The 126,936-nt window shown below is 43.2% G+C and overlaps 1 protein-coding gene across 1 annotated transcript; it reads right to left on the bottom strand.

Moving 5' to 3' along the window:
• Positions 1 to 19,748: 19,748 nt before the first annotated feature.
• On the bottom strand, positions 19,749 to 119,812 carry LOC149470711 (uromodulin-like). Its single transcript, XM_089661634.1, has 19 exons — positions 119,675 to 119,812; positions 118,362 to 118,385; positions 116,119 to 116,148; positions 113,241 to 113,384; positions 107,308 to 107,567; positions 107,104 to 107,229; positions 88,754 to 88,931; positions 65,017 to 65,205; positions 62,430 to 62,444; positions 43,055 to 43,882; positions 42,803 to 42,916; positions 39,047 to 39,249; positions 32,635 to 32,789; positions 31,436 to 31,684; positions 29,982 to 30,144; positions 27,038 to 27,113; positions 24,113 to 24,133; positions 23,271 to 23,291; positions 19,749 to 20,576 (listed from the first exon to the last, which is right to left on the bottom strand). Exons 1-19 carry the CDS (start codon positions 119,736 to 119,738, stop codon positions 20,512 to 20,514), a joined length of 2,925 nt encoding a protein of 974 aa, XP_089517760.1. The 5' UTR covers positions 119,739 to 119,812; the 3' UTR covers positions 19,749 to 20,511.
• Between the last annotated feature and the right edge of the window lie 7,124 nt (positions 119,813 to 126,936).

The following is a 126,936-nucleotide window of genomic DNA, read 5'->3' as shown; positions in this document are numbered from 1 at the left end:
AGCCCCAGGTGATGGCTAATTGCTGAAGTGAACCTCTGGTTGTTGAGAGCACCCGCTGGCCAGCCCTGGTACTGCAGGCCACAAGGCAGGTGAGTCCCACCTCTATTGGCAAGTCCATTCCTGACAGGATCATAACAGCTATATCCCTCTAGGAAGCTGCCATCATCCCAGCCGGCTTGCCAACATCCAGTTCCTTAGACTCAGGAGGAATTGTACAGAGGTAGATACCTATTATTCACAGGCTGTTATTTTAAAGGACATATTCTTTGAAAAAGGGTATAATAATGAGTTTCTAACTAGCACTCTTGAAACTGTGGCAAATCTAAGAATATGATATGCCCTTTCATAACCACCTATTCAGTCCAGCATAGATCTATCAGGCATACTATTAAAAGGAATTGGGGCATTCTGAAGGCGGATACCTCACTGGCCAAAATATTACCGGATGTACCAGAAGTCATCTTCCGGAGATCTACCACTCTAAGAGATAAGATAGCACCTAATGTGGTCACTCTACCTGTTCAATCACCATCATTGTTCAACCTTCCCTTGTAGTAACAAATGCATTGCTTGTAGATGTAATAATATGAGGAAAAGGAAAATCAATCCCTTTCCATCTAACCAGACCAATAAGTCTTATAACATACACAAGTTTATCTGCTAGAATGTCCGTGCTCTAAACAGTACATGGGAAGGACAACCAGGAGGTTGAGGGATCGCCTCCGTGAGCACATCAATAACATAAAGAAAGGATACAAGGAACATTCTTTGTCCTTACATTACAGGCAACACCACAATAGGGATCCAACAAGTCTGAAATGTATTGGGATTGACACAGCGATTTCTCACTGGAGAGGAATGTTTAAAACTAGGGCAGTCTCCTAATTGGAGACGAAACTCATATATGAACTAGATACCTTACACCCAGCGGGGCTCAACATTGAGACCGATGTAAACTGTTTCATCGACAATAGTTGAGTTTTCTTAAATTTATGCCTTTCCCTCTATTAACCATTTATTTTTGCATATTTTTTACATATTTTTACTTATTAACATTTATTAACGTCCCCTTTACCCTTTTTATGACCAATTTTTGTAATTTTTATCTATTATTGATGAATTATTTCTTTTTTTTGATTTACGCACATTCATGATAGTCTGGTCTGACCTTCAGTATAGTCGGTTTCATGTTCGTTGTTTTTTCTATATATCATTTATAACACTACATTCGATGTGTATCTTATGGCCAATTGTTTAGTGTATCCAATACAATCTGCTTGTCTTTTTACCATGGGATTTTTTATTTATATATATTTTTTTATTTATATATATTGTTATTAATATTTTTTTGATAGCTTATATTGGAATATACTTATTTATTTTTCTAAGGAATTCATTTATATTTATAATCAGGTGTTTTAATATTCCTCTTTTTTTTATTCATTTCATTTTGATTCACTTTTTCCATTTTTCTACCTAATGATATATCATATATTACTCTTCTTACATTGATTTTTATCATGATGATCCTCTGGCTCACGGCCATGTTTGGTTTCTTAACAAGTAGTTTACCTTCCTAATTGTTTTTCTGCAAGTAGTTTACCACCTTAACACTCACCATCACATACATATATACATTAACGCACCTGTAGTTTTATATTAATAATTGGTTTACAATATTTTAACGATAGAGTGTATACTGTATTCTGACCCACGGTAAAATGGCGTCGTGCAGGCGCACTACTGGCAGTTGCCGTCTTTGACTCCGGCGAAATGGCGCCGATTAAATACACGTGCTCCATTTTCCGTATATAAAGCTGGCTTCACGATCGTGGCGTCACTTAGCCTCCGCCTCTGAAGAAGTGCGTGCGAACGAAACGCGTCAGCTGGAGCCTAGGATGTTGTGACATCACGCCGCCGGTGCCACGTGGAGGCCCGGTGGCCATCTTGCTGTCTGGATGGTCAGTCATTCATATATACCTGACACTGTTATTCTGCCATATATTAATTTGTGGAATCGTTTCTTTGCTATTTCAATAAATTACTATTTAAATTACTACACTAGGGGTACTCTCCTTGGTCTCCCTTGAGGAGCTTTGCTATTTTCAGAGCCCTGCTTGTTATCCAGATACCAACCCACCCGAGAGAAGCACCTGTAACTCAGGAATCTTCACCTGCCTAGTCCTATAGGGGTCCTCTGGCTCACTGGATCTACTCAAACCTATTGAGGGCTATCTATTCATACCTACCTGAAGGAGAACCCCGAGTTCCAGTCTGGACCCTGACCAGTGGAGTGGATCTGCATGATTTATACACTGCGTAATTCAATTATGCTTCTGGTTAGTGCGCATTTTTTACCTTAGCACAGAGAACACCATCACTGGACTGGAAGTTATTGATCACTTTATATTCATATTTATTATCAGAACTGTCACGGATTGCTTTTCTATCATTGGGATATATATATATAATTTTATATTTATTATCTTGAATTATTTTATTCTACTACATCAGATTGGTACATATTTATTAGCGATGTGCATATTTAATTTTTTAGCTTCTCGTTGTGGATTCTCCTTTCTGTATTGATCTTTCATGAGCACAAACTGCTCCCAATAATGGCTTTTGTTCTCAAATACGTCAATGTTGCTGACACAAAAGGCGTAAACTTAAAGTGCCTCTGGGTACATTCCTGTACATCATATTTAAAATCTGACTTATACTTTTCTAGTTTTGACACACCAAAAAATGTTTTTGTTGCTGCCCAAAATTTTTTTAACAAATGACCTGAACACTCCTTGAAACTTCGAGGTAAATATGTGAAATGTTTTCAGTAAATGACCTTTTCTTTGTTGTAAGAAAACATCTCGGTGCAGTTAATGAGCAGAGATCTGCATTTATTATATACACACTATGGATGAGCGTCACTTCAAACTTTTTATAGTTTAGCTCTTTAAGTATCTCTTTTATACATTAATATTATAATACCTGATAGTTATTGCAGAATGGAGGATGAGTACCCTGGCTATTCATAGGTAACATAGCCCCCCCCCACCCCCATTTTTTTCCTTGGTGCCTTGCTTTGTAGACCTGTTCTTGTGGTTACTTGGGGGCGCTGATTCTGAAAATTGCATTGGATAGACTGAATCAATTCTAGTTTCTTAGATATGGTCTTATCTCCCAGCTATAGCCACTGGAAATAACTGCATGTAAAATCTCAGAAGGGCTGGTTGTTGGGCAATGGATTGACTTCAGTACAACCAGCCTGACCATAGATGGATTGAATCTTGGCTCCTCCATGTTGAACCGGCTGAGATTTGATCCTTCTGTGGTTGGCTTTAGTATATTACACTTTTCTTTTAATGTTTTATGTGTTTCTTCCATGCTGCAAGGAGATTAAATAAAACACTACATTATTATATCTTGATGTTTGATGGGTGACCAGAGTAAAGAGTGACTTATGGCATTTTTTCTGTATTTCAAAATCTAGAGCTGATAAGGAAAAATTGGTGCCATCTTTGGAATCAGGGGGTCAAATATACCCAGGAACAGGTCCAATATTTGAGGCCCCAAAAATATGTGCTGGTCAGTTGTCAGATGCCTGTGATAATGAGACCTTGTAGATCATCAGCTCGGGGTTCCCCAGGGCATGGAGTCTAAGCCCCAGCCTGCTTCTTCGCCAGGGCCCCTGATGGTGGGGATGGGCTTGCAGCAAGGTAGAATCAGGTCCACCCCCCCCCCCCAAGGTACACCCTGCTGCGGATGTGGCGACCACCTGCGTGTGAAGAGTACAAATGGAAGAAAACTGAAGATTAACGTATGTGAAAGGGATCACAGGACTAGGAGAAGCACTGCGACAAGGAGGTAAGAATTACACTGGCAGGAAAACCGTATTATATTTTACAGTGAAAGTTATTGAGTTTCATCACAAAACTGGAAAGAGATTTAATATATAGTTCTGTAATATAAATGATAAGGGACCCAGCCCTGCAATACATTTCCTACAAAGAATATAAAACGCGCTGATACATAAATCACTATAAAATAATTCAATATTCTTTAGTGAAAAAAATGATAAAGAACATCTAAAAAGTCCAATGAAAAACAATGTATGTCTCTCATACAATAGTCAGCATTCCACGTTGTGAATAAAAGGGCCAACTTAGGGGGTGATTGACTAAAGGCAAATAGACTGTGCACCAGACAAGGTGTAGTTGCATGTTGCAAGTGCAATTGCTCCAGAGCTTTGTAAATGAGATAGAGATTCACTTTGCCAGGAATACCCAATTACGTGCAGGGAAAATTTAAAAAAAAAGCCCTTTTGCTTGCACATGATTGGATGATGGAACTCAGCAGAGCTTCTGCTCATTTACTAAGGAGCCACTGCTCTTGCAGAGTGTCCAGTCTATTTGCCTTTGGTAAATCAACCTCTTGATGTCCACTTGTGAATTATGTGCATCTTCACATTCCTAGAGCAGAGGAAGGATGTCATAATTGGACATGTGGACAAAGGTGGTGGTGGTGGTGTTGGTGGTGGTGGTGGTGGTGGTGGTGGTGGTGGTGGGGGGGGGGGTGGGTCATCGTGTTATCTAAAGTATATTACAACACAGAAATTGAACGATTAATAAATGATCAGAATACTTGTCAGAAGTGATCCTACTATCAAGTATAGAAAGTAATTGGAGAAATTGATTAAAGAGGTTAAAAAGGTTATATTAAATAACAAGGAAGCACAATACCTGGTGCCATCCCACTGTAGGGTACCAGTTATAAATAATGTACCTAGAATACATAAAAACAAGGAAAAAGCAGCGGGCGCCCTATTGTTAATGATATTGGTTCTGTAAAGGAAAGACTGGGCCAAGAAGTACTTTAGAAATCACGCTTGCATTGCAAATCGCAAATGTTAAGACACCGACATTCACATTCATTAGATGCGATTTCAGGTGCGATTTCAATTCCCAAATCCCACCGTTATGACCGGGCACTTAGAGTAGATTTCAGTGAGGTTGAGCAGGTTTTGTGAACCATTCTAATGCCTATGATGGAACAAAATGACTTACCTAACGAGTAAAACACAACAAATGTTTCCATCGTTCATCTGTACTTATGTCCTGTAACTTTGTCCTTGTTTGAAATCCTCATCATCTCAATCCCCCGTGAGCTCCATCTCCACACCTATCCGTATACTCACCTAAAGATTGCACACATTTTGGTGCCTCAAATGTTAGACCTGTTCCTGGGTGAGTTTGATCCCCCGATTCCAAAAATGACACCCATTTTTCCCTATCAGCTCTAGTTTTTGAGGTACAGCATACATGCCATAGATCGCTCTTCACTTTGGTTTCCCATCAATCTGGATATTATATTGTAGTATTTTATTCAATCTCCTTGCAGCGTGGAGGAAACACAACCAGCAGCCATGACCTCTCTGGTAGAGATGTGCACAATGAGTACGATGGTTTCATCGTTTGGGATTCATTCGTTAAGTAAATTGTTTAGTTTCTTCATATTCATCAGGTTAGAATGATTCGTTTTCAGAATTCGTTTCATATATTTGGATTTGTTTTGTATGTTCGTTGTTCCAAATTGATTCTTATTTTTAGAAGTTGTTGTAGAAGATTCAAATTTATAGGTTATTTCTTAATCTTATTTCAGTGACTTGTGACTTTGATGTGACTTGCTTGCGGCTTGCTTGCGACTTTGATGTGACTTGCTTGTGGCTTGCCTGCGACTTTGATGTGACTTACTTGTGGCTTGCTTGTGACTTTGATGTGACTTGCTTGCGGCTTGCCTGCGACTTTGATGTGACTTACTTGCTGCTTGCTTGTGACTTTGATGTGACTTACTTGCGGCTTGCTTGTGACTTTGATGTGACTTGCTTGCGGCTTGCCTGCGACTTTGATGTGACTTACTTGCTGCTTGCTTGTGACTTTGATGTGACTTACTTGCGGCTTGCTTGTGACTTTGATGTGACTTACTTGCGGCTTGCTTGTGACTTTGATGTGACTTACTTGCGGCTTGCTTGTGACTTTGATGTGACTTACTTGCGGCTTGCTTGTGACTTTGATGTGACTTGCTTGCGGATTGCTTGTGACTTTGATGTGACTTGCTTGCAGCTTGCTTGTGACCAGGGGCGGACTGACAACTCATGGGGCCCCAGGACAATAGGGGATCCTTGCCCAAACTCAAAAAAGCCTATGAAAAAGGTACCAGGGGCATCTCATGGGGCCCCCTACTGACCCTGGGCCCTCAGGCAGTGCCCGAGTTTCCAAATGGTCAGTCCGCCCCTGCTTGTGACTTTGATGTGGCTTGCTTGCGGCTTGCTTGTGACTTTGATGTGACTTGCTTGCGGCTTGCTTGTGACTTTGATGTGACTTTCTTGTGACTTTGATGTTTTTGTGACTTTGGATTTGGCCAATCTTCACAATACAGAGTGTGACACATACAGTATTATTGAACTTACAAAATCCTTTGAAGTCGCGAATGAATAAAACAAATGAATTTTCATGAATTTTTGTTGAAGATTAATATTATTATACAGGATTTATGGCACCAACAGTTTGCTCAGCGCTGTACAATATAAAGGGAGACAGAAAAATTACAATACATTTCAGTACAGAAGGAATAGGAGGGCCGGCTCATGGAGCTTACAATCTAAAGGAAGGGGGAGGTGATACAAAAGGTGATAGCTGCGGGGGATGATCTGATGGAGGTGACTCAAGTACAGTTCTTAGGTGGAGGTGGGGTAGGCTTCCCTGAATGAGTGAGTTTTCAAAGATTGCCTAAAGGCAGACAGGGTGGGGGCAGGGAGTTCCAAAGGATGGGAGAGGCTCTGGAGAAGTCATGGAGGCGAGCATTGAAGGAGGTGACAAGATTCGTTTAAACTTATTACTATTGTGATTCGGAGATTCCAATACATCTGAATCTTCAAATAACAAAAATGTCCGAATTTTGATTCATAATGAGGCAAATGATACATATCTACTCTGTGGTGCTCAATCTGCAAAAATGGAACACTATGGGGTTGATTTACTAAAGGCAATTAGACTGAGCACTCTGCAAGTGCAGTTGGTCCAGAGCTCAGTAAATGAGATGAAGCTTCCCTTTGCCAAAAATACCCAATCACGTGCAGGGAAATAAAAACACAGCATTTTTGCTTCCATGTGATTGGATGATGGAAGTCAGCAGAACTTCTGCTCATTTACTAAGTTCTGGAACAACTGCTCTTGCAGAGTGCTCAGTCTCATTGCCTTTAGTACATCAACCTCTATGTGTGGCAATATACACACACACCTCCTTCATGTCCATAACTTACACTTTAGAATCCTAACTAGGTAACAGAAGAACACATCGATTGGCAAGATCTCTTCAAAAACTGACTAAAAAAAGTATATAAATTCGACCCTATCTAGGACACAAAGAGCGGACGTGGTCCAGCCAATGCAATTTTTCTAAATCAGTACCCCAAATAACCCCAAGAACTGGTCTAAAAAGCAAGGCACCAAGAAAAAAGATTGTTTTTTTGGTCTGTGTTAAGCCAGTTGTAGATGTCTCAGGGACCGGCTGTGATTCCATCCATCTATGGGCAGGTTGATTGTACGATCCATTGATTGACTTGGATACAAGCAGCCTGTTGGATTTTTTAGCAGGCAATTACCGCCCATGACTCTCGGTAATCATTGTATTCTGCTGGTTGGGAAAGCTCCTCGCAGATGACAATAGCTCCATGGAAGGCATTCTCCCATCATCGCTGACTGTATTGATGGGGGAATTCAGCGATTTTATTTCCGTTTACTCATGGGGGAAGAAAAGAAAATCAATGATTCCATGACTTGCCTTATCTGTACATTTATTGTCAGGGTCCTGTCCACGCAGAAGTTCTGGAAGATCTGGCATTTCTGCCAGTACTCTACATACTCTACACACCCACCTCCACACAGCTCACAGGACCAGAGCTGAGGCTGTGAATCTGCTGGAGGTTCTTCCCTGTCACCATTTTTCTCTTGGTGTCAGGAAAACTTGTGCAGATAGGGGAAGGTGACATCAGTGAGAAATGCCACTCTTAATTGAGGCAAGTACACACTATAGAGTAATATGCTTTGTTCATATTTTGTGACTGAGGTTTACAGCCACTTTAATGTATCTTTAAATCCAAGGTTCCCTGGCTGCTCATGTGATGAGTGGCGTTCTCCTCCAGTGATGTCGGTGAGTGTTTATGAAGTTTGAGAGCCAACCTATTTAGCATTCCATTTTATTATTATTATTATTATACAGGATGTATATGGCACCAACAGTGTGCTCGGCGCTTTACAATATAACGGGAGGCAATACAGCAACAATACAGTTCATTTCAATACAAGAGGGTTAGAAGGTTCCTGATCCTGGGAGCTTACAATCTAATTTTAAGCCCAGTCTGTGTGATAACATACGCCCAGAGGGTGTGGCATGGGCAGTATGGGCTCACAAGAAGTGGGTGCAATGATGCTGACATGTCATTTACCCCAGAAAGGCCTGGAGGTCAGGGGTGGATGAAGATGTGGGAGAAGCACTTGATCCCAATGGGAAGTTAGTCACTCTTTGTAACCCTGGCAGTGAAATCCTTCCATGGAACCATCGTTACCTCTTTCCACTCATATCTGTTATGTCAAAACTTTATTAGGTAATATAAGGCATGAGTGTCACTTGGCCAATACTGGTTTCTCCATTTGTAATGTGGAGTCAGGGAAAGTTTTAACAGTTAACTGTACATGACCCTCTCCTGATCCTGATTCATCCTATCCATACACTGTAATCTGTTGTATTCATCCTCAGCTGATGATGTAATAAAATACAATAAATCATGACTTGTGTCTTATGAATCCAACCCAACACGTTTTTATTTCTCACAATACCCTGTAGTTATAAATGTACATCATGTGCAGAATGTCACATATCTCTATGTATCAGTCATTCCCCATCAGCACTTTTATGTGTTCATAATACCTTCAGAATTATGAGAACAGACATCTTCCTCCTCGAATATTTGTATGTAATGTAATAAATGTTTAACATTTGGCAGAGGATACGTGGCCCCAATATTTACTGCCCCTCCACAGTCACACACTAATATTATAATACATGTATATAGCTCTGACATATACCACAGTGCTGTACAGATAACACTGAGCCATTCACATCAGTCTCTGTACCAGAGGAGCTTACACTCTAATGTCCCCTCCCCCACAGTAACATCAGTCTCTGTACCGGAGGAGCTTACACTCTAATGTCCCCTCCCCCACAGTAACATCAGTCTCTGTACTAGAGGAGCTTACACTCCAATGTCCCCTCCCCCACAGTCATACGCTGTTATTATTATTATACATTTATATAGCTCTGATATATACCGCAGCGCTGTACAGAGAACCCTGAGCCAGTCACTTCAGTCTCTGTACTAGAGGAGCTTACATTCTAATGCCCCCCCCCCCCCCACAATCACATCAGTCTATGTACCAGAGGAGCTGAAACTCTAATGTCCCCTCCCCCACAGTCCCATCAGTCTCTGTACTAGAGGAGCTTACACTCTAATGCCCCCTCCCCCACAGTCATACGCTATTATTATTAATATACATTTATATAGCTCTGACATATACCGCAGCACTGTACAGAGAACCCTGAGCCAGTCACGTCAGTCTCTGTACTAGAGGAGCTTACACTCTAGTGTCCCCCTCCCCCACAGTCACATATGTCTCTGTACCAGAGGAGCTTACACTCTAATGTCCCCTCCCCCACAGTCACATCAGTCTCTGTACCAGAGGAGCTTCCACTCTGCACCAGAGAGGTTGTGCTGCAGGTGCTCTCCCTCTCCAGGCACTAGGGGGCCAGGCCTGCTCGCCTGGCCCCAGAAACATGGCCTCTTCTGGGCTAGGCTCAGACCATGCTCCCCCTGAGGGACCCAGCTTGCCTTCCCATACTTCACCAGCACCTGAAGACCTTGGCTGTGGCCCTAAAAGTGGGGAATCCCTCCCTGTCTTCAGAGAGCGGGTTGCTGATTATCTGGTGAGAATCGCAAAGGAGGAGGAAAAGTTGGTGAGTCTGAAAACTGACTACAAGAAAAAGAAAGTTCTCCATGACAAGTCATGGAGCAGCAAGAGGCAGAGCATGAAGCCGGAGATGAAGGGTTTGGAGGTCGCCATTAAGAAGCAGCAGAATCTGGTAAAGACGCTGAAGGAGAAGAGCGGAGCTTTCAGAGAGAAGTTCCGGAATGAGGAAAGGTTCCGGAAGATGAAAGGAGACTCCGGTAAGGATCCAGCATCGGCGGTGGCAGTACGGGTGGAGAGCGAGGAGGGGGTCCTGGATGCTGCCCCTGCTATCCCATCCACCTCAGGATCTGCTTCCCTGGAGGAAATGTCAGCCTCTGCCCCCCTCCCTCCCCAGCAAGCTGGAGGAACAGCACAGGAGGTAGAGGAATATGGCGGAGGGCTGCTAAAGTACATTGAGGAATTGGAGTCTTCCCTAATTGGAAGAACTTTCCGTTTTTCTGAGGACTCTGAGGATGAGGATGACGGTGAGGACTCTGTACCTGGTCCTGTAAAGGAGAAAAAAACAGAAAAGCCGCGCTTTATTAAAAGTGCCATTTTGGACTCCAGTGTGGACAGCCATGTGCACTGCAGTGTTTTGGAGGGAAATCCTCCTGTGTGTGCACAGAGCTCTGCAGGGAAGATGGCTGCTGTGCCTGCAGGACTGCACTCTGCTGGGACTGAGGACTCTGATACCAGGAACCCTGGGACTGTGGACTCTGCTGGGGGGAAGGTAAAGGGGGGATCTGACACACTTGCTGGACAATCCCTGCTGATGGCTGCAAATGCAGCAGAAAATGGTGGGAGGGAAATTGTCTGCAGCACTCTGAAAGGGGTTGCTGAAACCCAGGGGAGAGTGACCAGGAGTGGAAGGCTTTTACCTAAGAGGAGTATGTTGGGGGAGGGGGAGACAGGAGCATCTGGTGTGAGTGAGTCTGCTGGGAGCAGTAGTGCCACGAGTGAAAGGAAACATATGGATGATAAGAGTGCTTGCAATGCTGGAAAGGGGAATGCCTGTGTGTTGGTGGATGGAGTGACTGCTGCTGCCTCTGATGGTGGTCTGCAGAGCGGGGGCTCTGAGGTTCCTGCAACCAATGGGCGGGGTGCAGCTTTAAGGTCCACTACAACTAATGCTGCAAATAAGACCTATGCTGGGGCTCTGGCTGGGAGGAGGGGGTCACATCATGTTGTCAGCTCTGGGGGGAGGTCTGCTGCAGGTCTGCCATCTGCGCCCCTGTCCTTCAGGAGGAGGAATTTGGTGCAGCTCAGATGGGAGGGTGGGGGTGCTCCCCCGGTCAGGATGTCGGTGGTGGACAGGATTTTGGAGATGGGGTTTAGGGCGGATGACATCTTCGCCTTGATCAGCCCTGTAGGATCCTATGAATATGATCTGTCCTTTGTGCGCCCCGAGTCTCTGGATATATTCTGGGAGAAGTATGAACACATGTATAAGGGTCTGCCGGAGTGGAGGGGACTTGTCCCAAAGGTTGTCTCACGCCAACCTCTAGTGAAGACGGTCACCATTCTAGTACGGAATGAGTCTATTCCTTCGGCTGACTTGGCTGTCTGGCTGAGGAGGTTTGGGGAGCTACTTGCACCCCTGAAGAAGATTGTGGATGAGAGAGGGATATGGACTGGTGGGTGGTCGGTGCAGATGAGGTTGTATGTGTGTGGGAATGTGGTCCAGCATCTGCCCTCCTCAGCCTTCATTGGGAAGGACAGGATTGTGGTGTTCTACCCTGGACAGCCCAAGCTCTGTAATAAGTGCGGTTCTCGGGGTCACTTCGCCTCCTCATGCCCAGAGATGAAGTGCTCCCTATGTCAGGATCTGGGGCACCTGGCTAAGGATTGTAATATCATCAGGTGCAATCTGTGTGATAAGGTTGGCCATTCGTACAACCGGTGCCCTGAGGCCATGCACAACCAGTCAGCTTTGGTGGAAGAGTTTTTTCGTCTGGACATGGAGGAGGCAGAGGAGAGGGAGGCTGTGCCAGGGGTCCCCAATGTCTCTGTCCCTGTGGTCCCAGTGTCTGATGGTCCCTCTATTGTGTCATCTCCGTGTGTTGTGCCCCCTGAGTCAGTGTCCGTGGATGTTGTGTCTGATCCTCCTGTGTCAGTTTCCCCAGAGGTAGTGGGGGCTGTGGAGGGAACTGGACCAATGTGTATGGTTGCACCGACCCCCCCTCCCCGGCGTCGGAGGGTCAGAGCGCGTGAGGCGCTGGGGGGTGGAGTGAATGATGGTGGGGGTGTTGGGGTGAAGGTTGGGGGGACTGCTGTGGTGAGTGGTGAGAGTGGGGTGGATGATGTTGGTGATGGTGGAAGGGAAGGGGAGGGGGCTTTGCGGGCCGGTTTATCAAATGATGATATGGAGTGGTTGGAGGCAAAAAGGAAGTCTGGGAAGAAGAAGCGGAAGAAGGATGTGCCTGTACCTGACCCTGGGAGGGTGGAGGTGTCAAACACATTTGAAGTGTTATCTGAGGTGGAGGATGAGGGTTCTTCAGGTGATGAGTCTCTGGTTTCCATGGAGGAGGAATCACAGAGGACTATGAAGCGTGTAGGGTCTCCAAGTAGGGAGGGGGGTAAGCAGGCTAAGAAACGGGTACCTCGATCATCCTGATGGCGGTTCCCACTCCTTTGAAGGTGGCGACCATTAATGTCGCCAGCATAAAATCAGTAAGCGCTCGTAACATGGCCTTATTTTTGCTCAGCAGGTTTGATGCTGACATTTTCTTTTTGCAGGAGACCAGGTTGTCCAGTTTGGGGGATGTTCATATGGCGAAGAAGGAGTGGAGGCGCGGCCCCTCCTTCTGGTCTCTTGCGGCCGAGCCTTACACTGGAGTTGCGGTACTTTTTTCCGGCATGGTAACCTGTCGGCGGATTATTGAGGTAGAAATGGGGAGATGCATGGTCTTAGACGTCTCCATGGGGGGGCAGGACCTGCGCCTGATTAACATCTATGGGCCCCAGACAAAATGGGACAGGAAATGCCTCTTCATGAAGATCAAGCCTTTCCTTTTTACAGCCCAGCAAGTTGTCTTCGGTGGTGACTTTAACACCGTCACTAGGACTAAGGACAGGAGAGGGACCGGAGTCAGGCTGGACTGTGACGGATTTTTTTTAAACAAAATAGCTAGAGAGGCAGGTCTGGTTGATGTGCACATTCATTGCTGCCCAGACGACACGGGATTCACTTTTCAGAGAGGTTCCAGTCAGAGTAGAATAGATAGGTTTTTTTTAAAAGGGAACTCCGCCTTCTCGGCACCAGTGTGTCAGGCGGTGGAGTTTTCCGATCACTGTATTCTGTCTGTGACTCTGAGTGGCCCCGATACACCACCTAAGGGGAGGGGTACCTGGAAGCTGAATTCGGCACTCCTGGACGATGAGAAGGTGAGTCAATCCTTTGAGGATTTTTTTCAGGCACAGGTATCAATCATGGACTTTTGCAGCAGTAAGTCTGAGTGGTGGGAGCTTACAAAACGAAGGATCGTTGGGTTTTTCAAGGCCATAGGAAGGAATAAACAGCTTGATAAGTATGTCACCTACCAGCGTCTGCGGAGGAAGCTCGATCGGCTTGTCTCGAATAATGGAGATCCAGAAGCGATCTCTGAGGTTAAACTCTTGCTCAGGCAGTGTCAATATGACAGGCATGCCTCTTTGGTTCTGGAAAGGGATTATGGGAAATATCACTCGCCCGACCCTTACCAGAACTGCAAACAAGGTAGAGCAGTTAAGTCAGTTGTAGGCCTAGTTGACAGTACGGGTTCCATGACAAAGTCCAAGTCAGGGATCCTGGAAACCTCCAGGTCATATTATGCTGACCTCCTGGGTAGGAGGGACCTCGATCGGGCAAGCATGTCGGGTTTTCTGGACTCTACTCCGGGACTGGGAAATGGCAGTTCTCTTGTGAGTTTGACAGAGGACATCACGGCAGATGAGGTGGTGAAAGCTATTGATCAGCTTGCCATGAAGAAGTCGCCTGGGCCAGACGGATTGACAGCCGAGTTTTATAAGCACTTCAAGGTGACTCTGGCCCCATATTTGGTGGAGGTGTTTAATGGCTGTCTGAGAGAGGGTTCGCTCTCTCCCTCCATGCGACAATCTGCAGTGATTCTTCTGTCAAAGGGTAAGGATTCCTCGAGAATTGAGAATTGGCGGCCCATTAGCCTTCTCAATGTTGATAGGAAGATATTGGCAAAGATTATTTTCTGGCGTTTATCGTCTGTTGCGGGCAATTTACTTTCTCGCCATCAGCACTGTTCGGTTCAGGGAAGAAGCACTTTTTCAGCGGTGTTAGCTGTCCGGGAGGCCCTGGAGCGGTGCAGGGCTGCAGGCTGGGGAAAGTTCCTGCTGGCATTGGATCAGGCCAAAGCTTTTGATCGAGACAATCATGAGTACCTATGGCTGCTTCTTCGCAAGTATGGCCTGGAGGGGGGCTTTATCGATTGGCTAAAGACCTTATACAGAGGGGCTGAAAGCTTCATGCTTGTGAATGGTTGGATTGGACGGCCCTTTGAGGTTGGCTCAGGTGTGCGTCAGGGATGTCCTTTGAGTCCTCTGCTATATGCGTTTGTAATCGATCCCTTCATTCGGAGGTTAGAGAGTGGACAGTTGTGTGGAGTTCCTTTGGGCATTTCTGGGGAGCCCCCTCTGAGGGTCGTGGCCTATGCTGATGACGTGTCTGTTTTCATCTCCGGGACGCAGGAGGCGGAGGAGGTGGTCTCGGTGATGGAACAGTATGCTGAGGCAGGAGGTGGAGGAGGGGGTCACAGTGATGGAACAGTACGCTGAGGCAGGAGGCGGAGGAGGTGGTCTCGGTGATGGAACAGTATGCTGAGGCAGGAGGTGGAGGAGGTGGTCTCGGTGATGGAACAGTATGCTGAGGCAGGAGGAGGAGGAGGTGGTCTCGGTGATGGAACAGTATGCTGAGGCATCTGGCTCAAAGATCAATCAGGATAAGAGTGAGGTTTTCTGGATGGGAGAGGAAGGTTAAGGCTTTACCCTTCCGGACGCCTTCCCAGAGCCCCAGCAGGAAATTAAAGTTTTAGGCATCAGATTTGGTCCCGGTGATTACGGCCTTGCAAATTGGGTAAGCAGGCTACAAGATGCCGATGCCAAGGTGGCCAGCTGGAAGGATTGGAAACTCTCTTACAGGGAAAGGATTGACCTGATTAAAACTTACCTGATCCCGGTATTTCTGTATGTCAGCTTTGTCTGTGTTTTGCCAGTGTCTCTCTATGCGAGGATCTACAGTTGTTTCTTCCAGCTGTTATGGGGGCACAAACTGAACCTCATTAAGAGCTCTGTAACCTACCTTCCCAGGCGGATGGGTGGCCTAGGTATGGTCAACCCGGTGGTTTTCTTTTCTCTGATGTTTTTGAAACATAATTTTGGTAGCATGCTGGCAGAGGAACCGCCTGGGTGGGTTGGCATTTTTCAGTCCTGGTTTAGGCCTTTTCTACGGAGCTGGGAGAATGGTGGGCCAGTGAAAAGCCTGAGGGTCCAACATGGTAAGCTCCCGGCTTATGTTGCCCCATGTCTGAAAATGCTTCGGCAATGGCGAGTGACAGCGGAGGAAATTAAATCTCTTCCTAGGAAGGCCCTGGAGAGGAGGGTTGTTGAATCTGCCTTTAGCGAGCCATTGGCCTTGAGGGATTGCCCAGGCCCGGTTATGAGGGAGGGTCTGCATTTGATGAATCTGGAGAGAATCCCTTTAAAGTTTTGGGATTTGGCCTGGCTCTCGTTCCATGGCAGACTCTATGTGAAGGGCAACCTGAAGCATCGCTCTGCGGAGAACCGTGGTTGTCCAAGAGTGGAGTGCGGTGGAGTGGAGGAGACGATGGACCATTTCTTGCTTCAGTGCCCCTTCAATATAGATGTCTACAAGCGGGTGGGTGGGGCTCTGGGGATCCCTTTCCTTTGAGTTACGCGGAGTGGTCTTACGGTGCCTTTCAGACTCACCGGGACTTTGATTTTGAGACACTTTTTCTAGTTAGCTTAGTAGTCCGTTACTACACGTGGAATGCACGGTGTCAGGTTTCCATTCGCAAAAAAGTCCTGTCGAGGTGGTGGTGAACAACATTCTGGGTGAGGTTGGGAAGATTCGGGGTCTTGAGAAGGACAGGTGGCGGCCGGGAGCCTGGACAAAGGCGTGGAGGAATGTCAAGTCCCCGTAGCTGCTATCTGTCAGTCTCTGGGGGCGTGGCTTCTCTTTCTTTCCTTTCACGTCCCCTAGATTTTGTAACATCAGATTTTTGAAGAAAGGCTGCATGCATTAGATCAGTGTATGTGATCAATGTATGGGATGAATGTTTTCATTGTTTCTTAGCCTGAGGGGGTGTTTAGGTGACGGTTAGGATTTGTTATTTTGCTGCAGTAAGCTGGTTTTGTTTAATTATATATATTTTATTCTGTATATATGTAAATATGATTTTTTATGATGTTTTTTGTTTGCAAGATTTTAATAAACAAAAAATTTACACTCTAATGTCCCCTCCCCCACAGTCACACACTATTATTATACATTTATATAACTATGACATATACTGCAGCACTGTACAGAGAAAACTGAGCCAGTTCCATCAGTCTCTGTACCAGGGTAGCTGACACTCTAATGTCCCCCCACAGTCACACACAGGCCTGGACTGGCCATAGGGCACACCGGACATTTGCCAGGTGGGCAGGGGCTTCTGGGCTTAAGATGACAGGGCTGCACAGCAGGAGGTAAGCGGCAACCGTGGTCTGAACAGGGCTAATACAGACCATGGCTGCCGCTCATCTCCCTCTGTGTGGCTATATCCAAAGCAGGGCTGACAGGAGTGGCAGCTAACAGGGACACCTCCTCGATCAGGTGCTGCACTGAAGGGAGAATGGTGGCCTCTGTTCTTCACCTGTGGCCGCTAGCACACTGTGACAGATTTGTAGCGGCGGTAGATGGGACTGTCTCTGCTGGATGACCTGTCTCTTTGCTGGATTGGCTGACTCTTTTCTGGATGAGCTCTTTGCTGGATAGGCTGTCTCTTTGCTGGATGAGCTGTCTCTTTGCTGGACAGGCTGTCTCTTTGCTGGATGAGCTGTCTCTTTGCTGGATAGGCTGTCTCTTTGCTGGGTGACCTGTCTCTTTGCTGGATAGGCTGTCTCTTTGCTAGATGAGCTGTCCCTTTGTTGGATGAGCTGTCCACGGTTTAGAGGGGCTGTCTCTTTGCTGGATGAGCTGCCTCTTTGCTGGATGAGCTGCCTCTTTGCTGGATGAGCTGTCTCTTTACTGGATGGGCTGTCTATTTGCTGGATGAGCTGTCTATTGTCTGGAGGGAATGTCTCTTTGCTAGTTGAGCTGCCTCTTTGCTGAAGGGGTTCTCTCTTTGCTGGATGAGCTGTCTCTTTGCTGGAGGGTCTGTCTCTTTGCTGGAGGGTCTGTCTCTTTGCTGGAGAGGCTGCCTCTCTGCTGGTGAAGCTGTCTGTCTGCTGGAGGGGCTACCTCTTTGCTGGATGGGTTGTCTCTTTGCTGGATGACCTATCTCTTTGCTGAAGGGGCTGTCTCTTTGCTGGGTGAGCTGTCTCTTTGCTGAAGGTGCTGTCTCTTTGCTGGATGGAATTTTTCTTTGTTGGAAGGGCTGTATATTTGCTGGACAGGCTGTTTTTTTGCTGGATGGGCTTCTCTTTGCTGGGCAGGCTGTTTCTTTGCTGCATTATGTATAATACATAAGGGGGGATATGATCTCCATGTATAATACATTAGGAGGGATATGATCTCCATGTATAATACATAAGGGGGGATATGATCTCCATGTATAATACATAAGGGGGGATATGATCTCCATGTATAATACATAAGAGGGGATATGATCTCCATGTATAATACATAAGGGGGGATATGATCTCCATGTATAATACATAAGGTGGGATATGATCTCCATGTATAATACATAAGGGGGATATGATCTCCATGTATAATACATAAGGGGGGATATGATCTCCATGTATAATACATAAGGGGGATATGATCTCCATGTATAATACATAAGGGGGGATATGATCTCCATGTATAATACATAAGGGGGGATATGATCTCCATGTATAATACATAAGGGGGATATGATCTCCATGTATAATACATAAGGGGGATATGATCTCCATGTATAATACATAAGGGGGGATATGATCTCCATGTATAATACATAAGGGGGGATATGATCTCTATGTATAATACATAAGGGGGGATATGATCTCAATGTATAATACATAAGGGGGGATATGATCTCCATGTATAATACATAAGGGGGATATGATCTCCATGTATAATACATAAGGGGGGATATGATCTCTATGTATAATACATAAGGGGGGATATGATCTCAATGTATAATACATAAGGGGGGATATGATCTCCATGTATAATACATAAGGGGGATATGATCTCCATGTATAATACATAAGGGGGGGATATGATCTCCATGTATAATACATAAGGGGGGATATGATCTCCATGTATAATACATAAGGGGGATATGATCTCCATGTATAATACATAAGGGGGATATGATCTCCATGTATAATACATAAGGGGGGGATATGATCTCCATGTATAATACATAAGGAGGGATATGATCTCCATGAATAATACATAAGGGGGGATATGATCTCCATGTATAATACATAAGGGGGGATATGATCTCCATGTATAATACATTTTTTGCTTTGAGCAGATGCTAAACTGCTGGCAAGAGTCTTGGTCACCAGGCGGAGTAGGTTATACATACCTTTATACATCCAGATCAATCAGGATTTACTCTTATGGAAGTCTCCCGCAGCTGCCATGGAGAACACAGGAAGTGAATGTAGCGTGTATAGGAGGAGGAGCGGATCTGGTGAGCTGTACTTGCTGTGGATGCCATGACCGATGTCTTTATATGCTGTTTTACATCGCACTTTGGGTGCTTTTTTCCTATTGGAGTGTTTTTAATAAAATAGTACCCTACAGAGAGCACTATTTGTGGCCCCATTCTTAGTCTGCATGCATGTCTTCCTGAGGTGGAGAGTGTACATTTATTTATTTATTATTTATTTTAGGTACTTATATAGCACCATTAACTTTACACACACACACATATATATACATATATATTGTACATTCACATCAGTCCCTAACCCTCAAGGAGTGTACAATCTAAGGTCCCTAACTCACATTCATACATACACATACTAGGGACAATTTGGAGAGGAGCCAATTAACCTTCCAGCATGTCTTTGGAGAGTAGGAGGAAACCTTAGTACCTAGAGGAAACACATGCAGGTACAGGGAGAACATGCAAACTCCAGGCAGGTGGTGCTGAGGCTGGGATTCAAACCAATGACCCTAGTGCTGCTAGGTAGACGTGCTAAGCACAGTGGAGCCTTGATTGGCTCTCAAAGCTCCCATGGTTGGGATTTGAACCAATGACCCTAGTGCTGCCAGGCAGAAGTGCTAACCATTCAGCCACTGTGCCAAATGATCTGTAACAAATGCCAAATAGCCCAAGGAAGGGCAACAAGCGTGATGAGACCTTGATTCACATGGAGGTCCATGAGAGAAGGTGAGCGTATTGTATGCACACAGGGTGGATGGATGGATCACCTGGATGGGATTTATAGAGAGCTGAACACAATCACAGTACACTGGTGGAGGAGTTGTATGGACATCAGAGACAATATCAATTGTGTGTTTGATTATTTTTCGTTTATTTGATGTTGTTATTTTGATTGCACAGCATTTATGTTTACTTCAGTATACATCAGTTATCTGGGGGGAGCCCATGGTATAACTTTGTTTAAAAAAAAATAATCATGCATCTTTTTAGATGCTATTTATTATATCTGTATGATATTTATTATTAATATACAGGATTTATATGGAGCCAGCTGTGTGCTCAGCACTTTACAACATAAAGGACACAGTACAGATACAATACAATTCAATACAGCAGGAATCAGAGGACTTTCATTGAAAAGCATTTCCATAATATTTGTTATAAATCCAAGCTAATAGTGTTTAGTTTTGGTAATCAGGTATAGAAAATGATCACATAAAACACCATCAAAAATATTCCCCTTAACCCAGATACAGTATATCTCCTATTTATTCCTCATAGAAATCACGCCTTGAAGAAATGTCCCACTTTGGGCAAGTTTTTAGTCTTGTAGATGTAGATGCCTTTGTCTTTTTTCCTTCCTCTGGCTATGTTGGTCAGCGAACTTCCCACACATTTATTAATATGTTTGTGTTTTAAGTCATATAAAATTTATTGATATGCTGGGAACTCTGATGTTAGTAGTTCTCCCGATATTTACTATCATAGCAAGACTGTGTCTGCAGTAGAAGATCACTCTTTGCTTTGATGATTTATAGACCCTTCCACAATGTGTAGAGTGACTGACCTACAAATCTGACACCAATTCACACGGATGGGTCAGTATAATACTAGTACAACAGGAACAGGAAAACAATGGTGGAGATGAAAAGCTTTGCAGTTGGGACAGCAGTGCCTGGAAGACAAAAAAATGCTCATTAAAAAAATAGACAGTATTGTGGAACTCTGCAATGAACTTCTGTGTATTCCAAACCCAACTATTCATATGAAAGTGCAGGTGATCCAATTAGTTTTTTTCTGTGCTGACTCGTGTTCTGCAACTATATGGGTCAAGTTTGTTGTTTTTCAACTAAAACTGTTACAATGTTTATGTGTGCACTGTGTTCTGGGGTGACCTGCTAGGTGGATGGATCTGAGAGGAAGGGGTTAATGTTGCCGGTCAGGTCTTCCCACCAAAATTCTGATATTCATCTCTTCCATGTGTCAGCCCATATGAATAAGAGCTCTTCTGTGCCCCTGAGAGCTCTTGCTAATTCATTGCGAAGCTGTAGGCTTTTATGCTGCTAAACTCTGCCCCCCTTCAGGGGACGGGGGGCATCTGGGGTTCCCTGAGGGGCTGGTTGCCTAAGGACTTTATGGACTCTTAACTGTAAGCTATGGACTTTTTGCCTCTATGGCATATTGTCAGATATGGACTTTAACCCCTTGGGACTGGTCTGTCCTGGCCTTTTAAGAGGTTTTTGATGCTGAGGAGGGGATTTCTGATCATGAGACCACCATGATTGGCTGTCATTGCAGTCACATGATTGGAAAGCTCCCAATCACCAATAGGGATTGGAAGCTTTCCATTAGCCATTGGTAACTGTGTCGGGAACATGCAGGGTGCTCGCTCTCGGCACATCTGTGTGTACATTCTGCTAAGCATATATGCAGCCTCTCGGCTTTAGGGCCCACCAGCCCAGAGGCCACATATATGCATACTGTTGGCATCAACAGGTTAAGGATACTTGCTTCCACTTGTGGATTATTCACCTTAATGGACTTGTGCCTCAAAGGACCGTGGACTTGCTGCTACTCAGGTATTCTTACCCAATTGCCACTTAGAGAACCTTTGTACTTGTGAAGCTGTTATAACAAGAACTGTTTCTGTATGTTTTGCACAACTTCAGTAGAGACTGTTGGTTGTTCCTTTAAATGCCTAGTCTAAAGTCTCTCAAGAGGGTGCAATGCATGGTGTATCTAAAGAACGGGGTGATATCAGCGGTGTAAATAGCACTGTTTTATTTAATGAACCACAAGATGCACAAATTGCGCCCTTACATTCTGCTCACATATGTATGCCTCCACTACTGGCCCAAATCCAAGATGGCTGTGCTCTCCACAGACCTTAAATGATGTCTTGGGCATAGCCCCGATCACTGCGTTTCATCTAAAGGATGTCGTCAGTGATCGTAATCCCAGGATTCCAGTCTGTGGAGCACACAGCCATCTTGGATTGGGACCAGTAGTGCAGTTTACATACACTATATTGCCAAAAGTATTGGGACAGTCACCCCTACAAACCATGTGATTCAAGAGTTCCAATCCCCTCCATGGACACAGGTCAATACAATCAAGCCCCTAGGCATGCAGACTGCTTCTACAAACATTGGTGAAAGAATGGGTCGCTCTCAGGAGCTCAGTCACTCCAAACATGGTCACGTGATAGGTGGCCACCTGTGCAATAAGTCCATCCGTGACATTTCCTGGCTACTAAATATTCCACGCTCAACTGTTAGTGGGATTATAACAAAGTGGAAGCAACTGGGAACAACAGCAACTCAGCCACCAAGTGGTAGGCCACGTCACATGACAGAACGGGGTCAGCTCATTCAGAATATGCAGAAGTCACACAACAACAGTGCGTAGAGAGCTTCATGGAATGGGTTTCCATGGCCGAGCAGCTGCATCCAAGCATTCCATCACCAAGTGCAATGCAAAGCGTCGGATGCAGTTGTGTAAAGCACGCCGTCACTGGACTCTAGAGCAGAGTGATAAATCATCTTTCTCTATCTGGCAATCCGATTGACATGTCTGGTTTTGGCCATTTCCAGTAAAACGGTGCTTGCATGGCTGCATTGTACCAAGTGTAAAGTTTGGTAGAGGGGGGATTATGGAGTGGGAATGTTTTTCAGAGGTTGGGCTTGGCCCCCTAGTTCCAGTAAAGGGAATTCTTAAGATGTCAGCATACCAAGACATTTTGGACAATTTAATGCTCCCAACTTTGTAGGAGTTTGGGGATGACCCCTTCCTGTTCCAACATGACTGCGCACCAGTGCACAAAGCAAAGTCCATAAAGACATGGAGGAGCCAGTTTGGGGTGGAGGAACTTGACTGTCCTGCACAGAGTCCTGACCTCAACCCCATAGAACACCTTGGGATGAATTAGAGCGGAGACTGCGAGCCAGGCCTCCTCCCCCGACATCAGTGCCTGACCTGACAAATGTGCTTCTGGAAGAATGGTCCAACCTTCCCATAGACACCCTCCTAAACCTTGTGGACGGCCTTCCCAGAAGAGTTGAAGCTGTTATAGCTGCAAAGGGCGGGGCCAACTCAATATTGAACCCTACGGACTAAGACTGGGGGGCCATTAAAGGTCATGTGTGGGGAAAGGCAGGTGGCCCAATACTGCGGGCAATATAGACCCTCACATTTCTGAAATCCCACCTAACTTCATTGAATGTTTGAAAGCAACACACCTTCCCTGGAATAGGGACTCAGATGACTTATTTAGACCTTTTTATCCCAATGTGTTACTCCACCAGCCAACCAAATGTGATCCACTATGACTAAAATGCAATTGATAATAATAATTACTTTCCTTTCTTACCTCCATCAGAAGACAGAGCAGCTGGAAATAAAATACAAACACAAATCAGATTTTTGTCATAGCAAAACTATGCTACTATTTTACTATGTTACTATTGTTTTATAATATATATATATATATATATATATATACTGTATATATATTAGATTAAATCATATTTTTTCATAGCAAAATTATGTTACATATATATATATATTTTTTTTTTTAATTACAGGTGCTTGTACAGAGCTGTCAAGTTACCCAGCGCTTTACATAATATATATATATATATATATATTAGATTCACATCAGTCCCTAGCTCTCAAGGGGCGTACAAACTAAGGTCTCTAACTCACATTCATACATACACATTCTAGAGCCAATTTTAGACAGGAGCCAATTAACCTGCTGGAATGTTTTTCTAGTGTGTGAGGAAACCAGAGTATCAGAGGAAACCCACACAGGAGGCCCAGTGGGGTTTGGAAACTCCAGGCAGGTGGTGCTGAGGCTGGGATTCAAACTGATGGCCCTGGTGCTGCTAGGTAGACGTGCTGAGCACTGTGGAGCCTGGATTGGCTCTCCAAGCTGCTGTTCTGGGAACTATGACTATTGAGGCAAATTCACTTCCAATAAATAATAATATTTAAGGCAAATTTCTGTGTTTCTAAAATTCCCCTTATTCTGATTGGGTGCCAAAAATGGGCAAATTCTCCACATGGATAAAATTAACTCCTTAAGTTCTTCAGTGATATACTTTTACCAGCAACCAATGAGAGAACGCCTACTTAGTTCTAATATATTCCTCCTTCATGTGTGATGCATTGTGATTAAATTGCAGCTGATTATAAAAAAGTCAAACTCACCTCCAACAGACGACACAGCGGCTGGAAGTAAAATAAAGATACAAATATTATTAACTTCATTTTTATGATCAACTTTTTATTAGTAACTTATTTATGAACTTAATTTCTGCTTTGATTTTTAGAATTCTAAAGGCTTACTGTACATATAAAATACATTTTTTATTGATTACTTCTAGTATATCAGGTTGCTGTTTATAATAATTACAAGAGGAGGGAAAATAAAAGTATATTTGACATACCAGTAAAATCTTTCTTGGAGTGAAATGTGAGATAGAGGATTCTTATTCATTACATTGGCTAATATGCAGCTACTTTCAGATGATTGGGCAAAAAAAAGGGGTGTACACGGTGACATCCTCCTTTTTAACTCCTCCCACTGGAACTGATAGTTTCAGTTTTGTAGCAGGCAATAGGGAGATCAGATGGGGGGAGGGGGATCTCCTGTACATAGATGTTACTGGTAAGTCAAACATTCCACTTTGTTAGTCATACAGTACAGGACACAGAATCTTCAGTCATTAGGACATCCAAACGTAAGGCTCAACAGACGCAGAACATCAAAGAGAAGCAATGGCGCAGGAAGATGTTGTATCTGCAACTGTACTAGAAAGGAAACAGAATATCCACATTGTGACCAATGATGACTGGCACTCCGTAGTACAGAGACACAGGCACAGAGGGAGATAATAATGGATGCAGTGTAAAGACAAAGTCTAAACTGATTGGCTGATACAATATAGAATAACATATAGCAGATTGCAGCAATAGCCCCGCCCACTCCCGTCGGTGGGCCCGTGTACTGACTCTCGGTGCTATGCTATGCTCTATCAGCTTGTCAGTTCAGGCTTTGTCTATACACTGCATCCAGCATTGTTATCTCCCACTGTGCCCGTGTCACTGCACTACGGAGTGCCCATCATCATCATTTGTTACAATGTAAGAGGATATTATATTTCTTTTCTATGGAAGTTGTAAAATACTGAAATCTTCCTTCACCCTTGCTTTTCTTTTATGCTGCTTGATGTGTTTGGATCTTTCCTGATCCATGTGGAGAGGTGCTGTGGGACATGTTAACCCTTGATCTGCCAGATGTCCTCAATTTCTGCTTGGTTCATAGTGCACAAGTCAGGTCCTCTTTTTAAGCCATCCTTTCTCCATTCACAAAAAATGTATTGTTGTGGGTTTGGGAGTGCCACATCTTTTCTTTTATCCACAGAGTCAGAGAGCTGCTTTTAGCACCTATGCCTGAAATTACCATTAGAGGAGGCCTTAATATCCACCTGGTAAACTTAACAAACATGTGAAAGGAAGACCAAATGGCTGATGCTGAAAAGTCCATGAAGCACTAACAGGTTTAGTAAAGTTTGCCTTAAAAGGGAAGGGAGGAGTCCTATCATTTAGACCATGAACTCAGGTGATGACTCTTCTAATCAGCCTAGCAATGGTGGAATCTGAAGCAGAGATTCCACTTTGGGAATCCTCAGGAAGCACAAAAAGAGGAGCAAATTGCATAAAAGTGGCACCAACTAAAAGGCAAACTTTCATAGTGAATATTATATCAATGCAGTGGAGAGAAATGTCAGAGCAGGTCGTAAGGAAGACATGACAATGCATTGGAAGGAGAAACCACCTCAAGGTGGAAGGAGGCTTTGAGAAAGTCTTGTCCTTGTGCAACAGTTGGAAGGGCTCCTCACAGGCTAAGGCTGCTATCTCAGAGACCCTCCACATAGAGGTGATAGTAACAAGAATGTCCACCTGGCAAATTAAATCAGACAAGGGAATATCCCTGATAGATTCAAAGGGCAGCTTCTAAAGAGCTTAAAGAACCAGATGAAGACCCCATGGAGAACAGTGAAGTGTGCAAAGTGAAAGGTGAGTGAGACAACTTGTACAAAAGCCTTAGATAGTGGGTGAGAAGCCAATGGAATATGAAACAATACAGCCAAGGATGATATTTCCCTTTATTAGTACTTAAAGCCATGTGCTGATTCAGACCAGACTGACAGAAAGACAGGATGAGTTCTCTGGAGTATTTCTTAGGATAAATTTCCTTTTCTGAAGACTGAAAATCACTTGACAACTTTCCACTCCAGGGATGTGGATGTACACAGGGCTGGAATATGCAGTTCAGGCCATGAAAAAATCATGTCTGTTTCCTGTTCCACATCTTTGGAGAAAAGGACTTCCTTGACTCCAGCATTGAGTTGGAAACTCCAAACCCCAGGGAGAGTCTGGTCTTGCGGTCAGATGCTGACAATATGTTGAGTTGCAACAGTCTGGATCAAAAGTAAACATATGGCATTGCCTCAAAAGGGAAATCCTTTCACCCCCAAATAATCATGCAGGCACAAAGTGAGACAGACGTTGGTCCCAGGGTAGGAAAATCCTGGACTGGGTATAACAGGTCAAAGCTCTCTAGTTTGTGAGAAGGTTCCAGCAATGACTTTCATAGGCTGAGGATTAAACCAAAGCTTTGCAGAATCTGCATCATCCACTGGATGTTAGCTGACAGGGATAGGGAGGACTGATCCTTTACCAGGAGATCATCCAGGAATCCCACAACATGAATCCCCAGAACATCGAGCAGAGCTCAGACTGGGGCAAGCACCTTTGTGAAAACCTGGAGGTACCAAGGACAGGCCAAAGTGATGAGAGACAAAGGGGTGATGCTGATCGTCCATTGCAGAACTCAGATAGCATTGATGATCTCTTTTTTACCAGCGTCCAATCACCTGAAGGCAGATGCATAATACCCAGTGCAACAACTAAAGATCCCGTGTCCTGTACCATACCACTAACACCTTCCCATGCTAAGCATTGTTATACAAATGTTTTGTGAACTAGAAGTAGATATTGACAGTCACATGTACAGTATAGGAGACATCACATATTTCCAAAAACAGTCTTTATAAAAATAAATCTTACCTTTCTGGTATATGGGTCCAATAGTTATATTTTTCACATTATTGTCCACCGAAGCAGATCTCATAGCCGGACAACTCTAAAACCAAAAATAAAGAGTCATCGAATTGTTACCCAGAAACAATGATAGAGATGTTCTGTTTGTCGACCTAATTAGTTTCATATTACTATATGCATAGAAAAGAGATTACTCTTCTAAATGAAGTAAAATGTTACTGTTTCTAAGCTCATCAATATAAATTGTGTTTTCCAACTTTGTGAAAAAAAAAGTTATAATTTATTTTACAGGGAATTCCACAAAATGTCCCCAGCCAGCAGCCTCCTGACATCTAAAGGTGTTACAGTGGGAGGAGCCTGATGGGAAAGCTGAAACACTAGATCCCCATCAGGCTATCTGCTTGTGAATGACAGCAGGCAGCGAGTGGATTCTATAGCCAATAGCTATCAGTTATATCAGTTAGTTAAATATGTATATTGCTCAAGAATCTTTTTAAGGGGGAAAATTAATGCAATAAAAATGATTATTATCAATTCATTTTTACACATAGGAAATACTTTAAATTGTAATAAATACATAATGTGCCGACTTATTATGAAGTCATTAACTATTATATAATAAAAATTAATAAACTATTATGTAATAAACATTCCAAGAAATTTCAAATTAATAAATTTATAGTTATTATCGCAAAATCTTTAACCTGCCAAAATAACATGTACAGGTGAAACTCGAAAAATTAGAATATGGTATAAAAGTTCATTTATTTCAGTAATGCAAATAAAAAGGTGAAACTAATATATGAGACTCATTCCATGCAAAGGAAGATAGTTCAAGCCGTGATTTGTCATCATTGTGATGATTATGGCTTACAGCTCATGAAAACCCCAAATCCACAATCTCAGAAAATGAGAATATTCCATGCAATCAATAAAACACGGATTGTACATAGAACAATATCGCACCTCTGAGAAGTAGAAGCTGCATATGTACTCAGTACTTGGTTTGGGCCCCTTTTGCAGCAATTACTGCCTCAATGCGGCGTGGCATGGAAGCTATCAGCCTGTGGCACTGCTGAGGTGTTATGGAAGACCAGGATGCTTCAATAGCGGCCTTTAGCTCTTCTGCATTGTTCGGTCGCATGTCTCTCATCTTTCTCTTGGCAATGCCCCATAGATTCTCTATGGGGTTCAGGTCAGGCGAGTTTGCTTGCCAATCAAGCACAGTCATTGAACCAGGTTTGGTGCTTTTGGCAGTGTGGGCGGTGCCAAGTCAGCATCCCCATAAAGCTCGTCTGCGGAAGGAAGCATGAAGTGCTCCAAAATCTCCTGGTAGACGGCTGCGTTGACCCTGGACTTAATGAAGCACAGTGGACCAACACCAGCAGATGACATGGCTCCCCAAATCAACACAGACTGTAGAAACTTCACACTGGACTTCAAGCATCTTGCAGTGTGTGCCTCTCCATTCTTCCTCCATACTCGGGGTCCTTGGGCCTCTCCATTCTTCCTCCATACTCGGGGTCCTTGTGCCTCTCCATTCTTCCTCCATACTCGGGGTCCTTGGGCCTCTCCATTCTTCCTCCATACTCGGGGTCCTTGTGCCTCTCCATTCTTCCTCCATACTCGGGGTCCTTGGGCCTCTCCATTCTTCCTCCATACTCGGGGTCCTTGGGCCTCTCCAGTCTTCATCCATACTCGGGGTCCTTGTGCCTCTCCATTCTTCCTCCATACTCGGGGTCCTTGGGCCTCTCCATTCTTCCTCCATACTCGGGGTCCTTGTGCCTCTCCATTCTTCCTCCATACTCGGGGTCCTCGGTTTCCAAATGAGATGTAAAAGTTGCTCTCATCAGAAAAAAGGACTTTGGACCACTGAGCAACAGACCCGTTTTTTTTTCTTTAGCCCAGGTAAGACGCTTCTGACGTTTTTTGTTGTTCAGGAGCTGCTTGACAAGAGGAATACGACATTTGAAGCCCATGTCCAGGATCTGCCTGTGTGTGGTGACTCTTGATGCACTGACTCCAGCCTCAGTCCACTCCTTGTGAAAGTCTCCAACACTTTTGAATGGCCTTTTCCTGACAATCCTCTCCGGGCTGCGGTCATACCTGCTGCTTGTGCACTTTGTGAACATCCAACTTCTTTTGCAATTACCTTTTAAAGCTTTCCCTCCTTATGGAGGGTGTCAGTGATGGTTTCCTGCACAACTGTCAGGTCAGCAGTCTTTCCCATGATTGTGATTCCTACTGAACCAGACTGAGAGACCATTTAAAGGCTCAGGAACCCTTTGCAGGTGTTATGGCTTAATTAGCTGATTAGAGTGGAACACTTTGAGCTGAGAATATTCCACCTTTTCACAATATTCTAATTTTCTGAGATTGTGGATTTGGGGTTTTCATTAGCTGTAAGCCATAATCATCACAATGATGACAAATCACGGCTGGAACTATCTTGCTTTGCATGGAATGAGTCTCATATATTAGTTTCACCTTTTAAGTTACTGAAATAAATGAACTTTTGCACGACATTCTAATTTTTTGAGTTTCACCTGTATGTCCTTTCCAGTCTGATTTGTGATTCCCACCCTTCTACCACACTACACCTATAGAGGGCGCCGCTCCTACTTTCTTCTTCAGATATTCAGGCTCCTGTTCCATTCTCTATCTCTAGCCTGCTCATTAGATAATCAACCATCATCATCTCTATGATAACTCATTGTCCAATTAGCAGGCAGGTGACAAAGAAAGTTACTGAAACAGGAAACAGTGGAGTTATATTTCTGGCTGTGCAGTGTGGCAGGGGTTCCTAAACCACAAGATTAGCCAAACAGATTAGCAAAATTCCTTTTCAAGAGAAACATTTCACATGTATCAGTTTTGACTTGGAATTCATCTATTTTTCTGAATTCCCAACTTTGGAATATAGAAATGTACATTACCAATCAATACTCACAGCTGCGCAGTAGGAGTTGGAGGTGTCACACAAGCCGACCTGACAATGTAAGTAAATCTGACTGAATCCTGCCAGGAATTTAAACACTTGAAGTGAAAAGCGACCTTTAAGGGACACTCCATTTTCTGCCACAGAGAGTGTTGGGTCATTCTTGTTGGGACATCTAAAAGTGATATCATCAGACAAGGATCAGAATATTTTCAACCATATCAAGCTATAAAGGTGAGTAATCCCCATTCATTAATATTCTCTTTCCTGTAACAGTTTTCCTGATCTGAAAGGTCATTTGGGTTTTTTTCCACCATTGATTAGATTCTGACACCAATGCCTGACAGGTAAATTCTAGAGTCGGTTTGGTGAGCAAACAGGAGGCCCATTCATTATGTAAAAAAAGACAAAATCATTTCAAACCTGTCCTTTCCCTTGTTTTATGCTTTGAGTTTTAGACACAAAGACATAAAAGCAACTTGAAAAATGTAAAGAGACTTTAATAAAATCATGCAGCCAGTGTTAAGGTGCCTCAATGCTCCTTTCTTGTACAAGTGTATTACAGATCCTATTACCAGCCTATGTGTGTTACCATCACTTGCTCCAATTGTGGATCCTTTGTATTTGTGATGTATGTATCTGGAAACCCTTAATACAAACCTATTGAACATTAAAGTACTTTAGATTTTAAGGATTTTGATTATCATCTTAGTAAGGGATTGGCATGCTTCCCCACCCATCACCCATGGGGGGTACAAAGCTGAATGTCTTCTGTTCTGGGTTTGTATCTGTTGTTTGTGAGTTTTTTTCATATCAACAGCGTGTCCTCCTCCAAACTCACACACAACATATAGAAGCCCAGCACCCCCGGCATTCAGCTCTGTACTCCCCATGGGTGAAGGATGGGTAAGCATGCCAGTCTCTTGCTAAGATGATAATAAACATTCCTTAAAATCTACAGAGCTTTCAGGAGAGTCTCTTAGAAAGGTCTCCCCAAAACCCAGATCAGGTATTTACAAACCGGGTAGCTTTACATTCCTCATGATCTTTGATTAGACCTTGCCTTGTAAGTTTAGTAACATTTCCCACCCGTACCTACACTCCACTGTTCCTTCATCATCATTCTTCAACACTTCATCTACCCAACAGGAAAACCAACTGTTCCTCTGTATACATTGTCACCCCATGTATTGCTATCACATAAATCAAGTGAAGGGCAGGGAGAAGCATCCAACCATGTCCCCAATAAAATGACGGGGCTCCTGTGATCCTCATCACTCGGCTATATCTGAGGAATATGGGTTTTCCTGGGGTTTGTCCATTCCTGCAATGGAATATTCATATTTTCCTACTTGCAGATCTGATTGGGTGCTCTTTTTTTATTTGGCAATGCTGGAAAAAGGATAAAATGACAAAACTTACTATAGCTTGATACCAATAATATACAACACATGTAATGAACTTACTGGCTTATTAGGATGTCATATCGGGGGCCGTAGGAGCTGTCAGCTGTTGGAGAGGCGTAGCAGTTTTTCATGACGAGCACAAATGGCGATGAAGCCGTAGCTCCAGTTACAATGACACCAACATATAGCATGGAGGAGGAGTCCAGCCACACCTCGGAGTCAGTATATGGGGTGGTGTAGCTGGAATCTTGGAAGAGACCCATCGTAATTGTGAAATTTGCTGTTCCAGCGATATTGATAGGAACCCCGCTGTAACAGAATATAGTCATTATTAAAATAACAAGCAAAAAATATATAGACATGACATGAGCCCAGCAATGAAAGACCTTAGTCTGGTCTCCATGGAGGCACCACTGACTTGGAAGGACAAAAGCCACATGGAGAATTGAAGATAAGTCAGGGTGTATAGCCTAATCTTTATATTGGTACTAATTTTCGGCTCATTCTACATCTGCAGCTTCCCAGCCTAAGGCAGTTTGGTGACAAACCAGGGGCGCTGGCCAAATGGAGTTTGTATGTACTGATATGACAGGACCAGTTCCCTTCAACTGCTTTACAACATTCAATAACATATTAGTTTGTATTTTATCACATCATCCCTAGATTCAGTATATGTCTGCCTGTGTGACTGGTAGATTGACTGTAAATCTGATGTATAAAGTGGAGCCTGATGTATACAGCACTCTGAAATATGTTGGCGATATATAAACATAAGAAATACATTTCTACAGGACTGGACACCAAATGGCTCATTTAGCACTACTTGGATAAGAAATGATTGTGGTGTTACAAACCCTTACACCGTATTCATAGGGAAGGTACTTGCTCTATGCCAGGACATACACTGTGCTTGCCATAGATAAGCATGGAGAAAATGGAAGTCCGTCACCGACACACTTTGGAAAAAAATTGCTACAGATTTTATTTGTTATCCATCAAGTCAATAAAAGAATCCATGATATAAAAAGATTAACCTGTTTCTGCCCCTTCCGGGCCTTAGTTGTAAAAATTATAATGAGTAAGGCCCGGAAGGGGCAGAAACACGTTAATCTTTTTTTAGTGAAGATTCTTTTATTGACTTGATGGATAACAAATAAAGTCTGTAACTATTTTATTCCGAAGTGTCGGTGACGGACTTCCATTTTCTCCATTCAGCACTACACCTGTATCTAGGAAAGGTACCAAGGAAAGTGACTCACGCTACGTAGCTGCTGATAGCGGTTAGAAGGTTGATCTCCATGTCTGATGGATAAGAGCAATGGAAGTCAATGGGGTACTCATCTCTTACAATCACTCCGTCAGATTTTGGTGTCAGGTATACGGTATTTGTATATGTGATATCAGTTCCATCATTCTGAAAAATAACATTTACAGTAAAAATTAAAGAACAATTCCAGGAAAAAATATTTTCCTTTATATATGACTTATTGTATGTTATTGTCATGTAGTCATGTTTCCGGCTCATTTCCTCTGCAGTCTGACGCACGCTGTGAGCTGCCATTTTAATCAAAGCAAGGCAACAAAATGAGAACTCATTAAAGTGACCAATGATTGGTTTACTGATCGCTCTCTGTCTGTTCCTGTTGTATCCTCCACCATAGAGATCATCCAACACCTGGACTTAGTCACCTTTTACTGCTCATTTGGGTCTCCTGTTCTTCAAGGGGGAATCCAGGGCTCAGTTACATTGTTACAGCTGCTGACCCCGATCTGTTCTAAACATTTGTGATTTACAAATAATTTTATTGGTTCTGATTGGAAAGCCGACAAGCCTGCTAGAAGATACTCAGCATCAAACCTTCTCACCGCATATTCAGATCCATCAATTGAGGAATTTTGCTTGATATTAGTATTCACCAGTATGTAGCCTTTGATTGGACAGAGAATGGGAAGAAGGGATGATGGGTAGGTGAATATCCCGGGTTTACTTGCTTTATCTAAATCCCCCCTTAGTGGTTTTCTGCTATCAGATCACTACAGGAAATCTGTTGTATATTTGACACATATCAGGTACATCCTTTATTTTTATTCAGTTCTGTTCGTGTTTTCTCTTGAAATACAGATAAGATAATGTATGATTCCATATCCAATGCCTTAAAATGATTTAATTACATGATATATAATCATGAAGCAATTAAAAAATTAACATAGGGGGCGTATGTGCGGCCGGCTCCGAGATGGCAGCTCTGTGACAAGAGCTCTGTCTCACCGCCAGCCTTATCCCGGCTCACACTGGACCCAGCAATTGCAATCCATACCCCGGACATATAAGGGGACATTAGGACACGGGGCACACCGCAGCAGCATGCCTCTCCGCCGCAGATCACCGGAGCAGCCAGGGAACCTGACGAGCTTCTTCCCAGCCCTCAGCCCCTGCAGCCAAGATGGCGCCGGCTGCATGAGGAACGGTCTCCTCATACACACAGAGGAGAACACAGAACAGCCCACGGACCCCAGGCTCAAGGCACCACTATACCCAGGAGACCCAGGTGAGTCTTCTCCGCCCCTGTCTCCCTCTATTAGCAGTCCTGCTAAGTCCAGACCATGACTAGACATAGACTTTCTATCTGATTTACAGCCTTCCGCTGCAATTACACTGACTGCTAATCCTTCTCTATCTTTAATTGAAAACTTCCCTGTCTCTGATCAACCTATTAATGAAATTTCAATGAAAAGTATGCTTCTTTCTCTGCGATAAACACTATACGATGACTTGACAATAACTATATCTCAAATCTCAAACGTGGTACAAAAACAAGATTACCACATTCGCCACATTGAGAACATAATGGGAGAAATGTCCATGGCGCACAATGACCTAATAGACGCACACGCAGACCATGCAGCCGACATAGAACAAATCAATCTAAAACTGGCAGACCTAGACGAGCGCTCCAGGCGGAATAATATCAAATTTTGCGGTATATCCAATCTGTCACTATAGACGCCATAGTTCCTTGCATCCAACAATATATGAAGCACCTCATCCCTTCTCTCACAGATGTGGAGCTCGCCATAGACCGCACACACAGAATACCAAAACCGTTGTTCCTACCAGCCGCAGTACCCAAAGACACCCTAGCACGTATACACTTCTACCACGTGAAGGAGAAAATAATGATAGCTGCTAGAAACCCTACCTCAATTCCAGCATCCCAAGTGAATATTAAATTATTCGCTGACCTATCCAAAGCTACACTCTTCAACCGCAAGAATCTTGTCACCATAACAAAAGCACTGCGGAACCATGGAATCGCCTACCAATGGGGTTTCCCCATGAAGCTTACTATCAAACACCAAGGAAGGCTCTATACGATCAAAACCCTGGAAGCAGGCATCGAACTCCTTAAAACATGTAACATCATACCAGTGGACTCTCACCAATCCACCTTTACTCGTCCAAAACAAATGGAAGCAGAATGGTCATGAACAGACAAACCTCTACATCACTAAACACCCAGCAAACTGGGCACCACTTCACAAACTGCTAAAGGCAGACGGCCCCTATCCGAACATTTCCAAACACCAAGTTTTTCTTCAGCATGACATCTTTCATGAGTCATGCATGTTCAAATCTCCCCGTTACACAGTAGCAAAATGTGCTACACAGGTTACTTGTGTTTTCTACAAGTTCTTTTTACCCCTCTCCCCTCCTCGCACCACCAGTCGCTCAAGTCAACTCCTCTTCTCTCAAAAGCCTGCACCACAAGCTGAAACACCCTCCTCAAACCAGCGACCAAATCAAGCTCACTACTCCTTCCCTATGGACTTTTTCATCACAGACAAGTGGACTTTACAGCATGTCACCTCCTCCAAGATCGGCACCATAACATGGTCAGATCACACTCCAATTTCCATTACTCTCGGCCACAATCAACATTCTGCAATCCCTCGAATATGGAGATTGAACTCGATCCTACTGAAAAATCCAGACCACAAGAAACACATATTGTACGCACACAATATGTTCTTTGAAATGAATGAGACACCTGATATCTCTATATCTATACTATGGTCCACTTACAAGGCATACATCAGAGGTATTCTTATACAACTAAATTCTCACATTACCTTACAAAGAAACTAACAAATTGATGAACTCCTCATCTCAATTAAAACAAAAGAAGAACTAAACAAAAAATTCCCAAACCCCTCAATTTCTGCTTCCCTCACCACAGACAGAAACAAACTCAGAACCATCCTGCTATATAAATAGAACCTTAACCTCCAAAAAAGGAAAACGAAATTTTACTCCCTGAGCAACAAAACCAATTCTCTATTAACCAAAATGATTAAACAACGACGCCTAAAATCCCCACATACCGTAACCACAAACCCACAAGAAATAGCTAATGCTTTTGCGAGTTATAATCAACATCTATACAATCTTAAAAACGATCCTGACCCTATGCAACCAACACTTACATCCATACAACAATTCCTACACACAACCAAACTTCCCCAACTCTCCCCATCTCAACTTGAAGCTATATCTACTCTGATATCTCCCAAAGAAATAGAAATAACCATCAAAACACTCCCTCTTAACAAATCTCCAGGAAACGACGGATATACCAACAAATTTAGGGGCAACAATTAGGCTGCCCCTAACCTATCGCCCTACCTGACCAAACTCTTTAACCATGCCGCCACCACCGGTATATTCCCTAAAGACATGCTACAGTCCATAATAACAACAATACCAAAACCTGGCAAAGACCTGCAACTAGTCCAAATTTATAGACCAATTTCCCTACTCAACACAGATATAAAACTTTTTGCAAAAATTATAGCTCGCAGACTACTCCTCTATCTTCCTACCTTAATACATCCAGACCAAGTAGGATTCATACCAGGCCGCCAAGCACCCGACGCCACCAGAAGACTTATATCTCTTCTTCGCCATTTAGAACACACCAAACAACCCTCATTACTCTTATCCTTAGACACGGAAAAAGCATTTGACCGAATACATTGGCTATTTATGCGATTGACCCTACAGAAATTTGGTATTACAGGATGAATGTTAACAGCCATCCTATCATTATACTCCCACCCCTCAGCCAGGGTACTAACAGATGGAGCACTATCAGACCCCTTCAATATCACCAATGGTACTAGACAAGGCTGTCAACTGTCTCCCATAATATTTGCATTGCTCATTGAACCCTTAGCTTCTAAACTGAGAGACGACCCGACATTCACTGGCATCAAACACCTTAACACAGAGCACAAAAGTAGTCTGTTTGCAGACGCTATCATATTGATGGTTACCAAGCCAACAAGATCCCTCAAAATGATACGCACTCACCTCCAACAGTACTCGACGGTCTCTTATTATAAACTTAACGAACCCAAATCTTCAATCCTAAATCTCCATACACCACACCAAACCCAGATATGACTTGTCAAACAATTCCCCTTCTCCTGGGAAAAAAACAATATCCCCTATGTAGGAATTAGACTCACCGCAACAACAGACCAACTATACACCTCAAATCACAAAATACTACTCAAAACTATCCCCCCAGTAATTGCCACCTTTCGCACCTCAAAACTTTCCAAATTGGGCTGAGTTGCGACATTGAAAATGTACATCCTACCCAAAATTTTATATAATTTTCGCACACTTCCCATACCAATCCCTAACACCTTTTTCTACAAATTACAATCATTTCTTGCCAGATTCTTATAGAACTCTAAAAAACCTAGATGTACCACCAATTTCTTAATACGCCCAACTTCCAAAGAAGGCACAGGCCTCCCACATCTAAAATCCTACTATAATGCTACTCTTCCTGACCAAATATATTTTTGGTGCAACCCAACCAGAGAAAAAATCTAGTCTACAATGGAAACCTTGCCCTTTCTTCCACTAAAACCCCAAAATGTACTCCTAATTCAATCAACATCACAAACAAACTACCAGCTAAAACACTCATGTATCCAAGCCGCTCTTCAAGCCTGGTACGATCTTCTGACCACTGAATACACAGATCCCAAACAAATCCCTACCCCAATTGACATACTACATTCTATTACACCCTCTTTGGAACTATCTCAATGGGAAAAATGAAATATACATCATATAACAGACCTCTATATAGACCACAACCTACACTCATTTCAGAATCTCCAAACCAAATTAAAATCTCCCTACCACTGGATATTTTACCTACTTAAGAATCGCCCACTGCATGTAAACAAAAAATATACCTCATACCACAAAGATTCCAAATTCCGCCTATTATTTTTTTACCAAAACACAATACCCAGGTAAAGGCATTTCCACTTTCTACACGTACATAACGAACCTACAATTCACTCTAAAATCTACCTCCCTATCCAACTGGGAAAAAACCCTTTCAGAAACAATTACGACACAGACATGGAACAAAGCATTTAACACCACTTAAAAATCCTCCCGATATAGTTCGCACTGGGAATCATACTTAAAAATCCTCCACCAATGGTACCTAACCCCTGCCAAACTAGCCATTTACTACCCAAAACACTGCTCCTCTTGCTGGTGACAATGCGGAGACATAGTATCAACACTACACATACTATGGTCCTGTAAATCAATCAAATCCTTTTGGAACAGTGTCTTCCAAATAATCTCTGAAATATCCAAAACATTGATAACCCCAATCCCTTCACTCCCGCTTTTACACATTGGGACTGAAAAATTCCCCTATAATTCCCATACTGTCATTGTCTACACACTTTTTGCAGCCAAAATCAATATAATCAGATTATGGAACACCACCACTGCTCCTTCCCTCAAGTCACTAATTACAGATCTTAATTTCCAATGTGACATGGAAAAAAGATCCGCCTTTAACAACTCCACCCAACACAAATTTAAATCCCAATGGACTAGCTAGTTACAAAATCCTAACTGCTCGGTACAATTCTGATATTCTACATACAATTGAATTACTTGTTAATTTTAGACGGGTACTCCTTTTCCACCCCATTACATTTACCCCCCCACTCTCCTCCCTATCCCACCTTGTTCAATACCCCTTCACCACTTCATACACCTCACCAAGTTTCAGTGTATATCCAAGACTACCTCTGATTTTAATGCCTTAAACCCCAATATTAACCCCAGCCAATTGGTGGGGTAATTGTGTAATACTATGTTGTATAAATATATGTTCTACTGAATCAAATATTCTGACTTTGTTCTGTTCTTGAAAATCTTTCAATAAAAACTATTGAAACATAAAACATTTACATAAAAGTAGCATACCCATTCATGTACTTAGTGTGAATAGTAACAGGTCCATTCCATGTCCTCATGTCACTTCTCAAAGTACATTGATAAAGAAGTCCAGTGAAAAAAAAACATTTTTATGAACTGACTTCTGTATGAATGATCTGTACATTGAACACAACTTATTGAATGCACTTAGAGAAGGTGATATACAGATGCGGTGATGACTATGTTTTCATTCCAAAACTGGACATTTGTTTATAAAGATCAAATGCCCATTCACTGGTGACGGGGAGCGAGAAGACTTGGATCAAACAAATGGGGACAATGGTGATGCAAACATTTCATGAACCCAACATCAGATAACATGGCAGTGGACATCTACGTACCCCAATGGATCCCCCACAACTACCATCTGATGGCCGTGTGATGAGAATGATGTAACTTTTATCACTTCTTTCAATGATTCCTCCACAGGAATTGTCTCTCAGATGAAAGGCTGATGTGTTATATCCCAGCTGCTCCAGGAGACATTTGCTGAATCTCACTTCTATATTCTCCAGGCCACAGGTGACTTTTGGTTTACGGTCCTCTATATAGGTAGAGAGAAAAAATGTATTGATATATATTATCAGTGTAATATAAACTATTCTGTATATTAAATATAATATAATATAATACAAGATCTACTTTGTTATCAAACTAACTCATCTGCTTCACTCACAAAGAATTACTTAAAGCATAAGTTCACCTCTGGGGACGTTACATGTTCCAACCCATGTTCCAACCGTTTTTAGGGTGTAACATGTTACATGTTCCCATTCTCCCTAATCCACTGCATCCCTGTGACAGCAATCTAGGGGTCTTCTCCTTGCATTTGCTGTCACCATTTGAAAAAAAAAAAAAAATAAATTCAGGTGCATGGGGCTCCGCCCACCAAGCTGCTTCATTCATTCACAGAGTTCTGTGAATGGAAGAACTACAACTACTGTCAGCCTCTGAGGCTGATGGCTTGTAGTCCTCAGTGAACTATGCGGCAGCTGGTGAGCACTCTAGGTAGTTCATTGATCCTTCCTGTCATTCAGGAACAGTCTGCCCGTATGATGTATGAGCAGACAGTATAGTGGGAGAGTCTGCAGGATCCAGGCATTGCACCCACAATCTGATCATCACGGGTGCAATGCCTTTCAGGCTGAAATGTTAAAGAATAATAAATTCACTTTTTTAACCTACAAAAAGACGTGCATTTGCCTATATTTTAATTTTTTTTTACAAAGGTGAATGTATCCTTTAAGTGTGTTGGCTGCATTTAATAAATGAGTGAATGGAGGGTTGGGATTGTATCAGTTTAAAAAGACCCTTTGACTGTACACTGAAGAGGGGGGTAGAAATGTATTAGCTACCCTATTCCAGCAGGAAAGTAACATGTGGAACACCTTTTTGCACATCAATCATGTCCTCCTAGGATACCAGTACTGCAAAGAATAATGGTCTCCATTAACACAAAAACTGATTTTTAAAGGGGGGAGGGGTGGACATTTTATATGGATATTTCTTCCAGAAGAACCGTCTTAGACCTGAAGACATACAGACAGTGCTATTCAGCCATGGCCATAGAATCCGGTATCTTTGGGTAGAGGGGACATGCACATTCCCAATTTTTAATTCATAACTCTATCAATCTGAAAAATGGAAAAATCAAGTTCTTGGATTAATCTGAACCTGGTAACAATGCTGCTAGAGTGCAGGCAGAGGACATGGAAGAACATTTATTATACTTCAAATTGGACTCAACACCCTGGATTTATGGGGGATCTGTTCAAGCCACCACTAAGCTCCGACCCCTCTTAGTGATATGCCCCACCCCTTATTATTCAAGTTTAAAATGACACAGCCTTTATTGGCCACTAAGGATTTGGCATTGAGAAGAAGAATGGCTGGGGGAGTGGCTTAGAAAGCGAGGACATGAATTAGTGCAGATTTGGACAGAAAGCAATGTTCTCAGTACAGCCTGAACCTGGAATCTAATGGGCTCACCAAAGACACAGAAACTGATATGAAGAAAGGAGATGGAACTTTAACAATATTAGACCATTATAAGTCAGAATATGTTTATTTCAAAACAGCATTTTTAAAATTATTTGTCAAAATCAGGAAGTGTGTCTAATCATCCTACCAAAGACACCAGACTAGTACAGGCTACTATGTAGTTTTCTTCCATAATCTGTTCAATTCTTTCCTAGCTTGCTAATCACACATATCAGAGATGATGACTTCCCTCCTCCAAAGCAGACAAACCGCAATCTCCCTCCACAGTAGGGATTACTCCCAGCATTCTAAGGCACTACAAAGGAAGAGCCACCCACATACAGTAATATAGCCACAAAGTGAAAGCCTATGAAGTGTAGTATTTTACTAGAAGAGGGCAGTGAAGTTCACTTTAAATAAAAAATAACCAATATCACACAATATTCAATTCAGCAGTGATAAAACCACAATAGTTTTGCTCCAATAGCGATCAAACAATTCCTATCCTGGGCTAACTGTATTTTTTACATTAAAAATAAATGTTGATAAAATAATTTGAACTATTTGTTTTAAATCTCTCCAGCAGAGTATGGAGAGGTCCAGCGAGTCCCAACTGGGGTTCGGGGGAAGTTTCCCTTTAACCTGTTCCCGCTGATGTGGCACATATATGCGTCCCTATGCAAACACTTCTCTGTGTTGAGAACGCGCTTCCAGCACAGGCACTGGCGGGGACCAGAAAGCTCCCAATGCATGCTAGTAATCAGGACCTTTCCAATCATGTGACAGCCAACCACAGTGGTCACATGACCAAAATTCCCACCTACATCTCCCGGCATTTTAAAGTTATTAAAGGGCCAGGAGGTGGCAGCAGAAAGGGGTTAAAAGAATGCAATGACTCCAAATAAAAGAGCTTTAAAGGAGTCATGTGACCTGATGAAGGGGCCCAGCCTGAAACATGCAGTCACTACATCTACCTGGCAATTTTCTTTATTGTCTATTTACCAGAGGTCCAGATTCCCTATTGGAGTAGTTGGTTCAGAGTTCCAGGTTGGAGACATCTCCGCCTATTGATGCCCACATAGCAGCGTTCCTCTGGAATAGTTCCGCCAGGTTCTTACATCACATCTGCTCCCGGCAATCATCACTTCTGGTGTGACGGCCCGAGTATGAGAACTTTGGAGGTCGCCGGCTTCCATGCTCTCTGAGTTACTCCCATTGTCATCACCAGGAATGTTCCCTTCTTTTGACATACACCGGGCACTGGAGCCACCCACACATGCAGCCATGGAATACCCACATGTGCCTTATCCTCCATGGACTATACTGGTGATATGTGGACATTCAATTATGACGTTATGGATTATATTGATATTATTGAATTCAATTGTTTTCATGTTACACCTGACTCTTCTTGACTCTTCTTGACTCTTCTTGAACTTTCCTATATGGACCACATTTCACTCATTGCAATATATAGGACTCTGGCGCTCCTTTAAAGCTCTTTTGTTTCTTTTCCCATACATGTACATAAGGACAGTGAGCAGCCTTGTCCCAGCCAATCCTTGTCTCTTCCTAAACAGGTTTTTTTTGGCAGTGATTGAGCCCCCCTACTCTGTGTTTTCCAATGACTACAAATAGGCTACTTTTAAAATAAGAAAGGCCTGCACAGACTCCTTGGAAGAAATCTAGGAACCAAAAGGTGAAAGAAACCCTCCCTCCATAGAAACTAGAATCCAAATAGCTTTATTGCCAAGAACAATGAACAAATCTGCTTTGGGGTACAGGTTGCTCCCCATGAGTCAGGGAGTAGGAGGAAAAATCAGTGCCCTGTCTTATTCACATTTTCTGAAGAAAACTGGTGGATATTTTTTCCAGCAGCCAATACTTTGCTACCAGAATGATTTTTCTTAGCTTTGATTCTCCACCAATTTCTCCTTAGAAAACCTGAATTAGACAGAATCCCGATATTTCATCTTATGCAGCTTCTGCAGCCCTGAAGAAGAGGGAGCAGCCTGACACCAAAGCACATTGGCCTGCAAAAGACCACCACAAAGGAAAATATCCCCAATGACTCTCCGGGAAGATTTCCTAATGAATCCTCATGTTTTATAACCTACCTGTTAGATTTCCTTGTTGTATTCCATATTGACAGTAACAGCCAGGAACTCCGTCCACAATTCTACATTCCTCATCCGGAGCGCAGTCCACCCCTGAGCAGCTATATTTGGATTCTGGAAGAGAAGGAACACAAAGAAGGTTTTATAAACTGAAAGAAAAGACAGCACATAAGAATTATACATACTGTATATATATATATAATTGTACACAAGAAGACAACACACTGAATGATGCTTTGTGTCAGTACTTACCTGTACAATAGGCGAAGCTGCAGCTCGGTGTACTCTGTAGTTTATACACATAAAATCCTCCCGGACACATTTTCACAGAAATATTATAGGGCTGTGTACAGCATCCATCATACCAGTTGGAACAAGCTGTACGATTCACAATGATATCACTGTCTGTAGGGTGGGAGCCGTTCATCCAAATGGGGATATATGTCCCACAGCTGGATTGTGGTACGCAGTGCTCAGGGATTTGCTGGTCATATTCTCCTTTAAACCGATACCAGCCAGACAGGCCATAGTCACAATGATACCAATAATACCAGTAATCCCAGTAATTATCATATGTATTAGAAGTACTGCGCCAGGGATCATTCAGTACGGTGTGGTTGGAGCAAGGGTCAATACAGGAATAGGATCCAATGTACTTAATGCAGTCTTCATTAGAGTGACATGGAGTTCCTTGTTGGCATTCATTGATCTCACAGTGCTTTCCATCTCCATAATATCCATAGGGACAAGTACAGGTATAGGATCCATAATAATTTGTACATATAGCTACTGGATCACAGTCCTTCCGAGATCTGTCCGCACACTCATCAATATCAACACAGCCAAATTCTTTTTTATACTCAAATCCGGAGTAACAGTCACAGGTGTAAGATCCGGCAGTGTTCACACAGGAACCACTACCATAATGATCACAATTCTGGGTGTAATAATCCTGACATTCATCTATATCAGTACAAGATGTTCCATCTCCAGCGAATCCCTCTTTACATGTGCACTCCCCGTATCCTCCAAATTCTGAACAAGTGGCATCTGGGTGGCAGTCAGAATCAGAACAAGTTCCTAAAATGAGAAAAAAGTTATAATTCTAAATCCACAGTTGATCAACAGGAGGGCAAAAAAAACCCAGCAAAGCATGATACAATTTGCTCCTGCAGGGGAAAAAAAACCTTCCTGATTCCCCGAGAGGCAATCGGATATTCCCTGGATCCACTTTACCTATAAATGTTATATCCAGTTACAGTGGGGCAAAAAAGTATTTAGTCAGCCACCAATTGTGCAAGTTCTCCCACTTACAAAGATGAGAGAGGCCTGTAATTGGCATCATAGGGAGACCTCAACTATGAGAGACAAAATGAGAAAACAAATCCAGACAATCACATCGGCTGATCTGGAAAGAATTTATTTGCAAATTATGGTGGAAAATAAGTATTTGGTGAATATCAAAAGTTCATGTCAATACTTTGTTATATATCCTTTGTTGGCAATGACAGAGGTCAGACGTTTCCTGTAGGTCTTCACAAGGTTGGCACACACTGTTGCTGGTATGTTGGCCCATCCTCCATGCAGATCTCCTCTAGAGCAGTGATGTTTTGGGGCTGCCGCTGGGCAACACGGACTTTCAACTCCCTCCAAAGGTTTTCTATGGGGTTGAGATCTGGAGACTGGCTAGGCCACTCCAGGACCTTGAAATGCTTCTTACGAAGCCACTCCTTCGTTGCCCGGGCGGTAATTTTTTGATCATTGGTTGGAAGACCCAGCCACGTTTCATCTTCAATGCCTTTGCTGATGAAAGGTTTGCACTCAAAATCTCACGATACATGGCCCCATTCATTCTGTCCTGTACATGGATCAGTCGTCCTGGTCCCTTTGCGGAGAAATAGCCCCAAAGCATGATGTTGCCACCCCCATGCTTCACAGTAGGTATGGTGTTCTTTGGATGCAACTCAGCATTCTCTCTCCTCCAAACACGACGTGTTGTGTTTCTACCATATAGTTCTATTTTGGTTTCATCTGACCATATGACATTCTCCCAATCCTCTTCTGGATCATCCAAATGCTCTTTAGCAAACTTCAGACGGGCCCGGACATGTACTGGCTTAAGCAGGGGGACACGTCTGGCACTGCAGGATCTGATTCCCTGGCGGTGTAGTGTGTTACTGATGGTAGCCTTTGTTACGTTGGTCCCAGCTCTCTGCAGGTCATTCACTAGGTCCCCCCGTGTGGTCCTGAATTTTTGCTCACCGTTCTTGTGATCATTTTGACCCCACGGGGTGAGATCTTGCGTGGAGCCCCAGATCGAGGGAGATTATCAGTGGTCTTGTATGTCTTCCATTTTCTAATTTTTGCTCCCACAGTTGATTTGTTCACACCAAGCTGCTTGCCTAATGCAGATTCAGTCTTCCCAGCCTGGTGCAGGTCTACAATTTTGTTTCAGGTGTCCTTCAACAGCTCCTTGGTCTATGGTCCTTCACCATAGTGGAGTTTGGAGTGTGACTGTTTAAGGTTGTGGACAGGTGTCTTTTATACTGATAACAAGTTCAAACAGGTGCCATTGATACAGGTAATGAGTGCAGGACAGAGGAGCCTCTTAAAGAAGAAGGTCCAGGTCTGTGAGAGACAGAAATTTTGCTTGTTTGTAGGTGACCAAATACTTATTTTCCACCATAATTTGCAAATAAATTCTTTCCAGATCAGCCGATGTGATTGTCTGGATTTGTTTTCTCATTTTGTCTCTCATAGTTGAGGTCTCCCTATGATGCCAATTACAGGCCTCTCTCATCTTTGTAAGTGGGAGAACTTGTACAATTGGTGGCTGACTAAATACTTTTTTACCCCACTGTATATTCTGTGTATCCAAGAAAGAATCCAGGACTTTCCTACAGCAATCCACTGAACTGGCCACAACCAACTCTGGAGGGAGTCTATTCCACATTCTCACAGCTCTTACTGTGAAGAAACCTTTCCGTGTTTGGAGATTACATTTCTTTTCCTCCAGACGCACAGAGCGCCCCCTTGTCCTCTGTGATGACCTTAAAGTGAATCCCTCTACACGGAATTCACTATATGGACCACTGATGTATTATACATGGAGATCACATCCCCCCTTATGTATTATACATGGAGATCATATCCCCTTATGTATTATACATGGAGATCATATCCCCCCTTATGTATTATACATGGAGATCATATCCCCCCTTATGTATTATACATGGAGATCATACCCCCCCTTATGTATTATACATGGAGATCATATCCCCCCTTATGTATTATACATGGAGATCATATCCCCCCTTATGTATTATACATGGAGATCATATCCCCCTTATGTATTATACATGGAGATCATATCCCCCCCCCTTATGTATTATACATGGAGATCATATCCCCCCCCCCCTTATGTATTATACATGGAGATCATATCCCCTCTTATGTATTATACATGGAGATCATATCCCCCCCCCCTTATGTATTATACATGGAGATCATATCCCCCCCCCCTTATGTATTATACTTGGAGATCATATCCCCTCTTATGTATTATATATGGAGATCATATCCTCCCTTATGTATTATACATGGAGATCATATCCCCCGTATGTATTATACATGGAGATCATATCCCCCCTTATGTATTATACATGGAGATCATATCCCCCCCTTATGTATTATACATGGAGATCATATCCCACCTTATGTATTATACATGGAGATCATATCCCCCCCTTATGTATTATACATGGAGATCATATCCCACCTTATGTATTATACATGGAGATCATATCCCCCCTTATGTATTATACATGGTGATCATATCCCCCTTATGTATTATACATGGAGATCATATCCCCCCTTATGTATTATACATGGAGATCATATCCCCCCTTATGTATTATACATGGAGATCATATCCCCCCCTTATGTATTATACATGGAGATCATATCCCCCCTTATGTATTATACATGGAGATCATATCCCCCTTATGTATTATACATGGAGATCATATCCCCCCCTTATGTATTATACATGGAGATCATATCCCCCCTTATGTATTATACATGGAGATCATATCCCCCCTTATGTATTATACATGGAGATCATATTCCCCCTTATGTATTATACATGGAGATCATATCCCCCTTATGTATTATACATGGAGATCATATCCCCCTTATGTATTATACATGGAGATCATATCCCCCCCCTTATGTATTATACATGGAGATCATATCCCCCCTTATGTATTGTACATGGAGATCATATCCCCCCCTTATGTATTATACATGGAGATCATATCCCCCCCTTATGTATTATACATGGAGATCATATCCCCCCTTATGTATTATACATGGAGATCATATCCCCTCTTATGTATTATACATGGAGATCATATCCCCCCTTATGTATTATACATGGAGATCATATCCCCCCCTTATGTATTATACATGAAGATCATATCCCCCCCCCTTATGTATTATACATGGAGATCATATCCCCCCTTATGTATTATACATGGAGATCATATCCCCCCCCCCTTATGTATTATACATGGAGATCATATCCCCCCTTATGTATTATACATGGAGATCATATCCCCTCTTATGTATTATACATGGAGATCATATCCCCCCTTATGTATTATACATGGAGATCATATCCCCCCTTATGTATTATACATGGAGATCATATCTCTCCTTATGTATTATACATGGAGATCATATCCCCCCCTTATGTATTATACATGGAGATCATATTCCACCTTATGTATTATACATGGAGATCATACCCCCCCCCTTATGTATTATACATGGAGATCCTATCTCCCCTTATGTATTATACATGGAGATCATATCCCCCCTTATGTATTATACATGGAGATCATATCCCCTTATGTATTATACATGGAGATCATATCCCCCCTTATGTATTATACATGGAGATCATATCCCCCCTTATGTATTATACATGGAGATCATACCCCCCCTTATGTATTATACATGGAGATCATATCCCCCCTTATGTATTATACATGGAGATCATATCCCCCCTTATGTATTATACATGGAGATCATATCCCCCTTATGTATTATACATGGAGATCATATCCCCCCCCCTTATGTATTATACATGGAGATCATATCCCCCCCCCCCCTTATGTATTATACATGGAGATCATATCCCCTCTTATGTATTATACATGGAGATCATATCCCCCCCCCCTTATGTATTATACATGGAGATCATATCCCCCCCCCCTTATGTATTATACTTGGAGATCATATCCCCTCTTATGTATTATATATGGAGATCATATCCTCCCTTATGTATTATACATGGAGATCATATCCCCCGTATGTATTATACATGGAGATCATATCCCCCCTTATGTATTATACATGGAGATCATATCCCCCCCTTATGTATTATACATGGAGATCATATCCCACCTTATGTATTATACATGGAGATCATATCCCCCCCTTATGTATTATACATGGAGATCATATCCCACCTTATGTATTATACATGGAGATCATATCCCCCCTTATGTATTATACATGGTGATCATATCCCCCTTATGTATTATACATGGAGATCATATCCCCCCTTATGTATTATACATGGAGATCATATCCCCCCTTATGTATTATACATGGAGATCATATCCCCCCTTATGTATTATACATGGAGATCATATCCCCCCTTATGTATTATACATGGAGATCATATCCCCCTTATGTATTATACATGGAGATCATATCCCCCCCTTATGTATTATACATGGAGATCATATCCCCCCTTATGTATTATACATGGAGATCATATCCCCCCTTATGTATTATACATGGAGATCATATTCCCCCTTATGTATTATACATGGAGATCATATCCCCCTTATGTATTATACATGGAGATCATATCCCCCCTTATGTATTATACATGGAGATCATATCCCCCCCCTTATGTATTATACATGGAGATCATATCCCCCCTTATGTATTGTACATGGAGATCATATCCCCCCCTTATGTATTATACATGGAGATCATATCCCCCCTTATGTATTATACATGGAGATCATATCCCCCCTTATGTATTATACATGGAGATCATATCCCCTCTTATGTATTATACATGGAGATCATATCCCCCCTTATGTATTATACATGGAGATCATATCCCCCCCTTATGTATTATACATGAAGATCATATCCCCCCCCCTTATGTATTATACATGGAGATCATATCCCCCCCTTATGTATTATACATGGAGATCATATCCCCCCCCCCCCCTTATGTATTATACATGGAGATCATATCCCCCCTTATGTATTATACATGGAGATCATATCCCCTCTTATGTATTATACATGGAGATCATATCCCCCCTTATGTATTATACATGGAGATCATATCCCCCCTTATGTATTATACATGGAGATCATATCTCTCCTTATGTATTATACATGGAGATCATATCCCCCCCTTATGTATTATACATGGAGATCATATTCCACCTTATGTATTATACATGGAGATCATACCCCCCCCCTTATGTATTATACATGGAGATCCTATCTCCCCTTATGTATTATACATGGAGATCATATCCCCCCTTATGTATTATACATGGAGATCATATCCCCCTCATGTATTATACATGGAGTTCATATCCCCCTTATGTATTATACATGGAGATCATATCCCCCCTTATGTATTATACATGGAGATCATATCCCCCCTTATGTATTATACATGGAGATTATATCCCCCCCCCCCCTTATGTATTATACATGGAGATCATATCCCCCCTTATGTATTATACATGGAGATCATATCCCCCCTTATGTATTATACATGGAGATCATATCCCCCCTTATGTATTATATATGGAGATCATATCCCCCCCTTATGTATTATACATGGAGATCATCTCCCTATTATGTATTATACATGGAGATCATATCCCCCCTTATGTATTATACATGGAGATCATATCCCCCCTTATGTATGATACATGGAGATCATATCCCCCCTTATGTATTATACATGGAGATCATATTCCACCTTATGTATTATACATGGAGATCATACCCCCCCTTATGTATTATACATGGAGATCATATCCCCCTTATGTATTATACATGGAGATCATACCCCCCCCCCTTATATATTATACATGGAGATCATATCCCCCTTATGTATTATACATGGAGCTCATATCCCGCCCTTATGTATTATACATGGAGATCATATCCCCCCCCTTATGTATTATACATGGAGATCATAGCCCCCCTTATGTATTATACATGGAGATCATATCCTCTTATGTATTATATATGGAGATCATATCCCCCCTTATGTATTATACATGGAGATCATATCCCCCCTTATGTATTATACATAGAGATCATATCCCCCCTTATGTATTATACATGGAGATCAAATCCCCCCTTATGTATTATACATGGAGATCATTTCCTCTTATGTATTATATATGGAGATCATATCCCCCCTTATGTATTATACATGGAGATCATATCCCCCTTTATGTATTATACATAGAGATCATATCCCCCCTTATGTATTATACATGGAGATCATATCCCCCCCTTATTTATTATACATGGAGATCATATTCCACCTTATGTATTATACATGGAGATCATACCCCCCTTATGTATTATACATGGAGATCATATCCCCCCTTATGTATTATACATGGAGATCATATCCCCCCTTATGTATTATACATGGAGATCATATCCCCCTTATGTATTATACATGGAGATCATACCCCCCCTTATGTATTATACATGGAGATCATATCCCCTCTTATGTATTATATATGGAGATCATATCCCCCTTATGTATTATACATGGAGTTCATATCCCCCTTTATGTATTATACATGGAGATCATATCCCCCCTTATGTATTATACATGGAGTTCATATCCCCCCTTATGTATTATACATGCAGTTCATATCCCCCCTTATGTATTATACATGGAGATCATATCCCCCCCTTATGTATTATACATGTAGATCATATCCCCCCTTATGTATTATACATGGAGATTATATCCCCCCCTTATGTATTATACATGGTGATCATATCCCCCCTTATGTATTATACATGGAGATCATATTCCCCCTTATGTAATATACATGGAGATCATACCCCCCTTATGTATTATACATGGAGATCATATCCCCCCCCTTATGTATTATACATGGAGATCATATCCCCTCTTATGTATTATACATGGAGATCATACCCCCCCCTTATGTATTATACATGGAGATCATATCCCCTCTTATGTAATATATATGGAGATCATATCCCCCTTATGTATTATACATGGAGTTCATATCCCCCTTTATGTATTATACATGGAGATCATATCCCCCCTTATGTATTATACATGGAGTTCATATCCCCCCTTATGTATTATACATGGAGTTCATATCCCCCCTTATGTATTATACATGGAGATCATATCCCCCCCTTATGTATTATACATGGAGATCATATCCCCCCTTATGTATTATACATGGAGATTATATCCCCCCTTATGTATTATACATGGAGATCATATCCCCCCTTATGTATTATATATGGAGATCATATCCCCCCCCTTATGTATTATACATGGAGATCATCTCCCTATTATGTATTATACATGGAGATCATATCCCCCCTTATATATTATACATGGAGATCGTAGCCCCCCCTTATGTATTATACATGGAGATCATATCCCCCCTTATGTATTATACATGGAGATCATATCCCCCTTATGTATTATACATGGAGATCATATCCCCCCTTATGTATTATACATGGTGATCATATCCCCCCTTATGTATTATACATGGAGATCATATCCCCCCTTATGTATTATACATGGAGATCATATCCCCCCTTATTTATTATACATGGAGATCATATCCCCCTTATGTATTATACATGGAGCTCATATCCCCCCTTATGTATTATACATGGAGATCATATCCCCCCTTATGTATTATACATGGAGATCATATCCCCCTTATGTATTATACATGGAGCTCATATCCCCCCTTATGTATTATACATGGAGATCATTTCCCCCTTATGTATTATACATGGTGTTCATATCCCCCTTATGTATTATACATGGAGATCATATCCCTCCTTATGTATTATACATGGAGATCATATCCCCCCCTTATGTATTATACATGGTGTTCATATCCCCCTTATGTATTATACATGGAGATCATATCCCCCCTTATGTATTATACATGGTGATCATATCCCCCCTTATGTATTATACATGGAGATCATATCCCCCCTTATGTATTATACATGGAGATCATATCCCCCCTTATGTATTATACATGGAGATCATATCCCCCTTATGTATTATACATGGAGCTCATATCCCCCCTTATGTATTATACATGGAGATCATATCCCCCCTTATGTATTATACATGGAGATCATATCCCCCTTATGTATTATACATGGAGCTCATATCCCCCCTTATGTATTATACATGGAGATCATTTCCCCCTTATGTATTATACATGGTGTTCATATCCCCCTTATGTATTATACATGGAGATCATATCCCTCCTTATGTATTATACATGGAGATCATATCCCCCCTTATGTATTATACATGGAGATCATATCCCCCTTATGTATTATACATGGAGATCATATCCCCCTTATGTATTATACATGGAGATCATACCCCCCCCTTATGTATTATACATGGAGATCATATCCCCCTTATGTATTATACATGGAGCTCATATCCCCCCTTATGTATTATACATGGAGATCATATCCCCCCTTATGTATTATACATGGAGATCATATCCCCCTTATGTATTATACATGGAGCTCATATCCCCCCTTATGTATTATACATGGAGATCATTTCCCCCTTATGTATTATACATGGTGTTCATATCCCCCTTATGTATTATACATGGAGATCATATCCCTCCTTATGTATTATACATGGAGATCATATCCCCCCTTATGTATTATACATGGAGATCATATCCCCCTTATGTATTATACATGGAGATCATATCCCCCTTATGTATTATACATGGAGATCATACCCCCCCCCTTATGTATTATACATGGAGATCATATCCCCCTTATGTATTATACATGGAGCTCATACCCCCCCCCCCCTTATGTATTATACATGGAGATCATATCCCCCCCTTATGTATTATACATGATGATCATATCCCCCCTTATGTATTATACATGAAGATCATATCCCCCCTTATGTATTATACATGGAGATCATACCCCCCCCCCCTTATGTATTATACATGGAGATCATATCCCCCCTTATGTATTATACATGGAGATCATACCCCCCCTTATGTATTATACATGGAGATCATATCCCCCCCTTATGTATTATACATGGAGATCATTTCCCCTTATGTATTATACATGGAGATCATATCCCCCTTATGTATTATACATGGAGATCATTTCCCCTTATGTATTATACATGGAGATCATATCCCCCCCCCCTTATGTATTATACACGGAGATCATATCCCCCCTTATGTATTATACATGAAGATCATATCCCCCCTTATGTATTATACATGGAGATCATATCCCCCCCCCTTATGTATTATACATGGAGATCATATCCCCCTTTATGTATTATACATGGAGATCATATCCCCCCTTATGTATTATACATGGAGATCATATCCACAACAACGCGCTCTCAACAGCCCTTGACTCACTAGCGCCTTTAACCACACGCAACATCAGACCCCGACCGCTCCAGCCCTGGCAGACTGATCACACCAAAACCCTCAAACGACACAGTCGTGCCCTGGAGCGACTATGGCGCAAAACAAAATCCCAACAAGCCTTCACCCGCTACAAATCTGCCTTCCACACCTACACCTCCTCCCTCCACGCAGCCAAACAAGCCTACTTCCTGACCCTCATCAAGACACTCTCCTCCAATCCTCGCCGACTCTTCTCCACCTTCAACTCTCTACTCTCTCCAACCCCACCTCCACCCAGCACCTCACTCTCCGCCCTTGAGATTGCCAATCACTTCAAAAACAAGATTGACACAATTCGCAAGGACATTGCCGCAACTCACACACCCTCTCAACCCGTCCCCTCTCACATAGCTACCCCCTCATCCTCCCTCCCCCTCGACATAACCCACAGGGACTTCGTCGCTGCTCAATCTCCCTCCAACCTCCTTCCCCCTCGCTCAGCTACCACCTCATCACCCCTCTCCCTTGGCCCCACCACTGCTCTGACCTCCTCTTCCACCCCACCCTACATTCCTCATACTGAAGCTCCCCCAACACTCCGCACCTTTGACCTTACTACCATCGAGGAAGTATCCAAGATCCTCTCTGATGCCCGCCTCACCACCTGCCCCCTTGACCCTATCCCCTCAAAACTCCTATGACCTCCCTCCCCCTCCATCCTACGCTCCCTCACCGACATCTTCAATCTCTCCCTCTCCTCCGGCACTTTCCCCTCCCCTCTGAAACATGCACACATCACCCCCATACTTAAAAAGCCCTCCCTGGACCCCAATGACCCGAACAATCTCAGACCCATCTCCCTGCTCCCATTTACATCTAAACTCCTCTAGCGCCTAGTCTACACCCGCCTATGCTCTCACCTCAACGACAACCACCTCCTCGATCCCCTACAGTCCGGCTTCCGTCCCCTACACTCCACCGAAACTGCCTTACTCAAACTCTCCAACGACCTGCTAACCGCCAAAGCTAATGGCCACTATTCAGTGCTCCTACTCCTTGACCTCTCTGCGGCCTTCCACACAGTCCACCACCCCCTCCTCCTCAAAAAACTACACTCCCTCGGCCTCAGAGATTCCGCTCTCTCCTGGCTCTCATCCTACCTGTCACAACGCTCTTTCAGCGTTACCTATAATGCTACCACCTCCCCCTCACTCCCCCTCTCTGTTGGGGTCCCTCAAGGCTCTGTCCTCGGGCCCCTTCTCTTCTCCATCTACACCTCCTCCCTTGGCCAACTCATACACTCTCACGGCTTCAACTACCACCTATATGCCGACGACACACAAATCTATCTCTCAACCCCCCACCTCACCCCCTCGGTCTCTGTCCGAATCACACACCTACTGAGCGACATATCAGACTGGATGTCGCTCCACTTCCTTAAACTGAACCTCTCCAAAACTGAGTTTCTTGTCTTCCCCCCAGCCCGGACACCACCCCCCACTGACTTCTCTATCACATCCAACAACGCTACCATCAAACCCGCCCCGCAGGCCAGAGTACTTGGTGTCATTCTGGACTCCAACCTATCCTTCCAGCCCCAAGTCCAATCTTTAACAAACTCGTGCAGACTCCACCTCCGCAACATGCAGACTCCACCTCCGCAACATGCAGACTCCACCTCCGCAACATCGCCAAAATCCGCACGTTCCTAACCCCAGAAATCACTAAACAGCTCACCCACTCCCTCATCATATCACGACTCGACTACTGCAACTCCCTCCTCACTGGCCTGCCTCGCCGCTGGCTATCCCCGCTTCAGTCCATCCTGAACACGGCTGCCAGACTCATTCACCTTTCCAACCGCTCCATCTCCGCCACCCCCCTCTGCCAATCCCTCCACTGGTCTCCACTCAGTGTCCTCCACCCCCCTCTGCCAATCCCTCCACTGGCCTCCACTCAGTGTCCTCCACCCCCCTCTGCCAATCCCTCCACTGGCCTCCACTCAATGTCCTCCACCCCCCTCTGCCAATCCCTCCACTGGCCTCCACTCAGTGTCCTCCGCCCCCCTCTGCCAATTCCTCCACTGGCCTCCACTCAGTGTCCTCCACCCCCCTCTGCCAATCCCTCTACTGGCCTCCACCCCCCACTGCCAATCCCTCCACTGGCCTCCACCCCCCTCTGCCAATCCCTCCACTGGCCTCCACCCCCCTCTGCCAATCCCTCCACTGGCTTCCGATTGCGCAACGGATCAAATTCAAAATCCTAACACTGACGTACAAAGCTGTCCACCATACTGCCCCGAACTACATCACCGACCTAATATCCAAGTACCGCCCAGCACGCACACTCCGCTCCTCACAAGACCTCCTTCTCTCTAGTTCCCTGATCTCCTCCTCCCATGCCCGCCTCCAGGACTTCTCCAGGGTGTCACCCATCCTCTGGAACTCCCTGCCCCAACCCATCAGATTATCACCTACTCTCCTCTCCTTTAGGCGCACCCTGAAAACCCATCTCTTCAGGGAAGCCTACCCCACCCCCTGCTAACTTGCCGACCTCCTCCACTTCTCCTACCACTCCATCCCCCACAGCTATCTCCTCCTGTGCCACCATCCCCTCCCTCCTAGATTGTAAGCTCCAAGGAGCAGGGCCCTCGATCCCCTCATGTTTTGCATTGTATTGGTATTGTTCTGTCACATGTTCTGTCCCCCTTTGTAATGTACAGCGCTGAGCAAACTGTTGGCGCTTATAAATACTGTATAATAATATTAATAATATCCCCCTTATGTATTATACATGGAGGTCATATCCCCCCCCCCTTATGTATTATACATGGAGATCATATCCCCCCTTATGTATTATACATGGAGATCATATCCCCCCTTATGTATTATACATGGAGATCATATCCTCCTTATGTATTATACATGGAGATCATATCCCCCCCTTATGTATTATACATGGAGATCATATCCCCCCTTATGTATTATACATGGAGATCATATCCCCCCTTATGTATTATACATGGAGATCACATCCCCCCTTATGTATTATACATAGAGATCATATCCCCCCCTTATATATTATACATGGAGATCATATCCCCCTTATGTATTATACATGGAGATCATATCCTCCTTATGTATTATACATGGAGATCATATCCCCCCCTTATGTATTATACATGGAGATCATATCCCCCCTTATGTATTATACATGGAGATCATATCCCCCCTTATGTATTATACATGGAGATCACATCCCCCCTTATGTATTATACATAGAGATCATATCCCCCCTTATGTATTATACATGGAGATCATATCCCCCCTTATGTATTATACATGGAGATCATATCCCCCCCTTATGTATTATACATGGAGATGATATCCCCCCTTATGTATTATACATGGAGATGATATCCCCCCTTATGTATTATACATGGAGATCATATCCCCCCCTTATGTATTATACATGGAGATCATATCCCCCCTTATGTATTATACATGGAGATCATATCCCCCCTTATGTATTCTACATGGAGATCATATCCCCCTTATGTATTATACATGGAGATCATATCCCCCTTTATGTATTATACATGGAGATCATATCCCTCCTTATGTATTATACATGAAGATCATATCCCCCTTATGTATTATACATGGAGATCATATCCCCCCCTTATGTATTATACATGGAGATCATATCCCCCCTTATGTATTATACATGGAGATCATATCCCCCCTTATGTATTATACATGGAGATTATATCCCCCCTTATGTATTATACATGGAGATCATATCCCCCCTTATGTATTATACATGGAGATCATATCCCCCCTTATGTATTATACATGGAGATCATATCCCCCCTTATGTATTATACATGGAGATCATATCCCCCCCCCCCCTTATGTATTATACCACCACCACCCCTCTGTCCAAGTATATCATGTTCATAGCCACCCCCTCCTCATAAAAAGAAATCAAATTTGTTGGACAACTTCTGTCTTTCATGAATCCATGCTGTCTGTTGCTTAAAATATTTTTTTCCAGCAAGAACTCCTCTCTGTGTCTTTTATTAAACTCTCCAGTATCTTCCCAACTATAGAAGTTACACTAACAGGTCTGTAATTATTTGGGAAAGATTTTGATCCCTTTTTAAATATTGGCCCCACATTGGCCTTGTGCCAATCCAGTGGTACTATGCCAGTCATTAAAGAATCCCTAAAAATGAGAAACAATGGCTGTGAGATGACAGAGCTGAATTCTGTAAGGCCCCCGTGGGTGTATGCCATCCGGTCCAGGGGCTTTAATCACCTTTATTCTGTCTAAATATTTCTGGGTCATATCAATCGTGAGCCAATGTGGATCATCTGGGGCTGTGTCAGTACCACCCCCCATTATGGACAACAGCCCCCCTATGCTCCTTTGTATACACAGAGCTGAAGAAGGGATTTAACCACTTCCTGACCGCCCTATAGCAGAAATACTGCTACAAGGTGGCTCAGATGTACAAAATCTTGTATATTTCCGGGTAAGGGGCGCACAAACCATATGTGGCCACGGCTGTTAATCACCGGTTCCCGGCCAGTGATTACTCGCCGGTGCCCGGTGATTACCAAGTATCTCCAACAGGAAGGAGAACTGTTTTGTTTACTAACATATCTCCTCCCTGTCAGCTCCTGCACACTGCACAGCACAGCCATCCAGAGCAGTGTGATTACAGTGAAGCACACAGACCCCGCCCCCTAGTGAAGCACTCCCAGCACACAATTAACCCTTTGATCGCCCCTCATATTAACCCCTTCCTGCTCAGTTCCATTATTACAGTATCAGTGCTTTTTGTTTTAGCACTGATCACTGTATTAGTGTCACTGGGGATGTGAATTACACCAAGTCAGTTCCCTCCCCCAGTGTCAGAATGTCCACCACGGTCCCACAGTTCCGCTCTAAGTCGGGACTGGGAGTAAGCCTGCTTGGGTGCCCCCATAGCAAGCTTCTCTCTCTGGGGGCCACTCAGCAGGAGGGAGGGGCCAGGAGCACCAGCAGGAGAACCCAAGAAGAGGAGGATTGGAGCTGCTCTGTACAAAACCTCTGCACACAGCAGGTAAGTACAACATATTTGTTATTTTTTTTAAAGTTGCCTTTAATATCATGAAAAATAATAATCCCATGACAGAATAAACCCAACTAGTGACACTTCTCCATTGTGTGTCTTTTGTGAGTTAAAATCTGCCTCCCCTCCAGTGGTACATTTATTTCAGAAGTACTGACCTACAGGACTTACACATCTTTTCCACTTTGCCTCAGGGGCCACAAATACAAAGTGTTGTGCAGACTTTGCCAACTGACACAATGGCTGATGATTTGTATTTGTATGTATCACTGATTTGCTTAACCCCTCACCTACTGGACACTCCCCCCCTTCCTGCCTACCGGACACTTCCCCCCCCTTCCTGCCTACCGGACACTTCTACCCCCTTCCTGCCTACAAGGCACTTCTACCCCCTTCCTGCCTACCGGACACTTCCCCCCCCCTTCCTGCCTACCGGACACTTCTACCCCCTTCCTGCCTACAAGGCACTTCTACCCCCTTCCTGCCTACCGGACACTTCTACCCCCTTCCTGCCTACAGGACCCTTCTACCCCCTTCCTGCCTACCGGACACTTCCACCCCCTTCCTGCCTACTGGGCACTTCCACCCCCTTCCTGCCTACCGGACACTTCTACCCCCTTCCTGCCTACCGGACACTTCTTCCCCCTTCCTGCCTACCGGGCACTTCTACCCCCTTCCTGCCTACAGGGCACTTCTATCCCCTTCCTGCCCACCAGACACTTCTACCCCCTTCCTGCCTACTGGACACTTCTACCCCCTTCCTGCCCACCAGACACTTCTACCCCCTTCCTGCCTACAGGGCACTTCTACCCCCTTCCTGCCTACAGGGCACTTCTACCCCCTTCCTGCCTACCGGGCACTTCTACCCCCTTCCTGCCTACAGGGTACTTCTGTCCCCTTCCTGCCTACCACGCACTTCTACCCCCTTCCTGCCTACTGGACACTTCTACCCCCTTCCTGCCTACTGGACACTTCTACCCCCTTCCTGCCTACCGGGCACTTCTACCCCCTTCCTGCCTACCAGGCACTTCTACCCCCTTCCTGCCTACCGGACACTTCTACCCCCTTCCTGCCTACCGGACACTTCCACCCCCTTCCTGCCTACTGGGCACTTCTACCCCCTTTCTGCCCACCGGACACTTCTACCCCCTTCCTGCCTACCGGACACTTCTACCCCCTTCCTGCCCACCAGACACTTCCACCCCCTTCCTGCCTACTGGGCACTTCTACCCCCTTCCTGCCCACCAGACACTTCCACCCTCTTCCTGCCTACCGGACACTTCTACCCCCTTCCTGCCTACAGGGCACTTCTATCCCCCTTCCTGCATACCGGACACTTCTACCCCCTTCCTGCCTACAGGACACTTTTACCCCCTTCCTGCCTACCGGACACTTCTACCCCATCCTGCCTACCGGACACTTCTACCCCCTTCCTGCCTACAGGACACTTCTACCCCCTTCCTGCCTACCGAACACTTCTACTCCCTTCCTGCCTGTCGGGCACTTCTACCCCCTTCCTACCCAGTGACAATTGTGCGGTCATGCAACTCTGTACCTATATGACATTTTTTACTTTTTTCACACAAATAGAGCTTTCTTTTGGGGGTATTTAATAATCACCGGGGTTTTCATTTTTTGCACTATAAAAAAAAAGATCAAAAAACTTTTTTAAAAAAGTTTTGCTTTGTTTCTATTATACCATTTTGCGGTACATTTTGGCTGCACTGCACTGATAGGCAGCACTGATGAGCACTGATAGGCAGCACTGATGAGCACTATAGGTACTGATTAACACTGATAGGTACTGATAGGAAGAACTGATGGGCACTGATAGGCACTGATGAACACTGATAGGTACTGGTAAGCAGCACTGATGGGCACTGTTAGGTAGCACTGATGGGCACTGATAGGCAGCACTGATGGGCACTGATAGGCAGCACTGATGGGCACTGATAGGCAGCACTGATGGGCACTGCTGACTGGTGGTACTGACTGACAGCACTGACTGACAGCACTGACTGGCTGCACTGACTAACGACACTGCTGGACACTGAATGTGGAGTCCGGGGAGAGAGGATATAGTGAATGCAGGGTCCGGGGAGAGCGGATATAGTGAATGCGGGGTCCAGGGAGAGCGGATATAGTGAATGCAGGGTCCAGGGAGAGCGGATATAGTGAATGCAGGGTCCGGGGAGAGCGGATACAGTGAATGTGGAGTCCGGGGAGAGCGGATTTAGTGAATGCAGGGTCCGGGGAGAGCGGATATAGTGAATGCGGGGTCCGGGGAGAGCGGATTTAGTGAATGCAGGGACCGGGGTTTAGTAACACTTTAACAACCAGGATTCCATGCTGACAGCAGAATATAAATAATCCAGTGATGGCATGAATTAAAAAAACAGCATGTAGGTCCCCCAAATCGATACAGACCTTTTCAGTTTGGATATGGATTTTAAGGGTAACTCCCCTCTAAAATAAAAAAAATGCCCACCCCAAATTCCTACCAGACCCTTATTCAAGCACGCAGCCCGGCAGGTCAGGAAAAGAAAGGGGGGGACAAGCGAGCTCCCCCCCTTCTGATCCATACCATACCACGTGCCCAAAGCACCTTGGCCCCGAAGGGCCTGGTAGAGATTGGGGTGGGACCTCCACGTTTGTTTTTTAATTGTAATGCCATTCCAAACCTGCAAAACAAATGCCGAAGATAAGAAACAAATTCCGAAATATGTTTTGTATCTTCAACATTCGTTTTGTGTATTTGGATTGGAATAGCATTGAAGAATAATAAAAAAAGAATGCCGAAAATATATGAAATTAGTTGGAATTTGTTTTGTTATCCATAGTAGCTGGTTGTCAGGGACCGGATGTCCGTGTCGTCCTGAAGAACCTCGACTCTCCTGCTGTCAGAGGGGAATACGAATGTAAACAAAATAATTGCCAGCATCAAGATAAAAAAAAAAACAGCATCCCCCCCAATCCTTACCAGGTTCTTCGGGTCTGCTATGGATTTTAAGGGGAACTTCACACCAAACTTTTATAAAAAATGGTGTGGGGTCCCCCAAAATCCATATCAGACCCTTATCCAAGCATGCAGCCTGGCAGGTCAGAAAAAGGGGGGGGGGAGTGAGATCCCCGAACTATACCAGGCCAAATGCCCCCAACATGGAGGGGGTGCTTTGATGCATGTGTTGAGGGACGTGGCCTAATATGGTTTGGGGGGGGGTTCTGGCTTTTCCCCCCTTTTCCCGACTTGCTGGGCTTCATGATAAGGGTCTGGTGCGGATCTGGGGGGGTCATGCTGTTTTTTTTTATGTAATGCCGGCACTGGTTTGTTTATATTCTGCTGTCAGCGGGGAAGGTCAGCAGAGGAGTCATTGTTGTCAAGGATGCCCCGCTACTTAACAATCAGCTATTCTTCACAATGAATTCAAATCAATTCAATATTTTTGATTCAAATTCAATTCAAATACTTTAAAGCTATTGGAAAAAAATTTGAATCTGGACTAAACCAAATAAACAAAACCAAAGAAAACAAAACAAAACAATTTCATTACGAATGCAACAAAACTAAATTAGTAACTTAACAAATTGATCTGAAACTAAACCCATATTCCCATTCTGCACGTCTAATTCCATCCACAGACCAGCGATCTCTACACATAACACAAAGATAACAGAACTGTAATATTTACAAAAATATAATATATATCGATCTTACCTGATTTGTCCGACTCTACAAAAAAAAAGTAAAAAGAAGAACATTAGATTTCATTTCTTGGCACACATCTGTTGCAATCAGCAAATCATCATTCCTGATAAAGTGACATTTTCTGACAACAATCATTATACAGAACTTGTTTACAATCTGCCAACAATACATCGCCCACATTTCACTCTACAGGATGCTTTAGAAACATATATTCAGTGATCGGTGTATTCAGTGATCGGTGTATTCAGTGATCGGTATATTCAGTGATCGGTATATTCAGTGATCGGTATATTCAGTGATCGGTGTATTCAGTGATCGGTATATTCAGTGATCGGTATATTCAGTGATCGGTATATTCAGTGATCGGTATATTCAGTGATCGGTGTATTCAGTGATCGGTGTATTCAGTGATCGGTGTATTCAGTGATCGGTGTATTCAGTGATCGGTGTATTCAGTGATCGGTATATTCAGTGATCGGTGTGTTCAGTGATCGGTGTATTCAGTGATCGGTGTATTCAGTGATCGGTGTATTCAGTGATCGGTATATTCAGTGATCGGTGTATTCAGTGATCGGTATATTCAGTGATCGGTGTATTCAGTGATCGGTATATTCAGTGATCGGTATATTCAGTGATCGGTATATTCAGTGATCGGTGTATTCAGTGATCGGTGTATTCAGTGATCGGTATATTCAGTGATCGGTGTATTCAGTGATCGGTGTATTCAGTGATCGGTGTATTCAGTGATCGGTGTATTCAGTGATCGGTATATTCAGTGATCGGTGTATTCAGTGATCGGTGTATTCAGTGATCGGTGTATTCAGTGATCGGTATATTCAGTGATCGGTGTATTCAGTGATCGGTGTATTCAGTGATCGGTATATTCAGTGATCGGTGTATTCAGTGATCGGTGTATTCAGTGATCAGTATATTCACTGATCGGTGTATTCAGTGATCGGTATATTCACTGATCGGTGTATTCAGTGATCGGTATATTCAGTGATCGGTATATTCAGTGATCGGTGTATTCAGTGATCGGTATATTCAGTGATCGGTGTATTCAGTGATCGGTGTATTCAGTGATCGGTGTATTCAGTGATCGGTGTATTCAGTGATCGGTGTATTCAGTGATCGGTATATTCAGTGATCGGTGTATTCAGTGATCGGTGTATTCAGTGATCGGTATATTCAGTGATCGGTGTATTCAGTGATCGGTGTATTCAGTGATCGGTGTATTCAGTGATCGGTGTATTCAGTGATCTGTATATTCAGTCTGTGAGGATTTCCTTCCACAGAATAGAAGATAATAAGTAGGTAAGTTACAGTGGAATTTGAGAAGGTTGAACATTGCCAGCAGTGGAAAAACCAGGACTTGTTTCAGTGGGAACCTCGGGGAACACATACCTCCAGCACTGAATGTATGTCAATGGCAAGTGATTCTGGGGTGTGCTGGAGGGTCTGTTGATGCTAGTGGGGGATCTATGTTTTCTGGGGAGGTATAATTTTGCTGATGATGTCAAAAAAGGGTGGGGGTGACCCCTCCCCCTTGTGATGTCATGACAGTATTTAAGAATTGTTATCCCGGCTCAGCTGTCAGATGGGGGAGCCAGAGTGGAGAGCGGAGCTTTTATTTTTCTTTTTTTGGGTTGGCGGTGGTGGCGGACATCATGATTGATTTTTCATCTACTTTGGGGGACTTTTTTTATTCTTGTTTTTATTAAAAGACTTGTCAAGGTCAGTTTCCTGTCTTTTTTTACTATTTTTTTTTTTCTGTGAATGGGTAACGGTACTATGTACCCCATACTCATTCACATGGGGGGCCGATTCCAATAAGCCCCCAGCTCACAGACCTCTACAACCACACTTGTCCCCCCCTTACCTGCCGAGCAGTATAGATTTTGAGGGGACCCCCACGCCATTTTAGAAAAAAATTTGGTGTGGGGGTTCCCCTCAAAATCCATACCAGACACAAAGAGCTTTGTATGGATGGGAGGGGGGACTCCACACCATTTTTTTTCAATGTTTTAATCATGGGGCAATATCAGCAATTGTTTTGACATTCGGCTGTCAGTGGTGTACCTGACCTACAGCTAAAACATGAATGAATGTCTCATACTAAAATACCGCGTGACTTCATCATAGAACTCATTCCGGATTGGATAGCTGAGCGGTATCTTACCTCATACTCAGATGCAGGAAGATACCGCTCAGTAATTTGTCCCGGTTCGAAGTTCGCGGTTGAGCTTTCGATAAATTTGAATGTTCAACTGCGTACTGAACAGGGGGGTGTTCAAACCATCACTACTTCATTCCATTTCACTCTACCACAGTGGGGAGAGATGGTCTCTGGGAGGGGCATCACAACAAAAACGATTGGCTCAATGGAGGTCACATGGCTCCCAGAAGTCATTTGGGAATCTGAACTGCCAAAAATACCAAAATCTAGATTTATATATGTCCTGGATTTAGCACATCCATGAAATCTGGTGTGAATTTAACATTATCCAAATATCAAGAATAACTCCATTAGACAAGTCATAGAAGAGGACCTGTCAGAGTCAGAAATATTCATATACACCGAGATGATAGAACTTACCAGTAAATCCTAATATTTGAACAGAAAGTGTTAAATTCCCCTGAGCGTTCAGAGTCCAGGATCCTGCAGCCGGACTTTTTACCAAATGGGAACTTAGAAAAGCAACATCATAGTAGTAATAGTAGTCATAGTAGTAATAGTCATAGTAAGACTTATATATTGGATTCTTTTCAAATGTAAATGTGTTTCCTAAAAAATTTAAGGAAAAACAAATAGATACAATTTAAATACATTTAAACATTGAAAACAAGGCGAATAAATGCATTTAGTTATCAAACATTTGTAAGTGTAATATTCAAACAATGTCATTCAGTTTGGGGGGAGGGGTTGTGTGCAAGCAGATTACATTTTTCAATGGTTGAAGAATTTCTGATAAAAGCTTCTAGCGCTGGACATCCAAACCCAACAAATTCTACAATTTCCTCTACATGTATGTATTGGTTTCATGCCATCCACAAAATATCACCTCCATAGTAACACCCAGTTGGCTGCATGCCTTACCTATGACATATTAATAATTATAATATATACAGTCAGGTCCATAAATATTGGGACATCAACATAATTCTAACATTTTTGGCTCTATACACCACCACAATGGATTTGAAATGAAACGAACAAGATGTGCTTTAACTGCAGACTGTTAGCTTTAATTTGAGGGTATTTACATCCCAATCAGGTGAACGGTGTAGGAATTACAACAGTTTGCATATGTGCCTCCCACTTGTTAAGGGACCAAAAGTAATGGGACAATTGGCTTCTCAGCTGTTCCATGGCCAGGTGTGTGTTATTCCCTCATTATCCCAATTACAATGAGCAGATAAAAGGTCCAGAGTTCATTTCAAGTGTGCTATTTGCATTTGGAATCTGTTGCTGTCAACTCTCAAGATGAGATCCAAAGAGCTGTCACTATCAGTGAAGCCATCATTAGGCTGAAAAAACAAAACAAACCCATCAGAGAGATAGCAAAAACATTAGGCGTGGCCAAAACAACTGTTTGGAACATTCTTAAAAAGAAGGAACGCACCGGTGAGCTCAGCAACACCAAAAGACCCGGAAGACCACGGAAAACAACTGTGGTGGATGACCGAAGAATTCTTTCCCTGGTGAAGAAAGCACCCTCCACAACCGTTGGCCAGATCAGGAACACTCTCCAGGAGGTAGGTGCATGTGTGTCAAAGTCACCAATCAAGAGAAGACTTCACCAGAGTGAATACAGAGGGTTCACCACAAGATAGAAACCATTGGTGAGCCTCAAAAACATGAAGGCCAGATTAGAGTTTGCCAAACAACATCTAAAAAAGCCTTCACAGTTCTGGAACAACATCCTATGGAGAGATGAGACCGACATCAACTTGTACCAGAGTGATGGGAAGAGAAGAGTATGGAGAAGGAACTGCTCATGATCCTAAGCATACCACCTCATCAGTGATCATGGTGGTGGTAGTGTCATGGCGTGGGCATGTATGGCTGCCAATGGAACTGCTTCTCTTGTATTTATTGATGATGTGACTGCTGACAAAAGCAGCCGGATGAATTGTGAAGTGTTTCGGGAATATTATCGGCTCATATTCAGCCAAATGCTTCACAACTCATTGGACGCTTCACAGTGCAGATGGACAATGACCCAAAGCAGACTGCAAAAGCAACCAAAGAGTTTTTTAAGGGAAAGAAGTGGAATGTTATCCAATGGCCAAGTCAATCACCTGACCTGAATCCGATTGAGCATTTCACTTGCTGAAGACAAAACTGAAGGTAAAACGCCCCAAGAACAAGCAGGAACAGTAGAGGCCTGGCAGAGCATCACCAGGGATGAAACCCAGCGTCTGGTGATGTCTATGCGTTCCACACTTCAGGCTGTAATTGACTGCAAAGGATATGAAACCAAGTATTAAAAAGTGAAAGTTTGATTTATGATTATTATTCTGTCCCATTACTTTTGGTCCCTTAACAAGTGGGAGGCACATATGCAAACTGTTGTAATTCCTACACCGTTCACCTGATTTAGATGTAAATATCCTCATATTAAAGCTGACAGTCTGCAATTAAAACACATCTTGTTTGTTTCATTTCAAATCCATTGTGGTGGTGTAAAGAGCCAAAAATGTTAGAATTGTGTCGATGTCCCAATATTTATGGACCTGACTGTAGAAACAATGATCTATATATTGTGCTGTGTACTAGAAGTGTTTTTGCGGTTAATGTCTTTTAGAGATGAGCGAATTATTCAAAAATTTGATTCGGCTGATTCGCCGAATTTCAGGAAGAAATTCGATTTGATGCGAATTTATTTGCTACGAAGTTAACTTATAAAAAGGGTTTCTAGGCTTCAGAGAGCCTTTAAATTAGTGCAGAACACTGTACCTTTAATTTAAATGCCCTTGGAGATGAGGAAGGAGAAGGAGAAGGAGAAGGATGAGAAGAAGGAGAAGGAGAAGGATGAGAAGAAGGAGAAGGATGAGAAGAAGGAGAAGGATGAGAAGAAGGAGAAGGAGAAGGATGAGAAGAAGGAGAAGGAGAAGGATGAGAAGATGGAGAAGGAGAAGGATGAGAAGAAGGAGAAGGAGAAGGATGAGAAGAAGGAGAAGGAGAAGGATGAGAAGGAGAAGGATGAGAAGAAGGAGAAGGAGAAGGATGAGAAGAAGGAGAAGGAGAAGGATGAGAAGGAGAAGGATGAGAAGAAGGAGAAGGATGAGAAGAAGGAGAAGGAGAAGGATGAGAAGAAGGAGAAGGAGAAGGATGAGAAGATGGAGAAGGAGAAGGATGAGAAGAAGGAGAAGGATGAGAAGAAGGAGAAGGAGAAGGATGAGAAGAAGGAGAAGGATGAGAAGAAGGAGAAGGAGAAGGATGAGAAGAAGGAGAAGGAGAAGGATGAGAAGAAGGAGAAGGAGAAGGATGAGAAGAAGGAGAAGGATGAGAAGAAGGAGAAGGAGAAGGATGAGAAGAAGGAGAAGGATGAGAAGAAGGAGAAGGATGAGAAGAAGGGTGAGAAGAAGGATGAGAAGAAGGAGAAGGATGAGAAGAAGGATGAGAAGAAGGAGAAGGATGAGAAGAAGAAGGATGAGAAGAAGAAGAAGGATGAGAAGAAGGAGAAGGATGAGAAGAAGGAGAAGGATGAGAAGAAGGATGAGAAGAAGGAGAAGGATGAGAAGAAGGAGAAGGAGAAGGATGAGAAGAAGGAGAAGGAGAAGGATGAGAAGATGGAGAAGGAGAAGGATGAGAAGAAGGAGAAGGAGAAGGATGAGAAGAAGGAGAAGGATGAGAAGAAGGAGAAGGATGAGAAGAAGGAGAAGGATGAGAAGAAGGAGAAGGAGAAGGATGAGAAGAAGGAGAAGGATGAGAAGAAGGAGAAGGATGAGAAGAAGGAGAAGGAGAAGGATGAGAAGAAGGAGAAGGATGAGAAGAAGGAGAAGGAGAAGGATGAGAAGAAGGAGAAGGATGAGAAGAAGGAGAAGGATGAGAAGAAGGAGAAGGATGAGAAGAAGGAGAAGGATGAGAAGAAGGATGAGAAGAAGGATGAGAAGAAGGAGAAGGATGAGAAGAAGGATGAGAAGAAGGAGAAGGATGAGAAGAAGAAGGATGAGAAGAAGGAGAAGGATGAGAAGAAGAAGAAGGATGAGAAGAAGGAGAAGGATGAGAAGAAGGAGAAGGATGAGAAGAAGAAGAAGGACGAGAAGAAGAAGAAGGATGAGAAGAAGGAGAATTCCAAGCCGGCAAAAAGTGCATCTGCAGAGCTCCGCTATTTCTTAGCGGAGCTCTGCAGATACACTTAGCGGAGCTCTGCAGATACACTTTTTGCCGGCTTGGAATTCTTCTTATTTTCATCCTACTTCTTCTTCTTCTTCTTCATTCTCATCCTCTTCTTCTTCTTCTGAGGATGAGGATGAAGAAGAAGAAGAAGAAGTAGGATGAAAATAAGAAGAATTCCAAGCCGGCAAAAAGTGTATCTGCAGAGCTCCGCTAAGTGTATCTGCAGAGCTCCGCTATTCCTGACAGTTCTCTGACATTCACTCCATACAGCGGTTGAAACATTGTATCGATTTGTTTCCATAAATGGAAACAAATAGATACAATGTTTCAACCGCTGTATGGAGTGAATGTCAGAGAACTGTCAGAAATAGCGGAGCTCTGCAGATACACTTAGTGGAGCTCTGCAGATAGATACAGCGGTTGAAACATAGGCTATGTTTCAACTGCTGTATGGAGTGAATGTCAGAGAACTGTCAGAAATAGCCTATTTCTGACAGTTCTGTGACATTCACTCCAGATACACTTAGCGGAGCTGTGCAGATACACTTTTTGCCGGCTTGGAATTCCATAAATGGAAACAAATAGATACAATGTTTCAACCGCTGTATGGAGGGAATGTCACAGAACTGTCAGAAATAGCCTATTTCTGACAGTTCTGTGACATTCACTCCATACAGCGGTTGAAACATTGTATCTATTTGTTTCCATAAATGGAAACAAATAGATACAATGTTTCAACCGCTGTATGGAGGGAATTTCAGAGAACTGTCAGAAATAGCGGAGCTCTGCAGATACACTTAGCGGAGCTTTGCAGATACACTTTTTGCCGGCTTGGAATTCTTCTTATTTTCATCCTACTTCTTCTTCTTCATCCTCATCCTCATCCTCTTCTTCTGAGGATGAGGATGAAGAAGAAGAAGAAGAAGAAGTAGGATGAAAATAAGAAGAATTCCAAGCCGGCAAAAAGTGTATCTGCAGAGCTCCTCTAAGTGTATCTGCAGAATAGAGGAGCTCTGCAGATACACTTTTTGCCGGCTTGGAATTCTTCTTATTTTCATCCTACTTCTTCTTCTTCTTCTTCATCCTCATCCTCAGAAGAAGAAGAAGAGGATGAGGATGAAGAGGAAGAAGAAGAAGAAGAAGTAGGATGAAAATAAGAAGAATTCCAAGCCGGCAAAAAGTGTATCTGCAGAGCTCCTCTATTCTGCAGATACACTTAGAGGAGCTCTGCAGATACACTTTTTGCCGGCTTGGAATTCTTCTTATTTTCATCCTACTTCTTCTTCTTCTTCTTCTTCTTCTTCATCCTCATCCTCAGAAGAAGAAGAGGATGAGGATGAAGAAGTAGGATGAAAATAAGAAGAATTCCAAGCCGGCAAAAAGTGTATCTGCAGAGCTCCTCTATTTCTGACAGTTCTATGTCAGAGAACTGTCAGAAATAGAGGAGCTCTGCAGATACACTTTTTGCCGGCTTGGAATTCTTCTTATTTTCATCCTACTTCTTCTTCTTCATCCTCATCCTCTTCTTCTTCTTCTGAGGATGAGGATGAAGAAGAAGAAGAAGAAGAAGAAGAAGAAGAAGAAGTAGGATGAAAATAAGAAGAATTCCAAACCGGCAAAAAGTGTATCTGCAGAGCTCCGCTAAGTGTATCTGCAGAGCTCCTCTATTTCTGACAGTTCTCAGACAGTTCCTTCACATTTACAGAGGTTGAAACATTGTATCTGTTTCCGAATAAAAACATCTGTATCCTAAATGGAAACAAATAGATACAATGTTTCAACCGCTGTACATGTGAAGGAACTGTCAGAGAACTGTCAGAAATAGCGGAGCTCTCTGCAGGGACACTTTTGCCGGCTGATCGGGAAAAATCCGATTCGCGCAACCAAAGTAGGCTAATATTCGGATTCGACGCGAATCAAATTTTTCCTGAAATTCGAATCGAATTCCACTTCGCCTGGTTCGATTCGCTCATCTCTAATGTCTTTAACAGAGACAAGCTTGCTAACAAAAATGATTAAATGGACACTTAAGGCTCCTTTTTGCTTTCCCTCTATAGAATACCCGCTCAGTCTATAACAAACTGTCCTCTGTCAATGTCTTTTTCCTCTACAACACCCTCAATCTACTTGCTAGTACTGAAACCTGGCTCCAGGAATTTGACATGGCCTCTCCAGCTATCTGCTCCCATGGTGACCTCCTGTGGACTCACCCAGACCCAGTGGACAAAAAGGAGGCCGAGTTGTTCACTGCTTCTGTCTTTTTTCTCTAGTTTGTCTGAGGATTGTAGTAATTTACTGGCCTCCCAGCCCTGTGTCACGTTTTCTCGATTTTACCTCTGAAGTACCCACCATCATCCTCGGTGATATTCCAATCAATATTAACACTACAGCCACTTTTCAACTACTCAACCAACCTCTTTTTTTAACCTAATACAATGACACAAACCACCACTCACTCCAATGCTGACACCCTCAACCTAATTTTCTCCCACCTCTGCACTCCTGTAACCCCTCTAACATCCCTTTTCCTCTCTCTGATCACACCCTTATCAGTTTCACACTCTCCCTGTCTCTTACATCCCATGCCTCCAACTTGCAAATGGTTACCCACAGGAACCTTCGCCACCTCAACCCTTCCCTTCTTTATCCCGCTACTGACTGCCTTTATGATAGAATCACTCCCCTGTCCTGCCCAGACCTGGTCACTTCTGCCTACAACAACATACTGTCATCATGGACACACTCTCTCCTCTTTCTACACCCAGAACCCGGGCTCTCCTGCTACAACCCTGGAAAACAGACAACACTAGAAGTCTCAAGAGACTCAGTCGTGCTCTTGAGTGAGGTGGCATAAAACTAAATCCCTGCAAGACTCCACCCTCTACAAATCTGCCCTTCTCAAACTCCTGCCTGCACTCTGCTAAACAAACCTACTACCCCACTCTCATCAGAACATTTCATCCAAACCTTGTCAACTCTTTTCTACCCTTGAATTCCTTACTTCACTCCCCACTGCCTCCAGCCACCAACTTGCTTACTGCCCAAGAGATTGGTAATCATTTCAAAAACAAAATAGACACAATTTGTGATAAGATATTCAGCTTCCCCCCCCCCCACCAACACACCAAATCCCACAAAACGTTCCACCTTTGACCCTGTTACAAATGAGGAAGTTGCTTAACTCCTTTCTGCTGCCAACCTCACCACCTGTCCCCTCACAATTACTGTGACCACCTTCCTGCTCCATCCTAAACTCTGTAACCCACATCTTTAACCTCCCCTCTCCTTGGGTACCTTTCCCTCCCTGCTCAAACATGCGCTGGTCAATCTCATAGATAAAAAACCCTCACTGGACCCCACCTGGACCTCAACATGAGTTATTATATATATATTAACTTCAACCTTCTCGATCACCTACAGTCCGATTTTTGCCCACAACATTCCACCACAAATGCCCTATTAAAACTCACCAATGACCTGCTAACTGCTAAAACCAATGACCAGTGCTCCATACTCAAATTCTTAGACTTTTATGCTGTCTTTAACACAGTTGACCACCCAGTTCTCCTCAACAAACTCCACTGCATTGGCCTCCGTGACTCCTCTGTTTCCTGATTTGCCTCCTATTTATCTCTGTGCACTTTCAGTATCACATACAATACCATCTCTTCCACACCACTTCCTCTTTCTGTTGGGGTACCCCAAGGCTCCATCCTTGGGCCCTTCCTCTTCTCTCTCTATACCTCTTCCCTGGGCCAGTTGATAACCTTCCATGGTTTCCAATACCACCTCTATGCTGATGACACCCAGATCTATTTTTACTTCTCAACTCACCCCCTTAATCGCTTAATATTACAAATATACTAAGCAACATATCGGTATGGATGTCACATCACTCTACCAAGTAATTATCGACCTGTTAGTTTAACTCTATAGTTGGGAAGATACTGGAGAGTTTAATAAAAGACACAGAGAGGAGTTCTTGCTGGAAAAAAATATTGTAAGCAACAGACAGCATGGATTAATGAAAGACAGAAGCTGTCAAACAAATCTGATTTCTTTTTAAGAGGGGATGAGCAAAACCTTGGACAGAGAGGTGGTGGTGGACGAGGTATACTTGGACAGAGGAGTGGCGGTGGACGTGGTATACTTGGGCAGATGGGTGGCGCTGGATGAGATATACGTTGACAGATGGGTGGCGCTGGATGTGGTATACTTGGACAGAAGGGTGGCAGTGGACGAGGTATATGTGGACAGAGGGGTGGCACTGGATTTGGTATACTTGGACAGAGGGGTGGCGATGGACGAGGTATACGTGGACAGAGGGGTGGCGGTGGATGTGATACACATAAACAGAGGGGTGGCGGTAGACGAGGTATACGTGGACAGAGGGGGGGGGGGCGGTGGATGTGGTATACTTAGACAGAGGGGTGGCGATGAGCGAGGTATATGTGGACAGCGGAGTGGCGGTGGATGGGGTATAGTTGAACACAGGGCTGGCTGTGGATGAGGTATACGTGGACAGATGGGTGGCGGTGGATGTGGTATACTTGGACAGAGGGGTAGCGGTGGACGAGGTATACGTGGATAGAGGGGTGGCGGTGGATGTGGTATACTTGAACAGAGGGGTGACGGTGGATAGGATATACGTGGACAGATGGGTGGCGCTGGATGTGGTAAACTTGGACAGAAGGGTGGCAGTGGACGAGGAATACGTGGACAGAGGGGTGGTACTGGATTTGGTATACTTGGACAGAGGGGTGTCGGTGGACGAGGTATACGTGGACAGAGTGGTGGCGGTGGATGTGGTATACTTGGACAGAGGGGTGGCGATGGATGAGGTATATGTGGACAGCGGAGTGGCGGTGGATGGGGTATACTTGAACAGAGGGGCGGCTGTGGACGAGGTATACGTGGACAGAGGGGTGGCGGTGGATGTGGTATACTTGAACAGAGGGGTGGCGGTGGACGAGATATACGTGGACAGAGGGGTGGCACTGTATTTGGTATACTTGGACAGAGGGGTGGCAATGGACGAGTTATACATGGACAGAAGGGTGGCGGTGGATGCGGTATACTTGAACAGAGGGGTGGCGGTGGACGAGGTATACGTGGACAGAGGGGTGGCGGTGGATGTGGTATACTTGAACACAGGGGTGGCTGTGGATGAGGTATACGTGGACAGAGGAGTGGCTGTGGACGTGGTATACTCGAACAGAGGGGTGGCGGTGGACGTGGTATACTTGGATTTTGCAAAAGCTTTTAACACAATTCCCCACACACAGCTAATGTGTAAGGTAAAGTCTACGGGTTGGAAAAATCTGAATGTAAATGGATAGAAAATTGGTTAAAAGATCATATTCAAAAAGTAGTTGTTAATGATTCATACTCTGAATGTTCTGAGGTCATCAGTGGGGTACCCCAAGGTTCAGTGTGATTAGTGGGGTACCCCAAGGTGCAGTGTTATTAGTGGGGTACCCCAAGGTTCAGGGTTATTAGTGGGGTACCCCAAGGTTCGGTGTTGGGACCCTTACTTTTTAATATATTTATAAACAATATGGGGTGTGAGATTATAAATCCCATTTCAGTCTTTGCAGATGACACCAAGCTGTGCCGGGAATAACGTCCTTACAGGATGTCTCCAACTTACAAGCCGACCTCAATGCTCTGTGTGATTGGGGGGCTATGGGGCCAATGAGGGTTAATGGTGATAAATGTAAGGTTCTGCACTTGGGGGCTAAGAATATGCATCATACATACTAGGGGGGGGGGGTACAACTGGGGGAATTGTATTAAAATAGGTATAAACTGCAGAGAGAGAGATATATCATATTACCTCCTCCCCCCATACAAATCTTTAGTAAGACCTCATCTGGAATATGCAGTTCAGTTTTGGGCACCAATTCACAAAAAGAACATTGGGGAACTGGAGAAAGTACAGAGAAGGGCAACCAAACTGATACAAGGCATGGAGGAGATCAGCTATAAGGAAAGATTAGAGGAACTGAATTTATTCTCTAGGGAGAAGAGGAGATTAAACGGGGATATGATCTCCATGTATAATACATAAGGGGGGATATGATCTCCATGTATAATACATAAGGGGGGATATGATCTCCATGTATAATACATAAGGGGGGATATGACCTCCATGTATAATACATAAGGGGGATATGATCTCCATGTATAATACATAAGGGGGGGATATGATCTCCATGTATAATACATAAGGGGGATATGATCTCCATATATAATACATAAGGGGGGATATGATCTCCATGTATAATACATAAGGGGGGATATGATCTCCATGTATAATACATAAGGGGGGATATGATCTCCATGTATAATACATAAGGGGGGATATGATCTCCATGTATAATACATAAGGGGGGATATGATCTCCGTGTATAATACATAAGGGGGGATATGATCTCCATGTATAATACATAAGGGGGGATATGATCTCCATGTATAATACATAAGAGGGATATGATCTCCATGTATAATACATAAGGGGGGATATGATCTCCATGTATAATACATAAGGGGGGATATGATCTCCATGTATAATACATAAGGGGGGATATGATCTCCATATATAATACATAAGGGGGGGATATGATCTCCATGTATAATACATAAGGGGGATATGATCTCCATGTATAATACATAAGGGGGATATGATCTCCATGTATAATACATAAGGGGGGATATGATCACCATGTATAATACATAAGGGGGGATATGATCACCATGTATAATACATAAGGGGGTATATGATCTCCATGTATAATACATAAGGGGGATATGATCTCCATGTATAATACATAAGGGGGGATATGATCTCCATGTATAATACATAAGGGGGGATATGATCTCCATGTATAATACATAAGGGGGGATATGATCTCCATGTATAATACATAAGGGGGATATGATCTCCATATATAATACATAAGGGGGGATATGATCTCCATGTATAATACATAAGGGGGGATATGATCTCCATGTATAATACATAAGGGGGGATATGATCTCCATGTATAATACATAAGGGGGGATATGATCTCCATGTATAATACATAAGGGGGATATGATCTCCGTGTATAATACATAAGGGGGGATATGATCTCCATGTATATTACATAAGGGGGGATATGATCTCCATGTATAATACATAAGGGGGATATGATCTCCATGTATAATACATAAGGGGGGATATGATCTCCATGTATAATACATAAGGGGGGGATATGATCTCCATGTATAATACATAAGGGGGATATGATCTCCATGTATAATACATAAGGGGGATATGATCTCCATGTATAATACATAAGGGGGGATATGATCTCCATAAATAATACATAAGGGGGGATATGATCTCCATGTATAATACATAAGGGGGGTATATGATCTCCATGTATAATACATAAGGGGGATATGATCTCCATGTATAATACATAAGGGGGGATATGATCTCCATGTATAATACATAAGGGGGGATATGATCTCCATGTATAATACATAAGGGGGGATATGATCTCCATGTATAATACATAAGGGGGGTATATGATCTCCATGTACAATACATAAGGGGGGATATGATCTCCATGTATAATACATAAGGGGGATATGATCTCCATGTATAATACATAAGGGGGGATATGATCTCCGTGTATAATACATAAGGGGGGATATGATCTCCATGTATAATACATAAGGGGGATATGATCCCCATGTATAATACATAAGGGGGGATATGATCTCCATGTATAATACATAAGGGGGGATATGATCTCCATGTATAATACATAAGGGGGGTATATGATCTCCATGTATAACACATAAGGGGGATATGATCTCCATGTATAACACATAAGGGGGGGATATGATCTCCATGTATAATACATAAGGGGGGATATGATCTCCATGTATAATACATAAGGGGGGATATGATCTCCATGTATAATACATAAGGGGGGATATGATCACCATGTATAATACATAAGGGGGGATATGATCTCCATGTATAATACATAAGGGGGGATATGATCTTCATGTATAATACATAAGGGGGGGGATATGATCTCCATGTATAATACATAAGGGGGGATATGATCTCCATGTATAATACATAAGGGGGGATATGATCTCCATGTATAATACATAAGGGGGGATATGATCTCCATGTATAATACATAAGGGGGGGATATGATCACCATGTATAATACATAAGGAATACATAAGGGGGGATATGATCTCCATGTATATTACATAAGGGGGGATATGATCTCCATGTATAATACATAAGGGGGATATGATCTCCATGTATAATACATAAGCGGGATATGATCTCCATGTATAATACATAAGGGGGGATATGATCTCCATGTATAATACATAAGGGGGGATATGATCTCCATGTATAATACATAAGGGGGATATGATCTCCATGTATAATACATAAGGGGGGATATGATCACCATGTATAATACATAAGGGGGGATATGATCTCCATATATAATACATAAGGGGGGGATATGATCTCCATGTATAATACATAAGGGGGATATGATCTCCATGTATAATACATAAGGGGGGATGTGATCACCATGTATAATACATAAGGGGGGATATGATCTCCATGTATAATACATAAGGGGGGGATATGATCTCCATGTATAATACATAAGAGGGGATATGATCTCCATGTATAATACATAAGAGGGGATATGATCTCCATGTATAATACATAAGGGGGGATATGATCTCCATGTATAATACATAAGGGGGGATATGATCTCCATGTATAATACATAAGGGGGATATGATCACCATGTATAATACATAAGGGGGATATGATCTCCATGTATAATACATAAGGGGGGATATGATCACCATGTATAATACATAAGGGGGGATGTGATCTCCATGTATAATACATAAGGGGGGATGTGATCTCCATGTACAATACATAAGGGGGATATGATCTCCATGTATAATACATAAGGGGGGGATATGATCTCCATGTATAATACATAAGAGGGGATATGATCTTCATGTATAATACATAAGAGGGGATATGATCTCCATGTATAATACATAAGGGGGATATGATCTCCATGTATAATACATAAGGGGGGATATGATCTCCGTGTATAATACATAAGGGGGGATATGATCTCCATGTATAATACATAAGGGGGGATATGATCTCCATGTATAATACATAAGGGGGGATATGATCTCCATGTATAATACATAAGGGGGGTATATGATCTCCATGTACAATACATAAGGGGGGATATGATCTCCATGTATAATACATAAGGGGGATATGATCCCCATGTATAATACATAAGGGGGGATCTGATCTCCATGTATAATACATAAGGGGGGATATGATCTCCATGTATAATACATAAGGGGGGTATATGATCTCCATGTATAATACATAAGGGGGGATATGATCTCCATGTATAATACATAAGGGGGGTATATGATCTCCATGTATAACACATAAGGGGGATATGATCTCCATGTATAATACATAAGGGGGGGATATGATCTCCATGTATAATACATAAGGGGGGATATGATCTCCATGTATAATACATAAGGGGGGATATGATCTCCATGTATAATACATAAGGGGGGATATGATCACCATGTATAATACATAAGGGGGGATATGATCTCCATGTATAATACATAAGGGGGGATATGATCTTCATGTATAATACATAAGGGGGGGGGGGATATGATCTCCATGTATAATACATAAGGGGGGATATGATCTCCATGTATAATACATAAGGGGGGATATGATCTCCATGTATAATACATAAGGGGGGATATGATCTCCATGTATAATACATAAGGGGGGGATATGATCACCATGTATAATACATAAGGGGGATATGATCTCCATGTATAATACATAAGGGGGGATATGATCACCATGTATAATACATAAGGGGGGATGTGATCTCCATGTATAATACATAAGGGGGGATGTGATCTCCATGTACAATACATAAGGGGGATATGATCTCCATGTATAATACATAAGGGGGGGATATGATCTCCATGTATAATACATAAGAGGGGATATGATCTCCATGTATAATACATAAGAGGGGATATGATCTCCATGTATAATACATAAGGGGGATATGATCTCCATGTATAATATATAAGGGGGGATATCATCTCCATGTATAATACATAAGGGGGGGATATGATCTCCATGTATAATACATAAGGGGGATATGATCTCCATGTATAATATATAAGGGGGGATATCATCTCCATGTATAATACATAAGGGGGGATATGATCTCCATGTATAATACATAAGGGGGATATGATCTCCATGTATAATACATAAGGAGGGATATGATCTCCATGTATAATACATAAAGGGGGATATGATCTCCATGTATAATACATAAGGGGGATATGATCTCCATGTAGAATACATAAGGGGGGATATGATCTCCATGTATAATACATAAGGGGGGATATGATCTCCATGTATAATACATAAGGGGTGGATATGATCTCCATGTATAATACATAAGGGGGGATATCATCTCCATGTATAATACATAAGGGGGGATATCATCTCCATGTATAATACATAAGGGGAGGATATGATCTCCATGTATAATACATAAGAGATTTTTGGAAAAAAAAAAAAAAAAAAAAATACATAAGAGGGGATATGATCTCCATTTATAATACATAAGGGGGGATATCATCTCCATGTATAATACATAAGGGGGATATGATCTCCATGTATAATATATAAGGGGGGATATCATCTCCATGTATAATACATAAGGGGGGGGGGATACGATCTCCATGTATAATACATAAGGGAGATATGATCTCCATGTATAATATATAAGGGGGGATATCATTTCCATGTATAATACATAAGGGGGGGATATGATCTCCATGTATAATACATAAAGGGGGATATGATCTCCATGTATAATACATAAGGGGGATATGATCTCCATGTATAATACATAAGGGGGGATATGATCTCCATGTATAATACATAAGGGGGGATATGATCACCATGTATAATACATAAGGGGGATATGATCTCCATATATAATACATAAGGGGGGGATATGATCTCCATGTATAATACATAAGGGGGATATGATCTCCATGTATAATACATAAGGGGGGATATGATCACCATGTATAATACATAAGGGGGGATATGATCTCCATGTATAATACATAAAGGGGGATATGATCTCCATGTATAATATATAAGGGGGATATGATCTCCATGTATAATACATAAGGGGGATATGATCTCCATGTATAATACATAAGCGGGATATGATCTCCATGTATAATACATAAGGGGGGATATGATCTCCATGTATAATACATAAAGGGGGATATGATCTCCATGTATAATATATAAGGGGGATATGATCTCCATGTATAATACATAAGGGGGGATATGATCTCCATGTATAATACATAAGGGGGGATATGATCTCCATGTATAATACATAAGGGGGGATATGATCTCCATGTATAATACATAAGGGGGGATATGATCTCCATGTATAATACATAAAGGGGGATATGATCTCCATGTATAATATATAAGGGGGATATGATCTCCATGTATAATACATAAGGGGGATATGATCTCCATGTATAATACATAAGCGGGATATGATCTCCATGTATAATACATAAGGGGGGATATGATCTCCATGTATAATACATAAGGGGGGATATAATCTCCATGTATAATACATAAGGGGGGATATGATCTCCATGTATAATACATAAGGGGGATATGCTCTCCATGTATAATACATAAGGGGGGATATGATCTCCATGTATAATACATAAGGGGGGATATGATCTCCATATATAATACATAAGGGGGGGATATGATCTCCATGTATAATACATAAGGGGGATATGATCTCCATGTATAATACATAAGGGGGGATATGATCACCATGTATAATACATAAGGGGGGATATGATCTCCATGTATAATACATAAGGGGGGGATATGATCTCCATGTATAATACATAAGAGGGGATATGATCTCCATGTATAATACATAAGGGGGGGATATGATCTCCATGTATAATACATAAGGGGGATATGATCACCATGTATAATACATAAGGGGGATATGATCTCCATGTATAATACATAAGGGGGGATATGATCACCATGTATAATACATAAGGGGGGATGTGATCTCCATGTATAATACATAAGGGGAGATGTGATCTCCATGTACAATACATAAGGGGGATATGATCTCCATGTATAATACATAAGGGGGGATATGATCTCCATGTATAATACATAAGAGGGGATATGATCTCCATGTATAATACATAAGAGGGGATATGATCTCCATGTATAATACATAAGGGGGATATGATCTCCATGTATAATATATAAGGGGGGATATCATCTCCATGTATAATACATAAGGGGGGGTATGATCTCCATGTATAATACATAAGGGGGATATGATCTCCATGTATAATATATAAGGGGGGATATCATCTCCATGTATAATACATAAGGGGGGATATGATCTCCATGTATAATACATAAGGGGGATATGATCTCCATGTATAATACATAAGGAGGGATATGATCTCCATGTATAATACATAAAGGGGGATATGATCTCCATGTATAATACATAAGGGGGATATGATCTCCATGTAGAATACATAAGGGGGGATATGATCTCCATGTATAATACATAAGGGGGGATATCATCTCCATGTATAATACATAAGGGGGGATATCATCTCCATGTATAATACATAAGGGGGGATATCATCTCCATGTATAATACATAAGGGGAGGATATGATCTGCATGTATAATACATAAGAGGGGATATGATCTCCATTTATAATACATAAGGGGGGATATCATCTCCATGTATAATACATAAGGGGGATATGATCTCCATGTATAATATATAAGGGGGGATATCATCTCCATGTATAATACATAAGGGGGGGGGGGATATGATCTCCATGTATAATACATAAGGGAGATATGATATCCATGTATAATATATAAGGGGGGATATCATTTCCATGTATAATACATAAGGGGGGGATATGATCTCCATGTATAATTCATAAAGGGGGATATGATCTCCATGTACAATACATAAGGGGGGATATGATCTCCATGTATAATACATAAGGGGGGATATGATCTCCATGTAGAATACATAAGGGGGGATATGATCTCCATGTATAATACATAAGGGAGGATATGATCTCCATGTATAATACATAAGGGGGGATATGATCTCCATGTATAATACATAAGAGGGATATGATCTCCATGTATAATACATAAGGGGGGATATGATCTCCATGTATAATACATAAGGGGGATATGATCTCCATGTATAATACATAAGGGGGGGATATGATCTCCATGTATAATACATAAGGGGGGATATGATCTCCATGTATAATATATAAGGAGGGATATGATCTCCATGTATAATACATAAGGGGGGGATATGATCTCCATGTATAATACATAAAAGGGGGATATGATCTCCATGTATAATACATAAGAGGGGATATGATCTCCATGTATAATACATAAGGGGGATATGATCTCCATGTATAATACATAAGGGGGATATGATCTCCATGTATAATACATAAGGGGGGGATAAGATCTCCATGTATAATACATAAGGGGGGGATATTATCTCCATGTATAATACATAAGGGGGGGATGTGATCACCATGTATAATACATAAGGGGGATATGATCTCCATGTGTAATACATAAGGGGGATATGATCTCCATGTATAATACATAAGGGGGGATATGATCTCCATGTATAATACATAAGGGGGGGATATGATCTCCATGTATAATACATAAGAGGGGATATGATCTCCGTGTATAATACATAAGGGGGGATATGATCTCCATGTTTAATACATAAGGGGGATATGATCTCCATGTATAATACATAAGGGGGGATATGATCTCCATGTATAATACATAAGGGGGGATATGATCTCCATGTATTATACATAAGGGGGATATGATCACCATGTATAATACATAAGGGGGGATATGATCTCCATGTATAATACATAAGGGGGGGATATGATCTCCATGTATAATACATAAGGGGGGGATATGATCTCCATGTATAATACATAAGGGGGGATATGATCTCCATGTATAATACATAAGGGGGGATATGATCTCCATGTATAATACATAAGAGGGGATATGATCTCCGTGTATAATACATAAGGGGGATATGATCTCCATATAGTGAACTCGGTGTAGTCATTCACCTTGAGGTCATCACAGAGGACAAGGGGGCGCTCTTTACGTCTGGAGGAAAAATAATGTAATCTCCAAACACGGAAAGGTTTCTTCACAGTAAGAGCTGTGAGAATGTGGAATAGACTCCCTCAAGAGTTGGTTGTGGCCAGTTCAGTGGATTGCTGTAGGAAAGTTCTGGATTCTTTCTTAGATACACAGAATATAACTGGATATAACATTTATAGGTAACGTGGATCCAGGGAATTTCCGATTACCTCTGAGGGGATCAGGAAGGAATTTTTTTTCCCCTGCAGGAGCAGATTAGATCGTGCTTTGCTGGGTTTTTTGCCTTCCTCTGGATCAACTGTGGGTAAAGGATTATAACTTTTTTGTTTTTTTCTATGGTTGAACTGGATGGACTTTTGTTTTTTTTCAGCCAGACTATGTAACTATGTAACCACTTACTCAAACTGGGCTTGTAATAATTGCCCGATCCCCTCCCCATGACTTTACCTGTGAGATCAACAGCACAACCATTGGTCCTTCCACACATGCCAGAGTGCTAGGTGTAATCCTAGACTCTGAGTTCTCCTTCGGGCCCCACATCCAATCACTAAATCTTGCTGCCTTAACCTCTGCAACATTTCCAATATTTGCCCCTTCCTGACCAACGACACTACAAAAAAAAGTGTATTCACTCCTTCATTATTTCCAGCCTTGACTACTGCAACTCCTTCCTCACTGGCCTATCCCTACACAGACTATCCCCCTTTCAGTCTATTATGAATGTTACTGCTAGGGTAACACACCTTATCAACCAATCCGTGACTGCTGCCCCTCTCTGCCAATCTCCTTACTGGCTTTCGCTAGCCCAATGTAAAAAATGTCAAAATACTAACCACAACGTACAAAGCCATCCACAGCATCACTCCCAGCTACATCACCATCCTCATCTGCAGATATCGCCTAAACCGTCCTCTCTGCTCCTCCCAAGATCTTCTGCTCTCCAAATCCCTTGTTACCCCCTCCCACACTCACCTCCAGGACTTCTCTAGAGCCTCTTACATCCTCTGGAACTCCCTGCCACAGTATGTCCAGTCAGCTCCTACCCTGTCTGCCTTTAGGTGATCCTTGAAAACTCATTAATTCAGGGAAGTCCACCCCACCTCCACCTAATCACCCCCCGCAGTTACTACCTTTTGTACCACTTCCCCCTTCCTTTAGATTGTAAGTTCTATGAGCCCGGGCCCTCCTATTTCTTCTCTATTGAACTGTATTGTAACTGTTATGTTCCCCTTTATATTGTAAATGCTGTGTAAACTGCTATATAAATCCTGTATACTAATAATAATATTTTGGAGACTCAGCGCCTATACCATTGTTCATTTGATCTGACTGCAGCCTAGCACAATGCAGGAATCTCTTGAAAACCCCCTGAGCATTGATTGAGACCACCCACACTCTGTATGATGACAGTCATTGTCCTGTCCTCACAACATGTTTCCCTGAAGCTAAATCCTCCTATTCTGCAATATATTAACAAAAGAGGATGGGGTGAAACTATTGGGAAAAACAGATGAGATATACAGTACATACAATCAATGTATGAAACATACAAAACACAATGAAATAGGCTGCAGTTGGTAATGAGTTCATGCTCACCATTGATGCTGCCTGTGGGGAATGTACAGTTGTGACCAAAATTATTCAACCCCCAATGCTGTAAAGGGGTTTAGGGACTATAGTGTACATTTGGAATTGTATTCAGAATCAAATCCTACAAGGACGTTGTAACTACCCAAATGCAACTAAAATGACATCAATTGTTTATGTAATACAGTAGTAAATGGTTCTTATGTGGTTTCTTCATTGCCACAATTATTCAACCCCTTAAAGACTACCACTCTGAAGAACAGAGGTTCATACAGGTGCTTTCCATCAGGTATTGAAAACACCTGTGGATGTCACCGAGCAGCAATCAAGCATAATAAGCACCAATTAGGCAGCTTTAAAATGACTGTGATACTCAGCTCCTTCTAGACATTTACTGGTGTGGTTACAAACATGGTGAAGGCAAGAGAATGGTCCAGGAAGACAAGAGAAGAGGTGATTTCTCTTCACAGGAAGGGCAATGGCTATAAGAAGATTGCAAAGATGTTAAACATACCAAGAGACACCTTAGGAAGCATCATTCGCAAATTCAAGGCAAAGGGCACTGTTGAAACGCTACCTGGTCGTGGCAGAAAGAAGATGCTGACTTCGACTGCTGTGCGCTACCTGAAGCGTAGAGTGGAGAGAAGTCCCCGTGTGACTGCTGAGGAACTGAGAAAAGATTTGTCAGATGTGGGTACAGAAGTTTCAGCCCAGACAATAAGACGCACACTGCGTAATGAAGGCCTCCGTGCCAGAACTCCCAGGCGTACCCCCTTGCTGTCTCCAAAGAATAAGAAGAGTCGACTGCAGTATGCCAAAAGCCATGTGGACAAACCACAAAAGTTGTGGGATAGTGTTCTGTGGACTGATGAAACAAAATTAGAACTGTTTGGGCCCATGGATCAACGCTATGTTTGGAGGAGGAAGAACAAGGCCTATGATGAAAAGAACACCTTGCCTACTGTGAAGCATGGTGGAGGGTCAATCATGTTTTGGGGCTGTTTTGCTTCTGCAGGTACAGGGAAGCTTCAGCGTGTGCAAGGTACCATGAATTCTCTTCAGTACCAGGAGATATTGGATGGAAACGTGATGCAGTCCGTCACACACCTGAGGCTTGGGAGACGTTGGACCTTTCAACAGGACAATGATCCCAAGCATACCTCCAAGTCCACTAGAGCATGGTTGCAGAGGAAAGGCTGGAACATTTTGGAGTGGCCATCGCAGTCACCAGACTTAAATCCGATTGAGAACCTCTGGTGGGACTTAAAGAAAGCAGTTGCAGTGCGCAAGCCTAAGAATGTGACTGAACTGGAGGCCTTTGCCCATGAAGAATGGGCGAAGATACCCGTAGATCGCTGCAAGACACTTGTGTCAAGCTATGCTTCACGTTTAAAAGCTGTTATAACTGTAAAAGGATGCTGTACTAAGTACTAAGATTGAATGTCACTTGGGGGTTGAATAAAACTGATAATGCTGTGAGCACAGAAAAGACATTTGTGGTTATTTCATTATAACTGTTATGTTATATTTGTCTGACCTACAAGTGCCTCTTTAATGTAAATGTAAGCAAGATGACTGAATGATCAAAAGCAATGTCAAACTGGCCAAAACACTCAATTTCAGTGGGGGTTGAATAATTTTGGTCACAACTGTACATGTAATACATAAACATGTCATGTAAACATATTATTTATACTTTTTGTGATGAACTTCCCAATAAGCCCAATCTATCTCAAAAATTCAATAAACCCACATATTTCCAAAAGGTGATGATCAAATCTAAAATAGTAGTAAACCACCCCTCCAATATATAATCCAAAATCATCAAATATAGCAATCAAAACAATAAGATAACATAATAAAATAAAAATATGTATAAGTGTCCAAATCTCCAAAAAATAATAATAAGTGTCCCAATCTCCAAAAAAATAATATATGATATAAATAAATAAATGTCCAAAAATTCAAAAAAAGTCCTTTATGTGTTCAGTGAAGCAAAACGATTTCCCAAAAAATGCCTTGTTATCCTCAAAATAAAAGAAAAATATCATAGTGTAATATCCTCAAACATAGACATATATATATGCTTCACACTGTGCAAAACTCAAATCACATCAAAAATAGTGAAAAATTAATAAATCAAAATAAACGTGAGAAATCGTGATCACTCCAATCTCAGGTGAATAGTGATACTCGGGTAAAAGTGATATTCACCTGAGATTGGAGTGATCACGATTTCTCACGTTTATTTTGATTTATTAATTTTTCACTATTTTTGATGTGATTTGAGTTTTGCACAGTGTGAAGCATATATATATGTCTATGTTTGAGGATATTACACTATGATATTTTTCTTTTATTTTGAGGATAACAAGGCATTTTTTGGGAAATCGTTTTGCTTCACTGAACACATAAAGGACTTTTTTTGAATTTTTGGACATTTATTTATTTATATCATATATTATTTTTTTGGAGATTGGGACACTTATTATTATTTTTTGGAGATTTGGACACTTATACATATTTTTATTTTATTATGTTATCTTATTATTTTGATTGCTATATTTGATGATTTTGGATTATATATTGGAGGGGTGGTTTACTACTATTTTAGATTTGATCATCACCTTTTGGAAATATGTGGGTTTATTGAATTTTTGAGATAGATTGGGCTTATTGGGAAGTTCATCACAAAAAGTATAAATAATAGTTTATTCACTTCCTAGGGAGGAAGTAGTGTTTTGTGGCTGTATAGGAGCTTTTTGATTGATTGTCATGTAAACATAATAGCTGGTTTCCTCTCCCTCAGTTGTTAAATTGGAGTCTGAGCTCCCAGGATGCACCTCTCCTTTTTTCAGAATGAATGACAATGGGATTTTTTTTTGTTATAATGTCTGGTTTCTACAAACAGTAAATGTATTTCAGGTTCCATCTAGTGGCCAAATTTAATATTGCAGACAGGACAGTTTAATGAATTTCCATGATGAAGGCAGAACAGCCATATTCTCCACATGTGCTAAATTAGGTTTCTTGACCTTAGGATGAGTATTCTGCAACCTTGTGACTATGTGTATGCCCTTACTACACTTTCTGATATCCTTTCCATATACATACAACTGGATACTACTCTTAGAAGGATCTCTCTTGCAGGTTTTATCCCTCTTTTTTTCTTGTCTCTGCTCACCTGGAGCACTTTCAGGATACCATTGTCAAGATACTTTTATCATAAACACTTTTGAGTTATCGCATTCAGAATCATGATGTCAGCTGTTATTGTGATCTCAAATTCAGTATATGATAGTAATAGGTATTGTGATATTACAAATACATTGGCAACATCACTAGGCTTTATTGTGATGTCATGGCAAAAAAATGAACAACTTGCAACTATGGTACCCGATATGCAGGAAATTTATATCCATCCTGCCTGGCACACAGCCGGTGGGAAGTATTTAGCACAAACACATGTAGAGGAAGGTGTGGAATTTTCCTGGAGTTTACAAGGACCTGTGTTGATGGACTTTTGTTCACTTTCAATGGGTTTTGTATCTCTATACAAGTCTATGTTAATGCAAAGCCTGCTAGAAGCAGGTCAAGTGTAGGTCAGAAGAAGGTCAGATCCAGATCAAATGTATCTGTCACTGGATTCTGGAGGATTTCAGAAGTTCAAAGCCCATCAACAAAGGAATAATGATAGAATGTCCCAGATCTGGGGTCACTAATGCATTCCATGTCTTCACATCCCAGGTTTCTGGTGAACCAAGAAGAGAAGATAGAGAATTCCCTTATACTAAGTTTTAAAAAATGTGAAACCCGCCGACTCCCAGGACACTTTGTGTGAATATTGGCTGTGAGGATTCATTATCATTTTATTGTAGAAATGGTGGACATCAGTTTTACCTTCTTACCGTTGTTGGAAATAATACAGTATATACATTCAGACGTTCTTACTGTAAATCTAAGTCGTCGTAAGTCGTGAACGTACCATTCGGATCAGTGAAATCCAGAGCGAATGATTCATCTGCTATGATCATTAAATGTGATAAGGAAGTGGTAACATCAAACGTGTCAGTATATTTGTCGGTGACATTTTTGTTGATGTTCAGGATGCGCACAGATGAATTTAGAGGTTTAGACAACAATAATTCGAATGAGCGAAAAAACTGTCAAAAAAAAGAGAGAAAGAAAACATATTATTAAAAAAACCACAAACAATGTATAAAGGAATACATTTATGGGTGCAAACCCTCTGCTATCATTGAAACCCCCATTTATTTCCCATATACACCCAGATGTAGCAATCTATCTTAGTACATCAAGTGCTAAAGACACCATTGAGTCACTACACAAAATTCTTTTGTTTATCCCGGACCTTAGTGCTCCATATACTGACCAGGGAACCACCAAGGAGTCTTGGGTTGGCCATGGATGTTGTGTGATCTGGAAAATCTCTAAATCCCACAACGAAACACTATGGAATTCTCACAGAACTTTGAGGGATTGAGCAAATATTGAGATTATATAGATAAGAAAACTTCAGTTCCCAGCCTCATCTCTTGTGGTTTAGGAGAAAAACATCAGGTCCACTCCCTCCAAAACCCCGACCTCTGCAAGATTCCCTACATTTATGATATGGCCAATGTTACATTTCTTGGCATTTTTACTTTGAGAAATTCAGTGTTTTGAAAAGTAAAATCATCACAGATTACTAGAGATGTCTTTGTGCAATGCTACTGTCTGCCACTACACATTTATCACAAATCCGGTCACTATTTTCATCTACAATTCCTCATTTTAGGTCACTGTTGCTTTCCATAACCAGATGCAGACACCGGCCCCTTTAACTCCATTTCCCACAACTCCCTGGGTTCTTGGACATGCCCAGGAATGATAAGTTTTTCTCCTTTTCTCCATTGGCAGCTCAGATTGGTCACACCTGATTTGGCAGAAGTAGCTAAGCAGGTGATCTGCAGTCGGGTAAAAGCCAAATGTGTGTGAGGGCTGCAGGGGAGAAGTCTCATAGCTCACAGCTTCTTCAGAAAACTCAGCTATCATGGGCAGCCCTTCCCCCATTGCTACCAATGCACTCACGTTCCAGTGGGGTGGCCCTTTGCTACAGGTCTTTGGATCCCTCCAGATATTCACCTTGTAAGGGAAAATGGAGCAGCCATTTTAGATATAAATATGAAATACATTGGTATTGAATTAGATGGCCTAACAACCTATTTATTTTTCCTTGTATGAGAAAAACCAGTTCCACACCTCATGCCCTCTCCTATTGGCTTAATATCTGGTACTTCACTTCTGCTACCAGTTCCACAGCATTCTCACAACCTATTGACCTCAAGATTATTGTCACAGCCTTTGAGGACCTGTCAAAGTTGATGGACATTTACATGTGGACAAATAATCGCATCTCCAGAAGTTTCTCCAAAAACACAGATGGCTCCTAACAGAAAGATCAGATAGTCAGGTACCACCCATTGGAAAAGCATATAAATTGTATTAGAGGGCCCTAGTTAGACAGAGCATTACTTTGAATCCAACACCATGTATTGTTCTGCTCTCCCTGCATGGAGGTCTAGCTACACGCTTGTATAATAAACATCTACTTTTCAATCCGGCTTCAGCAGTCAAAATGTTACTGGAACCCATGAGTTTTGGGTTTCCCCGTCAACCTGTGTTACCAGAACTTCCCCGGTTTTCATTATAAGAGACACTGTTTATGACAATATGTGCAAGAAGCTGTTTTTTTAAAGTGTTACTAAACCCCCAACAGTAAAATCAGTCTGTAGATGCAGCAAAGCATGCTTGTTATGCTCACTGTAGAACCTAAGGGGTTAATCCTCTGCATTGATTTCAAAGTATTGATCTTGGATTAAGTATTGAGCATGGCACTTCAGCTCTGCACTTCAGCGAATCCACAAAGCGCGAACCCAACAACCTCAAATACTAAACTTACTACAGGTGACCCCATTCAGCTCTTTCAGCTTTTACCAAGTTTGCTTCATCTCACCACTCTGTAACATGCATTCCCTACTTCTCCTTCTCACATTTGTATCCTCTCTCTTCAAACTCTGTCCCTCTCCTAATTTGAAGTTCACTCTATTCGTCTATTCTCTCTCTAGTTTCTTTAAGAACTGCTGTGATCTATCGGCCTCCTGGACCGGTATCAATGATGACCTCTCTGACTGGCCGCCTTACTTTCTCTCTTCTGAAATTACCACAAATGTTCTTGGTGACTTCAACATCCCTGTCAATCTTAACACTCCTGCTATCTCTAAACTTCTGAGCCTAACTACTTCTTTTGACCTAAAACAATGGACACATGCTTCTTCTCACTCCAATGGTAACTGCCTCGACCTTGTATTCTCCTACCTATGCACTCCTTGCAACCTCATCAACTTTCCTCTTCCTCTCTCTGATCACTCCCTTATTATCTTCACTCTCTCCTTGGCTTCCTCCTCCTTGTCTTCCAACTACCAAACAGTTACCCGTAGAAACCTTTGTTATCGTAACCCTTCTCTTCTGTTTTTGGCAACAGATTGTCTCTATGACATAATCTCAGCCCTGTCCTGCCCCAGCCTGGCCACTTCTGTCTACAATAGTTTACTGTCATCCACCCTGGACATATTGGCCCCCCTCACTACACACAGAATTAGGCCCTGAACTCTACAGCTCAGGCAAACAGACAATACCAGATGCCTCAAAAAATTTAGCCGTGCTCTTGAGCATTTATGGCGTAAGACTAAGACCCAGCAAGACTTCAACCAATATAAATCTGCCCTTCAAAAACACAATTTTTGTCACCACACTGCCAAACAGACCTATGTATCACTCTCATTAACACCCTCTCATGCAATCCCTGTCAACTCTTTTCTGTCTTTAACTCTCTACTTTGTCCCTTTTTACCTCCATGCACTAACTCACTCACTGCCCAGGAGATCACTAATCACTTCAAAAATAAGAGTGATACAACTTGTGATGAGATCTCCACTGTACAGATATCTCCATCACCCTACACTCCTTGTCCACCAGACATCTCCGTCACCCTACACTCCTTGTCCACCAGACATCTCCCTCACCCTACACTCCTTGTCCACCGGACATCTCCCTCACCCTACACTCCTTGTCCACCAGACATCTCCCTCACCCTACACTCCTTGTCCACCAGACATCTCCCTCACCCTACACTCCTTGTCCACCAGACATCTCCCTCACCCTACACTCCTTGTCCACCTGCACAATCTATACTTCCCTTGTTTAACCCAGCTACTATAGAGGAGGTTGTTAAACTTTTTTCTAAAGCCCACCAAACCACCTGTTCCCTGGACCCTGTTCCCTCGCAAATACTACGGTCACCCTCTGGCTCTATCCTTCATTCTATAACTCATATCTTCAATCTCTCCTTTTCTACTGTCATCTTTCCCAACTCTCTAAAACATGCACTAGTCACCCCCATACTTAAAAAGGCCTCACTGGACCCTGCCAATCTTGGCAACCTAAGTCCTTACTCCCTTTTGCATCCAAACTCCTTGAAGGTCTAGTCTACAACAGGCTGAGTAGCCACCTTATTGAGAATAACCTTTTTAATCACCTTCAGTCTGGATTTTGCCCACAAAACGCCACAGAAACTGCTCTCCTAAAACTCACAAATGGCTTACTAACCGTTAAACTCAATGGTCACTATTCTGTACTCTTGATCTTGGACCTCTCCACTGCCTTTGACACAGTTGACCACCCCCTCCTCCTCAGAAAACTCTATTTAATTGATCTCCATGACCGTACTCTCCATTAGTTCAAATCTTACCTATCTCACCGCACCTTCAGTGTCGCTTATATCTCTACTTCCTCCTCTGCTACTCCTCTTACTGTCGGGGTCCCCCAAGATTCTGTCCTTGGACCTCTCCTATTCTCGATCTACACCTCTTCCTTGGGTCAGCTAACAGCTTCCCATGGTTTCCAATACCATTTCTATGCTGATGACACACAAATCTATCTCTCTACTCCTCAGCTCACCACATCAGTTTCTTCACGTATCACCAATTTACTAACAGACATATCAGACTGGAGTTCATACCACTTCCTAAAACTCAACCTATCCAAAACTGAGCTCATAATATTTCCTCTTCCCCTGATTTCTCGGTCAGGATCAATAGCACAAATATCAACACATCCCCGCATGCCAGGGTGCTAGGGGTAACCCTGGATTCTGAACTATCCTTTCAGGCCCAAATTCAATCTCTGTCCAAATCATGCCGCCTCAACCTCTGTAACATCTCCAGAATACGCCCCTTTTTAACCAATGATACCACAAAGCTTCTAATTCACTCCCTGGTTATCTCGCTCCTCGACTACGGCAACTTCCTCCTCATTGGCTTACCTTTATATAAGCTATGCACCCTCCAGTCCATCATGAATACTGCTGCCAGACTCATCCACCTTACCAACCATTCAATCTCTGCTGCTCCTCTCTGCCAATCCCTGTATTGGCTTCCACTCACCCAACAATTAAAATTCAAAATACTAACAACAACTTACAAAGCCATCCACAACTCTGCCCCGAGCTACATCACCAACCTGGTCTCAAAATACTAACCAAACCGCTCTATTCAATCCTCCAAAGACCTTCTGCTCTCTAGTTCCCATGTCTCCCCCTCCCATGATCGCCTCCAGGACTTCTCCCGAGCTTCTTCCATCCTATGGAACTCCCTACCCCAGTCTGTCTGGCTTTCTCCTAATCTATCCACCTTTAGACGATCCCTAAAAACCTCTCTCTTTAAAGAAGCCTATCCTGCTTCTACCTAGTAATCCGCCATTTATTTCCTCCATCAGCTCCTCCCCCACAGCTATTACCTTTTGTATCACTCAACCCCTCCTCCTAGATTGTAAGCTCTAACGAGCCGGGCCTCTGATTCCTCTTGTACCAAATTGTATTGTAACTGTAATGTAACTGAGACCAGATATAGTGAATGCAGGGTCCGGGGAGAGCGGATATAGTGAATGCGGGGTCCGAGGAGAGCGGATATAGTGAATGCAGGGTCCAGGGAGGACGGATATAGGGAATGCGGGGTCCGGGGAGAGCGGATATAGTGAATGCAGGGTCCGGGGAGAGCGGATATAGTGAATGCAGGGTCCAGGGAGGACGGATATAGGGAATGCGGGGTCCGGGGAGAGCGGATATAGTGAATGCAGGGTCCTGGGAGAGCGGATATAGTGAATGCGGGGTCCGGGGAGACCGGATATAGTGAATGCAGGGTCCGGGGAGGATGGATATGGTGAATACAGGGTCCGGGGAGAGCGGATATAGTGAATGCAGGGTCCGGGGAGAGCGGATATAGTGGATGTGGGGTGTTCGGCCATGTTGAACCTGCAGATGCAGTGGGAAGCGGTACATTTAGTAATTCCTCTGCACAACCAGTGATGTATTTCCACCTCATGCAGCTGTCAGCTTGGGATGTCCGGTTTACATCATGTAAACAAAAGGGTAGGGATAGTGGGAAAAAACTGTGGTGAGTCCCCCTCCCAAAATTCAATCCAGGCCTGGCAGGGAATTTTTTTTTGGGAAAAATGTAAATTTTACTATTGAAGGTTGTATACCTAATACATATATGTCCCTTCACAGGCAGGCTAAGGACACCCACCAGGCATGTTATTTAGAGGAATTTTGCATTTTTAATGTTATCCTTAAGGCAATATGAAATTTTTACTTTTTAAACAGGTACAACGTATGTAGGAGGATTTGTTTAATCCTCCTGTGAGGCCGGTCACTGGGTATATGGGAGGGTTTACAACCACATTAAAGTTCCCATTGGTAAATTAGACAATGACTAGTTTCACTGTCCTCTAATACAAAATAAAATACATGCTGTTGTGGTATATGTGGTGTGGGGTTAGCTCAGGTGGGGGATCTCCTTCCCTGGGACAAAGGTAGACCGCACAGCAGGCTTTCATCAAAATCTGACTGGTTGTCAGCTTTATTTAAAAGGTTTGCAGAAAATAAACAAAACATGAAAATAAACCCTTGCCATCCAGGCACTAACTAAACAAAAGATGATTCCTCTCTCAGAGGTGAAGGGCTTCTCCCTGTCACCAAAACAAAATAACAGCAAACCTTTTCTTGTAGGTATAGTCCATACACACAGCTCTCTCAGAATACCTCTCTGAGTCCCAGGCCACGAGCAACTCCTTGCTCCAGCCCTGCCCTTTTTGTATCACCTGCTGGTGGTCATCAGTGGAGCCCAAACTCTGGTCCGGAACCACCTCTGCCATTGTGGCCCCGAAAACCCGGAGTGGACTCCACCTTACACCTCACAGTATGATCTCATGCGAGGTGACACATACCGTCCATCCATCAGTTTGCCGTTCATACTGTCACATATCCCCCCCCTCTGCTCAAGCCCCTGCGGCTGAGCAACTGTCCCAACCAGGCAATGGACCCGGGAAAGGGCATCTACATTACTTTGCAGTTTCCCCGCTCTGTGTTCCACTGTGAATTTGAACACTTGTAGCGCGAGAAACCACCTTGTCACTCGACTGTTTTTCTCCTTATTATCACACATCCATTTGAGCGGGGCATGATCAGTAACCAACTTGAACTGTCTTCCTAACAGGTAATATTTCAGGGCCTCCAAGGCCCATTTGATGGCCAAACATTCCTTCTCCACAATGGCATAATTTCTCTCATGTTTGTTGAGCTTTCTACTTAGGAAGACCACAGGGTGATCCTCCCCATCTCTGATTTGGGACAGTACCGCACCTAGACCCACGTCAGAGGCATCAGTCTGTACCACAAACTCTGTTGTGAAATCTGGCGTCACAAGCACAGGTTGAGCACAGAGAGCTTGTTTTAGCCTTTGAAATGCAGTCTCCGCCTCGGGATTCCACTTAATCATGACCGACCCCCTACCTTTTGTCAGATCTGTCAGTGGGGCTGCAATGGTGGCAAAATCGGGGATAAACCGCCTGTAGTATCCTGTGATCCCAAGAAATGCCCGGACTTGCTTTTTATTTACAGGTTGGGGCCACTTTTGAATCGCCTCAATTTTATTGATCTGAGGCCTAATGAGACCTCGACCAATGATGTAGCCAAGATATTTGGCCTCCTCTAAGCCTATGGCACACTTTCTGGGGTTGGCGGTAAGACTCAGAAAGTCTGGACTGTGGATGACGACATCGTCCAAATAGGCAGCTGCATATTGGCGATGTGGTCTTAACGTTTTGTCCATCATTCGTTGGAATGATGCCGGAGCACCATGTAGACCAAACGGCATCCGCTTATACTGAAAGGACCCCTCGGGGGTAGAGAATGCCGTCTTTTCTTTGGCAGCTTCCGTTAAAGGAATCTGCCAATAGCCTTTGGTTAAATCTAAGGTGGTTATGTACCGAGCCGTTCCCAACCTGTCAATGAGCTCATCCACCCGAGGCATCGGGTACGCGTCAAACTTAGACACACTGTTCAGTTTCCTGAAATCATTACAGAAACGAATTGTTCCATCTGGTTTTGGGACCAACACTATGGGACTCGACCACTCACTGTGAGATTCCTCAATCACTCCCAACTCTAACATGTCCTTTATTTCCTTTGCCACCGCTTCCCGCCTGGCCTCGGGTATTCTATAGGGCTTGACATTTACGCGGACCCCGGGCTGGGTAACTATGTCATGCTGTATGACCGTCGTCAGTCCACGTAGGTGAGAGAAGAAATCTCCATTTTTCCTCACAAACTCCTTAACATCAATTTGTTGGGCTACTGACAAGGTTTCCGTTATAGGTACCTGAGGGGCCACGGGAATCACGTTCTTTTGGGGGCTTGGTACTGCCAACAAACTTTCCCTGTCTTTCCAAGGTTTTAAGAGATTAACATGATAGATTTGTTCGGGTTTCCTTTTCCCTGGCTGGTAAACTTTATAATTTACTTCCCCCACTTTCTCCCTAATTTCAAAGGGACCTTGCCACTTGGCGAGGAATTTACTTTCCACGGTGGGGACTAGCACCAGCACTCTATCCCCAGGGTTGAAGGTACGGATCCTGGCACCCCGGTTATAAACCCTTCTCTGGACCTCCTGGGCTTGCTCCATGTGTTCCCGAACAAGTGGCATGACAGCTGCGATTCTATCCTGCATCTGTGAGATATGCTCGATGACACTTCTATAGGGCGTGGACTCTGTCTCCCAGGTTTCTTTTGCAACATCTAGCAATCCCCTGGGATGTCTACCATACAGTAATTCAAAAGGTGAATATCCTGTAGATGCCTGAGGTACCTCCCGTATAGCAAACATGAGATATGGTAGCAAAAAATCCCAATTTCTCCCATCTTTGTCCACCACCTTTTTTAACATATTCTTGAGGGTCTTGTTAAACCTTTCCACAAGCCCATCGGTTTGGGGGTGGTAGACCGAGGTACGGAAATGGGAGATTTTGAACAGTTTGCATAACTCTTTCATAACTCTAGACATAAATGGCGTGCCCTAATCCGTTAATATCTCCTTTGGAATACCTACACGACTAAACACCCGGACAAGCTCTTTGGCGATATTTTTAGCTGAGGTATTACGCAAGGGGATGGCTTCCGGATACCGGGTGGCATAGTCAAGTATCACCAGTATGTGCTGATGGCCCCGGGCAGACTTTACTACTGGACCCACTAGGTCCATGCCCACTCTTTCAAACGGTACTTCAATTATGGGTAGAGGTACTAGCGGACTACGAAAATGGGGTGAAGGCGCAGAATATTGACATTCCGGGCATGACTCACAATGCGCTTTGACGTCTCCATGTAAGCCTGGCCAAAAGAATCTCTGGGTTATTCTCTCCTTTGTTTTCTCTACACCCAGGTGTCCACCCATTATATGCCCATGGGATAAATCTAGTACCATCCGGCGAAAGGGTTTGGGGACCACTAACTGTTCTACCACCTCCTCCCCTTGCTTTACCACTTGATACAGCAAGTTATTGTTAAGAGCCATGTAGGGAAAAGACACCCCTACATCATTTTCAACTGGTTCCCCATCAATCATTTTAATGTTTTCACGGGCTCTATTAAGTGTGGAATCTTTCAGTTGTTCCGTACAAAAATCCTCTTTTCTGACCTCTAGGTCAGGCACCACATTCTGTCCACTCTCACTAGAGCCAGCGATCATCTCTTGTTCTATCTCCTCAATGTCTGGGGTTGGATCCAACTCCTCCTGCTCCCCAGCCATTACAGAAAAAGGAGAAAGGTCTACACCTTCCTTGGACACACCCACAGTTTCCCCTTCCACCTTGCCGTCAAAGGGGTCAGGAGTGAGTCCAGGAGTTTCCGGCGTTTCCCCAGCAGGGGGAGCTCGGTCTTCCTGACTCCCCTCCTTATCCCATAACTTCCAGAAATGGGGAAAGTCTCTCCCCACTATGGCTTCATGAAGCAGAGAGGGCACCACCCCCACAGAATGGGTCACAGGGCCCCAGGGAGTATCAATCTTCACCATAGCAGTCTGGTAATTACGTGTATCACCATGAATACAAATAACTCCAATCATGCTAGGGTGTAAGCTTGCAGGGTTTACCAAATCACTCTTAACTAAGGTCACAACACTACCCGAGTCTAGCAGAACAGTTACTGGCTTTTCATCAATGGCAATCACACACATTTGCTTTTCCATGCGTTTCTGACATGCTGCAGTACATACCACCTGTGCAAAAAGAGACATGCGTTTTCCTAAATAAGCATTTTCACATTGCATAGGTTCATCATTTAAAGGACAGTTTGCAGCAATATGACCTAACGCATGACAACGATAACATATTATATGTTCAGTGCTTAGACCTCTAAATGGCTTTGAGGACCTTCCTGACCTATTTGGCCAGTCTCTAGGTCCTAAGCCTACAGTCTCATTATCTGACACAATAGTCTTATCATTTTTTTCTGAGCCTTTGGCCCATGGAACAGTCTTACCGGATCTTCCGGATAGTTTTCCACCCCTAGTGACATTGGGGTACGGCCCAGGTGAATGAAAAAAATCCTCAGCGGCTGCATATCTCTCCACCAGGTCCACCAGCTCGTTTGCAGATTTAGGGTCTCCACGGCCGACCCACTTCCTCAAAGTGGCAGGGAGTGCATGCAAATATTGGTCCATGACCACACACTCCACAATCTGAGGGCCTGACAATACCTCTGGCTGGAGCCATTTTTTGGAGAGATGTATCAAATCGAACATCTGAGATCTGGGTGGTTTGTCAGCCCTGTAATGCCACTGATGCACCCGCTGAGCCCGGACTGCAATGGTGACGCCCAGGCGTGCAAGGACCTCAGCCTTCAGTTTCTCATAGTCCTGGGCATCCCCTGGTTCCAGGTCATAATAGGCTTTTTGGGATTCACCTGTCAAAAATGGCGCAAGCAGTCCTGCCCATTGCTCCTTTTTCCATCCTTCCCGAACAGCAACCCTTTCAAAAGTTGTGAGGTAGGCCTCCACATCATCCGCAGGTGTCATCTTCTGCAAAACATAACTGGCCCGCGCCATTTTCTGCTCCCCTGGCAGCGGATCTGCAGATTCCTTCTTTAATTCTAACAGGTGTTGGGCCACCTGCTTAAGGAGCTCTCGGTCTGCTTGTTGGGCTTCATGTTGAGCCTGTTGGGCCTCATGTTGTGCCTTTTAGGCCTCATGTTGTGCCTGTTGGGCCTCCGCAAACTGGCGATTTGTCTCCCATTGTACTGCATTGGCCTGCAGTAAGGCTCTTATTATTTCCTCCATCTTCCCACTTGCTCAGGAAGTTGCCCGCATCCTCCACCATATGTGGGGTTAGCTCAGGTGGGGGATCTCCTTCCCTGGGACAAAGGTAGACCGCACAGCAGGCTTTCATCAAAATCTGACTGGTTGTCAGCTTTATTTAAAAGGTTTGCAGAAAATAAACAAAACATGAAAATAAACCCTTGCCATCCAGGCACTAACTAAACAAAAGATGATTCCTCTCTCAGAGGTGAAGGGCTTCTCCCTGTCACCAAAACAAAATAACAGCAAACCTTTTCTTGTAGGTATAGTCCATACACACAGCTCTCTCAGAATACCTCTCTGAGTCCCAGGCCACGAGCGACTCCTTGCTCCAGCCCTGCCCTTTTTGTATCACCTGCTGGTGGTCATCAGTGGAGCCCAAACTCTGGTCCGGAACCACCTCTGCCATTGTGGCCCCGAAAACCCGGAGTGGACTCCACCTTACACCTCACAGTATGATCTCATGCGAGGTGACACATACCGTCCATCCATCAGTTTGCCGTTCATACTGTCACAGTGGGCATGTACACTATTGGCCAAGAAAGGACACATTTTCTAGCAATGGACCCAGACTTGTCAGCATAGTGTCAATGAGAGCAAACAATAGCCTGAGCTTTGTGCGTATTTCACCAATGACATCCATAGTACTACACTAGGATCCAGAGATTGTAGGGAGAAACGCTTTCCTCATAGAAATAGATGTCTCGATGTTTCATCAATGTCATTGCCTAAAACACCTTTGGGTCTTTTATGAATTTTTGGGGGAACTACTCACTTTTTCAGGTTTTTTTCGTCTGAAGTACTGATAATGATAATACTAAAACACACAAACCTCTCCTAAGGACCCCCAAAATGCATAACAGAAACTTGGAGGGGTCTGTGTGCTTTTCTAAACAAAAGAGCTACTGTATCAGTTATGTCTTCTGCCAACAATTTTGAAACCTTTTTCCTTTGTAAATGTCAGTACTGCTGCAGGGCTTTCTATACATCACAGATACACCCCCTTACAGGCAGGATTAGGTCACCCCGGGGCAATAATAAAAGTATTTTTACTGTTTCAATTTGTATTTCAATGGTTTTTATTAATTTTAAACAGTATAAAACAGAGGCAACAAAACACGCCCACACAGGGGCTATCAATTGCACCGATAGAAAATGCATAATAGAGCAGACAACGCTCTAATTCCAATAAGGCAAAACGTATGCCCACGTAGGGGCTATCAATGGCACATAGGTTACAATAACATCAGTGAAACCCAGATTATCGCACCTAAAGACAGCTGTCCACTGTCACATCAAAACAAACAGAAAAGGAAAGAAGAAAAGCAGAGAAGAAAGAAAGAGAAAAAAAAAAAAAAAACACACACACCAAAGAGCAGGGGTCCATGAGCGCCAATACAAAACTCCTTCACCTCCCTATACTGGCAGGGGGGAGCGTGGGAAAGGCATATTGCAACCACGGCTCCCATATTGTCAAAAATTTATGTTGAGAGTCGTTGCATATACTCGACATCTGTTCATTGAGCATCATAGTAGTCATACGATCCCGCACCCCCTGAAAAAGTACAAACGGACTCTTCCAGGCCTGGGCAATTGTCCTAGTGGCCGATAAAAACAAATAGGAAGCCAACCGCTGCTGACGAGCCAAGAGGCCCGGTATGGGGCAATGAAGCAAAGCATACCGAGCATCCCGGCGTATGGAGAGATGAAACAAAGTGAAAAGGAGGCCAAACACACGAGACCAAAAACGAACCAACCTCGGGCATGACCACCAGATATGCAGTACATCGCCACGATGGCCACAACCCCGAAAACATCGATCACTACAGGCAGGGTTAGCCTGGGCCAAACGAGCCGGCACCCAATACCAACGAAACAATACCTTATAGGCTGCTTCCAGCGTGGTCGTATTAAACGAACATTTAGCTATGAGTGACCAGGCCTTATTCCAGTCCTCCGGATCCACAGCCACTCCCAGGTCGCGTTCCCACTGAACTACATATGAAAGAGAAGTGTGCGACGAGCATCTGTTCAAAGCTGCGTAAAGAAGGGAGATAAGGCCTGGGGCGCCCGGACACTGCTGGCAAAGCCGTTCAAAGGCAGATTTCTGATATGGGAAAGCAGAAGTGGCCCTCAGCGAGAGTAGCCAGTGCCGCAACTGAAGGTACCGAAAAAATTCCGCTGGGGGAACATCCCGAGACTCCCGGAGGACATTCCAGGTGGGAAAGGACCGAAAAATCAAAAAGTGTTGCACCTGTGAGAAACCATGAGCCACCCACCAAGAAAATGCCCTCGGGTGATCTAGACCCGGCGGGAAAAGAGGGTTATTAACGATTGGAAGCAAGGGCAAGAAAGGCGACATCAGACCACTGGAGTAACGTACTGAGTCCCAGACTCGTAGGCCATGGAGCAACATCGGACTCAGCGCCGTAGGACGCAGGGCAGGGGGAAGCCATAGAAGTGTCGATAGTGCGATAGGGGCACAATTAGGTAGTTCCAGCAGGACCCAGAGAGGAACGTCGGAGGAAGCGTGCAACATAGACAGCGGGGCAATTTGGCTCGCCTGATAATACTTAGTTACATTGGGTACCCCAAGACCACCTTGGAGTCTATGAGCAAAGAGCGTATTTCTAGAAACTCTGGGATGCTTATTGGCCCAGATAAAACGCATAAACTTCGCCTGAAGCAACCGAAGAAAATGAGGGGGAACCCGCACTGGGAGGGTGCGAAAATAATATAACAATTTCGGCAAGATGGTCATTTTCACTGAGTGAACCCGTCCTATCCAAGACAGGTGCGGAAATTGCCAGGAATGCATAAGAGAAGATAAGGAGCTAAGCAGAGGATAATAATTTGCAGCAAAAAGGGAGTCATAGGTGGGGGTCAAGCGAATGCCCAAGTATTCAAGAGAAGAGGAAGCCCACCGGTAAGGGAAATGGGATTGTAGGCGTGAAACCAAATCTGAAGCCAAAGTAATATTGAGAGCAACGGTTTTATCCAAATTAATACGTAGACCCGAGATCAAGGAAAAGCGCTCAAGAATTGCCTGCAAATTAGGAAGCGTCGTCAGAGGATTAGTAAGGGTCAAGAGGGCATCGTCCGCAAAGAGGCTCAGCTTAAACTCCTGTCCCGCGTATGGAACCCCCGATACATTGCAGTCGGTCCGGAGCGCTAAAGCCAGTGGCTCAAGCGCCAGGACAAAGAGTGCCGGGGACAGTGGGCAGCCCTGCCTTGTCCCTCGCCCAACAGGAAAGGGATCCGAGAAATATCCAGCGTACTTAACGGAAGCCGAAGGAAAGGAATACAAGGCTTGAATCCATGAGAGAATAGAATCCCCGAAACCCCAGCGAGACAGGACAAACCGCAGATATTCCCAGGATAGAGAATCAAAAGCTTTATATATGTCCAAGGACAGTAAGAATACTGGGATTTTCCGTTGTTGCAGAAAATGTATAAGATGGACCACCTTACGGACGTTATCACCCGCCTGCCTCCCGGGGACGAACCCTACTTGGTCCCTGTGGACCAGGCTACACAAATATTTATTGATGCGAAAACTAAGGATCTTGCCCAATATTTTCAAGTCCTCATTAAGAAGAGAGATGGGCCGGAAGGCTTGCGGTTCCTGGACATCATCGGTTGTCTTAGGAATCATAGAGATATGTGCCCTAAGTGCGTCCGGAGAGGGCAAGGAGCCCTGTCGTAACTCATTAAAGTAGGCAGCTAAAAAGGGTGCCAAAAGGACTGAGAATTTTTTATAATAGAGACCGGAGAAGCCGTCTGGACCTGGGGCCGCAGTGGACCGTAAAGATTTGATTGCTTGTAGCACTTCCGGTACGGTGACACCTGCGTTGAGGGCCGCCTGTGCTGCCTCGGTTAATCCAGGAAGATGGAGGTCCTGAAAGAATGCCTCTGCCTGGGCCACAGGGAAGGGATCTGGGGCAGCATAAAGGCGCGAAAGGAAGTCCGAGAATCGGGAAACAATCTGCTTGGGATTAGAAGTACAGCCACCCGTGGAAAGTCGAAGCCGAATCGGTTTATGGGGTTTCCCCACAGAATTTAGTTTCCTGGCTAGCATGGGACCGGGCTTATTAGCACACGAATAGAATTTATGTTTGGTCCAACGCAAGGCCCGTTCCGCCTCCGAAGAGGCAAGGAGGTCCAATTCTGTCGCCAGAGCGTCCCGAGCGCGTTTATGGGCCACGGATGGAGATGACCTCCAACGCGCATCCGCAGAGGCCAGGAGAGAATGAAGCTCCGAGAGTCGACGTTCCCGCTCCCGCTTCCGGACCGCAGCCAGCTGTATAACATGACCCCGCACCGTGGCCTTATGCGCTTCCCATAGGGGCACTGCTGAAGAGACCGATCCCGAGTTTTCCGTAAAATATGTCCGTAAGAAGAATTCTATTTCTTGGCAGGTAGCCTGAGTGGTCAGTAAAGAGTCATTGATGCGCCAATGAAAAGGGCGTCGTTCTGACCCAGAAAGGGCAAGGAGGAGTACCAAAGGATCATGGTCTGACCAGGGTGAGGAGGGAATAGTTATCCGCCGGACCGAGGGGAGTTGCTGGACCTGCATGAATATATGATCAATTCTACAAAAACTGTCATGAGGGTTAGAATAGAACGTAAAGTCGCATTCAGTTGGATGAAGTTCCCTCCAGACGTCCGCTAACCCCGCTGTCCGCAAAAGAGAGCGCATACGTGCCTCCAGCACCAAGTCATGAGAGGGGGTCGCTCCTTGTGCGTAGCGCCTATCCAGTGTGGAATCCAAGGTAACATTCGAATCCCCCATAACAAGAAGAAGACCCTTAGAGTGTCGAGAAATAATGGTGCAAAGATGCGAAAAGAATTTATGCTGGAAACGGTTAGGCGCGTAGTAAGAGACAAAGGTAACCTCCTGGTCCCAGAGGGTGCCTTGCAGAAGCAAATACCTACCCATGGGGTCCGCTATATTCCGAGCACAGACAAAGGGGAGATTGCGTTTAAAAGCTATCAGAACACCCCGACGCTTCTCAGGAGCCGAGGCCGTGTAAAAGATGGGATAGTGAGGTGAAAGATAACGCGGAGCGGAGGACTGAGAAAACCTGGTCTCCTGTAGACATACCACATCAATTTGTTGCGACTTGAGATGATGAAAAACTTTAGCCCGCTTCTGAGGCGAATTGAAGCCTTGAACATTATGTGAATATATTTTCAAAAGGGGTGAGGCCATGGCGGTATCAACGCAACACGCTCAGCAGAAAAAAGCCCAAAGCAGCCAGCAATTTCCACTCCCAATGGCGATCGGACCATGGCGTCCCGGAACCCTGCAGAAAACAAAAACAAAAAAAAACAGAGAAAAAGAGAAGAACAAAGAAAGAAAAAAGGAAAAAGACACAAAAAGTATACACAACAGTGCAATCGTGTCACACCAATGGTGACGTGCATCCTACACATGAAGGATACAGTTAGGGGTAACTCTACCACCGGACAAATGGCTGCAAATGGAAACATCAAAACAGAAGCCCTCAGGGGGCAAAAAGGCAATGTACATAATAGAATATAGTAAATCTTAATAAACTAAAAGTCCCAGGAACAGGAACCTCCGCAATAACCTCCCCAGAGAAACCCGGAGAACCACAGGGGCCAACCCCCCTCCACCCAACCAGGCCCACCGGGTCAACCTCCCACCCCGGAGCCCAAGGGAACCATCACCCAAGGCCACAAACGTAGACCCAAGCACCATCACATGGACCCAAAACAGGCTGCGGCAGCAAAAAGTCCCGATTCCTAAGTCCAGGAAGAGACCCCCCCCCCAACCCGGGATGAAACCCAAAGGGGCAAGCCGGAGCAGTCTCAACCTAGAATGTTGACAAACCGGGGGGGCCCTAAGGGCCAAACTCACGATCTCGTCAGGGTAGTCCCTCGGTGAGACAATATGTGGGAGTTCCAAGGCGCATCTTCAGCCTGGAGAAGAACAGGAAGGACTTGATCGCGAAGGGGTCTGAGGGAGAGCCCCCCTCCTGGTGGACGACCGCTCCCAGATGCGGCCCAGAGCGGGCGGCCTTGCCGAGGATCCAGATGAATGAGCCGGGCTCCGATCAGCAGCTTCCAGCGAGAGAAGATGTAGAGATTCCAAGAGAGAATGGGCCTCCTCCGGCGTAGCCACAGAATGACTGCGGCCCTGGTAGGTGAAGGTGAGGCGGAACGGAAAGCCCCAGGCATATTTAATTCTGTGTTTCACCAGGACCGAAGTGAAGGGCTTCAACTGGCGTCGCTTCTGGAGAGTGGTCTGAGAGAGGTCTGCGAAAAGCTGGTAGCGGTGCCCCTGGAAGCTAAGATCAGGGTTATTTCTGGCCGCCAAGAGGATAGTTTCCTTAGTGCGGTAATAAGTAAACTTGATGATAATGTCCCTCGGGGGCCCATCCGGTCGTCTGGGGCCCAAAGAACGATGTATGCGGTCAAATTCGAGCCGGTCAATGGGAATAGCGGGTGTCAGCTCCTGAAACAGAGCAGTAGCAGTGGAGGTAAGATCCGTGACCGTTTCCGGAATACCCCTTAACCGCAAATTGCCACGGCGGGAACGGTTTTCGAAATCCTCAAGCCGCAGTAGTGCGTCCGCCAATTCCTTCTTAAGGTCGCACAGGTCCTGTTCGTGATTTTCAATGACCGTGGTCGCAGCGTCCATTTTATCTTCGAGATCATTCGTCCGATTGCCCAAATCCCGAATTTCCCGCGAAAGACGGTCGGCCAGCTTGGAGGTAGCGGAGGACAATTCTGATTGCAACATACTTTTAAAGCGGCGCAGGAGCTCGGCATCCCGCAGGGATGGAATGTGTGACTGCCGGGATGGCTCGGGATCCAGGTCCTCCCCACTGCCAGGATCCATCTCACCTGCAGGTAGTGATGGCAGGGGACCCAAACTTGCAGCCAGGGCTTCAGCTGTTGTCCCGGGCGAAAACCGCGAATCCGCGGCCGGGGTCCTGGAAGCCTCCGGCGGCCGGCCCAAAATCGAGGCCGCGGCTTCACCCGCGATCTCCGGCGGGTAGGCCGCAACCTCCCGAACGGTCCGTCGGACGCTGGAGGTGCGGGCAGCCGGGGTTTTTTTCCCCATCAGGGTGCTAGAAGGACAGGGGGACAGGGAGGAAGCGGAGGGACCCCCCCTGAGGGTCAGAAATCGGCCGATTTGTCCGGTGGCCGAGACAGTAAGTTAATAGGCAGCCATCCTGGCTGCTGCTCACGAGCGCCCCCCACTGTTTCAATTTAAGCACTTAAAAAAAACACTGCTGCTCACCAAACAAATTTTTAAAAGCACACTTTTTACATTGGTACACGTTCCCAATGGCAGTGCCCACCTCAATGCTATCAATGAGCATTTTCAATTTGACAGATTCTGTTTCCATTGATTTCAATGGGGTTCACATTCAGCACATGAACTTCTTTAAAGTTCACCAAATCCCTGCTGAACTAAACCTATGACAGTTCAGATCATTGCAATCTACAGATGTACAGCATACAGTATATTTGGAATTGAATCTCATACATCCACCACCAAAATATATTTGCCTTCTCTACTGTATGCTTACTATGATTCTAATATGATTCTTACCCTATAAATATCAGTATAACCCGTATTTATCCATTCTCCATAACTACGAGATGAAATGTCATGAAATACATCAAGCTGGGGAGCCCCCTGCGCACAATACCACCATGGGAACCAAAGAAAATAAACCTGTAGAGAGAAATAAAATGTTTAGCTATGGATCAGAGATACGTAGACGATGTATGACTTTACATGGAAGATTCTTACTTGGGACTTCTTTTCCTCCAGCAATGTATGAATATCAGACAGGAGCTGAGTGTCATTGTAATCTGTCATGGAGCCAGCTGTAAAAACCAAAATGATGGACTCAGCGGGGGAAATCTCCAGAGCTCTCTTCAGCCCATAGAGGAGGGACTGATTGCAGTTTGTTAGATGGTTATAGTAATTATTAGCAGTGTCATCCCAATAGTTTCTTGTTATGCTTTGTAAAAAAACACTCTTGTCATCGGTGATAACTTCACTGGTTTCTGAAAGAAAAAATAATATTTTATTGAAAAGTAGAAATGGAAATTGAATGCTCCAAATAAAGTTATAAAGACTAATAATAGTATAAGAAATAATAAGACCGCCCATCAAAGTCCTGATATCCTCAGCTTAGCAATGTCATTAGTCAAAACCAGCTCTGCTCAGAAAAATCATGTACAGAGCCCAATTTTATTTTATACCTTTTTTCACACTAGATCACTTTTCCCTGACTTCCAAATATCACTGAGTGATCTGATTGGCCCAAACAATGAGTGGAATGTTGTACATATCATACTCTTAGCCAGCAATTCATACCCTGCGCCTTACTGCTGTACTCTGTATGCCGTGCTTTATGTTGTACTCGTGACTGCTGTACTCTGTATGCTGTGCTTTATGTTGTACTCGTGACTGCTGTACTCTGTATGCCGTGCTTTATGTTGTACTCCTGACTGCTGTACTCTGTATGCCGTGCTTTATGTTGTATTCGTGACTGCTGTACTCTGTATGCTGTGCATTATGTTGTACTTGTGACTGCTGTACTCTGTATGCTGTGCTTTATGTTGTACTCGTGACTGCTGTACTCTGTATGCTGTGCTTTATGTTGTACTCGTGACTGCTGTACTCTGTATGCTGTGCTTTATGTTGTTCTCGTGACTGCTGTACTCTGTATGCTGTGCTTTATGTTGTACTCGTGACTGCTGTATTCTGTATGCCGTGCTTTATGTTGTACTCGTGACTGCCATACTCTGTATGCTGTGCTTTATGTTGTACTCGTGACTGCTGTACTCTGTATGCCGTGCTTTATGTTGTACTCATGACTGCTGTACTCTGTATGCCGTGCTTTATGTTGTACTCGTGACTGCTGTACTCTGTATGCCGTGCTTTATGTTGTACTCGTGACTGCTGTACTCTGTATGCTGTGCTTTATGTTGTACTCGTGACTGCTGTACTCTGTATGCCGTGCTTTATGTTGTACTTGTGACTGCTGTACTGTATGCTGTGCTTTATGTTGTACTCGTGACTGCTGTACTCTGTATGCTGTGCTTTATGTTGTACTCGTGACTGCTGTACTCTGTATGCTGTGCTTTATGTTGTACTCATGACTGCTGTACTCTGTATGCTGTGCTTTATGTTGTACTCGTGACTGCTGTACTCTGTATGCCGTGCTTTATGTTGTACTCGTGACTGCTGTACTCTGTATGCCGTGCTTTATGTTGTACTCGTGACTGCTGTACTCTGTATGCTGTTCTTTATGTTGTACTCGTGACTGTTGTACTCTGTATGCTGTGCTTTATGTTGTACTCGTGACTGCTGTACTCTGTATGCCGTGCTTTATGTTGTACTCGTGACTGCTGTACTGTATGCTGTGCTTTATGTTGTACTCGTGACTGCTGTACTCTCTATGCTGTGCTTTATGTTGTACTCGTGACTGCTGTACTCTGTATGCTGTGCTTTATGTTGTACTCGTGACTGCTGTACTCTGTATGCCGTGCTTTATGTTGTACTCGTGACTGCTGTACTCTGTATGCTGTGCTTTATGTTGTACTCGTGACTGCTGTACTCTGTATGCCGTGCTTTATGTTGTACTCGTGACTGCCGTACTCTGTATGCTGTGCTTTATGTTGTACTCGTGACTGCCGTACTCTGTATGCCGTGCTTTATGTTGTACTCGTGACTGCTGTACTCTGTATGCTGTGCTTTATGTTGTACTCGTGACTGCTGTACTCTGTATGCCGTGCTTTATGTTGTACTCGTGACTGCTGTACTCTGTATGCCGTGCTTTATGTTGTACTCGTGACTGCTGTACTCTGTATGCCGTGCTTTATGTTGTACTCGTGACTGCTGTACTCTGTATGCTGTGCTTTATGTTGTACTTGTGACTGCTGTACTCTGTATGCTGTGCTTTATGTTGTACTCGTGACTGCTGTACTCTGTATGCTGTGCTTTATGTTGTACTCGTGACTGCTGTACTCTGTATGCTGTGCTTTATGTTGTACTTGTGACTGCTGTACTCTGTATGCTGTGCTTTATGTTGTACTCGTGACTGCTGTACTCTGTATGCCGTGCTTTATGTTGTACTCGTGACTGCTGTACTCTGTATGCTGTGCTTTATGTTGTACTCGTGACTGCTGTACTCTGTATGCTGTGCTTTATGTTGTACTCGTGACTGCTGTACTCTGTATGCTGTTCTTTATGTTGTACTCGTGACTGTTGTACTCTGTATGCTGTGCTTTATGTTGTACTCGTGACTGCTGTACTCTGTATGCCGTGCTTTATGTTGTACTCGTGACTGCTGTACTCTATGCTGTGCTTTATGTTGTACTCGTGACTGCTGTACTCTCTATGCTGTGCTTTATGTTGTACTCGTGACTGCTGTACTCTGTATGCTGTGCTTTATGTTGTACTCGTGACTGCTGTACTCCATGCTGTGCTTTATGTTGTACTCGTGACTGTCGTACTCTGTATGCTGTGCTTTATGTTGTACTCGTGACTGCTGTACTCTGTATGCTGTGCTTTATGTTTTTACTTGTGACTGCTGTACTCTCTATGCTGTGCTTTATGTTGTACTCGTGACTGCTGTACTCTATGCTGTGCTTTATGTTGTACTCGTGACTGCTGTACTCTCTATGCTGTGCTTTATGTTGTACTCGTGACTGTCGTACTCTGTATGCTGTTCTTTATGTTGTACTCGTGACTGCTGTACTCTGTATGCTGTGCTTTATGTTGTACTCGTGACTGCTGTACTCTGTATGCCGTGCTTTATGTTGTACTCGTGACTGCTGTACTCTGTATGCCGTGCTTTATGTTGTACTCGTGACTGCTGTACTCTGTATGCTGTGCTTTATGTTGTACTCGTGACTGCTGTACTCTGTATGCTGTGCTTTATGTTGTACTCGTGACTGATGTACTCTGTATGCTGTGCTTTATGTTGTACTCGTGTCTGCTGTACTCTGTATGCTGTGCTTTATGTTGTACTCGTGTCTGCTGTACTCTGTATGCTGTGCTTTATGTTGTACTCATGACTGCTGTACTCTGTATGCTGTGCTTTATGTTGTACTCGTGTCTGCTGTACTCTGTATGCCGTGCTTTATGTTGTACTGGTGACTGCTGTACTCTGTATGCTGTGCTTTATGTTGTACTGGTGACTGCTGTACTCTGTATGCTGTGCTTTATGTTGTACTCGTGACTGCTGTACTCTGTATGCTGTGCTTTATGTTGTACTCGTGACTGCTGTACTCTGTATGCCGTGCTTTATGTTGTACTCGTGACTGCTGTATTCTGTATGCTGTGCTTTATGTTGTACTCGTGACTGCTGTACTCTGTATGCCGTGCTTTATGTTGTACTCGTGACTGCTGTACTCTGTATGCTGTGCTTTATGTTGTACTCGTGACTGCTGTACTCTGTATGCTGTGCTTTATGTTGTACTCGTGACTGCTGTACTCTGTATGCTGTGCTTTATGTTGTACTCGTGACTGCTGTACTCTGTATGCTGTTCTTTATGTTGTACTCGTGACTGCTGTACTCTGTATGCCGTGCTTTATGTTGTACTCGTGACTGCTGTACTCTGTATGCTGTTCTTTATGTTGTACTCGTGACTGCTGTACTCTATGCTGTGCTTTATGTTGTACTCGTGACTGCTGTACTCTGTATGCTGTGCTTTATGTTGTACTCATGACTGCTGTGCTCTGTATGCTGTGCTTTATGTTGTACTCGTGTCTGCTGTACTCTGTATGCCATGCTTTATGTTGTACTGGTGACTGCTGTACTCTGTATGCTGTGCTTTATGTTGTACTGGTGACTGCTGTACTCTGTATGCTGTGCTTTATGTTGTACTGGTGACTGCTGTACTCTGTATGCTGTGCTTTATGTTGTACTCGTGACTGCTGTGCTCTGTATGCTGTACTTTATGTTGTACTCGTGTCTGCTGTACTCTGTATGCCGTGCTTTATGTTGTACTGGTGACTGCTGTACTCTGTATGCTGTGCTTTATGTTGTACTCGTGACTGCTGTACTCTGTATGCTGTGCTTTATGTTGTACTCGTGACTGCTGTACTCTGTATGCTGTGCTTTATGTTGTACCCGTGACTGCTGTACTCTGTATGCTGTGCTTTATGTTGTACTCGTGACTGCTGTACTCTGTGCTGTGCTTTATGTTGTACTCGTGACTGCTGTACTCTGTATGCTGTGCTTTATGTTGTACTCGTGACTGCTGTACTCTGTATGCTGTGCTTTATGTTGTACTCGTGACTGCTGTACTCTGTATGCTGTGCTTTATGTTGTACTCATGACTGCTGTATTCTATGCTGTATGTTACATAGTCCTGTTCACTGCACCCTATAAACTGTGCTGCTCATTACATGTTCTGCTCTGTATAATGTGCTGTGTATAACATACCTCTGACCTCTGCACTCTGTAGGATGTGCTACCTATTACATATTTCTGACTAAAACGTTTGCTGTTTTGACTGTTAAAGTGATTGTAAAGCTTTTGTTTATTTTCTATTAAAATAATAAACATCTTTACAGAGCAGCCCTGATCCTCCTCTTCTGGGGTCTCCCATTGCCACTCCTGGCTCTTGGCTCCATTGAGTGGCTCCATAGGAAGTGACTTCCTATTGTGGACACCTGAGCATGCGCAACCCCAAGCCAGGCTATTTGCATCTATTTAGACTCACAGCCCGGCTCGGCCCTGCCCCCCACTCTCTGCCCTCAGCCAATCCTGTGAGACAGGAGAGAGGAGAGAAGAACGGCTGCAGATGTGCACAGTGCTGGATGGAGATGGGGATCAGGTGATTATTTAGGAGGGGCTGCGGGGGAGTTACTAATAAAAGGTGTAATACCTTAATGCAGAGAATGCATTAAATTATAAAAAACATTTACCTTTACATCCTCCTGAATGTTTGCTTAGTACCCCCCCCCCCCCCAGCTCTTTAAAGAGGAAGAGTTTCATTATTTCTAAAGTCACAGTTTGTCTTGAAGTTTTTAGGGTCCCAGCAATGACCTGAGAAATCAGTTACATTGGTGGGTCAGTGGAACATCTATGTCCTTCTGTACTCATCCACCATACCTCCATATAAGTATGGGAAGTGATGTCAATTCATAACCCCTCCCAGCTATGACATCAGAGAGCCCATCAGGCTGAGTGAGATATCAGGCAGAGAAGGACTTAGACATCCCACCGATCATTGTATATAGGGGGAAGAATGTGCAGCAATTTGGGGGGGAGAGAAGAAAAGTGAGTGTTGGTTCAGAAAGTGAAAACCTGTATATTGGTGCCGGGATGGAGGGGGAAGAGGTGAGCATCAGTGCAGTGCCAGAGAGTGAAGAACATGTCAGGTTAAGAGGAGATGGACACATTGGGGTAGAGTTACTACAACTGGAGAGTGCAAAATCTGGGGCAGCTGTGCATGGGAGCCAATCAGCATCTCACTTCAGTTTTTCCAATTAAGCTTTGACAATAAAACCTGGAAGCTGATTGGTTTCTATGCAGAGTTGCACCTGATTTTCCACCCTCCAGTTTTAGTAAATCTCCCCCTTTGTGAAATTCCCCTCAATGGTCAGTGTGACTGTTCTCATAGACAGATATCACTGAAATCATGTCTACAAAAATGAAACATTGCTTAGAAATTAAAATGTTACAACAAAACAAGTAAAGTAGTGATGTTTGTATTTACCGGCATAGTCCAGGGTTACTGTAGTATATTGTCGTGTGACGCAGGGGAATCTGGAGGATACAGAATTCAGAGCTTTCTCCAAGTAGTATGAATAACTCCAAAACACCATATACGCATCCATCATCACAGTAAAGGAGGTCCCCTCTGCAACACAAATCCATCAGATAAATCCATGTTCTATTCATATTTTATAAATCACATTCAGGACCATCACTGGTAACATTGTAACAACATCTTATGGTTGATTTTGGTGCTGAATTTGGTGTTCCCCGCTGACAACAGAATGCAAACAAAATAATTGTTGGTATTTAAAAACTTTCTAAAAAATCAGTTTTGGGGTCCCCCCATAAGGAGAACTTCATGCAAAATAAAAAGAAATGGTGTGGTGTCCCCCCCCCAAATCTATACCAGACCCTTATCCGAGCATGCAGCGCAGCAGGCCAGGAAAGGGGGGATGAGCAAGTGTCCCCCTACTGAACCCAAACAGGCCAAATGGCCTCAACATGTTGATGGGGATAAAGGCCTCTTCCCCACAACCCTGGACAGTTGCTGTGGGGGTCTGCTGGGGGAGATTATTGTAATCTAACAGCCCCCTTTAACCAGGGGCCCCCCAGATCCCAGCCCCCCCCCATGTGGATAAGTATATAAATGCAAAGTAAATAAATAACACAGCCACTTTTTGACAAGTTCTTCATTCAAAATCTCCCCCCCAAAAAAGTGTTCCCCCCAAGTAGATTCAATGTCAATCATGATAAATGCTGGCCATCAACCTGAACCCACACTGGTGCTTGGCTTTCGAAAAATGACAGCTCCAATGTCTCCCGACTTAAACTAAGAGGTGGAGCCGCTTGATGATGTCACTGGTTGACCCCACGCCGTAATGACATCATCAGCCGGGGCATGCTGGATTGATGATGTCATGGGGGCAGGGTCACTCAGTGACTTTATCAGGTTGCCCCACTCCTTAGTGTATTTAGTGGTGGAAGGTGGGTGGAGCTGTCATTTGGTGGGAGCAAAACTTCGGTGGGGTTGGGGGTTTTTTGTTTGGGTCGCTGGCCGGAATTCATCGTGTTTTATGCTGGATTTACTTTGGGGGGTATTTTTTATGTTAATAAAGAATTTGTCAAAAGCTACTTTTTTATTTACTTTTTACACTTCTTTTGGTGAATGAGTAGAGGTAGTATAAACTTCTATTCATTCATATGGGCGGGCAGGGATGTGGGGGGAGGGTCAGGATCTGGGGGACCCCTTATTAAAGGTGCTTCCAGATTCCAATAAGTTCCCTGCCTGCAGATCCCCCCAAACACTGTCTAGGGTTGTGGGGAGAAGACCCCTGTTCCCATTACCATGGGGACATGCTGCTTTTGGGGGAAGTCCACCCTCCCCCAGAGCAACCCCCTCACATTAGGGCATGTGGCCTGGTATGCTTCAGGAGAGCGGACACTCCCCCCCCCCAGCCCCACACCATTTTTATTGTGCTGTGCGGTTCCCCTAAAATCCAAACCAGACCCAAATGGCCTTGTAAGGATTGGGGAGGCATCCATGCTATTTGTTACATTTTTAAATGCCGGAAATTCTTTTGTTTTTCATTCTGCTGTCAGCTGGGAACCCTTTTGACAGCAGATGAGGCATGATTTATAAGGGCGTGGCTATACTTACCTGTTCTGCAGCCTCTCCGGTCTGTTCCCAGGCTGAGCTGTCAGCGGCGTGTGGGCCAGTCTGTGGGAATGTGCAGGAGAGGCAGGTGACAATGGAAGCCCCATAGTAACTCTACGGGGTGACGTCACTTCCCAGACATTTCATGGCTGTTGTCAGATGTATCCTGTACACAGAGGGTGCCACTGGAGACCGAACCATTTACTTTAAGGATGCCGGCTACCACCAGCATTAAAATACAGCTCGCTGTCACTACTGAACTATTGCATCACTTCATAAAATAGCTCATGAGGTGTTTAGCAGAGTTTTTAGCAAATTGTAAAAAAAATGTTTGAAAAATGCTAAAGCCTGGTACACATGGGTCAAATATCGGCACTGACTGGTGTGTTATGGCGGAGGGCAGTGAGTGGAGGGGGGGGTCCTCCTGTCAGAGCACAATAGCTCAGAGGGGAGATCACAGTACTAACATCGCATAGTTAGTACAGAGAGCGCCTCCTGCTGGGCTGAACAACATAATCATAGAGTGTACCGGGCAAAAGAGGTATTTTACAGCAGATCTTAGTAGATACCGCTTTGTGAATTGAGCCCGCTGTGACTAGACAGTGAAGGAGAAGCATCACACACATCTCTCTGTCACTCTTCTCTCTCCTCCTACCAGCATACTCCATGCACTGCAGAGCACAGGATTGGTTCCATGTGCTGCTTCTCCATCTCCTAATCTGGGCACTGCTGTACAGGGGACTCAACGAGACTGATGCCAAGTTATATTCAGGTACTTACACTGCTAGCTTTAAAAATAACGACATTCACAATGTATTGATGATTCCAGAACTGCATTAATGTGTGCAGGAACATTGTGCTTACACATGATTGGATGATTAGTGAAGACCTGATTTACCTGATTCACTAAACTAAATAACATTCGTTTGCATTCTCTACTCCTTCAGTAAATGAACCCCAGTGATAGGATCTCATGAGATCACATGTCTTATTAAGACCTAAGATGGTCAGTTCCCACCCCTGATGGTGTATACATCTATTGGTTATATCATGCGGATCCAATCAATATGTAGAGTCTTTGTTGTGTAACCAAAAAATCCAAAAAGATGAAACTGCTTTTTTCAGTCAAAATAAATGAAATTGTGCAAAATAAATGTTTGTGGGTTTTTTTTGCTTGTCTGACTGAGTTCTTGTATCAGAGATCCCTCACTTGGTGACTTACCTCTCTGTGTGCAGCTGTAGCCGTCAGTATCTGAAGAAAAGGAAAAATGTAGATATGAGATCCCTACAAAAGCATTCTTCTCTACAAAAAGGGGCAACAACTTCAACTGTTCTGTTTGCGTTAATCCAACTACCCCCTTCACATTATAAAAGTCAACTCCCCCTCCCATCATAAAAGTCAACTCCCCCTCCCATCATAAAAGTCAACTCCCCCCTTCCATCATAAAAGTCAACTCCCCCTCCCATCATAAAAGTCAACTCCCCCCTTCCATCATAAAAGTCAACTCCCCCTCCCATCATAAAAGTCAACTCCCCCATTCCATCATAGAAGTCAACTCCCCACCCCATCATAAAAGTCAACTCCCCCATTCCATCATAAAAGTCAACTCCCCCCTTCCATCATAAAAGTCATCTCCCCCTTCCATCATAAAAGTCAACTCCCCCGTTCCATCATAGAAGTCAACTCCCCACCCCATCATAAAAGTCAACTCCCCCTCCCATCATAAAAGTGAACTCCCCCTCCCATCATAAAAATCATCTCCCTCTTCCATCATAAAAGTCAACTCCCCCTCATATCATAAAAGTCAACTCCCCCCTCCCATCATAAAAGTGAACTCCCCCTCCCATCATAAAAGTCAACTCCCCCATTCCATCATAGAAGTCAACTCCCTACCCCATCATAAAATTCAACTCCCCCCTTCCATTATAAAAGTCAACTCCTCCTCCCATCATAGAAGTCAACTCCCCCTCACATCATAAAAGTCAAATCCCCCCTCATACCATAACAGTCAACTCTCCCCTCCCATCACAAAAGTAAACTCTCCATCCCATCAGAAAAGTCACCCCCCCCTCGCATTATAAAAGTCAACCCCCCCCCCTCGCATTATAAAAGTCAACTCCTCCCATTGCATCATAAATGTCAACTCTCCCTCCCATCATAATAAGTGCATGTATAAGAGTATATACAGTATACTATATCTTAAGAATGTAGTATGGACTGGGGGGGGGGTATGCATTATTTTTCCCTCAAAGTGACAGAAAATAAAACATTTGCTGGTAATTTTCTTTTCGCAGTCTGCTTTTTTTAATGGCATAGGGAGGCACAAAATGCATTCCAGACAAGCATGATTCTCAATGAGGTCCTGGGATTTATTCTTGGGGGTCCACAGGTCAATATTTCACAAAACAAATGAAGCCTGCAGGAAAATAAAAGTTACCAGCAATTGAAAATGTCACTTTTGCCTTAATACTTTGTAAACATTCAAGAGATGTGCAACTTCACTGGAAGGTTTAGGGAATCCCCCGAGCAGGTTTGCCTTTTAGCCTTGAATTTAATGGATTTGAATTGATTTTATAGATTTGGTTCCCATTGACTTAAATAGGATCTGAATTCAGAATTATTGTGGTATGTCCGGGTACATTGAGCCTTTCCCTACTTACTGGGCATGAAAGGTATCAGGGCTGAATTGATACAACCCTTGGCCAAAAAGTGACAGGAAATAAAATAAAAATAAATAAATATATATATATATATATATATATATATATATACTCTATAACAGGGGTCTCCAAACTTTTCAGACAAAGGGCTGGTTTATGGTTCTTCAGACTTTAAGAGGGCCGGAGTGTGGCCAATGGGGGTAGAAGATGTTTTGAACCCAGAATCAGTGCGGATAAACATGGCCTCAGGAATGGTTTTCAGTTGGAAGAAGAGTAGAGCTCCACCATTGGTATTAATGGGAGGAATAATACCCCATAAGTGCTATCAATAGTGCCCCATTGCTGGTGTCAGTAGGAGGAATACTGTTTCATATCATTGGGAGGAATAAAGGAATTGGCTGGATAAAGGCTAGCAAAGGGCCACATCCGGCCCACAAGCCACAGTTTTGAGACCCCTGGTCTATAGTAACCTATTTAACTACCCACTGTGGGAGGTGTTTGTTTCATTCCTCCAGTGTAGGTATATGTATTGTATTGACTTTCCACGTCTGATCACCAATGAAGTTGAGAAAGAGCAGTGATACCCTAAAGGCTATCTATAATTGGATCATTATGACAGCCAGGCAAGTAGCGTCCTCCAAAGCTGGCAGACAATGAAAGCCCTGATATTTGTCTCTGTATATTTTTTTATGTGTTTTATTATATCCACAGCACTTTTCATTACAAATACAACCTTCCCATCCTGATAGTATCCTCAGTTCTGTCATAAAAGAGTTATACTTCAGAAAGAAAAATATAACTTACCAGGAGTTGTAGAGGTGGTGAACCCTGGAGCAAGAAAAAAACAGATTATAAATTGGAGAAAATGAACATTAAAAAATGTATAATCATTTGTATTATTATTGGATCTGCAACACCATTTCCTGCAAAAAAGATGGAGCATTAAACTGAACATATCAGTATACATGAATACATTCCTGACATATTCACAAGAGAGAAAAACAAGAATATCAGAATGCCACTCAAATGCCATATATGCCTCCAAAATCTAAAAAACAATTGTGTCCGACTTTACTGGCATAAAAGGGAACACACATTGTAAATGATAAAAAAGTAAAAAATGTTATTACAAACAAGAATGATACGGTAAAATCCAATTAAGACCATAATTTGATAAAATGTATGCCAACTGCAACTTATTTACCACATATAGGTTTGCAATATATTCAAATAAATGGCTAATTGCCTCATTTATGAAATGTGTTCTGTGGAAATAAGACCTCATTGGGAGATATTGCTACAAAAAACTCTTCTAAGTGTTCCTTTTAACAAGATGGGAGGATTTTCCTGTGGACAGAAGGTAGCTCTGAGGAGGGCTTGACCTTGACATCAAAATGTGTTAGATGGCCTCACCTACTACATTTCTCTTTATGCATTGTAGAGGTGGTATTATCATACATTCAGTCTCTGAGGATGTGAAAGCACCCTGTGCCTAGGATTCGGGGATATTCCTGCAATTCTGTCTCTTTTGGGAGTATTTTATTTTATTAAAAAGTTAACAATGTAATGGTGTTTGAAGGTTTTGCACTAGGCCAGTCTGTTCACTCTTTTCTCTGTCCCTTTAGTATGGATCTAGGTCCTCCATATGGTGTCTGCTCTTCACTATCAACCACTATGCCATAGATCACCCCTAACCCTCCCACCCAGGTTGAACCACATCAGGTGACCTGGATTTACTCACCAGCTCACCATGGGGAGCACACAGCAGAACCAGGAGAAGGAGAAGAGACATTGTCCTTCTCATTGTGGATTCTCCTTTCTGTATCGATCCTCCATCAATACAAACTGCTCTGAGTGTTGGTTTGTACACAAATACGATATCAGCCTTGCTGCTGCTCTTTTATAACATTTCTTTACAAGTCCCTTGTCCCTTGGCACATTCCACATTAAATTTAATGTTGACTTCCTTATACTCTACCATTGCTGTCACACCAAAACTTTTACTGTCTAAATTATTATTAACAAAGTACCTGGACACCCACTGAGACCTCGGGGTAAATCATTTAAATATTTCCAGTAAATGGTTGAGCCACATCAGTTGACTTGAATTTACTCACCAGCCATCCCATGGGGAGCACACAGCAGGACCAGGAGGAAGAGAAGAGACATCGCTCTTCTCATTGTGGATTCTTCTTTCTGTATTGATCCTTCGTGAACGCAAACTGCTCCCAACAACAGTTTGTTCGCAAATACGATGTCAGCTTTGCTACTCCCCTTTTATACTGTTTCTTTACAAGTGGGGAAAACACACAATGTCCCTTGGCACATTCCACATTATATTTAATGTTGACTTCCTTATACTCTACCATTGCCGTCTCACCAAAAATGTTACTGATCCTGTCATTATTAACTAAGTACCTGAACACCCAGTGAGACCTCGGGCTAAATCATTTAAACATTTCTTCTAAATGACTTCAGTGAGCTGTCTGTAAATATTAGAAAAAAAAATCTTTCTGCCGTTAATGAACAGAGATATTTACTACCCAGAAAATAGAAAAACTAACTAAACTCTATCAACTCCTTAAAAACAAACAGTTGTTGCATACATTTGTAAATACATGTTGAAGTTACATGGTCATGCCAAGGCAGCTCTGTGGAGTGCGATTCCTTCCTCAAATCTGAATCCCCAACAATGGGGTGTATATAAGGATAAACCCCAAGCATGTGCATTTTTCTGAAAGCAGAGACCCTGGAGAGTAAAATGGTGGTAGCTGCAATTTGTAGGTAACACGCCACTTCCATGTTCAATGGTTACAGCGAGGATCAGGAACAGATGTTCCAAGATTACCTCTTGCTCTCAACGATAAAGCCATTTGTTATAGTCATGGGCTCCTTGGAACCATCCAGATGATTTTTACCTGAGAACGCTGAAGGGTATTCCCGAGTGTAGTTCGGGGTTACTGCTTGCGGTGATGAAATTTTACCCCGAGTTACACTCGGGAATACCACCAGGGGGGTTAAAAGAACATTCCTGAAGGACCAAGAACCAGTAGGTAACTCTTCAATTGTGGTCCTCAACCTGGGAAGGTCAGTTAACCACTTACCCTCCAGAAGATTTACCCCCTCATGACCAGGCCATTTTTTGCTATTCAGCATGTCGCCGCTTTAACTGGCAATTGTGCAGTCATGCAAAACTGTACCCAAATGAAATTTATATCATTTTTTCCCACACAAATAGAGCTTTCTTTTGGTGGTATATTTTATTTTTTGCACTATAAGCAAAAAAATGCCAACAATTCTGAGAAAAAACGAGACTTCCTTCTTCCTGCCGATGATCCCTCTAGTGATAAAAAAAGATCTATATAGAGGAATCAGGACCTCCTTCCTTCTGCTGGTGATTCCTCTAGTGGAGTGGTCTCCAAACTGCAGCCTGGGGGCCGGATGTGGCCTTGTTCTTGCCTTATCCAGTCTTTGTGACTGTACTCCTTCCACTGACATTAACAACAGGGCATACTTCCTGTCAATGATACCTACAATAGGTCATTATTCCTACCACTGACACCAATGATGGGGCACTATTCTTCCCACTGACACTAATGATGGGGCACTGTTTCTTCCACTGATACAAACAATGGCGTAATATTCCCCCCACTAAAACCAATAATGGGGAATTGTTTACTCCCATTGACGCCAGGGTATTTTTTACTCTCACTGGCCACAGTCTTGCCCCCTCAAAGTCTGAAGGACAGTAAACTGGCCCTGTGTTTAAATAATTTGCAGACCCCTGTTCTAGTGATATACAGATCAATATAGAGGAATCAGGACCTCCTTCCTCCTGCTGGTGACCCCTCTAATGATCTAAAGATCTATATGGAGGGGTCAGGACCTCCTTCCTTCTGCCGGCGATCCCTCTAGTGATATAAAGATCTATATAGAGGACTTAGGACCTTCCTCCTTCTGCTGGTCACCCTTCTAGTGATATAAAGATCTATATAGAGGAATCAGGACCTCCTTCCTCCTGCCGGTGACCCCCCTAGTGATATATAGATCTATATACAGGAATCGGGACCTCCTTCCTCCTGCAGGTGACCCCTCTAGTAATATAAAGATCTATACAGAGGAATCAGGACCTCCGTCCTCCTGCCGGTGATGCCAGATATCCTCAAATGTCGCACTCTCTCAAGGGATTCTTTTTTCCTAGGGGCATTATTTTACATTTAGAAACCTTGCAAAATACATTGGAACTGTGAAAAAATATTATTATGTTTTCTTTTTTTTAAGAAAGTAGAATATAAATAAGAAAAAAAATATTTGTAAATAAATTTAAAAGACAAACAGAGATAATTGTCAACTATTAATAATGGTGTTGCAATTTCCAATATAAACATTATCAGCTCTATCATCCTGTTCAAAGAACATCATGAAGGACAGCAGCAAAAATGTATTTTCACACATTACTTCACTATCTCAATCATTTGCAGATGTTCATCTTCATGGCCAATGATACATAAGTTCTTCTGTGCTGCCTCTGCCCTTTGCCTCTATGACTAAGCCCCGGTGGGTGGCATGAAAAACGTCAGAGGGTGAGGTTAGTGGAGTGGTGCAAGGCTGAGGCCATCTCACACATGGTAACCACATAGACTGGATTGGGTTGAGCGGTGGTTTTTCTAAGTACGCTACACACTACTGGATGGTGATATCCTCAGCCAGCACCCTATCTCTGGGTACCAACAGAACTAGATACATTTCACTTCAATGCACTGCAAGTATTAGCAGATCACAATATGCCTTCTGTGTACAAATTAATTATTAAATTATAATTATAAAAATAAAACCAATTCATACATAAAAATCCATAACATTAAACCTTTTTCTAAGGATTTGTTTGTGTGCAAATATTCCTGTAATAAAATGCAATAGAAATCTCCATACAATGGAGTTCAATAACTCATACAAATATTTTGGCAAATAATCAGTCTCTGTGCAAATTAGAAATTGCTTCAATAAAATTCAGCCTAAAGAAGAAAAGAATTCAGGTTGGGGCTGTGCCCGCACTGCATGGGTAATCGCTCATTTTTGTCAAGGAACTCAAAAAGCAAAGATATACTTACCTAATCCGCCAATCCTTTGAGCACAAGACCAGTCCCCATCGCTCTCCCCCTATCCCTCCCCCGCATGCTAGTGGTCTTGTGAATGGGCTGTTCCTAACATCATCAGGCCTGTGGATCAGCTCTGGACGTGAAGACAGCAGGAACAGTCCACTGCTGAATGTGGGGGAGTGTGGTTTTCCGGAGGATCGGAGAAATGGGTAAGTACAGCTTTTCCCTGAGCCCCTAGACAAAACGAGTAAAACAATCACTTACCCATGCAGTGCGGGCACCGCCCCAACCCAAATGTCTTCTTTTCTTCTTAAGGCTGCATTTTATTGAAGCAATTTCTAATTTTCACAGAGACTGTTTATTTGCCAAAATATTTGTATGAGTTATTGTACTCTATTGTATGAAGACTTCTATTACATTATATTAGGGGTTATTTGCACACAAACAATCCTTAGAATAAGGTTTAATGATATGGATTTTTATGTATTAATTGTTTTAATATTTAATTTGTAAAATTACATTTTTAACCAAAGTTCTGCTTTAAATTTCTGCTCCTTCACTTTTCGTAAAAGTGCTTCTAAAAAGTTCAACTTAGATCGCTGTGTCTTCACTTTCTACATGTGCTCCCCTCCTGAACACCTCTCTCACCAGAGCTCTTTGACCTCTTATTTGTAGTAAGTGGGTCAGAAGTGCTTTTCTGGGGTCAAATAGTTCTTTTTGATGACTGAGAATGTTTGCCTCCCAGTTTTCCACAGCAGGAATGTGGACAGCAGACAGAGCTGGAATGTGTAGTTTTGCCTACTGAAGTCTGCTTCCTTTTCCATATCTGTGAAGTAAAGGATTCTAGCACTGGGTTGAGGTGATTGCAGCCATATTAGTGCACTTGCGACAGAAACAATTGAGTACTGACGTGATACTTTTTTTATTTGCACTAACAATTTTGAGGACAAGCTTTCGGGGTCTAACCCCTTCTTCAAGGTCCAGGCAGTACTACTTCACAAAGTTTAAGCAGAATGTTAGAAGAGATGTTGAAAGGGGGAGAAAAAAACCCAGAAAGAAACACACAAACAGATGTACACAGCAATGGTTACAAAACTAGGATTAGACTAGAGATAAGACACAGCAAAAGCAAAGACTGGGGGGGGGGGGGGGCGCAACACTCACAGAGGGGGTCATAAAACTGTTGGATAATGAGAGAGGAATCTTGTGTCCAAATTAAGGCCGTTATCTCTTGTGTCAAAATTGTATGTTAGTGCAAATAAAAAAAGTAGCAGGTCAGTACTCAATTGTTTCTAGCACTGGGTTGGAAACCCCAAACCTCTAAGGAGTGTGGCATGGGGGTAGTGTTAGTACTGGGCCTGTCAGTTCAATGCTGCCAAAGTAGTGACAACAGCAACAGTCTGGAGTGAAAGTGGGCATATGTCACTGCCTTAAAGGAGGCAACCAATATACCCAAGAGAATTATGCAGGCACAAAGCGGTACAGAAGTCTGTCCCAGGGATATCCTGGACTGGGCCATGTCTAACATCAGGTGAAGGTACTCTAGTTTGTGAGAAGGTTCCAGCAACGACTTTCATAGGCTAAACACTGAACCAAGGCTTTGCAGAGTCGGCATTTTGTGGTGGATGTTGATTGAAAGGGACAGGGAAGACTGATCCTTTAACAGGAGACCCTCCAGGTAAACCAATACATGAATCCCTTTCAGAGCAAAGCTAAGACTGGGCCAAAGACAGGCCAAAGTGTAGAGTGACGAATTAGTAATGCTGATCGCCCATGATAAAACACAGATAATGTTGATGGGGAAGACAGACGGGAATGTGCAAGTAGGCTTCCCAAATGTCTACTGAAGACGGAGTGTCTCCCACAAAGAGGGAGGAAATTGCTAGTCTGGCAATTTCTGTGGAACTTCTGAAGACATTGAGGGGTTTATTTACTAAAGCTGGAGAGTCCAAAATCAGACTCCCTTCTGCATAGAAACCAATCAGCTTCTAACCTCAGCTTGTTCAATGAAGCTTTGGCAATGAAACCTGGAAGCTGATTGGTTTCTATGCAGAAGGGAGTCTGATTTTGGACTCTCCAGCTTTAGTAAATAAACCCCTGAGAGTCTTTAGGTCCAGAATAGGAAAAACACCTCCATTTTTTTTGCAACTTTAAAGAGTAGAATCGCTAGAACTGTTCCTGCTTTAGTAGAGGCAATGCTTGCAGTGGCCATGAATCTTGATTTGATGGAAGAATCAATCTCTCTCACTGTATGGTGTAGTATATTGTATGTGTAATTATCATATATACATTCACCGGCCACTTTGTTAGGTCCAACGTGCTTTTATCGGGTTGGACCCCCTTTTGCCGTCATTCTTCATGGTGTAGATTCAACAAGGTGTTGAAAACATTCCTCAGAGATTTTGGTCCATATTGACATGATAGCATCACACAGTTGCTGCAGATTTGTTAGCTGAACATCCATGAACCATTGATACGAGGCAGGATGGATCCATGCTTTCATGTTGTTTACACCAAATTCTGACCCCACCATCTGAATGTTGCAGCTGAAATCCAGAGTCATCAGACCAGGCAACATTTTTCCAATCTTCTATTGTCCACTTTTGGTTAACCTGTGTGAATTGTAGCCTCTGTTTCCTGATCTTAGCTGACAGTAGGTGCACCCGTTGTTGTTTTCTGCTGCTGTAGCCCATCTGCTTCAAGGTTGGATGTGTTGTGTGTTCAGAGATGGTATTCTCCTTACCTTGGTTGTAACGAGTGGATATTTGAGTTACTGTTGCCTTTATATCATCTGGAACCAGTCTGCCCATTCTCCTCTGACACCAAAAAGGCATTTTCATCCACACAACTGTCACTCACCAGATATTTTCTCTTTTTTGGACCATTCTCTGTAAACCCTAGAGATGGTTGTGTGTGAAAATCCCAGTAGTTCAGCAGTTTTTTTTTAAATCTTCAGACCAGCCCATCTGGCACCAACAACCATGCCACGTTCAAAGTCACTTAAATCTCCCTTCTTCCCCATTCTGATGCTTGGTTTGAAGCAAGTTGTCTTCACCACGTCTAGATGACTAAATGCATTGAGTTGATGCCATGTGATTGGCTGATTAGCAATTTGTGTTACCAAGCCATTGAACAGGTGTACCTGTGGCCTGTGAGTATATATAAATATACTCTATATATATATTTGAATGTACATGCATAGGCCAGTGAAAAGTCTATTTACACATTAAGGGGGAAGTCACCAAGATGGATAGAGCTGGCAGACTATTAATATGCTAATTCTAGGCAAACTGTTACTGTAAGGAGAAGAAGGTTAATTGGCCAAATTGGTAAGAAGAAGCTGAGTAGGAAAACATGTAGATGATTTGCATTCTCCTTGCCCCTAGTCACCAACTATGAGCTGCCTTGTAAGGAGCCTAATAGCTCACACTTAAACATTTCATCATTGATATATTCTAAGCATTTATGGAGATTTGTTTTTTTCCTTTTTACAACCTGTTGTTTGAGCTGGAAATGTAGGTGATTTTATGCACGACACATTATAATGTCCATTATATTATTAATTTTGCTGAGAACCTGAAAAATCGTGGATGGCGATGCACCTTTCACACATTCCAAGTGTCGGACCTAAACCTCCCTGCTGGGTTCCTATATTTTGTTGTATGTAATGGAGCCAACCCCTTCATACAATGTCCAATCTCCACCATCAGCCACCTCTAACCCAACCACCCAGGTGTAACCACATCAGCTGACATGGATTTGTTCATGGGTCATCCCATGGGGAGCACACAACAGGACCAGGAGGAGACACATCCAGCTTCTCATTGTGGATTCGGCTTTCTGTATTGATCCTTCATGAGCACAAACTGCCCCCAATAATGGCTTTTGTTCCCAAATACGATGTCAATGTTGCTGACACAAAAGGCATAAACATAAATGCCCCTCGTACCATATGTAAAATCTGACTTCCTTACACTTTGCAATTTTTACCACACCAAAAAAATGTTTTTGTTGCTGCCCAAAGCATTTTATCAAATGACCTGAACACTCCTTGACACTTCGAGGTAAATATTTTAAATATTTCCAGTAAATGGTCTTTTCTTTGTTGTAAGAAAACATCTCGGTGCAGTTAATGAGCAGAGATCTGCATTTATTATATACACACTATGGATGAGCATCACTTCAAACTTTTTTTAGTTTAGCTCTTTAAGTATCTCTTTTATACATTAATAGTATAATACCTGATAGTTATTGCAGAATGGAGGATGAGTACCCTGGCT

The sequence above is a fragment of the Staurois parvus genome, unplaced genomic scaffold (genome assembly GCF_062004578.1).
Source record: "Staurois parvus isolate SC_StPar_1 unplaced genomic scaffold, SC_StPar_1.0 ptg000034l, whole genome shotgun sequence".
NCBI lineage: Eukaryota > Metazoa > Chordata > Amphibia > Anura > Ranidae > Staurois > Staurois parvus.
This window is presented reverse-complemented; position numbering and strand designations above follow the sequence as displayed.

What these genes read in the sequence shown, in the direction of transcription:
- LOC149470711 (XM_089661634.1), bottom strand. Translation starts at nt 119,738, where the DNA reads ATGAGAAGAGCGATGTCTCTTCTCTTCCTCCTGGTCCTGCTGTGTGCT. An exon ending in CACCACCTCTACAACTCCTG is followed by an intron (nt 116,149 to 118,361) that starts GTAAGTTATATT and finishes CCTTTTCTTCAG; the next exon opens with ATACTGACGGCTACAGCTGC. An exon ending in AGTAACCCTGGACTATGCCG is followed by an intron (nt 107,568 to 113,240) that starts GTAAATACAAAC and finishes TTTTTCTTTCAG; the next exon opens with AAACCAGTGAAGTTATCACC.